Source organism: Rattus norvegicus, chromosome 7 (genome assembly GCF_036323735.1).
Source record: "Rattus norvegicus strain BN/NHsdMcwi chromosome 7, GRCr8, whole genome shotgun sequence".
Classification (NCBI taxonomy): Eukaryota; Metazoa; Chordata; class Mammalia; order Rodentia; family Muridae; genus Rattus; species Rattus norvegicus.
The window spans coordinates 25,002,160-25,146,338 of NC_086025.1; the positions used below are offsets into that span (position 1 = coordinate 25,002,160).

General features: G+C 44.1%; 3 protein-coding genes across 4 annotated transcripts; 1 reads left to right on the forward strand and 2 right to left on the reverse strand.

Annotated features, from left to right (window-relative positions):
• Nucleotides 1–4,082: 4,082 nt before the first annotated feature.
• On the reverse strand, nt 4,083–4,870 carry Rps12l4 (ribosomal protein S12-like 4). The gene has a single exon (NM_001106777.1). The coding sequence runs from the start codon at nt 4,479–4,481 to the stop codon at nt 4,083–4,085; it is 399 nt and encodes a 132-aa protein (NP_001100247.1). The 5' UTR covers nt 4,482–4,870.
• A 371-nt stretch (nt 4,871–5,241) lies between these two features.
• Nucleotides 5,242–16,413, forward strand: Arl1 (ADP-ribosylation factor like GTPase 1). Its single transcript, NM_022385.3, has 6 exons — nt 5,242–5,338; nt 7,221–7,358; nt 9,735–9,816; nt 11,215–11,326; nt 15,576–15,754; nt 16,129–16,413. Exons 1-6 carry the CDS (start codon nt 5,335–5,337, stop codon nt 16,157–16,159), a joined length of 546 nt encoding a protein of 181 aa, NP_071780.1. The 5' UTR covers nt 5,242–5,334; the 3' UTR covers nt 16,160–16,413.
• Nucleotides 16,414–19,869: 3,456 nt separating this feature from the next.
• Nucleotides 19,870–100,865, reverse strand: Utp20 (UTP20 small subunit processome component). Of its 2 annotated transcripts, none has more exons than NM_001191779.1 (62): nt 100,646–100,690; nt 99,361–99,441; nt 98,478–98,544; nt 98,218–98,350; nt 97,490–97,678; nt 95,418–95,499; nt 94,615–94,752; nt 93,952–94,107; nt 93,259–93,405; nt 92,968–93,102; nt 91,990–92,067; nt 89,939–90,117; nt 85,846–86,001; nt 85,647–85,735; nt 84,158–84,263; nt 82,363–82,513; nt 81,329–81,391; nt 79,786–79,944; nt 76,667–76,743; nt 74,904–74,983; nt 74,510–74,750; nt 70,742–70,927; nt 67,803–67,893; nt 66,881–66,966; nt 66,255–66,380; nt 63,205–63,371; nt 61,304–61,512; nt 58,283–58,426; nt 57,331–57,410; nt 54,830–55,059; nt 54,049–54,208; nt 52,687–52,774; nt 51,761–51,904; nt 51,457–51,507; nt 51,208–51,360; nt 49,874–50,029; nt 49,085–49,225; nt 48,584–48,721; nt 46,530–46,669; nt 44,246–44,328; nt 42,520–42,809; nt 41,287–41,426; nt 40,904–41,060; nt 39,411–39,509; nt 38,815–38,982; nt 36,744–36,910; nt 35,686–35,827; nt 34,639–34,755; nt 31,867–32,037; nt 31,483–31,614; nt 30,604–30,714; nt 28,981–29,060; nt 28,550–28,619; nt 28,269–28,451; nt 27,472–27,603; nt 26,695–26,827; nt 24,828–25,015; nt 24,150–24,221; nt 22,749–23,030; nt 21,914–22,040; nt 20,531–20,676; nt 19,870–20,373 (listed from the first exon to the last, which is right to left on the reverse strand). In NM_001191779.1, exons 1-62 carry the CDS (start codon nt 100,688–100,690, stop codon nt 20,218–20,220), a joined length of 8,388 nt encoding a protein of 2,795 aa, NP_001178708.1. In that variant the 3' UTR covers nt 19,870–20,217. The 2 variants fall into 2 exon arrangements, with proteins under 2 accessions (NP_001178708.1, XP_006241289.1); XM_006241227.5 differs by having other exon boundaries at nt 19,931–20,373; nt 54,049–54,193; nt 54,836–55,059; nt 100,646–100,865.
• Nucleotides 100,866–144,179: the final 43,314 nt, after the last annotated feature.

A 144,179-nucleotide genomic window follows, 5' to 3' on the forward strand; every position in this document is an offset into this window, starting at 1 on the left:
TCAGTGGTAGAGCGCTTGCCTAGCAAGCACAAGGCCCTTGGTTCGGTCCCCAGCTCCGAAAAAAAAAAAAGAAAGAAAAAAAAGAATGCAAAGCTAATATAAGCAGGGTTAGCATGATTTTAGAGTTCTACTTCCTCAAAGATTATGCTTTAAAATATATTTAATTTTATGTATAGGTGTTTGCCTGAATGCATGTATGTATGTACGCTTGGTCCGTGTTGGTGACCATGGAGGTCAGAACAACTGAATCCCCTACGTGGTAACTATTCTTGGTGGTCACCTTGACTGCATCTGGAAAGAACTACAGTCCAGAAATGGAGGGCGGACTTGTGAGAGATTATTTGTGCTTGGGTGAATTCACTTTTAGTCTGAATCTTTGAGACAGGAAGACACACTGTTTTGATTTGGATCCTGAAGTGGGAAGACACACCTTTAATCTCATTAATCTAATCTAATCGCCTTAAATCTAATTTAATCTGGGCCACACCTTCTGCTGGGAGACTGTACAGGAACATGGAGGATGGAAGCTTTTGCTCTTTGCCTGCTTACCCTTGCCTTGCTAGCACATCCACTCTTTCACTGACTTGGAGCCTACTTCTTTGGGATTCCAGCAGTACTGAAGACCAGTTGAGACATCCAGCCCGTGGACTGAGTCTCTAGAAAACCCTTATATACCCTATATACCCTGGACCTGGAGTTACAGTTGGGAGCCACCTGTTGGTGCTGGGAGGAACTGCAGAGATGACTCAGGGTGGAGATGTTGAGAGTTACAAAATCTGCCTACCCGGACTTGTTATTTTCACAGTAGTTTTATTGTGGTGTATTTTCTCTTTCTTTTCCCTTCCTTCCACCTCCCCACCCTCTTTCTGAGACAGGATCTCTCTATGTAGACCTGGCTTATCTTGGAACTCACCATGTAGACCAGGCTGGCTTCGAAATCAGAGATGCACTGCTTCTGCCTCCCAAATGCTGGGACTAAAGGTGTGTGCTGCCCGGCCTTTACAAATGTGGCATATTATTCCTTTCCACCCTCTTTTTAAAAGAGAATCCATTCTCTCAGGTATTTTATGTAATTGTACTCCAAGATAAATCTACAAGAGCCTAAATTTGAAGTAGCAATGACCAAAACCTGTCAATGTAGCAACTCATGTTAGAGAGGAGCTGGGAGAAGGGGTGAGATGGTCAGTGGAATCATAAGCATGCTTTATGTGTAAAGCATTAGAAAGACGAGGCAGTCTTTACAACTAATCTTAAAAAGGCTCAGGTGTTATCATTAACAGGCAATTCATCATGTGCTATTTAAGGTGAGAAGCTGAAGGCAGGGCTGACTGTCCTATTTCAGCCTCAAGTGTCCTACAACTTCCCTGTGCTGAGTCAGGCTGGTCCCTGGATCTGTAACCTGGAGAGAAAAAACAGAAAGGAACACGAAGAAAAAAGACTCCTTGGACTAGAGAGATGGCTCAGCAGTTAAGAGCACTGACTGCTCTTCCAGAGGTCCAGAGTTCAAATCCCAGCAACCACATGGTGGCTTACAACCATCTGTAATGAGATCTGATGCCCTCGTCTGGTGTGTCTGAAGAGTGACAGTGTACTCACATACATAAAATAAATAAAATCTTAAAAAAGAAAAAGAATCCTGTGTCCTTGAAAACAGCTTGAAGGTGAAGCATTCCCAACATGTGTTAGTAATATTTACCCCATGATATAAAAATGCCCAGAGTGGAAACAGCCAGAATTTAGCCATGGAAAGCAGCTCATCAGTGGAATAAATGCTGTGCTCTTGAATTCATGAATCTTGCTTTCTGGGTTCCTTCCTTGTAGGGCGCCCTCCAGTGGTGAACAACGGTACTGCGCATGGCAGGTTTTTGCACCTGGTGTCAGTTAGCCGTTAATATGCTAATGAGGGGCGGTACCATGCTAGTGAGGTGATTCATTCTCCACCAATCCCTGGAGGACAAGTAGTGGGGTGATAGTGGGGTGATCCGTGCCCCACCAATCCCTGAGAGATTATTAGCATACTGTTGTGTATATAAGGCGAGCGACTTTGCCGCTCGTGGTCCCCTGTCCCTGTTCAAGAGAGCTGTACAGTAAAGGCTTGTTTGCAGAAGAATCCTGTTGCCGCGCGTCGTTCTTACTGGCGAGACGTTGGGCGCGCGCCACTTCCCCAGTTGGTTTTTCCCTGATGACTAAGTCTGACTCAATGATTGTCTGTTTTTTTGTCCTTTTACCCAGAGGCTTTAGGGGAGACACTGATCAGGAGCTCTAGTTTGTTGTCTTGATGAGGGTTCTCGATGATTTCTGCTAGATGTTTAAGAGCTGATTTGATGCTGCCTTTTGTCTGCTCTCTCTACCGGGCTACCCCAGTTGTCTGCTGGATGTTGTGCACACCTCGATTGCTGTTTTTTATTATCTGTTGCTTCTGTCTCCTACTGGCTACTCAAGGTCTTACTTTTGCTGATTGTTTACTTAATAAACTCAATAGTGCCTCATTCTAGAGAGATCACTCTGCAGACCTTACAGGTGTTTAGGTAGAAATTCACTTTCCCAATGACTTTTCCTTGCAAGGAATGTTTCTGCGAATTCAGGGCTTTGGGTGAAGAGGAGGGTGTTGGGAGATTTAATTCAACATCTGTGCAGTAAATTTAAGTAAAAAACAAAACAGAGACCCTTGGCAGGAATGTAAACTACTGTAGCCATCATGGAAAACCGTATGGAGTTTCCTCGAGAAGTAAAATAAGTACGGTAGCATCTACTTTGTGGTATTTACCTTAAGAAAACGAAGTTAGTGTGTCAGAGTGCAATGCGCTCCTATGTTTCCTGCAGCATGAATCGCGATCGTCGATATAGAAAATCAGTGGGGGCTGAAGAGGTGGCTCGTCAGTTAATAATTACTATTCTTGCAGAGAACCCTAATTTGGATCGCAGCACCCACATCAGGTAGTTCTCAATTGCCTATAACTCCAGCTCTGGACAGCTCCAGATGTTGCTGCCCTCTGGGAGCACCTGTCCTCATGTGTTCATACTTAGATGCATGCCACGGGCACACACACGCTCAAAAAGTATAAAAAATACAGCTACCAAAAAAAAAAAAGGTACGAAATCAACCTGAATAATCGTATTAATGTAGAAAATATCATCTGAATGTATAGAGGCCCATGCTTAACAATAGAATAACTAGTTTATAACACAAACTTGGAAGCCATTCTGCCAAATGAAATAAGCTTAATACAAAATCATACATTTCTACCTCTGAGGGTGTTGGGAGATCTAATTCATAGGTGGAATCTATGGAGGAAACTCAGAAGCAGAGAGCACAACGGTGACTGTCAGTGGATGGAACACAGATGCAGATACATTGGTAAAGCAGTACAGATTCCTTTGCAACAGAATGAACAAACCCATTAGATGTATAGTCACAGCATGATGACTGTATTTAATAACAATACACTGCCTATTTGGAAATTGCCAGGAGCTGGAGAGATGGCTCAGTGGTTAAGAGCACTGATTGCTCTTCCAGAGGTCCTGAGTTCAAATCCCAGCAACCACATGGCGGCTCACAAATATCTGTAATGAGATCTGATGCCCTCTTCTGGTGTGTCTGAAGGCAGCTACAGAGTATATAATAAATAATTTTTTTTTTTTTTTAAAAAGCCAAATAGGGGGTTGGGGGATTTAGCTCAGTGATAGAGTGCTTGCCTAGCAAGCGCAAGGCCCTAGGTTCGATCCCCAGCTCTGAAAAAAAGAAAAGAAAAAAAAAAGCCAAATAGATTTCAGTGTGCACAACATACAGGAAACAAATTATGAGGATTTGCCTATGTTCACAGTAATCACTCCTCATACATATCACACTGCAACATGCATATAGTTTTATCAGTAAAACCCTAATAATGTTAGACTAAATCTTATGCAGTTTGTAAATTTCCAAAAAGATGAACATTTTCATTATAAAGAAGAACATAACAATACAAAGTTTACATTTGGAAGAAAATCTCCTAAAAAGTTCCGGCGAAAACTCAAGAATTTGAGATAATTGTACTTTTCTGTTTTTAAGAACTTAAAAGAAAGTAAGCCAATTTTCTTGTTCATTTCTTGCATTTGAAGTACTCTTCGATGACATCTTTAGCTTGAGATTCTTGGCCATAATCTTTAACCACCACACAGCTGCAACCTATCACTTTACGAGGTTTCCCCTTTCGATCAATTTTGCAGAGGCCTACCCATTCTCCTAGTTTCTTGTTGTCATCAACCTTAATTAGGTTGATTTGGTGCTCAGCACAAAGGGTTTCCACCAACTTGATGTACATAGGTTTATCACAGTTGGCTGCAAGCACACAGAGATGGGCTTGGCGCTTGCCTAAGGCTTTGGCAGCTTCGTGAATTCCTCTGGCTAGGCCATCGTGGACCAGGGCGGTCTTCAGCACCTCTTGCAAAGCAGTATTAACATCCATGATAACTCCAGCAGCAGTGTCTTCCTTGGCCATGGCGTGGGTTACAGGTGGATCCAACCTGGAGCGCACTCGAGCCTCTGAGCGGCTGCGCAGGAAGAGGAAGCGTTTCTAAGAATTTTAAACACCAAACCCTTTCACTACCTAAAACTACGTAACTTCCAACCCAAGTCGCAAGAGGTAGCAAGTTTCCAGTCCTGCGGAGGCGGAAAGGTGGGCAGGTGGCCACCCAGAGAACAAAAAATTAAGCACCTCGGGTACGAGGGTGCCCTGTGTTGGTGGCACGCAGTGAGTGCGGGTGAGCTTTCTCGTTATTATTACGTAACCCTGGCTCCTCCTGCGAAAATGCATTTAGAGGAAAGTGGACCGCCTCCGCAGACTGCACCGGGATCTGCAACCACCAGGACGCTGCACCCTGCGCCAGCATTCTGTGCCTTCGCTTCATCGAGCTTTTTATTTTTCGTTAGCCGATTCGCCACTATTTGATATCAGAATTTAATATGAAAGAGTCCAATTTTAATATTTGAGAAGGGCTTACTGTCCATAAAAGTGGAATCAGGAAACACTTTTGGTCTTCAAAATTTTTTTTTTGTTATAGACGTGGCGTTCATTTTGGCTACGCTCAGAGAACCAGGAATTTGCGTCGAAAGCGCCGACTCGGACGCCCAGATCGCCGTGCTCGGCGCGCAGTCGCAGTGGCCTCTCGCTCTGGCTCCCGCCCCCGCTGAGTGGACGACGTGGAAGTTGCTGGCTGACCAGGCTTGGAGGAGTCGTCTTCGGAATCGGAGTCTGGGAACAGTGGACGTGGCGGCGCCCCGGCTCAATTAGGAGTCGCTGCCGAGTCCCGGCCTGTCACTGAGGATCGGCGAGGGCGCGGCGGCGGTCCATCATGGGTGAGGAGCGTGGGAAGGGCGTCTGTCGGCCGAAGGGACCGTCCGGGCCGCGGGCAGATCTTCGCTACGTTGGCTCTTCACCTGCAGGGAGACCCCACCTCCCGGCTCGGTCCTTTGCACCCGCGGGGTCCAAACTGGTCCCAGCCCGGCCTTTCCCCCTTATCCCGCATCCCCATCTCGGTTGGGTGGGCGGAACGGAGCGTCGGGTGCCTGCCAGGTAGCTTGCAGGTCACGGAGGTGTCTGACCCTTCGTGGAAGTTTGATGGCTTCTGTGTGGGTGTTGGGACTGCGTCACTTTTAGAAACCCGAGGACAGGTTTGTTGCTCCTTGCTTTGCTCCTGTCTGCTCGCCCGCTGTAGCTAGCTGTCCGCGGAGATGGTGGAGTTAGGTGGATTGTGAAGTGGGAGAGAGAGTACGGCGGGACAGGGAGTGAGATTTTAATGTTGGTTCGCAGATTCGCACTTCTCCAGGTGAGGGAACTACGGTAGACGTCCGAGCGCACCCTATGGTGATGCTCCAGTTGGAATTCTTCGGTTCCTGTTAATACTTCAGTTTTCTCAAAAACATTGTAATTCTGTTCGGTTCTCTATTACCCTTCGGCGTTGTTTTTCCGCCTCTGGACTTGTAAATGGCCGAAAGGACTTTGTCAAGTCACACCCATTCCTTCTGCCTACTGCTTGTTCTGGGTTTGTTTTTCTAGGGTAGGCAGCTTTAATTGTGCCATTTCCGCCCCCAAATAGCAAAGTGACATCTTTTTCTTTCTTCCTCTCTCCTTTCTGTGTGCGTGTGTGTCTTCATGTGAGTGCTGTTGGAAGTCAGCCTTGAATATGCTAGGCAGTGCCCATTTGCTGAGCTGTATTAGTTCCAGCCCTTTTAAAACTTTGAGATAGGATCTCACACAACTCACTGTAGCCAAAGGTGACCTCAGACTCACAGTGCTCTTGCTTTAGCCTCCTGAGTAGCTGGTATTATTGGACCACTAGCCAAAAGGCTTTTGCCTTTTATTTTTAAAATTACGTGTGTGTGTGTGTGTGTGTGTGTGTGTGTGTGTGTGTGTGTAGTAACAGTGTATATTGCATGTTGAGCATATTCTCCTTCTTAACCCTCCCGACAAGTTTCCATTTTCTCACTTTATATCGTGACTTTTTTTTTAACCCTTTAGTGACTTTTGAAGGCAAGTATCTGTGGCACAAATACTTTTACATCTCAGGGTGCCTTCGGTACATAAAGGTTCCTGGGAAGATTTCATTAAAGTAGTGAATGTAGTCTTTCTGTCTAAAATGAGTTCCTCTGTTTCAGGAAACAGAGGCAGGCCAATCTCTATGAGTTTGAGGCCAGCCTGGTCTACATGCTGATTTCCAGGTCATCCAGGGCTATAAAGTAAAAGACCCTATCTCAAAAAATACACCCCCCCCAATAATAATAAACAAAGCAACAACAACCTAGTTTGTTGAGGTGGTTGTGTGGGTTAATGGAGAGTGCCCTGAAGGCTTATACTGGTACTGCCCCTGTACAGTCACTGCTCTGTCACTCAGAGCACTCAATTGTGCCACTGTCTCCTGCCGTAAGGGTAAGGACGAGACTGCATTAAGTTACCCTGTCCTTGTTCTATTGATAGATATGAACTGGACTCCTGAGGGCAGTGTCTACATGTCTGATATCTTCTGCCTGCCTGACGTTTCTCAGGACCTCAGAACTTCACGTGTTAGTGTTTGCTGTTGAGTTACATCTTTCACTGGAAGCAAGAGTAGCTACCTGCGCATCCAGGACAGTGTTTTGCTATTTAATTAGGCACATAGCTCTCAAAAGGCAAGGTTAAATGTTTCGTGGACCTAATTGATAAGATGACGTCAAATACATTTTTGTTTTTATTATCTTGTAGGTGGCTTTTTCTCAAGTATATTTTCCAGTCTCTTTGGAACCAGGGAAATGAGGATTTTAATTTTGGGATTAGATGGTGCTGGAAAAACGACAATTTTGTACAGATTGCAGGTTGGAGAAGTTGTTACTACCATTCCCAGTAAGTATTGGTTTGATACAACTTTCCATGTTTCCAATAGAGCTTTCTGAATAAATGAGTCATATGGTAGAGGTTTTTAAACTTCTAGTATGGAAATGATATTGACAGTATTTAAAAGAAAATAAACTCAGCATTTTGGTGCAATTTAAGGTTCTGAACCTGTCTAGAACACAAACAGGCTTCTCTGTTTAGAGTTACAGTTGGCTTAAGTCACTAAATCTTTACTGCTTAATGAAGATACTGTTTGAGGAGTAAAGCAGGCATACGATGTACTTTGCCAACTTGTATAATGATGTACGTAGATGTTAAATTGGTATTGTTGCACACAAAGCACCTTTTTCTGAATATTTATTACTCGAATCACAGTGCAATTTCTCTTAAGTAATTCTGTAGATCACTTCTTAAAAATGGGAATTTTAGAAGCCAAGTTTGAAATGACCTGGTACCTGAAAACCAAGGAGAAGAAACACCTGAACTTTAATTTAATTTAATTTTATTTATTTATTTTTTTTGGAGCTGAGGACCGAACCCAGGGCCTTCTGGTTGCTAGGCAAGCGCTCTACCACTGAGCTAAATCCCCAACCCCTGAACTTTTTTTTTTTTTTTTTTTTTTTATTATTATTAACTTGAGTATTTCTTATATACATTTCGAGTGTTATTCCCTTTCCCGGTTTCCGGGCAAACATCCCCCTGAACTTTAATTTTAACTCTGCTCATGGCCTTGTTATCTCGCTGTCTTAGACAGTTATTATCTGCAGATAGTCCTCCCTATTTTACTACTTGGGGGTGGATACTCTTGGTGCTTTTTGTTTTTTTGTTGAGCTAAATTTATAGAGATACGATTAATACATTTTTTTTTCTTTTCTTTTTTTCGGAGCCGGGGACCGAACCCAGGGCCTTGCACTTGCTAGGCAAGCGCTCTACCACTGAGCTAAATCCCCAACCCCGATTAATACATTTTAATTAAATTGAAGAGTCTATAGAATTTACTGAAGATTTTAAATTGTGTGCTTTGAATTACTCTGTTGGATATTCCCATTTTGTCACTGTTAAGCCATCCAGGGTTTTTCTCTTTTGCTTTTAGGGAGGAATGTTTGGATTTTGTAGCTTCTGTTATTTCCTTTTGCAGTTTTCTGCCCATTTCATTTCCTTTGATTCTCACTTCTGAGACATCTCTCCTCTCCACGTGGGTAGCTTTTTGTGGCTTCTGCAGTGCACAGTGCTACGCAACATATGGATGGCAGTGTGCGCTGTTTCCATGCCCGTCCTTTGCACGTAAACAGTGTTCTTGACAGTGATGACCATAGACCTGCACTTGTCTAGTTCTGAGGAAGAGCGGAACGTGCTTTTCAGTTGGCTACATTTGCCATGGTTTTATTTTTCAGTTGTAATACGTATGTCTACTTACCTGCCAAGTACATCATTCATCAGCACATTGTTAAGATAGGAAACAAAAATCAGAGGTGATTGTAAGTCAGTTTTCACTCTGATGTTTTTTTTTGGTTTGTTTGTCTATTTTCTGAGACTGGGTTTCTCTTTGTAGCCCTGGATGTGCTGAAACTCACTCTGTACTGTAGACCAGGCTGGCCTGCCTCTGCCTCCCAAGCCCTGGGATTAAAAGCCTCACCTGACTTTTTTTTTTAAGCTTAGGAAATGAGAGCAAACTTTATAGGTGTTCTACCCTAAGTGTTTTCAGCATTACTTTCTCCTCATTTAGATTTTCTTTGAAAATAAATTTCTGGTTTCAGCTGCGTGGTGTCATTACACTTAAGGATGACAGACAAAAGGGATGAGATATTGACTGTCCAGCTGTGACCTTTTTATACGTGAGCTCTCGAGATGACTGTAGAGGGGCTGTAAGGCTGCAGCCTACAGAGAACATGGCTTTATTGCATTTAGAGCCTAGTCTTTTATATTAATTTTAATTATTTACTGTCTGTCAGAGCTTCAGCTTTTGAATCTATAACCACTTTTCAAATGAGACTTCCTGAATGAACTCTTATATACCAATACCTGGGTAGTTACCATAATGGACTTCCGGCCTGGGGAGATTGCTCAGTAGGTAGCAACTGCCTACTCTGTGGTCGTGGTGGTGCGCAATTATGATCCCAGCAGTGGAGAGGCACACTGGCAGATATCTGGGGCCTGATAGCCAACGAGACAGAGAGAGAGAGAGAGAGAGAGAGAGAGAGAGAGAGAATGAATATGAATATGTATATGAGAATATGAATGAGAATGAAAATATTGTTATATTAATCCAACCCATAATGTGATGGAAAATTACAAGCAGTTGCTAACACTCAGTGGGTTGGACACTTTGTGAGAGTGGAGAAAGTGGAGAATATCAGTTTACATATGTGTTGATTTCTCTTTCAGCTATTGGATTTAATGTAGAGACGGTGACATACAAAAATCTCAAGTTCCAAGTTTGGGACTTAGGCGGACAGACAAGTATCAGGTATGGTGTGAACATCAGATCATTTGGTGGTATTTAACATTTCCTGGCTCTTTTTAGCACTGACAACACTAAACCGAAATATATCCCCCGTTGGAAATTAGATAGGAGTCATATTGTTTAAGATGTGGTAGAATTTGAATCTATGTATTGTCCTTAGAGCATCCAGTGATTAAAATCTAAGGAACTCGATTTTTCAGATAGTCACTTAAATGAAAATTCTCTCACAAGAACCTAGAAGGTTCAAAAACTGGCCCTGGTTTGGGTTTTGTCATTTTCCCCTCTGAGACACTGTTTGGCATACATGCAAGTCCACGCAGGCTGATAGAAATGCAGGAGCCAACTGAAATCTAGTAGTTGGCAAATGTCAGTGGCTAGGGGACCCATTTAGAGTAGTAGTAATAAGGTTGCTGTTAAAAATAATGGTGCACATCTTTGGTTCCAGCACTGGGAGGCAGAGTCAGGAGGGACTCGGAGTTAGAGGCCTGTCTGCTCTACATATCTAGTTCCAGGATAGCCAGGGTGAGACTTTTATAGAAGATAAAATAAAAGAGAGAGGGAGACGGAGTGGGGAGGGAGGGGAGGAGGAACATTGATTATAATACAGTCACTAAATACTCAGCCGTTCAGCCATTCATTTTATTTGGTAAGTTACTTTGAGGTGATGATTATTATGATTTCGTTCTTGGTTTTTTTGAGACAGGGTTTCTCTATGTAGCCCTGCTTACCCTGGAACTTGCTCTGTAGAGCAGGCCTTGGAGTTTACAGACGCAAGCCTGCCCCGACCTTCCAAGTGCTGGATTATAGGTGCTCCGCCACCCCCTGCTCTGAGATTGTTTCTAATTGTATACAGTTCTACTCCTGGTTGTCAACAGTGGTTAAGGACATAAAAAGTCACATTTAAAATTCCAGGCAATTGTGGTGCATACTTTAAATTTCATCACTTGAGAGGCAGAGGCAGGAGGATCTGTGAGTTTGAGGCTGGCCTGGTTGACAGAGTGAATCCAGGACAAGCAGAGCGAACAGAGAAACACTGTCTCAGGAAACAGAACAAAACCAAAAAAAAAGGATCCCTGGTTAAAGACTGATAAATTACAGTAATCAGGTCTGTGGGTAATTTTTCTATCAGTGTATTTACTGTTTTTTTTTTAAATTATATTTGTGTCTTCTTATCCTGAAGTTCAAAGCTTGAAACTGTAGTTTTAGGCCTGTAATTTAATGTTTATCACTCTCCTATCAACCCAGTCATACTGAGTGTGATGCCGGATGTGGCTCTGTTAGAAACCATAACTCATGCAGGGGTGGCATGTAACCCCCGTCTCCAGCATTGACCAAGTCCAGCATGTAAGTTGACATGTCAGGTATTTTGCAAGGGATGATATGTTTTTGGATTTTCTTTAGGCCATACTGGAGATGTTATTATTCAAACACAGATGCAGTCATCTATGTCGTTGACAGTTGTGACCGAGACCGAATTGGCATTTCCAAGTCAGAGTTAGTTGCCATGTTGGAGGTAAGCAGACAGTTAAGAGTGAAGGAGCTAGAGGGATCACTCACATTCCGTGTATGTTACCATGTGCAGTAATAATTAAAAACATTCAAGGATACTTTCCTCCCTTCTTTTCCTTTTCTTTTAGATACATTTTTGGGGGCTGGAGAGATGGGTTAGTGGTTAAGAACACTGGTTGCTCTCAGAGTACCTGGTTCAATTGCCAGCACCTGTAAGGCAGTGTGCAGGTGACAGCTGAGTGGTCTGTTACTCCAGTTCCGCAGACACACATGGCGCATATAACATGCTCATAAAAATGTAAACACATTAAAATGCACACAGATACACAGAGACTTACTTATTTATATGATTGTTTTGTCTGTATTATGTGGGTGGACCATGTACATGCATGGTGTCTGTGGAGGTTCAGAAGAGGGTACATCAGATCTCAGGGCAGGGAGGTGTAAATGACTGTGAGCCATTGTGTAGGTACTGGGGAATTGAACCTGGGTCCTCTGCGGGAACAACAAGTACTCTTAATCACCGGACTAACTCTCAAAGATTTATTTTTATTTATTTATTTGTGTGTTTGGCTACATGTATGGTTCTGTACTTACTATCACCTGAAGAGGCTGGAAGGGGTGTTAATTACAGATGCTGTAATCTACTCTGTGAGTTTGGGGATCAAATGGGGGCCGACCCCTGCATAAGCAGCAAGTGAACTTAACCAGAGCCATACCTGTTGCCATTCCGTGGTGTGTGTGTGTGTGTGTGTGTGTGTGTGTGTGTGTGTGTGTGTGTGTATCCATCCTCTATCCCTCTTGTTCTTTTTAAAATGTGCATGTTACTTCCTATTGGAGATACAGTTGGAAAGATAGATTGAATAATAATCCAGCTTTCTAGCTTCTTGTAATCATTACGTGAGCCTTAGAAAGTTCAGAGCTTGTAAGTTAAACTAAGTCAAGTTAAAAAGTTACCAGGGTGTTGGTTTTGTTTTTTGTTTTTGTTTTTTTTTTGGTGTGTGTGTGCAGGCATGTGTACGCGAGTGCGCATGTATGTTTGTGTGTACACATTTGCACATGGAGGTGAGAGCACAGCTATGTAGAGTTGGCTGTCTTCTAACTTACGTAGGTTCTAAAGATGTATCTTGGGTTGCCAGGCTGATGAGACAACTTCTACCTGCTGAGCTATCCTGCTCCCCCACAGTGACTTTTACAAGACTTGTTTTTGTGTCTGTGTGTTTGTGTCTACATGCGTATGTATGCTGGTGCTTCAGAGGCCAGAAGAGGGTGTCAGATGCCCCTGGGCTGGGGTTGGGAGCCACTGTTATGGGGACTGAGAACTGAACTTAGTTTCTGGGAGAGGAGGAGCAGGTGCTCTGGGGTCAGTCCTGGGCCGTCTCTTCCGCTCTGCCTTCTAAGGTTCTTGTTTTTGGATGTTTTGGATGGTTTGGATGGTTTGGAAGCACTGTGCTCAGCCGTGCGTTTTTGGATTGCTGGCTCCGCTGTGCTGTGACCAAGGTCTCACTTTTCTCGGAACTCTCTCTCTGAAGTCGCCGCGCTTGCTTCCGTCACAGCTCTTCTTCCCTCCGTCTCATAGGTCTTTGCTTTGTTGCCTCTCCTCTGCGACACGATCTTGTTTTGCCATCAGCTTTTGTTTGTTTGGCTTGTCATTTTTTATTTTATTTTATTTTTTTTTTTGAGACGGTTTCTCTGTGTATCCTTGGCTGTCCTGGAACTCCACCTGCCTCTGCCTCCATTGCTGGGATTAAAGGCTGTGCCACCACCTCTACCAGTTGTGTTTGTTTTTGAGATTAGGTCTTACTATGTAGCCCTGGCTTTCTTTAAATTCACAGGAATCCACCTGGCTCTGCCTTTTAATTGCTGGGATTAAAGGTCACTATGCCTAGCAATTAATTTTTTAATGGTTTTGGGGATTGAATTTGTACATGAGTTCTACTATTGAACTATATACAGGTACTCGATACATTTTATTGACTGAGATCATTTATAATTTAATGTTTGGACAATCAAATTTGGAGCATTCATTAAATAAAACAATAAAATTAATTTTGCTTTGATTCATTTAATAACTGCCAAGTAGAATTTGCTCTGAAAAATTAAATGGATAGTACCTTTGTCTAAAATTCCCACTTTCCCAGTTATTTGACGCTTAGTAACTAGTTCTAGGCTACTTGGTACTCAGGCGTATTAGTCACTTTCTTTTCTCGCTGTGGTAGAACACCATGACCAGGGCGATTTACAGAAAAGTTTCTTGGGGCCTGGTTCCAGAGGGTCAGAGTCGGATGGTGGAGTGAAGGCATGACAGCAGGAGTGGGAAGCCGAGGGCGCACGCCTCACACTGCAAGCAGGAGCCAGGGAGAAACTTGAAATGGCACCATTTCTCCCAAAGGCAGCTCCCAGTGACGTTGCTTCTCCAGTTGGACCACACCTCCCAGCCCTCCTCAAACAGCACTGAGACTAGGTGAGGGGACCCTCTCTTTATAGACCGCAACACAGCAGAGGGCTGTGGACTTGTAATTTCTTGGACCACCAGCTTTGTAATGGCTTAGGAGTTGTGAGTTACAAACTTAATAGTTTTTACCTGTGCTTAACTTTTTTACAATGTAGCATAGTTGATGAGCGCCCCGCGCCCACGCCCCCCCCGCCCCCCCACGGAGCTGGGGACCAAACCCAGGGCCTTTCGCTTGCCAGGCAAGCGCTCTACCACTGAGCTAAATCCCCAACCTTGTTGATGAGCTTCTTAGATCAAATTAAAGTATAAAGATTTCCCTCTCTCTCTCTCTCTCTCTCTCTCTCTCTCTCTCTCTCTCTCTCTCTCTCTGTCTCTCGACAAGGTTTTACTATGTAGTAGCCCATGGTGGTTTTTAATTCCTAGACATATTCCTGCTTCAGCCTCTCAGGTAATAGTGTGCTACCATGCTTGCCTGGGGATAAGGAATTAGTTTTTAGGAACTGTGGAATTGCTTTTGCTATAAAGGACTTTTTTTAAAATAAATATTTTCCTTTTTGAGGTTATAATACAATTCCATCATTTTCTCCTCCCCTCCCCTCCCTGAGAACCCTTCCTTACACTTCTTGCTCTCTTTGAAGTTCTTGATCTCGTTTTCTTCAATTATTGTCACAGATAATGGATTTCACAGCAGCGGCTTATTTCGGTCTGGTTCACATTACATAAAGTGTCATTTCAAAGAAACCAGCCGTTAACTTCAGTTTATAGTTTTTGGGTTGCACAAGATTGTTATGAGGTCAGCTGCAACAGGAGGATTTGATTTATGAGCTCCCAGAGGTAGGCCTGCAGTCTCAGATGCATGCTTCTGTTTGGGAGGCCGTCCTGGGCTACATAGTTCAAAGACTTGTTCAAAACCAGGGTGGGGTGCCGCTCAGCAGAAGTCAGGGTTAGGACGTAGCTTCTGCTTCTATCAGTAGGCGTGATTATGTCAAATCTAGGTCTAGCGCCAGTTTGTATTGTTAACCTTAAAACAAAACATACAGGCAGTTTAGGGTTTGCCTTCTTTGTAAAACTAGCCACAGGAATGAGAGGGTGAGTGCACTTAGGGTTTCTGGATTGGGAAAACCTTTCTGAAACACTGGGAAGGGCTTACAAAGGAATAGATTTCATTATAATCAAACCACTTACATTCAGATATGGTAAATATCAACAAATAAAACAGGAAGCCAGGACTAGCTAGAACCCATTGAGGGAGGATTGGCTGTTCTTCTTTGTGAGAGGGTCTTGCCTTTAGCTTCTGCTGGCTTGACCTTGCTTGTCACATGCCAGGCTGGTGCAGACTTGGTTCTTACTCTGGTGTTTGACTGCTTCTGTCTTATTTAGCATGCATGAAGTGTCCATGGTGGGCTTGACATTCTGCTTGTGTGTCCATAAAGTCTCGAGTGTGTGTGTGTGTGTGTGTGTGTGTACACGTACATCCCTTTTCCCCTCCTTGTTCTACTTCTACTCCATCTGTCCCTCCCCAGCCTCCCTCCCCAGCCTCCCTCCCTCCCCACTTTGCCTTCCCTCCCTACCCTGCCTCCCTCCCTTCCCAGCCTTCTTCCCTCTCCACCCTGCCTCCCTCTCCACTCTGCCTCCCTCCCCACCCTCCCTCCCTTACACTTCATGTCTTTCTTTTTTCTTTTTAACGACCCAGTGAATTAGAGTTGTCCAGGAATACGGACACACACACATCCCCCCACCCCCCAAACTCGAATGCAAATTAATTAGAGGAAATGAAATCGTTTTCTATCTTACTTAGGAAGAGGAGCTGAGGAAAGCCATTTTAGTGGTGTTTGCAAATAAACAGGACATGGAGCAGGCCATGACGCCCTCAGAAATGGCCAATGCGCTTGGGTTACCCGCCCTGAAGGACCGGAAGTGGCAGATCTTTAAAACGTCAGCAACCAAAGGCACCGGCCTCGACGAGGCAATGGAATGGCAAGTATCGTGTGTGCGTATGTCCAACCCAGTAGTAATAGCAGAGTATATAACAGTAAATGTATATACCTGCACTCAGACCGTGCCTGCTTACGATCCCAACACTTCAGAGGCAAGGCAAGAGGGTCAGGAACTCAAGGCCACCTTTCGTTACTGGGTGAGCTCAAAGCTAGCCTGGGCTACTTCAGATTTTGTCTCAAAAAAAGAAAAAGCAGAATAAAAATCAGTAGATACTTGGTGTTTCTCTTCTGATCTGTATTAATCTTTGTTATCTAAAGAGCTTTTAGTGCACCTCCATTGTGAAGTTTATATTATTACCATTCATGCTGTGTACTTTGAAGTGAGTTGGTAACTATTGCACTTCCTTTCTCCAGGTTAGTTGAAACACTGAAAAGCAGACAGTGAGTCCATTCACATCAGCGCCTGTGAACCAAACGCTCCGTCACAGACTCACTGAACCAGTCAGATGTACTTCTCGTGACTGGTGGAAGGGACTGTGTGATTCTAGCATATACAGACCTGACTTCACTATTTGTAATAAATATAAAAAGCAAGTATCTGGTGAGAGGGTTAGCTTGATCGAATCACCCAAATGGTTTATGTAATGTAAAATATTTCTTCCTTGTTTTCTTGTGTTAAGGTATATATTCTATTTGTATGGAATTCTTACTCAGATACAGTTCTATTAAAGAATGTACACTCTTGGGGGAACCGTCCTACTTTTAAATTAGTGGTTTCATCTTGTTTGTATAAACACTAATATTTAGCTCAGACTCTTTCCCCTAAAATGAATTAAGGCGTTCCAAAGATGAGTCTTAGCAAAGTAGATTAGAAACAGAGCGTATGGTCGTCATTTGCTTAGCAGACTCACTTTACTGACTCACATTATCTTACAATAATAACGCTTCATCAGAAGCGTTTTCTGTATTGACCTGAACTTTGTGCAGGAACTCTGTAAGGAAGGTGGGGTTCTGCTAGATTGCTTTGCCAGCCCTACAGTGAGGTGTTATAGGGTTCAGAGTCAGGCTTGTGGGTCAGGAACTGTCCTAAATCAGACTGTATCGGAAATGCCAACACTGGGAGCATAGACAGACACCACAGTGTGGTGGCACACGCCTGTAATCCTAGGACTCAGGAGACAGAGGCAAGAAGACCAAGAATTCAGCTTTGTGGTGAGTCTGAGGCCGGCCTGGGCAGCTTGAGGCTATGTCTCAAAACAAAACAGAAAACCAACCAACCAACCAACCAAAACATTCATGCTCAAGTTGTTACGGATATTCAAAGTAATGTTTGTATGAACTCTTGTCTATGCTAGTAAAATGATACAGAAGGATCCCAAATGGCTGTTTGAGGAGTTCACCACACAATACAAAAACTGCACATGAAAAGAAATAAAAATCAGTTTTAATAAGCTTTGTCTTTAGTGTCTTCCAGTCATTTTCCTTCATTAATAAGATGTCCTTACTGTCTTCCATTCATTTATCTTGGTATGAAATTGGCTAAAAATAAAAGTTTTACTGGTTCTATAGCAAAAATTAAATAGTCCTACTTTTAAAGATTAGGCATACTGTGTAGGCCTTAAGATTGTCTTCTGAGGAATTTTCTGAACCTGGTAATGCACCACATGCTTAACTGAAGTGTGCAGAATGGTCCAAAGTGTTAATAACGCCGTGGAGTTCTTTCAATTAGTTGGACAACTGGCATTTAAAAGTTAGGCATTGCTAGGAACTTGGGCTCTAGTCTTCCCCGCCATGTATGTGGTCATTTTGGGCAAGTGGGTGAATGGACTTGGCTCCTGTGGGATCTTTAAGCTCCGAGCTAGCCTCAAACTCCCAGTGACCCTCGTGTCTGGCCCCTGTAGTGCTGAGGAAACATGTGGCTCTGTAACCGCCATAGCCAGCTTGGGACTCATCACCTTTTTGTTCTTCCCTCTACTGTGTAGTTTGCCTTCTTTGAAATCTTTTTAGGAACGCTCTTCCTCCAGGTACTATAGGATGATGTCACTGCAGGTGAAGGCAGGTACAAGATAGAACGAGGCCTGTCATTGGACGAGAAGGAAGGATGGGCAGGAAAAGGGTTTTAGAGGAGGAGACAGGAGAGGAGGGAACAGCCTGGAGAACATGGAGGCGGATGTTAAGATTCCTCTCTGCACATTCACAGGTTGTTATGAATATGCTTAAGGGATGGATGTGTACAGGGCTTTGTATGTCTAGGTGGGCAAATTATATTTTATCAATTGGGTCAGAGGTTATTGTATGTTCTTTCATGTGGCAATTTAGTTGAGTTCAAGAGAGTGGTAGCTAGACACACTGGGCCACCATGGAATTGGGATGTGTATGTGTGGCATGGTGGTAACCTGCCCTGGGAACTGGATGGGTAGAGAGATTGTTGCCAGGCTGGGTGAGATGAAAATACCCCACAGATGTCATGTGGGGTACTAGGGCGCCACACTTAGTGCAGGCTGAAAGAAAGCCGTATTTTAAGTTTACTGCAACAAGGCAGTTATTCTTAGTACAACTCATCAAAACAAAATACCTTTTTGATGGGCAACAGCTTTTGTTTTTATATGAATACTAGTATCTATATATCTGAACATTCCGTTTCATGGGAACATTCATACTTGAGGCCAGTAGTGGCTCAGTGGATCGTTTGCTATGGAAGGATGAGGATCAATGTCTTCTAACCAGACCTGTGTAAAAGGCCAGACGATCTTCCAGCCCAGTACCGGGGCTGGAGACAGCCTAGCCAGTCTAGGTTGGCCAGTCTAGCTGAAATGGCAAGGTCCAGTGTCTCAAAGAGTAAGGCAGAATGTGCTTGAAGATAGAACTCAACACCTATGACCTTCACATCTACACGCACAGATAAGTGCATCCCTCATACCCTAATATATATCATACAAAAAATAGAAAGTTGGTATATGTCTGTCAGGTAGGCAAGTGGCCCTGCAATTTATACCTTAGCTTTCATCTGGTCAGAGGCATAGCTGGGAAATGGCAGAAGAGTCATTTACAGAGCTAAAGGTCCTGAGTGCTGGAACACTGAGAAACAGGGGGGCTGGCAGGCACGCACTGCCTGGCACACAGCCCCTGCCACCTCAATCTCATCATGATTCTGTTGATTCATCCCACAGGCTGCAATAAACCCTGAGTTTCGTTGTTGATGTTTACAAAGTAAATCTGGATACGTGTGTGTGTGTGTGTGTGTGTGTGTGTGTGTGCGCGTGTATGTGTGTGCGTGAGTGTGCGTGTGTGTGCGCGTGTGAGATCTTGGTCTACTGCCCACTGCCTCACACACCTCCGTGGTGTACTGGCTGTCTGCTGCATCTGTAAAACAGGAACACGTCTGAGTCATCAGGTCTAGGTGTCCGCCAAGTGCCTAACAACAACACAGGATGAACTTGCTGTCTTCCCACTTGGCACTGAAGAACACTGCTTCACCCATCCTGAGTGCAGTGAGCAGTTTCCTCTAAATGTGTGAGCCACTACACACTCAGGCGGATTCAACCTTAGAACCAACTGGTAAAGTTCCAGTGAAACCATTTACTAATTTTTGTTTCCTGTTGTTGTTTGCTCCACTTTAATTATGAGGTTTTTGCACATAAGCAAAATGTGAGAATCTGGAGGAGAGCTCTAAATCTTGCAGGTACTGCTCGTGCTGTTTCAGGCCTCTGCCGGCACACTGGACCTGCATCTTCTTCCTCCTCAGGGCTCTCTTCCAACACTGAGCGCATTCTCTGTCCACTCACGTTTTACAGGACCACATATATGGTCCTTTAACAAACACATGCATTAAATATAAGCTCACTGTCTTGTCTTCCACTAATTAGCTTACCACCAACTTTTCTGGGGTTTTGCTTCTGTATGCACTCAACCAATGGATGAACCTGGGAACAGGGCGTTTTCAGTCACTGACCGCCTCAGCCCGGCTGTGTCCACTGTGCAGACTTCAGACGCCTTCAGATAAGTTTACATGTTCTCATACTTTGTTTTCCTCACTTGTTCCTAATATCTTCCTCTTTATATTTGTTTTCTGAGGCAGGATCTGTTTTCAAGCTCACAGAGATCACTTGCCTGTGACACTAGAGTGCCGGGATTAAAGGTACACAACACACCAGGTTTTTGTGAAAATTAGGCTAAAATCCTATCATGTAATATCATATTCTTTTTTAGGCAGGAATAGCATATAAACATTTTAATTAAAAAAAAATACAAGTATGGTTACACTAAAATATACATTACAAATCTATGCCAAAGTTTTAACTTAATTTCTTTTGGTTGAGGTCCGGTCTCAGTCCAGCTGCTCTGAAACTCGTGGCAGCCCCGTTGCCTGAGCTTCACCCACCTCCCAAAGTTTACATAAGAAACAAAATCTGCCAGACGTTCAGCCCAGTGGACTAAAGCCGGACGTTCAGGTTTGCACCCTGGTGAAGACGGCTGAGTTAATGTAATGCACATAGGGAGACCTTACTCCACCATTGCTAAGTCTCGGAGGCTGTGGGACTTTTGTCTCTTGGCCTTGTAGCCGGGCCGCAGGAACTCTATCTTTCTCTTCTTTGCTTCACTTTTATTTTTATGTTTCTTCAACTTCTTCTTGGCGGCAATGTCAGGATTGGTTACAAACTTGAAGAGAAACCGGAAATCATTCATTACTTTTAAAGCACATATGAAAAGAATCCAAATCACACGTAGAACACGTGTCATTAATGAACACGTGTCATTCCTCTCCCACAGAACAGTGGCACACGTGTGCACAGCCACATTTACAACGGAACCTCACCTCCAGGGCCTTCCTCTTCTTCCGGAGCGCCCGCTTTTCACTAGCCTGTTTCTGGACAGAGGCAAAGGCTAATGAGAAGCTCTCCAGTCCAACCAGCTTTTTGAGTAATTCTATGATTTCCTGGGATAAATTCTTCAGCACAGGATCTAATCACACAGAAATAAAAGATTAGAGGCAATCACACATCCAAGTAACATCTAAAGTCCTGTGCTGTCATGACTGTTACTGTTAAACACAGATCTGACACAGGCTTCTGAGGGCCCGACAAGGAGGGTGTGGCCTTGTGGCCTCCACCTTAGCCAGCATGCAACAAGACACCAGGAACCTGGCTGTGAGGACGGTACACAACCCAGCACCCTGGCAGTGTTTTGGGTTCTGTGATTGCCCAGTTGTGCAGCGGTGGAAGAGGTCAGACTCTCTGGCCTCTCTCACAGGTCAGAGTCCAGCTGTGCCCACAGTATGGATTTTTGAGATGACAGACTAAGAAGCTGGATTATCTCCTACTCTCCATGTCTCCTCTCTATAAAATGCAAATCAGCCACAAGAGTTTGCCTATTTCTCAAACGCCATGGGGATTAAGATGTGTACCAAGTCCCTAACACACAGAACGGACTGTTCCAAATACTCTGGGCACTAAAGAATATCCCTGAGCAAAGGCTGGGCTGGGCCGAGCAGCTGAAATCAGTCTCTAAATGTGCACCTCACTACAGCACTGGGTATGAGGACCTCAGGACCAACTGCTAAGATCTCCGTGAAATCAGACACTCATTTCCACTTTCTCTCTATTACTTAGTTATTTAGGCCACACGTTTAAAAAAATACATTATGAGGTATTTGTGAATAAGCAAAATTTGAAAACTTTGGATCTAATGTCAAATCTGTTTCCTTTGTCTTATTTTTAAACTATTTAAAAGTTTTTTGTTTTTTTGTTTTTTTTTCCCTTTTTGAGATACTCTTCCCATGTAGCCTAAGCAAACCGCAAACTCGCAGCTCCTGCCTGAGGCCCTAGAGGGCTGGGGTTGCAGGAGCACAGCACCCGCCCAGATCACTGTAAGGTTTAGGCCTTCTGCAAACTGCCGAACAGGACAGTCATCGCTATGCACAAGTGACAGTCGTTGAGACGGTGCTTCACTGTTGTTTTGGCCTTGAATTTGTCAAGGTCCAGCTGCCTCGTGAGTCAGTCTCAACACCATTCTGACATGACTGAGTCATACAGAGAGTTTGCTAGATACAATGGAAAATATATGTTTGTCAATTAACCATTTTCTCCCCTGAACTCTAGCAGGAGAGGCAGACAGAAAGGAAGGGGTCATCCAGCATCCAGACAAGAAGTAAGGGGTCCCAGTGTGCAGACCCTCAGGAGGACAGAGATGGCAGGGTTACCTTGCTCTGAATAGGTGCTGTTGAGTTCTCGAAACAGGGGAGCGATGATCACTGGGAGATAGGGCTTCACCCGGTCTACCCCAAGATCCACGGCCACCGCACCGAGGAACTTAAAGATGCAGGTTCTCTGAAAGAAGACAGCGTTTTCACTTGAAATGTTTCTGCTCAACATTCTGTCATGCAAAAAGTGTTCATTTGAAAGCAGAGTTCACTCTATTGTGCGATAGATAGTGTTACACTTTTAGGTTCAAGATAGAAAACCCCAAGGATCTGAAAGTCTCATGGATAATGTTAAAATATTTAACAAAAAATCCAAGCCCCAAAACAAACACCCCAAACCCAAACTACCACACATCAGGCATGTAACTGATGCCTCTAAATGGAGCACGGGAGGCTGAGGCTGGATTCCTTCCAGCACACGTTTCAGACTGGCCTAGGATATAAAGCAAGTTCAGGCAAATTCGTCAGAGCCCGTGTCAAGCTGGGCGTGTGGTGCAGGCTCAGGAGGCAGAGGCAAGCAAATCTAAGCTGGAGGTTAGGCTGGCCTAGATAGTGAGCTGCCAGAGCTACAGAGAAATTCTCTCTCCGAAAACCAAAACCCAACTGAAACCCAGCCAACCAACCAACTAACCAACCACCCCAACCCCTGTGTGAAAACACAGGAGCCAGGCATGGTGGCACACACCTCTGACGCCAGCATCTGGGGGCAGAGCCAGAGTCCTGTGAATTCCAGGAGGGCAGAGCAGAGCTCCGGCCAGAACTATGTAGTGTGCTGAGAACCTTCTTAGACAACAACAAGCAAACAACAGAGACTTTCAGTTGTCCTGCTCTGTACCTTTAAGGGGTTTCTGGGTGAATAGGCAGCTTCCAGCTTAGCCATTCGGGACAGCTTCTGGATCAGCCACATCAATGTGGCTGGCTTGCTGGGCTCTTCTTTCTCTTCTCTGCTGGACTCCGTCTTCCCATCTGCAGCAGCCTTCTCTTCTGCCGCCTCTCTGGCCAGAGCATCTCCTAACGTGTCCTGTTCTTCCGAGTCTTTTAACCTTTCTTGCTTGTTCTCAGAATCAAGTTCCAGTAAATATAAGACTTTTGCTATGAACAGTAAGTTCTTAACAACCTTAAAAGATGAGGAGGGGGAGTTAGAAACAAGTATGGCTCGTTGGAGCCTAACCAAGTGCAGTGGACAGACACAGAAAGCACAGCACCGCTGCACTGATGGCTGTGTGCTTCAAATTCTTAAGTCCTTCCATAGACAGCATCCAAATTCACCCTCACGGAACTTATCCACCTGTCTCAGTTCCGTCCTTAAAAATCACAGAAAATATTTCCCTATGGAATAACCTTTCTTATTTTACCTTGCACCAAATTCTTTGAATGGAGTCAGGTAGCAGTAGTGTTAACTGACTGGTTGGTGTCTATCCATACTATGGGTCAGCTGTAAAAGGTCTCTCTGAAGTGGTATTACCAGGAGGAAATGAGAAATGAGCTCAGAGTTATTATAAGGTCCACATGTAAACTGTCACGAATGCTCAGTCACGAGTGCTCAGCCACGACCCAGCAGTCTGAGAATCAAGGCCGAGCGTTTAACTCTGCCACCCATCCCTTCCCTGCCCCTGCCCCATGATAAACCATGCTACCATTCACGTTTTAAACATAAGAGTGGAGACCTGTAGCCCAGGCTGCCCTCAAACTGCTGGTAAGCTGCCCACCTCAGCCTCCCAAGGGCTGGGATTACTGGCATGAGCTCTTATACCGGCTACAGTTACATTTCCTCTTATGGAAGTCCATAAACGATTTTCAATGATGGGATAATGTATCTGTTTCTAAGGACAGCCAGTGCTTAGGGCAGAATGTGGACAGCATCTTTTCTCTCTAACTTCCGGGGTGGAGAGGAAATATGTTATCAGGTTGTGCTACAACACCTACACCATCAGTTAACCCCTGTAGAGCTTAGTCACTGAGTGGGATAGGGAATGGTGGGGAAGCCAAGAGTTATTCCAGTACTGACCCCAGAATCAACGAGACAGCACGTGTAACTGCACACACGCTGGCATAGACGTTTACACACACACACACACACACACACACACACACACACACACACACACGCTGGCGTGGACGTTTACACTTGGTCAGATATGCCAGACACGAAAGCTGGCTACAAACAGAAGAGCCAGTAGCAGATGCAAGCCTGTGTCAGTCTGCGGCTCTGACCCTGAGCCGACCACACCCTTACCTGCTCTCCTAGGGACGCATCTAAGAACCTGGAATGCAGTTGATGGCACGAAGCCAGAGAGAAACTCTTCATCTGTGAAAAGAGACGGACATGAGCAGACAGACAGCACATCTGTTGGTTTATTAAAAAACAGAAACAAAAATAAAAAATCCACCAACCAAACAGAAAGACCCAGTCATGTGTAACAGCCAGGTGTGGTCGCACACCTCTGACATCATCCGAGCACACCAGGAACCCGAGCCAGAGGAGCCCTGTGACTTCAAGGCCAGCCTGGGCTCCACAGTGAGCTCCACAACTCCTTTACGCTTAGTGAAATTGTGTCTCACAACCAAACCAACCCCCGGCCCCAACAAAAGCCCCCAAACAAAGCTACTATTAGTTCCGTGTGCAGCAAGTCATCAGCGGGATCTCTCCCAGTCATGGGTTAGAACCACGGTCCACACACCAGAGCAAACACCTCACTCAGCTTAGAAGGGGAGAAAACGGCTTCAGAGAAAGTGTACCTTAGCAAACATACAAGCAGCAAGAACAAAACCCAAGCTAGGCATGGAGTGGTACAGCTCCCAGGACTTAGAAGGCCAAGGCAGGAGGTACAGTAACTCAGGCCAGCTTGATTTTAGGCTAGCCAGGGCTACATGGAGACTCTGTCTTTAAAAACTAAAAGAAAACGAATGGTACCTTCTGGTCAAGGTCACTTGTTAGGAACTTGACTGCTACAGGGTCTGAGGTCTTCTTTTTGGCCTTTTTGCCTTTCCATTTTTGAATGAGCTCTTCTGGTTGGCAAGAGGCAAAGAGCAATCCAAAAATCTGGGCTGCCGTGAGCCACACCCAGCTGTGTGGATGTCTGAGGTGAGAATGCACATGACCTGAAAGAGAAGATGCGTTCTCAGGCACCCTGATTCTCTGGAGGGACAGATGGAGGCACCCATGGAGCTGCTCACAGGCTTGGACCGAGGAGCCGAGGAGCTGCAGAGGAAAATGGCTGTCCCTGCTTCCCAGGCCACAGGAGCCGGGGAGGAGAGGCAGAAAGCCTGGCACCGTCTGGTAAAGGATGCACAGAACATGTGTACATACACAGGAAAGCCCACCGTTCCTAGAGCTGGTGCCACACGAGCTCGTTTCAGAACCCAGGGCGGGAAGATGCTGTTCTCAGACCATCTGTATGTCAGTGATGGAAACGTGTGCAGACACAAGCTTGGTTCTAAAAGAAATTGGTGACGGAAAACAACCATTTCTTTCTGAGGGCCTTCTACTGGGTGTGTGCTCTGGTAACATCCTTTAGACACAATTGTGAAGGAGAGTGCAGCTTTACCTTAGAGGAAAGAAGTGCTCCTGGAAGCTGGGGTCACACAGAGCCCCACCTCACCCAGAACGCAGTGCTTCAGCAATAGGATGGACACCAGGCCTCTCTCTCTCCATCGCTGCTCTTGGCAGGAAGAGTGCAAGTCTAATGTGCAGTCGTTTGACCACTGCACTCTGTGAATGTCCACATACTGACTAATCTAAACGTATATGCTAAAGTTCTGGGTTACACTCTGCATTGGGAGAGTTCTCTAGAGTACACATGGTAATTTAATGTCCTCAAGTGAAAAGGGCGTCTACTGAGCTGTACTGTCATGACATGCTGGCTGAGTACACTAGGACACTAACATCTCTAGGGAACTAAGCCATGTGGGAAACACCTACTTCATAAGCCGACTGGAAGGAAATACACTGTGTGTGTAGATCTCAGACTGTGCTGCCAACAGTCTTACCCCTCTCCCTTCCTCCCGCTGCTCCTTTTTATTAACAAGGACCCCCAAGCTGGGGGAACACAGGAAGGAAAGGGGATGAGGAAGAGCTGGTGTGTGTGTGAGAGTGTGTGTGTGTGAGAGTGTGCATGTGTGTGTGTGAGAGTGTGTGTATGTGTGTGAGTGTGTGTGTGAGTGTATGAGTCTGTGTGTGAGAGTGTATGAGTCTGTGAGAGTGTGCGTGTGTGTGTGTGAGAGTGTGTGAGCGAGTGTGCATGTGTGTGAGAGTGTGTGCGTATGTGTGTGAGAGTGTGTGTGTGAGAGTGTATGAGTGTGTGTGTGAGAGTGTGTGTATGTGAGAGTGTGTGTGTGAGTGTATGAGTCTGTGTGTGAGAGTGTGCGTGTGTGTGTGAGTGTGAGAGTGTGTGTGAGTCTGTGTGTGTGTGTGAGAGTGTATGTGTGTGAGTGTGTGTGAGTGTGAGAGTGTGTGAGAGTGTGTGTGAGAGAGAGTGTGTGTGTGTGTGTGTGTGCGCGCACGCTAGCGTGTGCTTGTGGAGTGAAGGAAACCACGCAGCACTTCGACAACTTTACCTTTTCAAAAATTAATATCCTTTGTTTCATAAATGAAATGAATTAGTGACGAAGAAATACCCTTCCCCCACAAAGAAACATTTCAGTGTAATAATCTGATGGGATCCTTTACGTTTTCCTTATGAACTTAAAAAAATTTACTTTTTGTAGTGTTCTTATTTAATTTTCAAGTTCTTTCAATATTTTTGTAATAACTACAATGTTAGACTAAATACAATACTTACTCCAGATTTTACTCAAAGTCTCAGAGGGCTTGGTAAAGTGAAGAATATTACATTCCTTGATGAGTTTACTTATCAGGGTGAGAAAACCGAACAGCAGGCGATCGGCAGCCTTTTCTTCCGTCTCCTCTATGATCTAAACACATGGAGAACGCATGCCAGTTGACACAATGACCCGGAAGCACCCAATCCACGTCTCTCTAGCACGTTTGTTTCTACTAGGCTTCCCAATCACAGCAACAGCCCTCATTCCCAGCCACCTTACCACTTTGCCAGTATCACGCCCACCTCCCAGCCTTGAGACCAACAATGTTTCTGGATACTGTCAGATACACCCGTGGAGTAAGAAGCTCTGGCTGAGAGTCTCTAACTTCATAGGTCATGGAAGATAATTTGTCTTCACCCCCACTTGGCTTTTAGATAGTATCTCACTGTCTATACCATGCAGGTGTCCAAAGTGCTTGAGATTATGGGTGTGCCATCATGACAGCAGGCTCCCCCTGGGACTATAGGTATGCACTGTGACAGCAGGCTGTCCCTGGGACTATAGGTGTGCATCATGACAGCAGGCTGTCTGTCCCCGGGATTATGGGTGTACATCTCGAGAGCAGGCTGTTACTTGCTTGTTTCTGTGGTGCTAGGGCACGCTGGTAAGCACTCCATTGAGGAAATATTTCCTTTACCAGCTGCAGTGAATTCTTGCTTTGACTAACAACAACTGCATGTTTAAATACTGACTCAATTTGAGTCCCAAGTTTTAGTACCTAGCAAATTACTTACATCTTTAAAACTTTCAGGATCAATTTCCTTTTCAATCACAGGAAGAAGAGTTCCAAGCCTTCTCTCAAAGTCAACTCCTTCACTTTCCACAAATAAACCACAGGCCAGGGCAGCAAGTTGCCTATTTAATCGCTATAAAAAAGCCACAACGGGATGGATTACAGAAAGGCAGATGTCATCAACACCAGAGACAACATGGATAAACGCCATGCGCTGGCCCTCCTATGCGGACCCTAGCTTTATACATGTGTGTTTACCTGGAGTGACAGGAAACTAGAAAAGGGCCAAGGAGAGGAAAACAGAGGTTAAAGGAGAGGGACAGGGAGGATTAAACCTGTCATGTGAGAGCAAAAGGGGGTCGGTGGTAGAAAGGTTCAAGTCAGATGGGGGCCAGAGCACGTGCAGGATCAACCAAATCAAAACTGGATGAAACTAGAATTTTCAAAAAGAGAGAAGAAAATAAACGAGATCCTGGGCAAACGCAGTAAAGGACGGGCCAGCGGTGACGGGGAGAGTGTTAAGGGGGAGAATGAGGAAGACTTCCGTCCAGCAATGGAAAAGCAGACGTGTCAGGCACTCACTCGCTGGAGGGTTCTGCTCCGCTGAACACCCGCAGACGGTTATCCTCTATGGCACCTGGACTTTGTGCCAGTTTAAGAGCTCACGGCTCACACAATCACAGTTACCAACACGGCTGCCGGGACAGGGCGTTCGCTCCAACAGTGTATCTAGCATGCATTCTGATGTAAACTGTGCTAAAAGCGTGTCACTGAGCCATGACCAAAAGCAACACTGACCTTCTTTGCTTCAAACCAGGAGGTAACCAGAGCAAACAGCCAGTCTTTCTTCTCACGGCTGACCTTGCTGAGTAAGGACTTGACTGCCATGGACGCCATCCTTTTGCACATGGCAGAGTCATCGTTGATCATCATTAGGCAGAGAGGAATGAAGAACATCCCGCAGTAGTCATGGAGGAGTCCCTGTGGGACAGCAGGCACCAGTGAGAATGGAACTGCTGTGGCTGCGTGACAACATGGACAACACGGAGCCAGGCTCCCAGGGCCCAGGGGCAACGTACCTGAGGGAAGGTCTCAAACAGATAGGCGATCATTTCTAAAGTGGATTCTCTTCCCGTCTCATGTTCATAACTAGGGCAAGAACGTTAGGTAGACTCAGTACACCATGGTTATTTTAAATTAAAATGTATCAGTTTGTCACCTAGTTTCTTTAAAAGCTGGGAACTACTCCATTCCCTTCATGGTCGTGAATGCATGCACCCAGCAAGCGGCCAGGCAGGTTTAGAGGGAAGCTGTTGGGTTTCCAACATTCTATGTAGACTGATCGGACTGAGTAAAAAGCAACCCACAGAAACAACAGGGAAGTCAAGAGTAACAGAGCAGCATCCACAGAGAAACGGCCACCAGGCCCACGCTGTCCCTTCAAGACTGTCGCCACACTAACAGTACAGAAACTGCCTTCTGCTCCCATGCGGCTCACGGTTGGGCTTACCTCAGCTGAGCCAGCATAAATTCCAGGTTTGGTCTCAGTTTCTCACCGAGGGGATAGTCAAGGATGTACTTCAGGAAAACCTAAGAACAAAGCACGCGGCTGACCATGTGCAGCCTGCCTGTCTAGGCAGGAACCGCACCTTCCCTCCCCTTGTTTCCTTATGAGGCAGGGGACTGACACAGGCACTGGGCTTGCTAGGCCAACGGGACTCCCACCTGCTAAGGTGCTGTCTGGGACTCACAGGAGGGACAAAGCGATGAAGTCAGCCTTTCCAACCAACTCCAGGTTAAGCTGTGTACTAAGCCTAGAACTGTGCCCCTTTCCGATCTCCACGTCATTCACTGAGGTCTGGCTCCACAGCGGCTCCTGCCTATGACCACGTGGTTAAAGCTCCAAACCTAAGCCTGCACATCAAAGCCTCTGTCAGGGGTCGCGGACAGTGTGACCACTGCACTTCCCACCCCTGTGCCGAGCCTAGCACTGTTAACTCTGGCTTAGCTCTTTTCAAGTCCTCACACACTAGGCGACAGAACACAGTGGTGGACAGAGACTCTGAAGTCACTTTCTGGTCCAAACTGTAATTTTTTTTCAAATTACTTATTTATTTAGTGTGTGTGTGTGTGTGTGTGTGTTTGTGTGTGTGTGTGTGTGTGTGCGCGTGCGTATATGCATGGAGGCAGGAGGACAACTTGTAGTTCTTTCCTTCCATCATGTGGGTCCCCGGGATCAAGCTCAGATCACTTGCTGGGGTCGGCAGCGAGCGCTTTTACTTGCTGAGCTGCCTGGCCGGCTAGGCTTCCGTCCTACCCCACTAGTATTCTGGCTTAGTTAAACACACGGTGAAAATGACGGTGCATCCTTCAACTTCCAGAGCCTGGTAAAACAGACACCAGATGCCCACATGAGTGGACTGCGTAAGGGGCTGAGTTGAATCAATAATGCGCTGTGTACAGCCCACTTTGGAATGCCTGTGTGTAACGCACACATCCCATCTCTTGGTGGAGAGGAGGTGACCCCTCCCTGTCGCAGTAGGTGAGAGGGATGTGTGAGAGAGGATCACAAGCCAGAATGAAGATCAGAGAGCATGTGTGATCCAGGGCACATGCTAGTGCTTTACGGCAGCTGACCCTCTGTGCTCATGCCGATTCAGTTCTGGGGATTTACTTCCTCTTCTGCCTGGCCTCCACAGCAGTGTGTGTGCGTGGTCTTCTCTGTCTACCTTCTCCACACGGAGGATCGCACACTTAAGTGTCAGGCCTGGCAGTCAGCACCTTGACCCACAGAGCTCTCACCAGCCAGCGTCTCCATCTGTAACCAGACCACAAGGCCTGCCCAGGCATCTGTGCTCTGCTCTGAAGGACGCTCAGCTCGTCTCACCCCAAAGGCTACTTTCTGAAGGCGGCTACTGCTCCTTCACCTGGAAGACTGGACCCCACTCTCCCGTCACTCCTCACTGCCCTCCTGACCTCCTCCTCTACAGCTTGAGTCTCAGCACACAGCATCAGCGTCACACAAGTCAGTCGTCAGCCCAGTTGGACAGAGGGTCACCTCTCAAACTACAGAAGCCAGCGCTGGCAGGGAGTGGCCCAACGTTTCCTACAGAAACAGGCTCTGTCTCCACACCTGTCTGCACTGGACCCTGGCAGGCTCGCTCTGGGCAGAAATCGCCAGCTTGGATACTTTCCGCATGACATCATCAATTTCTGGGACCAACAATTTTCTTGATAAAATAGCCTAAAATATAAAGGGAAAAGACATAAAAAATTTACACAAAGATGGAAATAAGTAGGCATGATGTTAAAGTGGTCACCGGCAGTTTTCAAACACACAAAAAATAACCAATAGCAAAAGCAATCTTAAGAGATTAAAATGGAAAACATTATATTATGTAGTAGTTCATCAAATTCAGAACAAATGACTCTCTGATATGATATCTAGAGGATGATATTTGTACATAGCTCCCTGGGCTTAGATAAATATATGTATGTATGTGTTTGTGTGTGTGTGTGTGTGTATACACATATGTGTGTGTGTGTGTGTATGTTTATATATGCATGCATGCACACAATGGTGGAGACTGAACTCAGGGCCTTTCACGTTCTGTGTTTTACTACTGAGACCAATCCCAGCTCCTCTGGTCTGGGAAGGTAACTGCAGATCTTATGTTTAAATACTATATCAGGGGCTGGAAAAATGGCTCTGCAGTTAAGAGCATGGGCTGTTTTTCCAGAGGTCCTGAGTTCACTTCCCAGAACCCACATGGTGGCTCATGACTGTCTGTAACTGTGGTCCCATGGGATGCAATGCCCTTTCTATTGTGCAGGCATACATGCAGACAAAATACCCATACAATAAATAAAGAATTCTTTAAAAAGTACTATATAAGCTTATACCTATCAAAATCATCATATCCATCATCAATTAAGTAGCATGCTCCATATTATTCTAAGGATCTGATATGAGTGCATAAATGGCCAGAGCCAACATTTGGGGACATCATACCTTCAGAAGACCAAACGCAGTGGCTTGTCTTGAAGTATCATAAATGTCTTCTTCAGCATAAGCCAGGAGAACCTGAAGCTGTTTCTCAGTTATCTGGTGAGACTTGACTTTCTTTACAACGATGGTAACACACTGTAAGTCACAACAGGGAGTTAACAGCAGCCACCCAGCACGGGGGTCTAATGAAACGAAAAGATGCTGGTCCTGGCTCTCCCTAACTGACGATGGCTGGTCCTGGCTCTCCCTAACTGACGATGGCTGGTCCTGGCTCTCCCTAACTGACGATGGCTGGTCCTGGCTCTCCCACTGATGATGGCAGGTCCTGGCTCTCCCACTGATGATGGCTGGTCCTGGCTCTCCCCAACTGTAACTGTTTCTTCTCACCTTGAAACAATTCACGACCAGGTGGAAGTTCTGGCCCCGGGCAGCCCCCAGTCTTGCATAGTTCTTCAGCAAGAGGAAAAGGTGTTTCGTCAGCTGGTCTGCTTTGGTTGCTATGGAAGGCAGAGGGAACCGCAAGACCCAGATCAGGCACTGCAGAGCACCCGTGATCACCTGAGAAAACAATGCAACTATGACTTAGGACACAGGCAAGGAGCTGAGATATGTCCGCCTACTGTGGGAGATCTAGCTACAAACTGTGAATTTCTTGTTTCTCTAAAAAGTGTTTTTAGATTATTTTACATAAAGAGGGCATCGGACCCCCCAGAGCTGGAGTCATAACTGGTTGTGAGCCATGTGGGTGCTGGGAACAGAGCCCAGGCCCTCTCAAGAGCACCTCTCTTGACTGCTGAGCCACCCCTCCAGGCCCAAGTCAGTCACTCCTTGCTGTGGAAGAACGGACTCCCTATCACAGCAAGTGAACGCAGGTCACAGTCAAAACAAACGCCGCTCATTCACAATGTTCTTAAGGGTTTGGACAGTTTAAGGACTTTTTCCTTAAAATTCAATTTAAAATAGCTTGTCTAATTTCTAGATAGTCCATCTTTATTGTTTGTGTTCTTACAGTGGGCTAGCCTGATGCTCCTTATATTCTAATGCTAATATTGTGTCCCCAAGACTGTTGCCCAGAGATGAGAGTCTGCAGATAGGTCCTAAGTGACCCTGCCCCAAGTAATTTCTGACTGTGAAATAAAGAGGCCAACAGCTGATTTTTGGGCAGAAGGGACATGGGCGGGTTCAGATTTTACGGGCTTGGTGACCCCAAGGAGGACTACAAGAAGAAATAGATACAGGAGGAAGAAGGAGAAGTCTCCATGGGTTAGGTGAGCCATAAGTACATGGCCCTGAGGGCTAGCCAATTGGAGCTAAGAGCAGCCCAGATGAAACATAGTAAATACTGAGTAATAACTCTGAGTTATCATATCAATAGGAAAATAGATTATAACAACATGGAGGGAAGGTATCCACCCAATATTGGGCTGCCTAAGGTTTATTGTAAATATAAAGACTATGTGTGTCTTTTATCTGGGAACAAAATGGTCAAATGCAGGGTAGAAACCCAGAAACCCTGGGTTGCGATTAAATAATTTCTACAACATGTTCTATATACAAGTGTGTGCGTGTGTGTGCGTGTGCGTGTGTGTGTGTGTGTGTGTCTGTCTGTCTGTCCACACACTCTACTGGGTATCACTGGCACTGCTGCTGCCGCCGATGCCACCACTACGTCTTGTGAAGCCCTAGGCTCAATCCAGGGCCCTTCCCATGCGAGGCAGATGTTCTACCACTGACCTACATTCCTCATGAGCCACTGGGCATTATAAATACAAATAACTAGGTGTGGTGGCTCACGCCTGGATTCCCAGCACTTGAGAGGCTGAGGGAGAGGGACCTTGAGTTTGAGGCCAACTTGGGCTACATAGTTAAGAGTCTGTTTCAAAACCCCAAACATAAATATACTTATAATTTCTGTGTTAAGAAGAGACAACAGGGGCTGGAGAGATGGCTCAGTGGTTAAGAGCACCGACTGCTTTTCCAGAGGTCATGAGTTCAATTCCCAGCAACCACATGGTGGCTCACAACCATCTGTAAAGAGATCTGATGCCCTCTTCTGGTGTGTCTGAAGACAGCTACAGTGTACTTACATATAATGAATAAATAGATCTTAAAAAAAAAAAAAAAAAGAAGAAGAAGAAGAGAGACAACAGGCTCAAAACCAGGCCTAAGAACATGTAACATTTTCCACAGTTACATACTATGTACAAGGATAGGGAGCGTGTGCTGGTACTCGGGTGGTAGAGTCCCCGCATCCCCAGGCCCAGACAGGCCTGCAGTCCTGATCCACTCCCTCTAGCACAGGCACCCGCACAGGGCGCATATGAAGAGCTATAAGGGGCCTGGCCATCTGAAAGACCCAGGCTGATGCCTGAGCCTTCTGAGGGACAGAAGCCTGTGTGACTCCGGAGATAAGCATTTCCTCTGTGGAACAGGTGCTCTGCCAAGGAGACGGCAGCTCTGGGGCCCTGAGAGCTCATCACAGACCACGGCTCTCTGCCAGCCCTAGCTTCCCCATTGACATCTGCCTTGGGCCGGGACTACAAGCACTAGTACACTAGTAGCACTAGTATGGGTACAGCACTAGTCTTGTGTGATAAAGTTCTAGGTTCATTCAGAAACAGAACAGGGCTGGGCTCGAGAGCTAGTCTGCTGCTGTCTCAGAGGCTCTAGGTTTGGTTACTAGCATCCAGATTAGACAGCTCACAACTGCCCAGAACTCAGCACTTCAGGGACCCACTACTCTCTTCTGGATCCCGTGGGCATCCAGGTACATATGTAAGAACGCATACACATAAATACAAATAAAGTAAATCTTCAAAATGAAACAATCTGCGTCAGGAGTTAGCAGAGTCAGGGATGAAGCCACGATGATGATGATGACGACCACCATGCAGATGAAGATCAGTATCTGGGGACACTGGAGGTGTTTTGAGATAGCGTAGTAAAAGGACTTTCAAAGATGGTCAGGGCTATCCAAACAAATTTATGTCATCCAACCTCAGGTCCTCATGATCACACAGATGAACTCTGCTTGCTAAGCCTTCTTCCTACATGCCCCCTCTAGTTATTGTCAAGGAGGCAGACAGGGAAGTAAGAGTTCCTGAGGTAAGTTTCAGCCCATGTGAAGGAGCAGACGCTCCAACTCGGACCAATACTCACCTTCACATCCTGGGCACCCAGGCAGTTGATGAGGACAGACACAAAAGGATCCAACATTTCCAGCACACGCTCACTAGAGGACTTGATCTTGGATGTCTTCAAACTCAGGTGCAGCAGCTACAAGGTATGAAGAGGATATTTTACATTATTTCTCCAAAATACTAGGTGGACGAGGTAAAGGAGCTGACTTGCAGAGATGAATATGACATTTCAAGATGCTTCTATTCAAAATAAAACAAGAAATGAAGAAATCCAAGAAGCGACTCTCAGAAAGCCATGCTTGTGGGAACGCAGTCTGTGGCTGAGATGCTGTTCATAAAACGACCACTGAGCATTTACTGGGATTCCAGCACTGGCTCCATGCACAGGGCACAATAATGGCCAGAACAGACCTGGTGCCCACACTGGGGGCTCTTAGCTAGGAACACTCAAAGAGTGAGTTGAGAGCTGAGGGAAGCCAGGCTCACTGCAGTGTGTGTTGGGGTGCTACAGTAGGAGCCTGGAGCCAGGAAAAGAAAAAGGCCCAGGAACTAAAAATGAAATTTTAAAATTCAAAAATTAAAAAGTCTGTCTCATTACCTTAAAAAACACAGTGAAATTCTAATAAATTTAGGTTAGAATAGTAACTCTGAGACAACTGTATATCAAAAATATGGGGGGTTGGGGATTTAGCTCAGTGGTAGAGCGCTTGCCTAGCAACCGCAAGGCCCTGGGTTCGGTCCCCAGCTCTGAAAAAAAAAAAAAAAAAAAAAAAAAGAAAAAAGGAAAAAATATGGCCCAGAATGGTGGTGTATTCTTGTAATCCCAGCACTCGGGGTACAGGGGCAGGTGAACATTGCTAAGTGTGAGGCCAGCCTGGTCTACACAGAGATCCAGGGCAGCCAGAAGGGTGTGCTATTAGAAGTATTGGTGGAGGCAAACGGTAAGTTAACGAACGCACCCTTAACCAGTTCTGGAAGTAATTTGTGGTGCAGCATTGGCACAGGAGGTGGCTGGCACCCAAGATTCTGCAGGTTAAACCGGAAACAAGTTGTAAGGAAGTCTTACCCGAAGTCCAGACTCAATGAATACGTGCATGTTGGTTTTCTTGCTCACGACAGCTTTTGCTCCACCTCGAACCGGAGTTGCAGGGAGCAGAAGGCAGCTCTGGGGTGGCAGTCGAGCGTCAGGCACAGGGGCTGCTGGCTTTCTGCCAATCAATCACATGGGAAAAAAGGAAAGAGCACTGTCATCGATTGGCTCTGAGAGGATGCTGTGGCCTGGAGAACCGAGCAGTGCCGGTGGGGCCCAGCCACTGGAGCTCTGCTCTTCCCTCCCTGCAGACGACCGCCACTGACTGAGCTGCAGCAATCCCTAGACTACGGAACGGGTCTGAGTGAAGACAGGCAGCTAGAGGACACTGCCTGGGGCTGCAATCTGCAATGGAACACCTAGGGGTCCTTTTCAGAACACAGCAAAACCCAAAGCATGGGCACGAGGTGTTTTCAGATCGCTCAAGTTCTACATCTGTTTTTATCAGAACCACAGGGATGTATTTCAAATCCATCCTTCCATTCGGTAAATATTTACAATTGATACTAGAGAATGGTAGGGAGTTAACAGGATGCTGTCATTCATAGCCACCTCATTAAGAGAAAATCTACATTTTTCATTTTCTGAGGTGGGTCTCACTGTGTAACTTGGCTGTCCTGGAATTCACTCTGTAGACCAGGCTGGATTTGAATTCAGATCCCTGCCTCTGCTTCCTGAGTGCTGGGACTAAAGGTCCCACTACACAGGACAAACAAACAAACAAACAGCCCCAAACCCCCATCTCATGTTAAAGTGGAGCTGGGAAGAGCTTGGAAAGCTCTCAGCCTAAACAGCACAAGTGAAGAAGAACTTTGCTATGTAAGCTTGGCTGCTGCATAGTCACAATCCTCCTGCCTCTGCTCCTGAGCGAGCACTGGGATCACAGACATCCATTGACGTAATCAGCTTAATTTTTATTCTGCACTGTGTCAGATTATTAAGTTAACACACTTAAGAGGTGGTGAGTGAAGGGCTGGTCAGAAAGAGAGGCTCACGAGCTGGGTGGTTTAGCTTAAAGTTTTCCCCAAACTTACTTTTCCTTTTCTGTTAGCAGTGGCAGATTTTCACTGACCAAACCGTAACTGAGCAGTAGAAGAGCATCAGCCGTCATGTCTGGATTCACAATTAACCCTGCTATAATTCGGCGTAAGGTTTCATGAACTTTCCGGGCAAGTTTTAAGCTTGTGGTATTTTGTAGGATCTAAATGGGCAAACAGAGAACGGCAATCTGATGAAAAGCCATGTTTCTATCTGCAGTATGGCTCTTCCGCATATTTGCTTTCTAGTGCATTCTTTTTCTAATTAAAAAAAATATATAGTAGTATATCTTCAAGTAGCTATGACATATAAAGTCAAAGTTACTGTGAACCTGTGAACCGAGGTTTCCAAAGGAAAACAGTGTACAGGGCTGACTGGTTAAACCGCAGGGCTGTGGAGAGCTGCAATGTTGCAGGCCCAGAAACAATCTCAGGCTATCGTGAGCCCCATTAAGGGTCATTTACTGTGCACCCCTGTGTTGACCTAACATCCTTGTGACTATCTAGTAAGCCCTTTTGGGAATACACAAACAGACCTCCAGCTTTCACCAGGCCAAAGGCTAAGAATGTCTTCAGATAACTTCATGGGACTCCTGCAGAAACTCTCCACTCTACTGTAACTGACCTACTCAATGTTTCCATAATGTATTCTTTTTTTCTTTTTTCTTTTTTTTGGAGCTGGGGACCGAACCCAGGGCCTTGCGCCTGCTAGGCAAGCGCTCTACCACTGAGCTAAATCCCCAACCTCCATGATGTATTTTTAAATGCCTTGATTTATGACTCTGTTTCTTCTGCTACTATAGAAACTTCATTACTTTGTTACCATGTTTGAATTTATGTTGCCCTCATTCATATTTACCATTTATAAAGAGTATAAAATCTTGCATTTTCTTTAAGGCAAGAGCAGCCTCAACTTTAGGGACAATCACTGTGAATGGTTTCTATGCTTCCATTCCTGTGACTTCCTTTCCTGTTGGTGAGGCTTGGGACAAGTGCTGCAGGTGTCAGCTGCCAAGAGCACTGATTGCAAGTGTGCATGTGTGCACCCTGTGTTCCCCCAAGCAATTAAAAGGCACAAATGCTATTTAAAAGACAGCATGTTAATTAAGGGCTACAATGGCCAGGCCTCAGGACAAACTCAAAGGAACTTAATAGGAACTTGGGACCATCATTGACCTCAGCAAGATACTCAGCACTTCACTGCATGAGAGCCTTTCCACCTTAAAATACATCCAACGTTCTTATGTCAGCCTCAGATAAACTACGGACTCTCTGGAATATGGACTACGGAATAGGTTTACCGACCACCAAGACACCTGAAGTAAGAGCAACTTGTGACCCTGGCCAGCATTTTGGGCTCTAGTTTTAGTATATGAAGCTGTATAACACGAACCATTGACATTATTGAATGCTTATCACTTAAATGGGCAAGGCAAACAGTAAGACAGTAAGTAAACCTGTTCTCTGTAAGGCAAAAGGCACCGGAAAGCCTGTGAGTTTTGGGCCAAAATGGTCTAGAACGAGATCCCTAGTTGCTGTAATGATGCTTCTTTCTAGCCCCCTTCAGCCCAAGCCTCGATTTTCTACCTGTAACAGTGTTTAGAACATTTTCACTTTTTCTTTAACTGTCTGTGTATGAGTGTGTTACCTCAAGAGGCCAGAAAAAGGTGTCAGATACCTTGAAACTGCAGTGATAGATGGCTGTGAGCCACCATGTGGATGCTGGGAATTGAACCTAGCTCCTTGGGAAGAGCAGACAGTGCTCTTAGCACCCACATCTAGCACATTTAATGGCAGCACTCTTCACTTGGCACCATGGCAGCTGTTTAAAGACACAGATGTGCTGTTCACTCACACTCCAGCTCTCAGTGCCTTCCTCTCACGACTATGGGTCCCTGGTCACAGCACACCCCAGGCAAGGCTGCAACCCGGCACGCACACAGCACTTGTTCGCTCCTTTAGCACAAAGGCAATCACAGTCTCGTGCACGGAGAGTGCCCACCTCGCAGGGCTCTCAGGAACTAAAGAAGCGTAACCCTGCTGCTCCCAGTCTCGCACAGACCCTTACCTCTTTTAAGGGAAGAATAAGTTTCGTAACTTGCTGTTTTCCAACGAATTTGCCCAGGATCTCATAAGAGTCGTAACTCTTGCTCCTTCGAGCCTCCATAACTTTGGACAGAATCTGCTTCACTTCCTTTTCTTCGGCAAGCGCACCGAACAATTCATGGTTAAAAATCTTTGAAAGAAAGGGCGAATGGCAGAGATGAGCACTGGGCAAGGCGCCCAGGCACGAAGTCTGTGACAGCAGCTAAAGTAAGCTGCCCTGAGGCCATCAGAGGAGCTTCTGCTAAGTTTTACACATTTCCAGTGCACTTTAGAAACCACTGCAGAAACACCACACAGAGCCACAGTCTACAGTCCACATGTTCTCATATCTGCAGCTTAATTACTGAAATGAACAGAAGACGGTAAATAAAGCATACGACAGGCGCACATAAAGTTGGGAATTAAAACCAGGGAGTGTCTTCTACACTCTAAGCATCCACCATCACTGAGTGAAACCTTATATTCTATTTTCATTTCTATAGTCTTTTTAATATTTGTGAACTTCTAAAATGACCATTGCCACCTAGGGAAAGCAGAATTGCATTCTGTAAATCTTACCTCAGTCATTATTTGAAGACAAGAATCTAACTCCCCAACGTGCAGCTTGCTGGAGAGGCCTTGCAGCAATGTATAAACAGTGAAAGTGAGAACGTGGACCTAGGAGGAGACGCACAATCAGGATGCAAATGGCTGAGTCCCACAGTTGAGGGCACCACACAGGCCTAGGAATGCTGACCTTAATGCTGTCCACATGTTAATTACTGCTCAGAGCAGCTTTGAGACATGTTCTCACATGTCACCATTTAAGGACCTTTGACAGAATGACAGCTTCATATAGAATACAGTGTTCAGAAACCCAAGGCATGCAAGGAGTACAGAGATTTATGAAGGAAAGACGGGCAGACACACACATACGAACTGCTGAGAAACTGGTCACATCATTAAAGCAGTCAGGAAAACCCATGTGACACAGAAGGGGATCAAACTGTGGTACAGTATTTTAAAATAAATCCTGGTCAAGGGCGAGTTCTCTCTTGAGCGGTTACAGCCTTTTCAGGAATGAAGGTAGGATAAAGACCTCCCAGAAGGGCAGTGAGACTCCATGCCACCAGCCCCACACTACACCACTGCTCAGGGAGGCTCTTCAGATTCCAGGGAGGTCCCAGGAGATCAGAGGGGAGGCAAGAGCAGCAATGGAACTATCCAAGTGGGACACTTTCCTTACTTGACTTCCTCCATATGTATCTGACCACTAAAAGCATATATGCTGATCTCTAGACATGCTGGCAAGAAGAGCCACATAAGGAAAGGATCTGGAGTTACTTAGAACAGCTTCCTTACACCCGCGTAAGTTAAGACGTGTAAGGAATGTTAACTACACAGCCCTTGGAGAGTACCTGAACAAGTCATAAAGGTTCCCAAACTTGACCTGTGGATCCTAGTAAATGCAGGCTCTATAGACAAGTGTGGTGGGCTCTAGTTCGCACCTCTCTAACACATGCATGCTGTTGCCCAGGCTTACACTCGGGAGCTGTACCAAGGCCCCATGTAACTGCTCAATGTTTCACACTGCCTGCTGGCCTTAGTAATCTTATACTGTATGCCAAGTTTAAAACCTTCAACACATAAATACATATTCATTCGTATTTTCATATTTGCTCTGTTGGCAATACCTTCAAGTAAACATGACAATAAATTTTCATTAAGATCTAGAGACCGAGAAACAATGCTACACAAGGTCAAAAAAGTCTATGTAACCCCAAGCCAAGGAGAAGCCATAGCTAAGATCTTTGAACTGATGGATACGGACTAGGAACCTTTGGTTATGGCTATCTCATGCAGGGTCTCATGCAGCCCTGAATGCCTTTGATTTCCTCAGACTCTTTAACCTTCCAATGCTGGGATTAGAGACAGTGTCCCCAGACTTGGCTCTGACTGGACCTTGAATGCTGATGTCTGCCTGCTCCACGAGCTTTCCTGAAGACAGACCCAAAGTATTATGACTTGTAATGCTCAAGCTGAACCTATCTGTGATCAGACGCTGCACTTACCTGATACCCACGGACAAGGGTTGTCTGTAACTCTTTGAGGATGTACTGCAGGAAGTGCACACCCAGATCTTCCATTATTTTGCAGAGAGTGCTGCGTGCAATGTCTCTGATTTCCTGTGCTCTGTTCTTGAGGAGGACACACACTTTCAGCAAAATACTAGAAAATACAAAGTTGAAAAGTAACTAACCATGTCACAGAAACGAACAAAAATATGCCTATCTTTTTGTCTCTTAATTATTCATAATCCTAATTCCTAGTTAGGATTTGGAATTATAGCGAACCATGGAAGTATTTCTCTTCCTGACAAAATAAATTTACAGGCCAGGAGGAAAGGAGCAAATGTTGGGTTTCTCCGAACTTCTTTCATTTGTCATGTAACTACCTGGGCAGGTTTGCCTCCATAACTTCCCGTGGAAGGGACCGCATCAGCTTCACCATGGCAAAGGCCAGGGGCACTCGGACCACTTCCTCGTCATTCACGACCTTCGACTTGACCAGCTTGTGCTCTTCTTCTCTCTTAGTCTGCAAGAAAAGTTTAGGGGAAGTTCAAAGAATACAGACCACAAAGATGCGCCAACATTGTGCCCTACATTTGACTGTCTCCTTTGACTGCTGTCCAGATCTTGGGGCTTGCTACACCCAACTTTCTGGACCCCTAACTTCATATATGAAAGACAAACTTTCTATTTTAAGCCTATTGCTAGTTTACTTGTGTGTGTGTGTGTGTGTGTGTGTGTGTGTAAGGGGACAGACATGCAAGTCAGATGTCCTGTTCCATTACTCTGCCTTACTCCTTTGGAACAGTCTCACTGTCTGAGCACCTGGAGCTGGGCCAACAGCCAGCGAACCTCAGCCATCTTCCTGTACCTGCCCATGCCCACCGTCCTCATAGCACTGGCGTTACAGACACACGGCACAGCCATTCCCAGGTTCTTATGTGAATGCAAGGGGGAATTAAGTTCAGGCCTCCATGCTTGCACAGCAGGTGCTCTTACTTGGTTATCTCTGTTAAAGCTAGTTAACTCTGCTGCTGTACTGCACAACAATAGCGGTGTACTCTAATATGTATTAGGTAGTATACTGTCGCTATGCAGAATATCTAACATGCGTATTAGATGTTGATGTATATATCAGAACACACTCTCTCTCTAAAGAAGTAACATAGGTACAACTCATGGCTCACTTTGTAGACCTATGTTTTATACCAAGAAGGAAAGACTATGAAAAACAGACTCAAGGGAGAGAAAGGTATATGAGCATATACTGTATATGTCATCCCTGTCAAGCAGGAGAAAGCTGCATCTCTGTCTGAGCACCATGTCTGCCTAAGCTGATATTTAAACAGTGCAGAAGTAGCCAAAAGGCAGAAAGGGAACTAGATTCTGATGTTTCATTAGCTTGTGCTTGGAAAACTCATCCTCCCATTTGGAGATAGAAAAAGCAGTGTAATGGCTGCCGCAGGAGACGACGCCTCAGGTTACTGCGAGAAGAAACTATGAAATGTTGAGATGAAGGGAAACACACAAGCTTACATCACACCGAAACCCTGAGAGGAGCCCACCCCACTGTGATGGGCTCACTAGGCTCACACAAACCCGCCAGCCCCAGTCCTTACCGCAGCTGCGAGGCACTTATGCAGCCTGGGGAGGATGTCTCCAGTTATGGCTCCCTGGATGGTTTTAATTGTTCTTTCCAACTCCTCCTTATTCCGAGGAAGAAAAGAGACAGACTTGGAGATGCATTCTGGTTCCTTAGCCGCTGTCCCCTCAGAAGCAGCTGCTTCCGGGGCTCCCGATGGCTCCTTGCTGTCTGACAGCCTCTCAGAGGCTTGTTCCTTCTCCTGCTCATCCATGTCCTCCACTTCCATAGCTTCATGCTCCAGTAACTCAGTCATTTCAACTGTGTCTGTAACAAAAGTCACCTTGAATTAAGGAGAGAAACGTCACGGCTGCGTGTGGGGTTCATACCTGTAATCTCATCTTAACCTGAACGGCACACTCAAGAAACTAAGAGAGAAAGATGAAAAAGTTGGGGGCTAGCCTGTGCTACACAGCCAGCTAATCCCAAAATGAGGAAGAGATGGACGAATAGGCATGATGATAAAGTCATGCAGTTGTGACGAGCTGCCTCCTTATATATAAGTACAATAGCGGAGGGAGCAGCGGGGGTAAAAGGGTAATTTCCTCATGGTTGAGAATCTAATGACGGAGCGAGACCAGGAAACGGGCAGTTATGAAAGTGTGTGACCTGGCCAGGACAGGGTCACCCAAGAACACAGTGAGGTACTGTGAGGTAAGGCAGCCTGACCCTGCCCATAAGCTCTCTTATCTTAGTGAATTACCTGACTCCCAGGGGACTTTGGGTTCTTCACCAGTGAAGGGAAAGAGGCACCCGCCTTGCAAAACTATTCTGAGAATTAAACCAAATTCTGTAACTGCTTAAAACTTGTCTGTCATTCCACCAACTATAAAGAGAAATGGTGGCTGTGAAGCCTGTTCTTCTTATCATTTACGGCTGTGAAACTGTCATCTTATACCCTGAAGGCAGTCTCTTCTACTCAGGGAACTAACAGGGTTCCTGAAAGGTTCTTATCAGGATGATGAGACACTGCCCCTCTGCTCAAAACACGGAGTCTATTTCCCACTTCACTGTTGTTGAGCATTTTAACCAACAGATGGGATCAAGAACGGGAAACAAAGACCCATGGCTTGGCATCATAAATCAGAGTCCCTCACAGGTATTCTTCACCCTCAGCCTGACTGTGAAGCTCCCTGAACCCTGGGTTGGTCCAGCGCTGATGCAGGCTACTGGGGGGACAGAATGACTAGCAGGTCAGGGTCTTGGCTGTGTATCCACGTGATGGGCATTCTGCAGTGCCACTCTGACATGACAGGACAGCACAGGTTGCTGAGAAGGACACACATGGGAGAAGAGCTGTTCTATGTGGGTCTGATTATGGTGAGTGAATGATTGATCCTGAGGTGGGTAAGTAGTGGTCGGTCGGTCGGTCTGTCTGTCTGTCTGTCTGTCTGTCTGTCTGTCTGTCTGTAACTGGGATCTCACTGCTGGTACTCATAGACAGACGGCCACACATTCGGGAGATAGACCTCTAGGGAAATAGGTAGCAGCTCTGATGTTTATATTATACACTTTATAGACACGTCTTCTGTACAGGTAAATAAGATTCTAAAGGAATAAGCTACTCATTCCAGTTTCTTTCTGACTCAATAACTGTTGCTTACTACAAAATGCATTTTGCAAAGTGCATTTTTCATCTTTAATTATCATAAATTATCCAGGAATAAAATGAAAATCTGGTTTAAGGAAGTTTCGAAACGTACTTTCTTCATTCTTAACATTTCCCATTTGTTCTTCAAGAGTTTTGTAGTCAAAATGGAATGCTTCCAACACGATCACCAGCAAACTGTCAAGAAAGATACAGAAATAGCATCTGATTAGCAATATCATCTATGGTGGGGTGTGAAGGTGGGCTTAGGGACATCAACAGTACAAGTGATTACCACGTGAGCACCATCGATTATAATGACATTAACACAGTGAGTGTAAGTGCAGACCCCAGAAAGACCCATTCAGGAAGCACGGTTCAGGTTACCTTTTAAAGACAAAGAATGCACCACATTATCTGCATCCACTCCTCTGTTGAAGGGCATCTGGGTTCTTTCCAGCTTCTGGCTATTATAAATAAGACTGCTATGAACATAGTGGAGCATGTGTCTTTGTTATATGTTGGGGCAACTTTTGGGTATATGCCCAAGAGAGGTATAGCTGGGTCCTCAGGTAGAACTATGTCCAATTTTCTGAGGAATCTCCAGACTGATTTCCAGAATGGTTGTACCAGTCTGCGATCCCACCAACAATGGAGGAGTGTTCCTCTTTCTCCACATCCTCGCCAGCATCTGCTGTCACCTGAGTTTTTGATCTTAGCCATTTTCACTGGTGTGAGGTAGAATCTCAATGTCATTTTGATGTTCAACATTTCTTTAAGTGCTACTCAGAGATTCAAGATTGAGAATTCTTTGTTTAGCTCTGTACCCCATTTTTAATAGGGTTATTTGGTTCTCTGGAGTTTAACCTCTTGAGTTCTTTATATATTTTGGATATTAGCTCTCTTTCAGATGTAGGGTTAGTAAAGATCTTTTCCCAATCTGTGGGTTGCCATTTTGTCCTATTGACAGTGTCCTTTGCCTTACAGAAGCTTTGCAGTTTTATGAGGTCCCATTTGTCAATTGTTGTTCTTAGAGTATGAGCCATTGGATACAGAAAATGTGGTACATTTACACAATGGAGTACTACTTAGCTATCAAAAACAATGACTTCATGAAATTCTTAGGCAAATGGACAGAAATTGAAAATATCATCCTGAGTGAGGGAACCCAATCACAAAAAAACACACATGGTTTGCACTCACTGATATTAGCCCAAAAGCTCGGAATACCCAAGATACAACTCACAGACCATATGAAACCCAAGAAGAAGAAAGACCAAGTGTGGTTGCTTCACTTCTACTCAGAAGGGGAAAGAAAATAATCTCCAGAGGTAAAAGGAGGGGTCTGGGAGGGAGAAAGGAAAAAAAGGGGGGCAGGATAAGATGTGGTAGGAGCTGGGGGTTGGGAAGAGTACAGAGGGTCAGGGATTTGAACAGAGGTGTGTAAGAGTGGAGGTTGGGGAACTGGTGGTAGCCACTAGAAAGTTCCAGATGCCAGGGACCCACGAGGTTCCCAGAACCCAACAGGGATGACATTAGCTAAAATACCCAACAAAGGGGAGACAGAATCTGTAGAGATCATATCCAGTGAATAGTCACAGCCCCAGGTTGAGGGATGGGGCCATTCACCCATCTCAAAAATATTAACACAGAGGGTTGGGGATTTAGCTCAGTGGTAGAGTGCTTGCCTAGCAAGCGCAAGGCCCTGGGTTTGGTCCCCAGCTCTGGAAAAAAAAAAAAAATTAACACAGAATTGCTCCTGTCAAAAGGAAATGCAGGGACAAAGAGTGAAGCAGGGACTGAAGGAAAGGCCATCCAGAGACTGCCCCACCTAGGGATCCATCCCATATGCAGACACCAAACCCAGACACTATTGCTGATGCCAAGAAGTGCTTACTGACAGGAGCCTGGTATAGCTGTCCTCTGAGAGACTTTGCCAGAGCCTGACAGATGCTTGCAGCCAACCATTGGACTGAGTGCATGGGGACCCCAATGGAGGAGTTAGGGGAAGGACTAAAGGAGCTGAAGGGGTTTGCAACCCCATAGGTAGAATAGTAATATCAACCAACCAGACCTTCCAGAGCTCCCAGGGACTAAACCTCCAAAGATTACACATGGACAGACCCATGGCTCCAGCTGCATATGTAGCAGAGGATGGCCTTATCTGGCATCAATAGAAGGGCAGTCCCTTGGTCCTATGGAGGCTCAATAATCCAGCGTAGGGGAATGCTAGGGCACTGAGGTGGGTGGGTGAGCAGGTAGGAGTAGGGAGGAGAAAAGGGGGTTGTGGAGGGAAAAGAAAAAAAATTTAAAAAATTAAAAAAATAAAGGCACAGATTCAAATTAAAATCAATAAATCAATAAATAAATAAATATAGAGACGAAGAAGTTGACTATACCTGACAGCCAATTTCTGGTTGATTTGGCCTGATTGTAAGACATGGATGAAGTGTTTCAAGTAATAGACATATGCTGGCCAGGTCAGGTGTCTGCAGATGGCTCCGATGACTTCTGTGGCAGCAATGGTTATGTTCTCATGCTGTGAAGTAAGCCAAGAGCTTCAATGTACAAGTGCTAAGAAAACACGGCTTCATCTGGTACACTCCACAGGACAATAGGCCATCAGCAATCACAGAAGGAATTATGATACCTCCTGTCTTTCACAAAGAAGTTTACCAACCACTGTCACAAAATACTGACTCGGACACTGTGTGTTTGTCAAATAAGCTGTCCTTCCTTCTTTTCCTACCCTAACCCCAGAAAAGGATGGTATCAATTTAAAGAATATTAATGTACTCTGAACCCTTTCTGCCCAGATCTTCCACATTGGTTCAAGACTACTGGCAGTGAAGGGGGGTGAGGGGGGCCAAGGTTGTGACAAATATAAAAAAAAAAAAAACCAAACAAAAAAACAAACCAAACCAAACAAAAAACCACTGCTATATGGCTACACTGCTCAGCTCCTTCAAACCTTAAACTAGGAGAGGAGACAAAACCGTGAATCCAGCTGTCAGACCCTGGATGTCAATTACAGCAAGATAAGACAGTGTTCCTCAAGAGGAAGGCTAGGGAATATTGCCATGACCTGAATTTACTGTACATGGAGAACTGTGGGGTTCCCACGAACCCTAAAGAGCCTCATGGTGTGTGAGTTACAGAGAGAGGCTGAGCACAGCAGCGGCAGTGCACAGGGAGGAATGCCAGGGAGAAGAGCTTGAGGAAAGGCTCTGGGTTTAAGCAGGGCGCCCACCAGCATACCCGAGTAAGGGAAAGAGGCACCAAAGCCCAGCCAAGGACAGGGATACTTACAGCCCACCGTAGGGATGAAAGACACAGCAGTCATAGGCACGTGAGCAAACGCACGAGACCATCTCCTGAGCTGACCTTTTGTTTTTAAAGACAACTATTTATAAAGCAGTAAAAGTATTTACTGTGCATTTAAAACTAATATAGAGGGGAAAAGCAAGTGATAAAAATACTTCTGTTACCAATATATAAGGCAGCAGAGGGGAAAAAAAATGTCAGGACAAGTCAACAGAAAGAATAAAAGGGAAAATGAAAATAAGGAGTGAGATTGTAGTGTTCAACCCAACTTTATTAATAAAAATGTCAGGTGCAAATTGTCTAGAACCAGTTCCCAGGAGGACTGTCAGCCTGGACATAAAGCAGGGTCCTGGGAAATACATCCTACAAGTCACAGTGGGTTTGAAGACACTACAGCAACACTGAGGAAACCTGGGCAGCCTGTCCAGCCACACCTCATCCATACTTCAGCGCCTTAGACCCTCGACTGGTTCTGCTTACCGGCTTTTAAAACTGGAATTTAAAGAAACAACCTTTTAAGGCTGGGTTTGGTGGTACAGGACAATAGTCCTGCACTAGGGAGGGAAGAGTGCTTTAAGTTCGAGGCCAGACTCTAACATAATGAACCACCCACGCCCTCCTCAAGGATAAGGAAAGAAGGAAGAATCTCAACCGGCATGGTGGCTCACACCTACAGTCCCTGCGCTCGGAGTCTGAGGCAGCAGGACCACTGCACTACTACACGGTGAGTTCTAGGGCATCCTGGGATAGAGGGAGATCCATTGCTAAACAAACCAAAAAGCAAGAAACCCAGGAACCAAACAAACAGAAACATGCCTGCTGTAAGGTCAGCAGCAGGGGAAGTAGCTGACAGGAGAGTTTGGAATTCAATCAATGTCAACTTGGGCCACACAGTGAGACCCTTCTCAAAAAGCCAAAAATTATTTTAGAGATCTAGAAATTTCTAGGAAGAGAATTCTTTATTTTGGTGGTTGTCCCATGTGTGCAAACAGTAACAAAAACATATTCACAATTTACACAGTATTTACCATGTATCAGACTTGGAGCGAAGGGATCTGACCTACTCGTGTTTAATCGTGATGATAGAATTAACTTGGTTACTAAAGCTCATGCATTACTAGTAGCTTACCTTGAGCATTTTCTCATCAAGAATTGGAGCCATGGCATAGGGCATGATGTAATTCTGCAGAGATTTAGAGGACAGCATAACCTGTCCTTCCAGGAGCTGGTTAGCCAGTTTCTTCAAGGCTCTTGCTCGCCTGTGGATCTAGAAAGTTAGATAAAATATGCACTGGTTACTGCACGCGCTCCCCTGAAGCCACCCCTGCCTGCCTCAGCCCCAAGTGCCTTTTCCATGAAAAGTGTAAAGGCAGGGAACTAGGAGACCATGGCCTTTCTAGGAGAGCAGGTACTTGGGTTTTGATTTGCTTTCACATATACAATCCATAGCTCTTAACAATGCCACCAAGAAATGAGAACCCCAGGAGATGATCATCTGATATGCAAATCTGCATATCAGACCAGGGGAATGGACCCTGAAACCTTCTTGGAACAAGAAGGTCCCTCTTTCCAACGAGGCACAGCTGTGTGGGCCATTATTCTGAAGGCAGGAGGAAGCAACTGCATCTACCTGAATGTGCTTCATGTTCTCAAAGAAGTCCATTTCCGGGTCATGGTAATGAGTGAGCTGCACCAAGTCCTTAAACTCCAGTTGGTTTGGAAATGTTTGAATCAAACAGGAAAGGATCAGGGTATAGTCGTGTTGAACACTCTGCAAATATCAAATTGAGAAAAAAAGTATTTTAAAGATTTATTTATTTATTATATATAAGTACACTGTAGCTGTCTTCAGACACACCAGAAGAGGGCATCAGATCCCATTACAGATGATTGTGAGCCACCATGTGGTTGCTGGGAATTGAACTCAGGACCTCTGGAAGAGCAGTCAGTGCTCTTAACCACTGAGCCAACTCTCCGGCCCGAAAAAAAGTATTTTAAAGTCATTACCCATTTCCTAGACAATAGATGGTAGATGAAAAAACCATTCATATTTTAAATAAATCATTTCTTCCACTGTAAGAAATAAAAGAACTGGGGCTGGAGAGATGGCTCAGCGGTTAAGAGCACTGACTGCTCTTCCGGAGATCCTGAGTTCAATTCCCAGCAACCACATGGTGGCTCACAACCATCTGTGATGGGACCTGATGCCCTCCTCTGGTGTGTCTGAAGACAGCGACAGTGTGTTCATATACATAAAATAAATAAATCTTAAAAAAAAAAAAAAGAAAGAAAAGAACTGTAAAATAAAAATCCAAGTCACATTACTCCCTACCTACGCCTCAGAAAGAAAGCCTGGTGACAATTCTCTCTAGAGGGAGAACACCCCTAGACAGGATAAGGAGAAGACAAGTTATAATACCTCTGTCTGGCTCTTCAGCCCTTTCCTCAGTTTCTCCAGGAGAGTCCGGTGAATGATCTCCTTATATTCTTTCTCTGTGACATTCAAGGCAGCTAGTCTTTTGATGATACTTGTTAAGCATATGCTGGCATTGTCACTTAAAGACATGTCTCCTATCTGACAAAGAGAAAAAACCCAAGTCATTCTCCTACTAACTTTTACCTAGTAATACAACATAGAGTGTTACTCCCCCAGAAAGTGAAACCCTGATGGAGCTATCGAGCCAAACGCCCATAAGTGCCTTGTGCTTTAGCAAGAAAGGTAGACGAAAGATGCGACGACCAAAACATGGGATTCAGGAAAACACACACTGCAAAGTGTTCTTCATTGCAGGAAGTGCTGTCAAGCATACGTTAGACCAGCTTACTTCCCAGAGCAAGCGGAATAAAGGTTTACTATAGCCAGTTTTTGATTATCAGATCATCATGGAAAATGGCAGAAAGAGTGACCTTCGCCTGGTGTAACTGGGTTAGAAATCCCAGAGTTCTTGGTTTAAGAACGTAGTGAGTTGGTAAGGCGGCGTTTCTGCTGCTCTGAGTACTTCAGGTTAGCTAGCTTTCAAGCTTTGAGGATTCTTCAGTCCCCTTCCATTTTGAGGTGTCACAGATGTATGCTATCATATCTGGCTTTTTACACGTTTCCTGGGGACTGAACGCAGGTCAGTCTTGACCAGCAAGTGCCTTTACCCATGAGCCACCGTGCTGGCCCTCAGTGGGTTTCAGAACAGTCAGAAGGCTGTGCAAGGATCCTGTGTCTCCACTCCCCTCCCTAGGCTCAGGGAAAGCGTTCAGCCTGCTGTGATGTCCCATGATGGTAGAGCTGGAGCCAGGAAGACCTGTGAATCTGAGGTCTTCGTGGTCTACACAGAGTTCCAGGTCAGACAGGATGCCACACTGAGACCCTGTCTATACACGCCCTCACCACACCAAAGAACAAACCAGTAAGAAAGAGAAAAGGACAGGGTCCTGTTCTGTAGACCAGGCTGGCACCAAACCCACGATCCTTCTGTCCTGCCTCCCACTCATGAGTTACAGAAGCCGCCACCACGCCCAGGCCAGGTATCACTGGGTGTTTTTCTTTTTTTTTAAGCACTTCCATGTATTTATCGACATTTTCAGTCTTTCAAATCATGAGAGAAACACTAGTAGCTCACAAAACAAAAAAGAAATTTAAAAGAAATCTTACCCTAAAGCTGCTTGTCCTTTCTCCATAAACCACCTTAGGAACTAAGTCACAGTACTTGGTGGTGTACTATCAAACAGCCTGAGGGCCTGCCATGAACCCCACTCACCTACCTCCATATTATAGAAACAGTTGTGCATCACAGCGACGAGGTAGTCCACATCCACCGTCTGCATTGCCTTTATGTGGGAGGTGATGGTCTGGAAGGCTGAGAATCGGACGTCAAAGTTGATGTCATCGAGATGTCTTTTATCAAAGGCATTAAGCTACAAGAAATGACAAGGCAACCACATAGAGGGGTTATATCGATATTAATGAACCAACACTTTTGAAGCCAATGAGATGTAAGACTTCTTTCTTACCTTTACAATATCTGTAATATATTTTAGTCCACTTTCACAATCAGACAGACTCTGAAAGGAAAGAGCAACAGGTTTACTGTCTGAGTTTTAGGAGGGAGCTTTTCTGGCTTGCAGGTCTGTGGCAGCATTTCTGGCTGTGAGCAGCTCGGTTATTAAGGGATAAAGCCGTAACTCTCCTGCCCTCCTCAGCCCTACGAGCACTCAACTTCCTATGACCTCACACTGCAACAAAGGTGGCCGGCTCCAGGATTTATGGGGTGGAAGGAAACAGCAATTTGGGATTTAAAAAAAAAAAAGAACATACCTGGAAAACAGTACAGAGCAGCTGTCTTGACAACTTGTTCTTAATAACTGAAAAGAGTTTGGCCAGAGGTCTGAGGAAGTGTGAGGGATCCAGACAGTGCTGTAACAAGTTCTGCACGGTCACCAGGATGTCAAGCTCTGTGTCCTGAGAATCAAGAGAAAGTGCATTTCAGAATCTCGTAAAACCTCCTCCCACCCCCCACGGCATATTACAAATTTTGAGACCAGGTTTTGTTACTTGTAACGATCCTTCACCTTCTGTCTCCTAAGTGCTAGGATTACAGGTGCACCACCACACTGAGCTCAGTTTGTATTTTATGATAGCATAGGAAATAGTTATGATTAAGAATTAAAACAAATTTCATGGTATTTAAAAAATTAGCGTTTTAACTTAACAGAGAGTCTATAATGTTACAATTTCTTCCTTTAATTCAAATAAAGAATGCATGTGATTTTGAAAGTCTCTTCCGTTATCTCATCACAGCGGTGCTAAGGGCAAGAGCGTGCTGAGGACAGGAAGCCCTTCTGGCCGCCTACAGATCTGTGGGCCGATGGCCACGGACTACCTGGTCAAGGGTGTGTGGTTCAACTGATGCCTGACACATGGGTCCAGTCAATCAGGGATCAGAGCTTGTGTTTGAATATTAAAGAAGAGACTTTTCACTCAATTTTGCCAATGAGATCTACATTGGTAACTGTTGTTCAAAAGAGAGAGGAAATCCTGGAATGGGTGAAGGAGAAGCTAAATGAAGGGGAAGTCTTCCTGAGGTGGCAGATGATGACGTCCCTCTCTTCCAGCCCAGTTCCCCCTCTATTTCAAATGTTTTACTTCTATACGGCCTGAAGTTTTCTGTAATAAAATTCCCTACACAAATAAGCCTGAGACAGCACGCTCTGAACACAAAGTTAGCATCCTCTGAACAGTACCTGAGGAACATTGCCCCGGAGGAGGAACGGAAGGAGAAGTGTAATGAGGAGAGAACACTGCTCTCTGTCTTTCATAAACTTGCTTATCCTAAAGGGGACAAACGGACACGTTAGATAGATGTGCAGGAAGAAGACTCTCGATCAAGCTAAACTGTGGAAAAGCAGCAGATGCGCGCAGTGGGTGTCTCACCCCCTGGCTACCGCTCTAACACCCACACAGTATCTGCGTGTGGAGGTGGTCCTGATGTCAGCGCTGTCATTTGGCAACGCAGGCCTTCTTATTTTGCAAGGAAATATTCTCAGGCACCATCATAGAAGGTTTCACACACAATATTTCAATGTAATTCCCTGAATGGCACAGTGACAGAGGAATTCCTCTGCCCCATTTTCCTCAGAGAGGACCAGAGACTGGCGGAGCAGCTGAGGTGTGGCTGGGAAGCAGCCGGTGGTCGGTGAGACTCTGGCCTTTCTGAGCCTAATGGCCTGTCATGTTTCCACCACCACATCACCCAGGATGAACTTGAGCAAACACTTAGAAAGACTCAGAAACATGAGTAAAACATTCTAGCTACTGGACGATCCTAACTTATCATTTTTACATTGTTGAGAGTAATAACAAGTTATCAGTAAGTTTAGTGACTCTCACATTAAAATTTAGGACAAAATAGTTTCTTATTAACTTTGCCCTTTCAGGAACTGATTATATATTATTAATTTTACTGCCAAAGTCTTTAAAAAAAAAACCCGGCTTGACTCTTCATGCAATTTGTTCTTCCAAGTATTTTTAATGATCTAACAAAGCTTGAGGCTTTGATTAAGCAGATATGCAAAGGAAGAACAATCAAATTTTTTGTTTGATCGAGGCCTGGAAGATGCAGCATGTGCTCCACTCAGAGCTACACTCCCACCCTCTCCTCCCTCTCCACTCAGAGCTACACTCCTGTCCTCTCCTCCCTCTCCACTCAGAGCTACACTCCCACCCTCTCCTCCTTCTCCACTCAGAGCTACACTCCTGTCCTCTCCTCCCTCTCCACTCAGAGCTACACTCCCACCCTCTCCTCCTTCTCCACTCAGAGCTACACTTCTGTCCTCTCCTCCCTCTCCACTCAGAGCTACACTCCCACCCACTCCTCCCTCTCCACTCAGAGCTACACTCTCATCCACTCCTCCCTCTCCACTCAGAGCTACACTCCCACCCACTCCTCCCTCTCCTCCTGCCCTTCCCACTCCACCCCATTTTCTTTCTTCTGTCTGAATGTTTAGTGCTGGAGATTAGATCCAGGACCTTACACACACTGTTAAAGACCTTTCTTTCCATTTTGTCTCAAAGTTAACACCTTCTAGCACACACACACTACTTACTTGGAAAGAATACCAAGCTCCTTACTGACTTGGGCTCTGTTCTTTTTCTTTTTCACCTTTTCTGCACTAATTGTGTTTTTGCTGAGATATTGAAGAATTGCAGGCACGTGTGGCAGAATCAGTCTCCCTCCTACAGTGACAGGCTCTGAAACAGTGAGGTCTCAATTAACTCTTCTTCATTATATGTGATTTTCTTGATGATAAATAAGGAAAACATTCAATTATTAATGAACATTTACATGTCAACTCTAGGGGCTGCTGAGATGGCTCAGTGGTTAAGAGCACTGGCTGCTCTTCCAGAGTCCTGAGTTCAAATCGCAGTAACCACATGGTGGCTCACAAGCATCTGTAATGGGGTCTGGTGCCCTCTTCTGGCCTGCAGGTGTACATGCAGAGCACTCACACATTAAACATAAAAGCCCCTAGTCCCCCCCAACCACATTCAACTGTAACCACTAAATAATTTTTCTCCTTTAAAAGAGGTACATCAGCAGCTAAATTACAATGTACGTGAGACCTGCAGGGTCTGTAGACCATTCCGTCACAGCACGGGACCTGCTGGGCTAGGTGACAGGAAGGGCTCAGGGGTGACAGTGCAGACCACTTCCCCGTGTCCTGTAGCACAGCTGAGACTTCCTGGCTGGAGAGTAATCTACACTCCTACCTGTGCAAAGAATTTCACATCACACGCACGTCTGCAAAAAGACACGAAGCTCTGCTGAGTCTTTGCTGAGAGCAACGGCTGCCTACGACGTTGACGAGTCACCGCTTGGTGTACTACACGCACCTGTGTTTTCTGCTACGTTGGCGTACACACAGCCAGTCACCGGCAAGCTCGGCACTGCTTCTGTGGGCTCGAAATCCGGAAGGTTGAGAAGGTCATCGACTATATCCATTATAATGCTAGCTGTGGCACCAGACAGGTTCTTCGCTGAGAGAACTGCAAAGACATTGGTCAGGATATCGCATTCTGGGTGCCCAGGTTTCTGTTTAGCCAGAAGAGGGAAATATCTGCAAGGAGAAAGATACTGTGATGATCACCTTATTTCTCAGTATGTTAAGTTTAAAGCATTCCATAAGAGTTTCTCCACTGACGTTAGCAAGTGCATGTGCATATAAAGAGAAATTACTTCACCTAGATATTATAGTTGTTACAGTCCTTAGATTTGCACCTATTTAATCTTGCGACATCTCTACGAGGCACCACTATTTCACATTGTAGATAAAGAAGGGCAGGCCTGCTACAGCTACCAAGCTGTCCTAAGAAGCAGCAGGGCTGAGAAAGAGCCTCACAGATGCTAGGAGTGCTGTCTCTTACTGAGCTATCTCCTCACCTCTAATATAATGGGAGGGGGCAGTTTCTCTGTGTAGTCCTAGCTGTCCTGGAACTCGCTCTGTAGATCAAGCAGGCTTCAAATTCAGAGATCCCCCTGCCTCTGCCTCTGCCTCCTAAGTGCTGGATCATTGATGTGAGCCACCACAGCCCGGCAAGAGTAGCATCTTTATGACATACATATCCACTAATTCTTTCACATACATCTGTGCATGTATGTCTGTGGCTACTGGAATTCTGACGTCAGTCAGCCTCCCCTGGGATATTTTTCAGGTGGGTGTTACATATGAAAGGGAAACAGATGGAGTGATAGCACAGGAAGAGGGTTCTGGTAAGCAAACTTGGGTCCCCTGGAAGATCAGTCGTGCTTGGATCACTGAGCCATCTCTCCAGCCCATCATCTACTTTCTCAGGGGGATAGAGGATAGGGAGGGAGAAAATTTCAGGAGTCACTGAAATGATGTCCAGCGTGGATGTGAATAAGGGACCAAATAAAGAAAGGCCAAGCTCTCCTGGACTATCTTCCTGGAATAAAGCCCTGGGTGGCTTGTTTGTATGCATCACTGTAAAACCTCTCAAATAAAACGCTGCTTCTGGGTACAAAATCCCTTATCAAATGGGAAGATAAGGAAAGCGAGGCTTTTCCTAGTAACAAACAGGTTCTCCTACTAGTAAAAAAGAAACAGACGACAAAAACAATGTTTGGGAGTTTTAGGGAAAGTCTATTTAATAACAAGAAATATTCACGCTGTAATGGTAAACGATAGAAAACAAAACAAAAAAATTTGAAAAACTGGTTATACCATATGGTCCCACTTGTAAAAGGCAACGGCAAGATTTTAGCTGGCACCATCAGATCAACATCAAGGCTTGACCTGACAGGAGTTTTACAAGGAGACAGTGACCTAGAAAGTCTCCCGGGCTCTTTCTAGAGCCTCCATTTCAAGTAAGAAGTGGGAAAAAGGCATAATCAGCATCAGTGAACAAGTGAGTGTTTTTCAGGAAAGCACACCAAAGCATGGTGAATTTATGTGAGTGCCCTGCTTGCATGATCTATTTCTACTTCTGCCTTGGCCAGCTCAGATCAAAGGGCCGAATCAATGACCACACACTGGAGGAACGTGCCTATCGAGGCCATGCCTAGGCATCAGCTTTGGACTTCTGACTGTAGGCTACGTGTAACATGGGTTTCTAAAAGGCTGCAAGAAAGCACACTGGATGGTTTTACTAGAAGGAAGCACACTGGATGGTTTTACTAGAAGGAAGCACACTGGATGGTTTTACTAGAAGGAAGCACACTGGATGGTTTTACTAGAAGGAAGCACACTGGATGGTTTTACTAGAAGGAAGCACACTGGATGGTTTTACTAGAAGGAAGCAGTATTTGAGTACACATGTTCATTCTCATCTGTACACTACACAGCGGATTCATGTACTGCGACATGCCTCAGTATGTAAAACTGATGGACTCATTCTTTAACGTTTCTCACGCGTCCAGATATTTGTTTTATCTTATATTCATAGACAAATATGTTTATAAGCATTTTTCTTGGGATATATCATACATATTTTTTAAGTCCATTAGTTTTCTTAAAATTATGTATTTTGGGGGCTGAAGAAATGGCTCAGAGGTTAAGAGCACTGACTGCTCTTCCAGAGGTCCTGAGTTCAATTCCCAGCAACCACATGGTGGCTCACAACCATCTGTAATGGGATCTGATGCCCTCTTCTGGTGTGTCTGAAGACAGCTATGGTGTACTCATATACATAAAATGAATACTTTTTTTTAAAAAAAAAATATGTACTTTGAGATCTTTCCATGGTGTTATTCAATTCTTTACCTGTTGTGCCTGCACTGAGAGTGATTCCCTTTCAGCAGATGGTCCTTAGACCAACTTTGAGTAGACTAGGCTAAAACACCGTTCCTTTCGAAAGGAAAGAAGTCTTACCTCGCATTCCTGCTCCAGATACTAATCAGTTTCAACAGAGGAGTAGGCGAATACTGACTCTCAGATCCAAGCCTGCAGATCTAGGAATAAAGCAAATAAAGGCAATGTAAGCCACAGACTGATAGAGAAACAAGAGCGACTGAGAAGCAGGGTAAGCAGCGCAGTGGTGTGGAGACAGCAGGCGGAGAGCACACATAGAGGACAGATGTGGAGACAGCAGGCGGAGAGCACACATAGAGGACAGATGTGAGACAGAGCAGGGCAGAGGGCACACATAGAGGACAGATGTGGAGACAGCAGGCGGAGAGCACACATAGAGGACAGATGTGAGACAGAGCAGGGCAGAGGGCACACATAGAGGACAGATGTGGAGACAGCAGGCGGAGAGCACACATAACAGACAGATGTGGAGACAGAGCAGTGGGGAGAGTAACAGCAAACATAAATAGATATATAGAAACAGCAAACTGACAGCAACAGAAAAATGCAGGCATGGTGCATGGAGTGTTTCCATTATACTGAAACCAGCTATTTGGAGTTTCAAATGGTCAGAAAGGACTGAATTTTCAGCTAGAAATTATTCTTAAAATCAAGTTCCTCCCATCACCTTCTTAGCTAGGGCTAGCTAACTACACTAGTTCCTATGACAACTCGTCACAAGTGGAGACATCAGTAAAGAAATGCAGGAGGAACAACACACATCTTCCCCTGTGCTTGTTAGCATGAGAGGCTATGGCAGTTCAGTCACATTTTTTGGTCACTTTTTTAAAAGGCACAGTCATATTCGACTTAACCTTCAGTATATATGCCACTGACTCTTGACCTTTCGGTCTAACTCAGTGCTCTAACAACCTGCAGAAAACAGTGTTGATGTAAGAGAGAGCAGACAACACTCATGTCCGGGTGGTGGGAGAAGTACAAGAGCCAGGCAGGATGTAAAATCCTGGCTTACCTGGGGCCAAACTGTACCATGAAACACGGCATCAATTTCTTCTGCACTGAACTGGTAAGACTCCCAGTCCAAAAAGATATCAGTGACCATCTTGATTCCCAAACGTCTTAAATTTTTCAGTGGGTTAATAAACCTCAGCTGTATCTGCAAACAAAGATATTTTTCAAACATAAACATCGCACACATATACACCTCACAAACATACATACATACATACATACATACATACCCCCCCCACACCCTGGTTTCTGTAGAGAGGCACTCTTGCCCATTTCTAGGGGATTCAATATACAGCCAAAAACACTCATATGCATAAAACATGAATAAAAACAAACAGATGTGCTTGCGTAGAGGCACAGAGCTGGAGAGGCACTGCAAACATTAACGAGACATTCCCTGTGTGCTGTGAAACCACAACAGTGCAGCCTCCAGGTAGAATTACTCATTGAGTCTCCGTTAATGGCACTATAGCCATAGTCCATACTTATATGAGGGACTGAAAATTATGTATAGTTCAATATGTGAGGAGATTTACGAACCTGGGAAGGGCAGACATTATGCAAAATTTCCACTAGACTATTAAAGAATGAATAGGTTTACAGAGCGGAAAGGCAAGGACCTTAGAATGATGCCTTCCAAACCAATGTCAAAAGTCCAACAAATCAGGTAAGACTCAAACTCTGACTACCTTTCTACCTGATTGCTATATTGTGCGCGTTAGATACTTAAAGGCAGCACTTTTATATATGACCTTATTTACCTAAGAATCGTCCTGCAACTTAGGGCAACAAAGAAAATCCTCTTACGTAGTTAATGCCTGTTTTTATCCTTTCAGTTTTTTGAGACAGGGTTTCTCTGTGTGGCCCTGGCTATCTTGGAACTCCCTCTGTAGACCAGGTTGTTCTCAAACTCAGAGATCCAGCTGCCTCTGCCTCCCAAGTGCTGGGATTCAAGGCCTGTGCCAGAGAATGTCAAGTTTGTTTCTAAGACACCATGAGTAAAACTAAGGGAAGTTACTTGCCAGGAAAGAGGACACTAATCAAGAGAGATATGTAAATACACAATATCTCATTTTAAATTCAAGTGACTATGAACAGGGATACTCTTAATTCTGCATAAGCACAAAGATCACGAAACTCACACACGGCCTACCTCAATCTAAGCACCTCGTTATTCAAGCTACAGAGGAAGTAACAGGCAAACACAAGAAGTTACAGAGCTACAAGGCTCTGATCTGCTTCACTCTACTGGGAACACTCGCTGTCCCTTGGCTCAGGTCTGGCAGAAGATAAAATGATCACTGAGAATTTTAAAAACATGGTATTGTGATCATCTGGAGCAAACAAGCCAGTGTTAGGAAACCAGGCCTCAAGTAGACGCCCCACTCTGCCCCATCCCTGCTTCCCCAGGGGCAGGACAGGCACATTCTACCAATTTCTAGAACTAGAGTTCCTGCTGTCCAACTTCCTCCATAACCGTTGACTAAAGTAGAGGAAAAGCCGGAAAACAGGCAGTTGTAGATTTATATATGAGCCACTGCCTTGATGTACAAACACCACAAAACCATTTACAATCTTAACAACACACACCTCATGTCAGCCACACCCCAGAGGCTATCGGTGTCATAGAGAGTAAGTGTATAACTGAGCTCAAACGCACTCAGACAAAACCACCATGGACGGACGACTCACTGTGTCTCTGAGAGGAACTCTTTGGACTCATTTAAAAGAGCGAGAAGCTATGTCCGTGAACAAGCTCAACACCTCACTAACTAATGAACCATGAAAGTGCACAAATGACGCTCTAAGTTACGAAACGTCGGCATGGGAGCATGGCCCATTACTGAGTAACTCCTATGTTACTCCAAAGTCCAAAGGATGCATCTTTACGAAACTTGACACCTTCATAGAACACGTGCACAGACACTTCTGTTTGCTCTAAAGCACAAATGGAAAGTCTCCTCTTCCCCTTTAAATCTTCGTGTGAGAGAATTTTCCATGACCTCTTTTTGGTGTCACCTCTGGCTTCCCCACGCCAAGCCTCCAACTAAGCAACCAAGGCACCTTGTTTTCAGGGTTTTACTACATAGCCCTTGCTGCCCTGAAATTTACTATATATATAGCCCAGGCTGTCCTCCAACTAAGAGATGTACCTGCCTCTGCTTCCAGAGAGCTGGCCAGCACACCTGGATAAACGGCATTTTAAAAAAATGTGTAGCCCAGGCTAGCCTGGAACCCATGATCCTCTATCTGCCTCCTTAAGTGATTCCCACTGGCATGCCCAAACACAGCCTGTGTAAAGCAGTATCTTTACCAATCCCCTCACTTAAGGCTTGTCAGGAATCCCCAGCAGGCAGGACGCTTCACGCTTTCGTGTAAGTCCATGCTGTATCACTCGTCTTCCTTACTGGATGCTTTCCCCTCACTGTGCCCCAGACGCCTCTGCGCCTCTCTTCTTAGCACAGGCAACTGTGCTACCTCAGGGGTCAGCTCTGGTGAACCACTTTATCATCAAGGCCGATTTATGTCTATCCAAAACGCAGCTTAAAATTTTGGCAACCGGCTTCAACTTCTAAATAAGACTACATTTGAAAGGCAGGTCACTGGGTATATTATGAATCAATAGAGATGATTTTTTTTTTTTTTTGACAAACTGAAATTTACACCAGACTTAAAAGGCAAAATCTGAGGCTGGATCTTTACTTCAAATCCCAACTGTTCCAAGAAGCCTTCAGTGCATTATAATGTACAAATACCTCCCACATTCTCCAAAGTAAGCTCACGGCCACACTCCTACTTTATCAGAACACGTTCGGAGTATGTGGGAAACCTACAGCATTCACCTCTCAGTAGTCAGCCAGCTAACTAACCACTCCTGCTCACCACGACGCTTGCTTACTCAAAGCACTACACTGGCTTCAGCAATAACTTCCTAAAGAGTCTGTGTGGCTCTGTCCCGACAACAACTCCCAAGGAAAAGACTCTTTCAGTTAGACGCGAGCATCTGCTGTGAGCCCCTCACCTTCTCCCGCTGGTCGAGGATGTGGGAGATGGCTGCTGTCATACACAGCAGGATCTGCAGGATCTTGGGAAGGTACGTGCTGATCAGATGACTGATGTTCTTCAACACGATCTCCAGGCTGTTCAGGACGCCATGCTGCCGTCCCACAGGCAGAACCTTAGACACATCCAAATCCTCTACCGCCCGGATGACGGCAGAGCAGCAGTCCCCTAGTGACACGGAGAGATGTGCCATGCGGTGGAACGCTAGTCTGCCGCTGACCACGGCGTCCTCCTCAGCTCCCTGCACAGTGCGTTACTTATGGTGCCGGAGTTCTGCTCTCAGGCAACTATCCCCCGCCTCTTACCAATGCTCAGCGAGCTGTTTGACTGTTGGGTTCTCCTGTTCACATTTCAGACAGGGAAACTGAGGGGTAAGAAAGATAAGGGAGTCGCCTGAGAGCTGACTCCGAGTGTTTGATTTTATTATTCATTTTCGCCTTTGAGACAGGGTTTTTCTATGCAGCTCTGGCTGTCTTGGTACTCACTGTGTAAACCAGGCTACCTGTGCCCTCCCTCTCAGAGGCGTCGGAGTTAATGGTATGTACAGCCACACCTGGCTCGCCCAATTTTAAAAAATATTATTCCCGAACACTGGAGTCATTGAGCTATGCTAAGTTTGGTGAGTTACAAAACTCAGAGAAGACTAAGAATAAAATGCCTTTTTTTCTTATATAATTCCAGGCTAATAAATAAAAACAACAGTACTTTGTAAACAGCTGCTACCATATTGATGCAGAATCTTTTGTGGTGTGTGATTTTTTTTTTTCTTTTTTTTTTCCGGAGCTGGGGACCGAACCCAGGGCCTTGCGCTCGCTAGGCAAGAGCTCTACCGCTGAGCTAAATCCCCAACAATGCAGAATCTTTTGAAGTCTGAATTGATACTACTTAAGCTTTGCACAGCCCTCTGCAATAAGACGATGAATCAGTGATGCACAACTTAACTAGAACTGTATCATCTGTACCACCCTCCATCTTGGGAGTCACCCATCCAACAGAATGCTGGTACTCACAGTCACTCTCCTGTACACTGAACTGAAACAAAACACATTACACTACCAAAGGGGGGAAAAAAAAAACAACCGATTTGGGAACTAGAACAAAGGATTTTATAGTCAGAAAGGTCTGAGTTCAAATCCTGCCTCTACCAGTGTTCTCATTTGTAAACTGGGACAATTACATAGTAAGAGCTCCTGTGCTTGTTTTAAATGTCAACTGATGTTTCTGACGTTATGTGTAAAGGGCTCAACACATCTAGTCGTGGCAAGTCCTCACTCTGACACACGTCACACGCTATGACAGAAGAGAGCCAGAGCTTAGCCTGCACTATTACATATACTTCTCCACTGCTTTCCGACGGAGCTGAGGATCTGGGACACAGGAGAGAAGGACAAGCCACTGCTCCGCAGGCAAGTGATTCTGTGAAGAACACATGACCAAAGGCTAAAACATTAGTTAGCGTTTGGAACTTGTGCTTACTCTCTCCGGGGCGGTCTGTCCCTGTTTCTGTCTGTCTCTCTGTATGTATGTGTATACTTTAGGGCAGGGTTTCAGGATGACCTGGACTCACGACATAGTCTAGTCTGGCACACTCTTTTTATATTGATAAGTGTTTTGTCATTTTTCCTCCGTAGAAATGCACAGCAGTAAGACACATTTTCTAATCAAAGTCTTCTTAACACAGGACCCTGACAACCCTGGGGACACCTAGGGTCAGTAGAGTTCTTGGTGAACTCAGTTTCAGGAGAAGGACATCCCTAGGGTGGGAAGTAGCAGCCTCACAACAAAGACTTTCTTCTGTCCAGGATCGTCACAAGTTCACCACAAAGGTGTGCTTTTGGTAAGGAGGCAGCGGGGACCTACCATCCTTGAAGTGCTTCACAGGCTCAGACAGCAGGTCTAAGAAAAACTGGATCTCTTCAGGTTGGGTCCCTGCGAGGAACCGTAGAACGATGGACATGCGGGTTCCGGAAGCAGATTTGCCCTGGGTTTTACTCCCTGTCTTATGCTTCATCCGCCCATACAGAATTCTGAAAAGTCAAAAGAGCATCACCCTTCTGTGAGTTAGACACATCCCTAGCTGCTTATGTGCTGCAGGTCTGTAATGAGCGCCTCCAAAGACTTCAACAGATACAGAGTCAAGAGAAAAGGAAAACAGGTATTGAGAAAAACAAATAGAAAAAGGCAGAGAGAGAAAAAGCCTAAAACAGGCAAGTCAAGGGTAAATTAAATCAAGAGAAAAGGAAACACAGTGAGACGGACATTAAAAGGAATTGCAAAAGAGTCTGTAAGAAAAAAGGAAACTAGAAAGATTTCAGTTAAAATCTGGGGGGAAAAAAGCAAAAACAAAACCAATTAAACCAGCAAAAGGTATTTAAAAAGAAACAACAAAGGAGAGGCGGAGGCAGTCAGATCTCTCCGGGGTATCCCAGCCAGCGCTGGGAAATAAGACCGTCTTAAGTCAAGCTCACACAAACACCACAAGCCCACACCGAGCTCATCTGGTTTACATGCACGTCTTCAAACGTTTAAGGAAAGATGTGATTTCTGGGCTATGGTTTCACAGTACAGAGAGAGAAGGAAGTATGGTTTTTGTCCTTAGGGAAGGCCATAAAAGTAATGGATGAGTTAATGAGCGAAAATAAAAACCCACACTAATTTTGCTTATATATAAAACATTCTCATTCCCCTCCCTCCCACTAAAACCATATACTAGACTAACTAATAAACACAACACAGAGCATTTTTTCCTTCCCGCTCTTATACTGCCGACTCTGGCCTTGAACCTGCCCGCAAGGATGTACAGGCATGCAGGATCACACGAGCCTCGAAATACACTTCTCGTATTTTTCAAAGATTATTATCATCTTATTTCATGTGTATGCTTTGCGCGCGCGCGCGCGCGCGCGTGTGTGTGTGTGTGTGTGTGTGTGCGTGCGGATGCGTGCGTGTGGCCGCAGAGGTCAAAAGTTAAGAGAGCTGTGAACGTCTAACAGTTCTAACAGCTGGTGCTCAGACAATCCCCCCTCAGCCTGCCAATTACATCTCTAAACACAGTTCCGCCTGATCCATCGCCTATGCATATTCAGGGAATGCACCAAGACCCATCAGGGCAACTACAGGAATAAAACAGAGGAAAGGCTCACAAAGAAAAAAAAAATCAACATAACCATTTTAATACATGCTCACTAACAATATTTAACATCCATTTCTCATAAGCCTTTAGATATTTAATAGAAGCGACTTTGTTTGTTTGAGACAGGGTCTCCCTGTGTAGCTCTATCTGATCAAGAACTTGCCATGCAGACCAGGCCGGCAATCCCAGGCGCCAGTGTGACGCTGCTTCCCTGGTGCTGGGACAAAGGGTGTGCGACCCAACCAACTGCCACACTTAGCGCGAGAAAATGTACTGACCGTACTCAAAACGCGGATAGACAGTTTAAAAATGAATATTAAACACCTTTAAACTGTTAGAGCCCAAAAGAACCTTTGTCTGAGTTTGCCTAATTTTAGCAGTTAAAGCTGAGCAATTTTAAAATACTGTTTTATGAATTCATTGAAACAAAACATGTTTATCACATGTTCATATAAATCACGTTTTAATGGAAAAACATAATTATATCCCCCAATATTTTACCACCAGTAAGACTAGAGGCACTGCTCTCGCTTCTGACTGACCTAATAGAAGATGACCAGATGCCCGTGTGGCCTCAGCATCTAATCCACTGGGAGGGAAGAGAACTCCTCTGGGTTAGAGACCTGTGAATAACTGTGGCTACTTCATTTGGATACTGCACAAAAATCTCAACAAATAGCAACTGGCTATAATATGGAATACAAAACTCTATCAACAAAGTCTATAAACTTTGTTTCACTAAAATCCGTTTCTCTTGAGCTTTGCACGCTGACCCTGTAACTCACATCAGTTACTTGGAAACCAGTGGCTAGACAAGTCATAGAAATGTCAAAGGCTGACACATCTCACTGTAAACCAAGAGGTGTATTAATCCACCTTTAAAAAGTACCGTTATCGGTCGACACCTCTGTCTCCTGCGCGGGATACGTGTCGGCCCGGAGATCTCTGTAATAGGTCCCCGTAATAAACCTCGCCTTTGCTTATTCCATCCAAAAAAAAAAAAAAAAAAAGTACCGTTATCTACCTCACATGTTTTCAAGTAACTAGGGAGCCATGAGCTCCCAGACAGAAGTTTTCCAAAATCTTACCTTTCATTTGACTATTAAAATTTAGTAACTTGAAACAAATTCTGTCATTTGCTTTCTCTGAATCGTCAAACTCACTGCCATGTTTAAGGAAAGTCCTGTGAAATATCCAAGTTTAAACAGGACCACTTCATTATCCAGGCTTTAAATAAAAATGGTGTTGCATGAAAACAAAGGGCAGCTTGCGACTCACACACATAAGTGTCGCTCTCGGTGATAACCAGTGTGCGGTGGGAGTACCTCACACAGTCTCCTCCTTCAGCACAGACCAGTAAAATGGTCCGCACTCAGAGCCAACACTCCAGGGAACTGACAGAAGCGAAGGCGATTTCGTCTTCACGTTTTTCTCAATTACGTGTCCGTGAAGACTCTGAGAGCAGTTTGGAGCCAATGTCCAAAAGATCCAGGTAAAGAAGAGAAAAAGAGGGCTAGAGACACAGCTCACAGGCCTGCCCAGCACACGCAAAGCCCTGGGTTTGATCCCCAGGACTGGACAGAACTGATCGTGGTGATGATGCCTGCCTGTAATTCCAACCAGAGTTTAAGGTCATCCTCAGCTACACAGAGTTTGAGGCCAGCCTGGGCTACAGCAGACAAAAACACATGAAATACTCCCACGATAACTGCTGAAGAGAATCACATGACTGTAGTAGAACTGGGTCTTCATTCACATTTTAAAGCCGTATAAATACCTCATCAGAATCGGAAACAAATCTGCCCGGTGGGCCGCTTTCACTACAGAGTTATCTTCTGAGATGTTGAAATGCACGATCTCTTCCTTAAAGCTTCTGTCGTCCAGCAGCCTTTGTAAGTTTTCCCTTCAAGAGACACAGCACAGAGCGACACTCAGACCAGGGCCCTTTCCAGAGACGGAAAGAGCAATATTTACAGCTAAAATATCCAGTAAGTGGTTCACACTGAAGCTCACACGTGGTCGGAGGAACAATCCTCACAAACTGTCTTTGAATTGCAAGAGGTAAATGGGTCAGAGAGATCAGAGTCGGTCCATGAGCCTGATGTTTAGAGCACGTGACACAAAGGCTTTACTTCTTAGGCAGCGCCATTCCCTAGGTATTTGCAAAGGTTTATACAATTATGTTAACAAGGACAGAGAAATGTTACCACTTTCTAAGACATAGTTTCAAATTAATCTCTTTTCCATTTTCTTATCTACAGAGAATAAATACACTCCTGGCTTCCACTTCTTGCCTGGAAATACCTAGGGTAACTTGAGAAGAGGGGGACCCCTGAAAGACATTACGTCAGAAGTGGCGGTAGGGAGAAGGTAGTAAGCATTTCTCTAGCTTACGGTGCTCACCTGTATGGGAGGATATGAGGATGTCTGTAGGTCATTATGCAATCCAAGGTTATTTTTTGCACAGCTTGATCTTGGTGTAGCAATAACTAGAAATGACATTTTACAGAGTAAGTTAATCAAGTAATACATACACAAACCACGAAATAGAGATTTAACTAATCAATAGTAAGACTCTGTCTTAAAAAAAAAAAAAAGGAAATGAAACTCTGACCTGAATTCTGTGTGAGCCTGGATTGTAACCGACTGCTCTGGTCCTGTGACAAGGACATCCTACACTATACAGGTAATATACCATGCATTAGCAGTCAGCAATGTCCAGAGGACTCGGCTGCAGTTCTAAGCTCTAGTACTAAGTTTAAAACACTATTCCTGTGGCCAGAGACTTCTAAGCTCAGGCGTTTTATTACATGTGGAGCGTGGACAGAGTCTGCCCAGCAGGTAAGTTCCTCCAGAAGACCGTCCACACAGGAATCTCACTCCCCAGGGCACTGCATTTTCCTGTCATCTTTTCTGGAGTTGGGGATAAATACTACAAGTACAGCTAACAATCACTTTACATACCCACTCTCATTCCACTGAACAGACTTAGAAATGTGAGTCCCCACCATGGCTGAATGAACATGAGGAAAAGGCAGCCAGCCATCCTTTGCTGTGCTACAACCCATGACTCTACTGTTCTTACTTCTAATACAGTTGCTTAGCGCCAGTCACACCATACTGGAGCTGACTTCAGAGTCAACGAAATTTAGTGCAAGCTAAAGAAATATACATTGAAATGGTTTTTAATGTGTGAGCCTATTAACCAAAAATACCACTTAACATCTAGAGATGGCCCTGTCCCTGACTGCTGAAAACCCGAGGTGCTCTGACAAAGGAAGTGTGACAAAAGTGAGGGTCAAAGCACACAGAATTTATGACTTACCTGAAGATACAATTCATACAGTTTGGATTCTAGATATAAGGCCCGTGGGTTTGAGAACTTAGAGAAGACTTGCAAATGAGCAATTAGCTGCCTAAACAAAGAGAGAGGTTAGCGTAGTAGGGAAGACTAGAGACCGTCTTGAAATAACATTGCCCACCACTTCATTTTCTGACAAGTATTCCAAACAGTCCACCCATACGTCTGTCCTTAATCAACCAATCACAATTTTTATGATTAGGAGACCATTTTCTGAAAACTTCAAATCTCAGGCACCTCTCCCCACAATCAGGCGTTACACCAGAGCAAAGCCTCAGGACGTACGCAGAAAGGTTTAGCTAACCCGACACTGGAGAGAAGGTGGAGAAAACAACTCGCTCTCAGGTGAGCACAGACAATTTGGGGGCTTAGTCCTTTGTAAGGTTCCACGAGTCAGGCGAGGAAGTGACAGAATCCACCTTCCTCTCGCTCACAGACATAAATACTGATGGCAGACAGCTGAGTTTAGGTGACAATGGCCCTTGTTCGCACAGCTGACAGAACATACAGCAAAGCTCTGTAACTGAGAGGTAAGAGGAGGACTGTCCGAGCAATGCATCACCTACGGAAGCAGACGGAGACGTGTGTGTCTGCCTCATTTGTCCTCCTGATTCCATAATACATGGACTCTAGGAAGCAAAGCTCTAAGTTGGTCTATGCATACACTGAGACAGCACGGAGGGTCTCATCCTCAGTTCATTCACTCATCTCTCCTCTTCCCCTCTCCTAGGTCTCATGGTCTCACTACGTGGCCTGGTTTGCCTGGAACTTGCTATGCAGATTGGGCTGTTCTGAACTCAAAGATTTGCTTGCATTTGCCTTCCAAGTGCTGAGATTAAAGGTACGCATGCGTGCGTGTCGTGCTCGAGTGCTCAGCACGATTTATTCATATTTTCTTTTTTTTTTTTTTTGGTTCTTTTTTTCGGAGCTGGGGACCGAACCCAGGGCCTTGCGCTTCCTAGGCAAGCGCTCTACCACTGAGCTAAATCCCCAACCCCAAAAATTAAATTTTTGTTTTTACTTTTTTTTTTTTTTTTTTTTTTGGTTCTTTTTTTCGGAGCTGGGGACCGAACCCAGGGCCTTGCGCTTCCTAGGCAAGCGGATTTATTCATATTTTCAATGATGGTATCTGGTAACAACATTCTAGGTTTGGGTATAGGAAGTAGCTGAATCCTTACAGAATTTCTTTTTCTTCTTTCTTTCTGACCCCGACTGTGTAGATGAGGGTCTCCGTCAACAACTACTTCACCTCCAAACTGAAATTATATGTGTGCTCATACTGTATGCCTAGCTCACACAATGCTGCCTGAGCAGAGCCACATGTGTGTCTCTGCCACCCGAGAGCTGCTTCACTTTTAGTGTTTTAGACAAGTTTCTTTAGAACACTTCAGCGGACCAGGAGGAAGGCAGTTAATAACAAGAATACCACTTGCAGCCCTAGGGATTATGAAAGCCCCGTATGCTTTTCATAAAAAGGAGCTAAAATCCAAGGAAAGCAGGGATTCCAGGATACAAGTTATGGTCAGTTTTGAGAGTCTGAAATCACCTAAGGTAACTTCAGTGAAGAACTAGAAGTACACCTTCGAGTATGACCAGATTCTCTCAGTGGGTGGAAATGAGGCCAGGGCATTCGGAAAGAGCGTGTGTGCAGGTCCAGGGGTGAGAAAGGCCACGGTGTGACTGGATAAATGGCTTATTCATTTATTCAGCAAACACAGAGCTTGAAGTAATCTTTTGCTAGGGATTATGCTGATGGCAACCGGGGAGAGAACAAGGAACTAAAGTTACATGCAGCTTGGCCGTGACCCTTCCCTCTTTCTTCCCTCACACTTTCTACTGGCTGAGAGGTCCTTCCCTCTCCAACACTGGCATCTGCCAGTCTTTCGTCTGTCAGCAGCAAAGGTATCCTTTCCTCTGTGAAAGGTTTTCTCCCAGTCTTTGCCCGTCTTTGTGGTAGAAGGAAGTAGTTCTTTACCACGCTTCCAGAAACCCCATAAACATAATCTGACCAGCCATTTGACACACTCTTACCCTGCAGATGTTTGCAGTTCTTTCTTGCAGCCCTACACTTAGCAAAGAGCATTGGCGAGCTACCAAATGGACAAATCTATTAATGCCTAGTGTCAAAACACACAAGTGAGACCTAAAACTTTAAGAGCAGCGCCAGCCTGGCGGATCAGACCCTCAATGTAAACAATCTTTAGGTAAGCTCAAAGAGTCTCTGAGAGCAGGGGTTTTTCTTCTTCTTCTTCTTTACAGTTTAGAACAATTTAGGTAAATGAGTAACCAAGGGAGCTGGAAGACACTGTAGCACAAGTAATGAGCAGGGGCTAAGTCAGAGGCAAAGGGAGGTGCTGACACAAGGCTCTGCCGCCTGCCCGCTGCCACACAAAATACAGCGCCCTCAGGGTACCTCAGTGCTCCAGTCTGCAATGCTCCCATCTTTAGAAGGAACCATGACAAAAAGGAACCACACCAACAGTTCCTCACATCCTAAGAATCTGGGGTGAAACAAGAGAGCTAGTGAGTAACTGTTCCAAAACAAAGCAGCAATCCTCACGGTGCCCAAGAGACTAAAGGGTCAGAGAGCCAGGATAGCACTGTGCGACTTACTGGGCCATACCGACAGAAGTGTGGTCCTGGGTAGCACCAGTGTCAGCACACCCCTGTAAATGTCACTTATCTTTGATGTCACAGAACACCACAGCCTGTTCTCAGTGCCTGGCACCAGAGTAAGAATCGAGAAAGACTGACGAAACTGTCAGGAGAATCTCAGGACAGTATGCCAATAATTATCTGAGGAGTCCATCTTTCATGAGGCTGTTTCCCAGGCAGACAAGAGGAGGCTACACTGCTCTCCCTGCAAGCACAGCTCCGTGCTAAGCCAGTGACGGGGAACTCACTTTGCTGCCGCCCTTCTTGTCTTTTTCTTCTGGGGCGCTTCATCTGTGGGTGCGGCTTCTTCTTCCACGTCCTCTCCCTCTCCAGCAGCAGGCTCTTCTTCCACCTCCTCAGACACTGCTCCTCGTCCTTTCCTTCGGAGATCCTGAGTGGGAGCGACTTGCAGATCCGCTGGGTAATACTCATTGCTGTAAGAGGACGGACACCAGAACAGCCCAAGTGAGGAGTGTGCCTATCAGAAAGGCACCCATGGTACACGGGAACACGCATGCACATGCACACACACGCACAGAGCTTTTTAGTCAAGCTATACTAGTATTCTTAAGTTATTATTTTATGTGGTGGGTGCTTTGCCTGCATGTATGGTTGTGCACCAGCTATGTTTGGTACCAGCAGAGGTCAGAAGAGGGTGTTGGGTCCCCTGGGCTGACGGTACAGATGGCTGTCAAGCACCATGTAGGTAGGTGTGCTGGGAACTGTACTCTGGTCCTTTACAAGAGCAGCTAGGGCTCTTAACCCCTGAGCCATCTGCCCAGCCCCTTTCCTTTCCCTTCAGTCTGTCCCACTGACAAGTCAATCACTGTCTGTAGAAGACAGTCTGTTCTTTTACTTCACTGCTGAAAGATCTGGACTGTCTACTCCATGCTGAACCGAAACCCACCCTCTTGCCGCTGGAAGCACAGCTGGTCAGAAGCGGACTGTACCGGAAGACTAATGTAAAACATTAAGATTGTATTTCTTTCCTACTTTGCCAATGTCCTTTCAAAAATGTAAAACTACAACCTTAAATAGTAAGCAAAACGTAACAAAGCCAGAGACATTTTCTTACATCCTAACAAACTGAAAAGCGGCTGGATCAGAACAGCCTTGCCTTAGCACGAAAACAGACACACAGGCGGCTGCTGGCCGCTCAGTAACCAATGAGCACAGAGCTCTGGAGAAGCATGTGGTACAGCAGGCTAACCCCAAGCAGAAGGATGCAACTAGACTTCGGTTTCTCATCACTTATAGGACTCAATGGAGAAGTGGAGTAAAGATAAAAGGCCTAAACTGTGAGAGTATCAGGGAAGAGAGAGAAGGGCCATGTCACTCAGTCATAGGGGCAATAACAATTATCCCAAGCACGTACAACAGAAAGCGCCACCTCTTCTTACACATCAGTACTAGGTTCTGTTACAGCACGTCAGTATTCCTCTAATACAGGTGACCCACTCTTACTGCAGGCCTTGCTCTGTCCCTACACGACATAGCACCTTTACAGAAAGGTCATTATCCGTAAAGGAAACGGTGGTAATAATAGTTACTGAGCGTTAAGAGTGGGACACTTACAGTCTATGAACACCAAAATCAACTTTCCTGGGCATAGCCCTAGCTACCTTGCAGAACAGCGGCCATATCCATTAAGATCTCTTACACAATGCAAGAGCAAAGCCTCTTTTCTCATAAGGGGGTAATTTTGTGTCAGTAAGACAGAGGCTGGTAGCAGGAGCATGGGGTACTGCTGTGACAGACCTGACCTGTTTTGGGAGGATTGTGAAGGACTTTGGAATTTGGGCTAGAAAAGGCATTGAGTGTTTAGAGCTCAGTAGGAAGTTCTTGAGGAGTTTGAAAGGTCATGTTCAGAGCAGTGCAGAAGACAGAGCCCCGATTTGTGACGTTTCAGAGGAGAATTTAGCGACTCTGTCAGAGCTGTTGCTACTTTGAATTGAGATTCTGTGGTTCTGGTCAGCTGGAACCATAATTAACAAAAGAGCAACCACCACTGCAGTGGGACCTTTGTGTTACTAGGACAATGGATGCTGGTTAGCTGGAGATGAGAAATTAGGGGTGATTAAGGCGACCAGCGTCACTGAGGTGAAATCTTCTGCGAAGTGCTTCCTAAGAGCACAGAGAGGCTGTGCTCCAGAAGTGGCCAATGCTGTACTGGCAGCTGGACTTGGTAATGTGTACGAGTCACCCGGGACCTTATACTTTTCCACCATTGACTTGTTGCATGTCCTGCTCCTCTCTCTCTCTGTTTGTAAGATGGCTCTCATCGTGCAATCTTGCTTGACCTGGAACCTATGCAGACCAGGCTGGCCTCCGACTCACAGAAATCCACTTATTTCTGTCTCCGAGTGCTGTAATTAAAGATGTGTGTGAAGACACCTACCTTCTCTGCCCTTCCTGAGCTTTTGTAAGCAGCAGTGTCAGCGTGTGACTGAGGAAAGCGTCAACAGAAGCGCCCTCTCCGGCCCACGGTCCTGCTCAGTCACCAATCTCCATCTTACGACCAGAACTCACAGGTTCCAGTTTTCTTCTCCACGTTCTCTAGAGCTCATTTGATCAGACTTCCATCCAGATTAAGTAAAGCAATGCACTAATGTCTACGTGTATCCCTCTGGGTACAGCCTCCCGAGGCCAAAGGTCAGCTTTTCTTCCACGTACGACTGTTCAGAAACACCCAATCTTCTGATCCAACTGACCATCTCTCCCTTCAACATTTATCCTTAAACTAAGAGGTGATGCTATTTCTTGAGGGAAAATGAGGAGTTAACATGCTAGGAAGTTCATGTCCATGTCTTGTTCCTGTTCCTACTTCCCCGTCCTGCCCTCCTTTGCTGGTTCCGAATCTCCTCTTATATCCATCTACTGAAAATTCTCAATGTATTACCTCCATGCCAACCCTTTTTTTTGAATGTAAACATTCTAAACCTCATGCCTACTTGCCCTTCTTCTTGGGTATCTATCTACCTGGTATCCTGAACTTAACGCAAATTCAAGTGAACCAGCAGCTTCTGCATTCCTTTCCTAGTTGCTCAGGTTACAACCCTGAGAGGGATTCAGTTTCCCCACTCCTTTCTAATCCCCAAAACCAACACAACCTTCAAATCACAGAAAGCGGACCTGGTTAGAATCTTCTCAAAGTTTTTTTTCCCTTCTCCTCTCAACTGGAATTCTTTTTAAAGATCCATCCTTAACCCTATGACCTTGGTCAGACCACCGCCAGCCTTTCTTAGACCTGTAATCTCCACTGACCTCTCTTCCCTCACTGCTGCCTTTCTACAACCTATTCTTAAAGCAGCATCTACAAGTCCTTCACGCTTCTGCTTAAACGTCTCTCTTCTCTGACAATGAAGGCTAATCGCCTCTCTCTCACAAGGCCAGTTAATTTCCTGCTACCTCTACTAACTCTCCTTAGATCATGCCACACAGGTCACCCAAATCTCCTTTCTGTTCCCTGGACAACCTCAACATGCTGTGGTTTATGTCTTGTTCAATCTAACCCCATACCTTCTTCCCATGTGACAAAGCACACCAGAACAGAACATACACTTACTATTTACTTCTATACAACATATCCTTTCAAAGCAATCGAGACTCTCAGACTCACACACTCAAAACAAAACAAGGTTTCAGAAAGCTCTTATCATTCTTCAAGAGCACATTCCTCAGCACTGAGACGCAGAACAGCAGACATGGTTATGTCACTCCCAGGCAAGTACAGAAACAATGAACAGGGAAAGAAACAGCAAGGCCTTTGTACACTGACCAAACTCAACATAACCCTTCCTTTGTGGTAGCCTGACCTATTTTTATTAGCACCGTTTGTATATTGATTCATATATAATTAAATAGTGAACAAGACTAGCTTAGTGTTTACCTGAGGGAGGAAGTGCTTTGCAGACATGATAATGGTTTGAAACATGACAAACATGCAAAATGCCCAGCCAGAGGGGAGGCTGATACCTCACCCTCACTGTGCCAGGGCCAGAGTCCGAGCTACTTACTTGATAAATCTCAGGAAAAGTGGGGAGAGTTCCCTGGACCTTGGCTCTACCCTCTCTGGGAATTTGGCCAAAGCTTTCCAGAGCAAGAACCGGAAGTTGGTGTGGTCCAGTCGCTCCCGACAGTCGGTCTTCAACGCTAGCTGTTGCTGGTAAAGAGTGCCAACGTCTCCTTCCTGGGTTTGCTCCCAGCTTCCACCTCCCTCAGACTCTTCATCTCTCGTATCCTTCTGCAGTTCTTTCTCTGCAAGAGACTGGCATCACCCTCATGCCTGTAGACCACTGCTTACCCTCAAGACAGGACCTGCGCTTCCTTGCAGCGCAGAGAGAACAGTGCCCGTCTCAGAATGCTATCCTATCAGCACTGGTACCCAGCCTTCCCAGCTCCTGCTCATACCAGCATGTGAAGCTGCCTTTTCTAGATGTTCATAGCAGACATTCCAGAATTGCTTGTTTTCCATTCCATGGGCATGAGAACTAAAAGAAAAAGATCATAAAATACATGACACAGCATGGTCTTCAGTGTGAAATATCCCACTAGAAAAATGTAAAAGAATCAACTAAATGTTAATTGGATTAACCTTCACCATGAGGTTAAATCTGTTGTTTTTACACTGCACAGACTACATACTTTATTTTATCAATATTTGATTGTGCACATAATGCACATGAATGAGTGGGGGCACACATATACCGGTGTCTGTACAAAGGACGGATGTCAGATTATTTGGGGAGTTGGGTTCTCTCCTTCTACTGCAGGATCCAAGGATTGAACTCAGGTCATCGGACTGTGCATAACGACTTTTACCTGCTGAACCACCTTGCCAGCTCACAGAAACTATTTTCATAGTCATAAAAGACCACACAATAGTTTTTAAAATGTAAGTAGATACATGCAAGGCTAGTTTTGTTGTTGATGATACTTTGAATCAGTCTTTCTCTGAAGTCGCAAACTGTCAGAAAATCTGCTGGCCCCACCACCAAGTGCTAGTCATGAACTATCATATTAACCGAAAGCAACTTGGGGAGGGAAATGTTTTTGTCTTGTAGTTCCAGCTCACCACTCATTGATGGAAGAAGTCAGGGCGGGGTCTCAGAGCAGGAGCTAGAGGCAGAAAGCATGGCGGAGCGCTGCTTGCTGCCTTCCACCCAGGCTTAGTGCACCTGCCTAGGGACTGTGCTTCCCACAGTGGGCTGGGCGCTCCCACACTAATGAGCAATCAAGACAAGTCCTCAGACAAACCTAATATAAAGAAGCTTACTCACTGACTCTCTTCAGGTGACTCTGGACTATGTCAGGTTGACAAAGCTAAGAGGGATAGCATGTGAGAGAGGACCCACTAAGGAAAAGAAATTGCTGGAGAGAAAATAACAGCTGCACTCAGAGTTAGTTAAAACTATCTATTTCTCTGCACCAAACTCAAGTAAACGTTCTCTATTTGAAATACGCTTCTAATGTCACCACCCCGGTGACAGAGGTAGAGATAGAGGGGGCAGACCTGTGTTAGTTCAACCTGTGCTAGTCCTCAGCGCTGGCCCCAGGCCAGTCAGGAATACACTTAGAATCTGCCTCAAACACTTTTCAGAACTTAATGCTGAGACATGGCAAGGATCTAGTAAGATTGGGAAAGGCTGGGCACATGACGCATCTCTAGTCCGACAGAAAGCCTGAGGAAAGCGTACAGGACATCTGTGAAAGGACAGATTTCTCTATCTCAGCACAGCATATGTTTGAGTTAAAGGTGTGTGTGTGTGTGTGTGTGTGTGTGTGTGTGTGTGTGTGTGTGTGTGTGTGTGTGTGGGGTGTGCTATGCTAAACAGCTAGGATTTTGAAAAGTCCTTATTTTTAAAGTATGGTTTAGTGATTTAGTATGTGAAATAAAAATCTGTAATTACCACAATCTGTCTTTTGATCATATACACAGCATTATACAGTAAGAGGAAAACTCTCCAGTCATTTGAGTGCACAGGAACATTTGTACAGTGGCCTACTGAAAGACAGGCCCTAGAGAGGAAGAATCTCTGTCTTTCTTCCTCGTGTTGTCTCGCAAAGGAGACACTTAACACTTACCCATACGTACACGGAACACAGGCCCGGCCCCGGCTCCGCCATTCTGCATCAGTGAAAGTGAACGGCCCCACCGCTTAGCCCAGGCTTACCTTATGAGCTCAATGACAGGGTCCCAGAGGGCACTGAAGTTTATGTACAGCATGCCTAACAGGTAACGGAGTGGCACCTGCAAGTCCAAGAAACTGGGTGAGTAAGCATGTGACAGGCTGTGAGAGGAGGTCAGAAGATAAGTGCTCAAACGCACACGCCCTTGGACAAAGCGGGGTTTGGGAAGAAGCTTGCGTTTACAAGAGAAGGTTCCTGGTATTAACCCAGAATTCAGTGTGAAATAATTTTTTTCCAGCTCCTAAAATCTTACTCATACTCATTAGAACACAGTATGCAAGCTCATCCCAGATGTTCACTCCCATATAGTCAACATCTAAATCCAACTGGGAATAAGATTCCATCATAATCACTATCATGATCCAAAGCCTCATACATTAATAAAGTGTAGACATTAAATCCAAACCAACCCCAAAACCCCAAGTTGTAGGAATGGTGACTGACGCCTCCTACATCTGCTGATGCCCGAGTTTATTCTTTCTTGCTTTTGGGGGTGGTGGTGTCTCTTTTTATAGCCCTGGCTGTCCTGGAACTCACAATGCAGACCAGGCTGGTTCAAGCTCACAGAGATCCGCCTGTCTCTGCCTCTCAAGCTGTAGGATTAAAGACCTGTGCCACCATGCCTGGCTAGATGCCTGAGTTCTCTAACCTGTGCAGCCTTCTCAGTCAGCTTCCACATGGCCTTCGTTATTATCAACACTCCACCTTCCAGGTTACACACCATGGAGAATGGTAGATTTTTTTTAAATTTGGGGGTGGGATGTAGATATATGTTCTGGCTGTAATCCCCGTCTCAAATAAAATGTAGAGAACACTAATATTCAGGCCAGCAAAGAAGGAGCCTAGATGAAGAGGAGTTCCTTTCTCAGCCTTGCTCCTAATGAGTCCATGAAGGATTTCCCAAAGCCAAAGCCAATATCCTGCAGCTCTGAATAAATGTGGTGAAGAATATTGGCTTTAAACCTCACGTAATGTCCTCCCTTGTAAGGAGTCATTTCTAAAACGGGACTAACACTGCCCACGCTTGGCTGTGAGAATGGACGGAGATTCTATGGGAAGGAGTTTGAATGGAAAGGCATGTTGTGAATTACAGAGTACAAACCTTGTTCTTTCTAGGCTGGTTTGGTTTCGTGCATACACTATTGATTAGCAGGAGCTTGCTCTTACAGTTCTGAATGGAAGCACTCGAGCTTTCTGGACCGAGGCAGGGGTGCACAGCAATGGAAAGCATGAACCATGCACGATCCTTGACACCTCGGCTGAATCCCAGTTCCTCCAACGAGGCACTACATGACCTTGAGCAAACCTGAAGCTCACTGTGCCTCAGTTTCCTTTTCTGCAAAGTATTATAAGCTGCCTCCCATTCCCTGTGCTTCTGGGCATACCTAAATCCAGCAAGAAACAATACTTGGCTTTTAAGATATTCTTTCTCAAAGAAGAGACTTTAAGACACAACACTGAGTTGTTCTTTCTTGACATGGCAAGGACAGAACTGAGGCTCAACACTGACAACTCTTCTTTACTCTTAGTCTTTGTACATTTTACAGGCCATGCACACAGTGTGGCTGTTCTCACGGGTGCTCATTTCATGGCCATTCTCTGTAAAACCTAGCCAGCAATTCTTCAAAAGCAGTGGCCAGAGAGCATTACAACATGAAATGATCTTGATATAGAAGGACTATGTTTTCCTAGTCTACTGTCAATGGGTTTTGCCTAGAATAAAACCAAAAAACAAACAAACAAAAATGTCCTGTTTTCATTCATTCTGTTTCAACATATACTGAACTGCTTATGTTTAAAAAACAACCTAATAAAGAAAAGTGTACAATTGTGTCCTGGGTAGGGATCAAAGAGCGCACGCTCTATAAATTAACCCATCTTCACCCAACACCTACTCAGTGGAGCAGAGCACTGTGCTCAGATGAGTTAAAGACCTAAAGTCCTCAAGGAATATATGATCTGGGGAACTCCTTCCAGAATCTACAGGTAATCAGCAGCAGACCGATCAACCATCGACAGCAGGATGGCTGTGGACGGAGAGCGCATCTGTGACATCAGAGATGGATTGTGGTATCAGTATTTCCCAGAGCCTGGAGACCACATTCATGTGCAGAACCTGTGTGTGTCAGACCTCACTTCCTTTGCACATCTTCCTCTGCAATGGGACAATACCACCTCCTTAAAGATGCAGCCAAACATCACCCTTCCAGACATTTCCAGACTCTTGAGAGGATGGAAGGTCCCCTAGTCCTTGCCCTCGACGCTGTCTCGCTGAAAGCAGAGGCAAAGCTTTTGTTCCTCACCAACACCTGGTCACTGCTGGCAACAAAATGCTCGGTTAACACCCCTAAGAACTAGTATAACGTGCTTAAACGCCAGCTTGTTTTGTATTGGGATTTTAGATTTATTTCGTGTAGTTCCTATAGCAACAGTGGGCTACAGACTATTGTTTCCCTGGTTCACAAACAAGGAAATGGCGTTACCCACCCTTCACCTTGGCAGTCATGAGTTCTTTACTTAAACTCTTGTGGGGCTACTAGGGACCAGGAGTCAGCTCTGTTTCTCACGTGATACATTTCTGCAACCTACTCCCACACGCACCAATTGTACTCTACCCTGTATAGCTTCTTTTAAAGGACAGAACCCACATTTTAGAACTCTTCTGTCAACAAAATTGGTTTCTGTTTCTTTCTGTCTGTCTGTCTGTCTGTCTGTCTGTCTGTCTTTCCCTCTTTTTCCATCTCTCAGTAAGGCTGATGAAGCCAGACACCAGCTGAAGTGAAGTCTTACACTTTCAAATGCTCACGTGCCATAACTAGGTAAGAAACACAAGGAGAAACCCCAACTGCTCTCTCGGCAAAGCAACACAAGAGTGACAGTCACTGTGTCACACCTTCACATACTCAGAAGGACACAGGCTGAAAGAACGACTTAATTGGAAGCATGGAAGAGAAGCAAGGTTTGCTTTACCTTGTAACAAGAGTATTATCATTGTTGACAACTATGTGGTATGACCTCCCAAATAAAATTTAAAACACACTTTGAGAAACAATTTTAAAGGTAGGAAGAAAGAGAAAGAAAGACAGACAGACCCCACCGTTACCTCCTGCAGTGGTCCCTGAGGGACGGCACTCTGTACCACGTCATGCCTCAGCTTTCTCAAGTGCAGAAGCTTCTCTCTGTAATCGCTCACAGTTGCTGGCACAAGTTCCGCCTGGCGTAGTATAGCGAAGGCTGACTGCTGCTCAGAGAGCCCATCATCCTGAGAAGCCAGACAAGACCCAAGGCAGGTCAGAACTTTGATTCCAAGCGGAACGTGAGGCATGACTAAAAGGTTGTTCTGTGAGACAGGGTCTTACTATGCAGCTCTGGTTGGCCTGGAACTTGTTATGTGGTTCAAGCTGACCTCAAACTTATAGAAAATACCTGTTGCTTGCCTCTCAAGTGCTTGGATTAAATGTGTGAGCCACTACACTCAGCTGAAAGGTTTAAAAACAAACAACCCAACCAAGAACATGCTGGAGAAGGATGATCCCGAAACCTTGTCTCAAAATATAATGATCAGGGTTGGAGAGGTGGCCCAGAAATTAAGAGCAATGGTTGCTCTTCCACAGGACCCTGGTTCAATTCCCAGCACCCGCATGGTAACTCATAAACCACCTGTAACTTCAGTCCCAGGAGAGGATACCTCTTCTGGCCTCCTTGGGCACTAGACATGTACACATTGCACAGATATACATGCAAGTAAAATATCCATATACATAAAAATGATTAGCTCTAAAGACATACAAGCAACAGCAAGTGGACTTAGCAGGTCCTACTTATAAATCTATTCACATTTAAATAAATGTAACAGTAAAGAGTATGAAGTGGCGGGCTGGGGGTGGTGTAGGAGAGGTTGGAAGGGGAAGTGACATAACTATATTTTACATAAAACAATTAGGTAGCAAACCATACAAAATACCAAAATCAACCTCTAGCCTCTATATTCATGTGCACTAAATGCATGTGCACGCGCACGCGCGCACACACACACACACACACAGTCCACACACACACAGTCCACATACACAGAGTAAATAGGAAATTGTCAAAAGGATTCAAAGGATTCAAACTGTGAGCATCTACTAAAATAAAAAACTATATGAGAGTGTGTGTATATGTATATACACTCTCACATATATATATAATATATATATACTCTCACTGTGCTATTCTACTTCTAGTATTTGCATAATAAAAATAATTCTGTACATGCAAATATCTAATCTAAGGGAGTTTGCTGTAGTGCTGTACAAAATAGTGAAAAATGGTAATTAAAGCCTAACTTAAGTTTCCATCAACAGAGGAATCAGTGAGACTTTAAACTGTGGGAACTATTTAAACTTCAAAAGGAAAGAGGCAAAACCAGAGGCACCAATATAGAAACTCATATGGCAACACGAGCCTTCACCACATCTGCTACCCATGAGATTTGAAAGGACATTTAGTAGACTTAGTGGGAGACAAGAGTATGAATTCAAAAATACCAATTTTTATTATACATGTTTACATAGTTTTCTGCTAAAATATCACTTTGAAAATTAAATAACACATATTAATTATGTTTTGTCTATTTATACTATCCACTCTAATAATTACAATACCTCCATTGAAACAGGAAGCTGGATGTCAAAATGATTTAGGATCCTTATTGTCAAAAGCCGAATCTAGAGAGAGATACAAGGGAGATTTCAAACTGCAAAGTTTAATTGAAGGAAGAAACTGCCCGCAGCTCAGAAAACCCAAGAGGCACCGTCTCAGGCAGAAAGCCCACCTTTTCTGGTTCTTGTTTCATACCCAACAATGACCAACACTTAATTCCAACAGTGAACGAATTGAAAATAGGCTGAGACTGAGAGGTGAGGCTGCCCAGTACACAGTAACACTGTTGTAGCTATGGCAGTAATGAAGCACCAGGGCCTGACTACGCTTATATACAATTCAACTTCAACCAGCGGCTCCAGACTCCTTAGCAACACGGGTGTTCCACAGACTCAAATAAGCAGGTGAACCACTGAAAATTCTTTCTTTTCGTTTCCCTCTCCCTCCCTCCCTTCCTTCCTTCATTTCTTTTGGCCTTTTTCAAGACAGGGTTCTTACTAAGAAGTCCTGGCTGTCCTGTGCCTCACTATGTAGACCAGGCTAGCTTTAGACTCACACAGATCGGCCTCCAAGCACTGGGATTAAAGGTGTACGCCACTACTCCTGGCTGAAGTTCTTGGTTTTTTTCTAAATTTGGAAACGTTTTGAGAACAGCAGCATATCACAAGAACGCATTCTAGTGTTAAGCTGTAAGACATATAGGCTGTCCACCTATTAATGTAAGCACAATTTTCTAGTCCATAAGATGTCCACTATACAAGCCTGTACATCTAGTCCATAAGATGTCCACTATACAAGCCTGCACAATGGAGATTCAAACACTTCATGTGAGTATATAAACTGAACAACTATTTTATTTATCTAGCTTTTCTCTGCCCTAGTCCTACTGAATTGGAATGGTTGGAACAGAAGCCTAAGACTTGTAATTTGCTGGTCATCCTAACCAGGCTGCTGTGACCAGACTGTGGCGATCGCCCACAGCAGTGCTCTGATGAGGAGTGAGTGATCACGAGCTGAACTTACAACACAGCATTACCTTGGAGACACCGGTTGAAATGTTTGCTTGTAACTTGGGAAATAACTCCATTAAAGCCTCCTCAGAGAGTGGCCCTTTGCATCCACATAACGCCAGCCTCTGATAATAGACATCGGCCAGCAGCAAAACAGACGGCTCCGCTGGAAATGTTCTGCAACGAGATATTTACGAGAGTCACACTGCACCATATTGCTAAGTTTCTAAGAACTGTCCGCTGATGAGGGAAATATAAAATGCAGCAGGTGTAGGTTTTATAGAGAGAGTCATCATTTTATAGCTGAAGATGAGGTTGCCAAGTGAGTGATGTGCTTAGACACACAATATGCTAGCTAGAGGCAGAGGAGGGACTGGAATCGGATGCTGGAACCCCAATCCACTGCTGTGAGTGGCAGTGGCTTCCCAAGAGCACATCTGAAATTTGTCAAGTGTTTACTGCGTGCCAGGCACTGAGCTGGGGAGGGAAAGTTCAGCCCACATCACAACCCTCCACTGTGACAGCTACAGACCTTCCATATGCCAATTTTATTCACAGACAGGGTTTGAGAACCCAGCATATATATGCTAGTGGTTTTTCTAGACACTGGATAGAAAATAAACCAAAGACAGAGTTCTTATTCTCCTGAAACTCACGTTCTAGGACAAGGTAGTCGAGGTACACTAAAGAGTACTCAGTAGTGCAGTGATAAACGCTGGGGAGAAAAGCATTCAGGGGAGGGGGCATAGAGGCAGCAAGAGAGTAGATGGCAGGGACCAGTGGGTAAAGTGACACAGGACGGGCAGAGAATGCAGAAAAGAGGACATGAGGGTCTCTGAAGGAAAAGCATTACAGGCAGAGGAGTGAAGCCAAGGCTTTCTCTGATGCTTGTTCGCCTAACACTCTAATACATGCACACCTACAGGGACATTAGAGACCAGTGCAACTGGGGCCAAGTGAACAAGGAAATGTGGGTGATGTCAGGACTCAGCAGCAGGGGACTTGTAAGGACTTCAGACTTTATTCCAGTAAGAGGGTTACCAGAGGAGAGGACTTCCCAGCAATGCTAGCATTCAGGGCAGGAACTGTGCTGGGGGTGCCTCATGCACTGAATATTGTTTAGCGAGCCTTGGCCTCCATCTACTAGAAACCACAACCGGCTTCTCCATGATGAACCAGTGTTACTTCCAGGGTCAGCAGCTGGCCAAAATAACTGTACAGACCAGAAACACCGCGCTGGGCCATTTCACCAGCAAACAATAGACAGAACAGGGACGGTTCTTGGAAATGCTGGCCACCCACTGTGAGGCAAAACAGCAAGGCATAGAAGCATGGAAAGCTACCTCATTAAGGAGGTGGATGCCTAGTGTATGTGAAGCCTTTGGTTCCAGCCTCAGCAGCACAAAATAACTTTTTTTTAAGACCCTTTGGGCTGGACATGGGGATGCATACCCTTTAATCTTGTACTTAAGAGGCAGAGGAAGGTGGATCTCTCTGAGTTCAAGGCCAGCACAGTCTACAAAGTGAGTTTCAGGGCTGTACAACAACCCTATTTAAAAAAAAAAAAAAATCCGCTCACATTTTAACTTTGTAACTCCAAACCTAAAAAATTATGAAATATTTCTTTGCAAAGATGACTGTGTACTTAAAATACTTAGTCTGTCAAAAATTACTTATTTTAGTTGAAGACTCTAATAACCACTTAATTTTCCCATGTGACTGTATTCAGGTGTAAAGATTTCTGTTGTATCCAAGACTTCATACAAACAGGAGCTTTTTATATTTCCTCACTGTGAAGACAAATGGAAGCCGTTTACTTACAACACTAAGTGCTTCACCCGTTCCACAGGAACCAGATGAAGAAGTTCAGAAGACTCTTCCAAACTTAGTAGAGTATTTACAGCTTGACAAAGAACAAATAAATTTCCTAAGGACAGAAACCAGAAGAGCACGTTATTTCATTCTCAATAGTGAAACACTCATTTACCAACAGTCCCCTGACTTATAGAAGACTCATTTAAAGCCAATCTGTGCTTTCTAACACTGTATATGTCAAAGGAATAGACAAACGCAATAGAAACCAACAGGGGAAAGATTCTAGGTCAGATATTGTATCTTTCTTACAGTGAACACATATTCAGAAACAGAATAAAATCCACACCACTGTCTGAGGCAAGAAGCAAGCTGAGATTGAGCGCCTCTACTCCAAACCTAAAGTGTGTGAGCCCTGCTATGTGTACAGTTAACTTTCCAGTCACAATGTTAGAGCTGGGGTTTTCAGACTAGGGTTCCTAACCAGCAAAACAGATGTACACATATTTGAAAATCTGAAGCACCTTTTGATCCCAAGAATTTCGAGGAAGGGATAGTCTACCCTCTAGCATGATCCAGACTAGAATTTTCTGTTAACACACACACACACCCAAAGCCTAAAACATTTTCCTCTGTAGAGTGGCACTACTGAACACAATGCTCTGCAATGGCAGAAGTCTGTACTGAAACAGCCACCCCTAATCCAGTAGCCACTAGATACACATGGGCAAGTGTCTGAGCTATGAAAAACTTGCTGTGTAATATTCTACGGCACATTAGTACTTCTGTGGGTGAATAGTCACAGTGTACATGTGTTAGGCTAAAATAAGGCACCGAGAAAGACCGAATATCTACTTTTAAACTGTTAGACTCTGGGGAAGACATGCATATGTTGTGCCTACAGAAGGCAGGAAGGCTCCTAGTGAGGCAACTGTGGTGGTCTGAATGGGCCTCGGGTACCTGAACACTTGGTCCCAGCTGGAGGTGCTGTTTGGAGAAAGTTCTGGAGCTTTTAGGATACTGTGCTGTTGGAAATGATCTCCCAGCTTCCCTCTCAGGCTGCCTGCTGCCAACCCCCCGCCCCCCATTATGTATCGTTCTGGACTGTACACTAAGACAAACTCTTCATCATGGTGTCTCAGCACAGAAACAACAAGCAATTGGCCTAAGTGGTCACACTGAATAATAAACAGAAAGGTTCTCAGGCAGAGGGAACACAGGCGTCAGGGGGTGATTTTGTTCCGGGTGAGTAAATGAAGCAGCCTGAAGCAGAAGCTGTCCCTAAGGGTTAGGGAAGGCACAGGACATAGGACATAGTGGGGACTCAAAGGTCCCATGTTTTAAATCCTCCTAATACTTGACTTTGTGATCAGGTGACTTATGGGATACAAGTAGCACATGCCCCTGCCACACACACATTGTCATAAGGAGGTGCAGACGAGTACAGCGTTGGCACTGTTCTCTGGCACACCGAGAGAACAAGTGCTGCCTGACTGACCTTTCCCAAAGCTCCCTCTGTCAACAGCCAGGAAGAGTGACTCTATGAAGCAGGACACGAGCGATATCGTCTTCTCTTTGTCAAGTGGCCTGTTACGAAGTGCGAAGAAGAGGGACGTTTTCAAATTTCTATTTAATGGCTTAGTCACAGGATGGAAAAGAATGGGCAACACTTTCATTAAAACGCTAAACGTTCTTACCTGAGATGAGGTAATACCACAAGGGCTGCCCAAGACTGTGAAAGGGATGCGGCATCGTTATTTGGGGGTGACTGAACTATGGATGAGAGATGGTCTAAGACGGGAAACTGTCCTTTTCTTCTCTTCGACTCGGCCTTCCTCTGCTTTAAGTAGGATCTGAAGGTAAAAACGACAGGTATTTAACAAAGCGCAAGTCTGAAGGTGCATCTTGAAGGGAGGAGGAGCTGGGATGACAGATGGATGTAAATAAACAAACGCGAGTCATTACTGACTGCACAGTCCCTCTCTATTGAACTGACCTGTAGCCTAAGCCAAGGCCTCCCTAGCTCTAGGCCCTGCTGTGCACTGTACTGCTAGGCGTTTCTGAAGGACTGGAGCAAACCCACTTCCTCCACCCCTCATATCTCATTCATTTTAGACGGAGCTGAGCCCTGGGAAGCTGGAACTATTACACACACCAGGCTGGTCTTGAACTTGTGGCCATCCTCCTGGTTCTTGCCTTCTGACGGCTGTTGGTATTACCACTATAATCAACCACCTGTTTCCTTTTTACATGAACTTTACTATTTTCCAAATGAAGAATGATGTCACAGTTTTTTGTGGAAAAATGGACAAATGCCACTTTTGTTATGATTGACAGTTCGTCCACTTTATATGCAAACAGGTTTCTCAATGATGTTTTGCGTCTTACCGTTTGTCATTTGCTTGCGGGTATGTCTATATAGTTATAACTAGCCCTTTTCTATTCTTGTAAGCAAAGTCACAGAATGATAGGTAATATGCTTTATAACTCGTTCTCCACATCCAGTATGGATAATTTGTATAAGACATGTAGACTGTGAGAACTTTTGTTACTAAAATCAACAAAAAGTCACACTTCTTTTTTGTTTCGTACTTGTCAGGACACAGAATATTTAGAAATAATAAACAAGTAAGTTAACTATCAACACACTACTCACTAGTCAGCCTATCTTTTTTTTCTAGACAGGGTTTCTTTGAGTAGCCCTGGCTGTTCTAGAACTCACTCTGTACACCAGGCTGGCCTCGAACTCAGAGATCCCCTGCCTCTGCCTTCTGAGTGTTGGAATCAAAGGCACGTGCCACCATTGCCCAGCTAGTCATAGTGTCTTGAGTCTTTTTTTTACAATAAGCATGTTATGGCAATCTATAAAAATAAAATACTGAGATGATGTAGAAGAAAATGTCATATTTGTTCCATCGCTGTACTACCTGGCCTGGAGTCTTGAACTCAGATCTTGCAAGGCTCAATCCTTCCCACCACTACAGTTAAGTCCAAAGCCCCACTCCAGAAGGGACTGATCCTCTGTCCTGCCCTGCTCATGTGCTGAACTGCCTCACCAGGTCCCATCTTCTTCAGGATGGACAGGCACCTCTCACTCCCACCCCATTGCCTACAGAGGTGGATGGCGATGAGCATTTCACACCAATTCGCTCTTCCTGGTTCCTATGAGCAGAGAGCCGGGATGGTTCTGTAGTTTTAGAGACAGGGAGGGTCTCAGTGTGGATCCCAGGCTCACCTCAAACCATGGAAGAGTTAAGACAAAGGTGACCATTCACACAAATGGTCTCTGTGAAGGGTGGTAGAGGAACGTTTCTCAGGGAAAAGAGATGTGGAAGTTGTAGCACCAGCTTTTGAGTTAAAAGATCTAATTTGCTTATTTTACTAGGTACTTTTCTCAGAAGGATTACAGAACTGAGAGGTGTGACAGGGGCCTCATCAACCCCTTGGCTTTTCTGGGGGAAGCTGAGAATCAAGCAACTTCATTCCATGGCACAGGAGACATAGTTCTGGGGACACCTGCAAGAATATGCCTGCTGGAGCCTGGCTCTGGGTTGTAAATCAAGACAGAAGGCCAAGGAAATGACTCTCCACGAGTTACTCTTCCTCATCCGTTTCTCAAGAGCCGGGGAGCTCAGTTAAGGAAAACAGGACTCTGCTCAGGCATTTGACAGAAGCTACTTTCAGAGTAGGAGGTGTACACAGGGACTAAGGCAGCAAGGCCCCAGAATCTCCAGCTCATCCAATTCCCAACTAAATGGTGTGAGCTGTGGGGACAATAGCCCTCACCCCAAAGACCGCAGCCAAGGTCAAAGCTGAGACCTTAGCAGACTCTTGGAACCACGTACTTACCCTAGTGTCTCAAAGCAAAGCAAACCACAAGAACAGCTAGGTGTAGCCACTCCAGCAAGTACAAAATTAAGCATGAAAATAAATGGCAGGGGCCACTGGGACTGCTCAGAGAGTAAAGGCATGTGCTAAGCCCAGTGACCTGAGTTTGAGTCTCAGAACCCACTTAGTAGAAAGAAAGAAAGTACTCACACGAGCTGGCTCTGACCTCTGACGTGCCATGCGCCCACCCTTGCCCATGCTCACAAAAAGGAAAAGCAATTCGTGGCCCCGTTAAACATGTTTAATATAACATTATAAACAGAACGGACTCAGGGACACAGAAGTAGAGCATCTATCACGCCCAGGTGATTTCTGACGGAAGCACAAGGACAGCTTCATGGAGAACAGCTTTTCAACAAATGTGGCCAGAGCAGGCTAATAGGCTGTTGGCCTAAACCTCAAAGTTGATATAACAATGAATGCATAATGGGCTCCAGACTTCATATGATACGGAAGGAAGGAAAGAAGGAAGGAAGGAAGGGAGGAAGGGAGGAAGGGAGGAAGGGAGGGAGGGAGGGAGGAAGGGAGGAAGGGAGGGAGGAAGGGAGGAAGGGAGGAAGGGAGGAAGGGAGGAAGGGAGGGAGGAAGGGAGGAAGGGAGGAAGGGAGGGAGGGAGGAAGGGAGGGAGGGAGGGAGGAAGGGAGGAAGGGAGGAAGGGAGGAAGGGAGGGAGGGAGGGAGAGCAGGCAAACCAGCTACACAGTGTGATCCTACCTCAAACAAAACAAAACAAAACAAAAATCAATGAACACTTTTCAATGTTTGATCGAACTGTTGCTTCTGTCATGAGTTAACAAATTGCATTTGGTTCTCCACAGTCATAAATCATGCCTTCTCAAGTCACTACAATGTCTATTTACAGGAAGCGGGTGGAATTCTTCCTATTTATCATACACCCCAAACTCCACACTGGGATATTTACAGAGTTGAAAACACGAATGGTCACAATAGCTTACTTAATGTGCAATAGCCAAGAGGCAGGAATAACCTAAATGCTCTCGCATGTGTTAACCATTAAACAATGACATTCTTACCAGGGAATCCTCAGAAACAAAGAGGAATGAATGGGCTTACTTGGTCTAGCAACTTGAGTGAGTCTCTCTCAGAGAGACTGTTGTAGGCGTAAGGCCGACCAGCTGCGCAGGTAGAAGGCACACTGCACGGTCCTCAGGGACGTGCTCACAGACAATGGGAGGCTAGCTGGTGGGTGCGGGGCTAGGAACCGATGGAGTATGGCTACTAAAACCCGTGCAAGAGAACTGTGAACGTGAAGAGTAAGGGACAGGGGATGGGGGAGAAGAGAAACGATGCAAGTGTTTTTGAATTTTTAAAAACTGGAGGACAAAAATGTACAAGGATGAAGACCTCTGCGGAGGTGGTGGTGACAGCTCTGTGGAGAGATCACTTGCAGACCCTCAGACTCTGCGTACGAACAACAGTGGGGTAAACACACAGGTCTCAGGGAGCCTGTAAGTTGACACTACTCCTAATAGAGCAGCAAGATAATGCAAGACTTTACCAGGAGGGGAACGCATATACATAACCTCTCTATACATTTCTTGAAATTACATATCAATCTAAAATAATATTAAAAGGTTAAAGATTAATAATCAGTTCTAATCTTTATCACCATCTGGGATAAACAAAATTAATAGGTTTACGGCTCCACCCATCCCATACTTTTCCCTGTTTAATCCACAGGTTTGCAAACTGCAATCATACTAACACTCTGTGCAAAGCCACAACTTGAACCTTTCCCTCAACACTTTACCATGGACATCTTTCTAGTGAGATAGATAGATATAGATCGATCGATCAATCATCATTTGGGGTAGCACACCTGAACATTCAATTAGGAATCAATAGTTTTACTGTCACCACAGACAGCAGGTTTAGAACTTACCCCACGGTCTGCTGTGAGAAGACCAGAGGGTATCTTTCAATGGCCATGGAGCCGGCAGTGGGAGGAGCAGCTTTGTTCAGAATGAGCTTGGCTAAAATGGCCAGTGCTTCATCGCTGGCCACAGAGTCGTCCATCAAGAAGCAATTCTCAATGTATAAGAGAAAGCTCGGTAGAAACAGCTAAAGACAAAAAAAGGAAATTTACACGCATTAACAGAAGCATATTCCAGAACATCCAGGAACGAGACACTAAGAGTGCTGCGAAGGACCAGCATTAAAGTTCCTCGTGCAGACAATACGGCAACACTGGGACACTGGGACAGAAAATGGCTACAACCAAGATGGTAATGTCGGGTCTACTACCAATGCAGTGCAAGGAGGGAATGCACATCCCAGATACACTAAACCTTATGTCCTGCCATTTACCCTCCCGAACCTGTCAGAACTCCAACTCCGAGAGGGAGCATAAAGCAGGAGTGAGAGGGAGTACAGGGCCCAGGAACCAGGAGAGAACAAAGGGCCACCCCAGCAGAATGTCCATCTAATGGCTGAGAAAGAGAGCCCTAGACAGGAGGGACTTAAGGCAGCGAAGCAGAGCAGCTGATTTGCCTACAGTTTGCCGTCCGGGGTGTTCAGAATGCCACTGGGAGACAGAGTCACAGACAAGGGACCCAGCCTGTGTGAAAAGTGAGGCAACTGCTAATTCAAGGAAAGGTAGGCAGACATAAAAAAGGACATGCAACTCTAAAATTCTTCTCGCTTATAAAACATAAGTGGTAGATATGGATTCAATCAAACCGTAAGATAGAACTCTCCTGAAAAGGTGTGCAGGATGATGGAACTAACATTAATCTGCCTGAGAAGGGAGTTCACTGATAAGGCCCAAACTAGCTTACCACAGAAAGGATGCATTAGGTGAGTTCAGAGTAATACTGAGGAAAATAAGATAAAGACTACTGGTGGCTACTGCTGGTAACAAGGGGAAACAAAGCATTTGTCTTTTAGCCTTGCCTGACTGCTTTAAACCAACATGCACACACACATACACATACACCACACGCAGATACACACACCGCACACAGACACACACACATACACACACACACAGACACACACACACTTACTCGTTCACATCAAACGTGCACACACATACATACACCACACACAGACACACAGACACAGACACAGACACACACACACACACATCAAACGTACACATGCAGAGGTCTTTTAGTTTTTCTGATATAAGCAAGGTCTTGGATGTCTTCACTAAGCTTGAACACCTGATCCTTCTGTCTTCATTTCCCAAGTATTGGAATTATAAGCATATACCACCACATCTGGGTAAGATTTATGTTTTATTTATTTATGTGTGTGTATGTGTGCACACATGCGTGTGTGGTGGTGGTAAGATGGGATCTCATGCAGCACAGGCTGGTCTAAGTTCTTTGGACTGACTTTTCAATGTTACCAAATGGTTTTCTAAATAATTTAATTACTGCTAAAACACAGTGGCTCGTGGCTATCATTAGGGTGTGTGTACATAAGTCTGTGTGCATATGTGCTCTGAGAGAGTCTCACTGTAACACCGTCTAGCTTGGCCCATTATATAGTCCAGGCTGGCCTTCAGCTCACAATAATCCACTTGCCCCAGCCTCTGAAGTGCTGTGAGTCCAAGCTTGCATCACTCCTGGCTCCAGGATCTTTTGGTGTGGTGGTTTTGGAACAGGGTCTGAGCAGCCTGGCCCAGCCTTCACCATCCTGTCAAGTCCTGCCTTGAACTCATCTTCCTGCCTCTACCTTCCAAGTGCTAGCATTAGAGTCTGCACTGCACAGACAAGTCATCTGAAATGACTTAGTATATAGAGTATTTCTTTATTGACTGCATAGAATTTCTTTAAAATTATATTTTGTTCAGAGCAAGCACTGAACAAAATGAATCTGTTCCTCTCAAAAGGCAGCCAGCCACAAAAACAAAAACACCACAGGATTTCAAATTTGATTATTTCACAACATATTTAAAAAGTACCTTAAAATTCGTATTTTGCTTACCTGCTCAAACTGCTTCATAGCAAACATGACTTCAGAAAAATCCAAAATCAAACGTCTCTCAAATTTGCTTTCAAAGACCTGAGAAGCAGCATAGATCAAAAGTATCTGTAAGTACACACAGCGGTTCTCTCCTCACCCCAGGGTAACTACGGCAAGGGCAGCAGGCACAGCACATGCCGATCAGTATTCTATCCAAAGGCTCAGCAGGCTCTGAGGGAATTCAGATGCAGAGCAGTATCTCAGTGACCAAGACACGCCCTCAAGGCTCCTCAAGGCTCCTTCCCAGTTACAGGCAGTCACAACAGGAAAAGCAGAAGGTTTCATATGAACTCATCTTTCTATTTTTCAGTCCCATCCAACCTGCTTTCCAAACCCACTAGACTGCAAACAGCTTAGCATGACTCTGCTCAGAATTCTTCCAGGCCTTCCCTATTTACAGGATATAGCTGAACTTTTCAAAGCCAAGAGAGCTCTTCTTTATGGTCTCAACCCTTTCCCAATGTCCCTGTACTCAGACTACATGCATTTGTGAAAACAAGCCAGTCATTAATGTTCCTTCTCTGGGTGTTTTCTTTTTCCTCCATTGGCAAACTGTTAAAAATTTTTAAAAGACTACTCCAAGTATGTGACCTTTTGAAAAGCTTTGTCTAGTAAGTAGAATTAACAATTAAAATTCAATAGACACCATATTGTAAGCACTCATTCTCAGGCTCCCTAACCCCTAGTCAGAATGGAAGGATCTTGCCTACCCTGGAATGCGCAGCCCACACACCCACTGCACAGTGGCCTATGGGTGCTTCCTAATGTTTGCTTTGGGGCTTCCCTGCTATTGTGCCATTGTGTTTGTTTACATGAAGCCACAGCTCCCAGCTCCTCTTGGGGGCAGAGCCATTGTCATGCTCCTTCTGTATACAGGGCAGGCATACAATGCTGAATACATTATTAGCTATGCAAGTAAGAGCTGCTAGAGTGAATTACCTTTTCTATGGTTTCTTCGATGAGGGCCTCTGGCAAGGAAACATTTTCAACCAGGAGCAAGGCAGAAACTACATCCAAGAGAGTCTTCCGGCAAGATGTGGAAAGATGGGCTGTCTGTAATGCTTCCAACAATACCTGTAACAACAGAAGAAAACACAGGCGCACATAGCAATCTACACCCGACCCTCAGAGCTGGGGGTCCCCAGTCCTTTGCACATGTGTACAACACAGAGCTACGCCCCAGCCCCAGCTTTTAACAAGCTGTCAGGCACATCAGACTTGGGAACTCACCCCACAAATGTCAGCAGGCTGTGCTACTTTAGACCCACTTCCGTGTTTCACGACAATCAGGAATGTTTCCAGCAAGCGCCTCATCTGGTCAGAGTTTTCAGAGCAGTTTGCTTTTGTCACTTTGTTGTGCAGCTCCAAGAGTGACTCCTTCAAATCAAGAATGTAATGGAGAAAATAACTATGAGACCCCAAATCCATTTGCTCATGCACTAAGGGAATCTTCTGTGACAGCTCCTCTCCTCACACTGTTGTGCTTTACAAAAAGGACGATGTTTCGAACACCACTAGACGGTGGCGGCTAGTATTTACAGAGCACCCCATCCTGTGCTCTTTGCAAGTATTTACACATTCTCACAGCCTCCTTGACATAGGTAACATCCGCCCCATTTTACATGTGAAAATAGCACGCAACCTGCGCTCTAAATAACTTTTCTGAGTCACACCAGCAGTGGGAACAAGATGCCAACAGGAACTCTGGCAATTCTCACAGCTACTAAGCTCCACTGACGTCAAAAGACGAGAGGGGGAGGAAGAAGAATGATGTAATCGATGTATAGGGAGAAGCATAGGAAATGCATAGGGAACAATGAGGAAACACAACGCCCAACAAGAGTGCAGCTCTGCTCAGAGCAGCAACAGAGTCAGGGATGAGGACTGCCCTGCTACACACCCATCTTAACAGTTAGAACTTACCTGCAAACAGTCAAAAAACACACCCAAGTGTTCCTTATGGATATACACTACAGTGGATTTGGCCATGTTTTTTAGGGTTTCTCCAACTAAGATCCATGGAAGTTGGGTTTCTGTTTCCGTAACTGGTCCTAGCTTCTGCAAAATGAGCTTCAGTGCCTATGGGAATGCAAGAGACTGCAATTAACAGTTTTTTGAATATATTTTTTTTTAAAAGAAAGTATTAAGCTGTGTTTTATCACTCTGATTTTATTAAAAAATTTGGCATGGAATAATCAAGGGTTTGGCAGCTTTTTCTGTTAACTCTGTAACCCAGGCTGGGCTTAAACTTACAGTCCATCTGCCTCAACACGTGGGGTGCTGGGATTACAGGATTACAGGTGAGTACTAACCATACTGCCCAGCCTTAGAATGGGGAGTTTATCACAGAACAGCCTCTCACTCCCCATCTACCCATGACCATTAGTCAAGTGCTGTGAAAGCCTCCAAGCACTCAGGATCAAGACGACAGAAGTGATTCTGTAAGTGGAAATACCCAAAAGCTGCATCAAGAAGCACATTATTAACCCAACCCTCCCCGGCGTGTGCTCCCTGTGCGTCCCAGGCTGCCCTCCTCGCTTGATTCCCTTCCCCCCCAGCCTCCACGTCCTGCTCCCTACTCCTTACCTGGCCTGTGCAGGAATGAAACATATTTCTGACTCCTTTGCACATTTCAAAGAGCAGCTGTCCAACTCCTTCCACTTTTTCTGGATGTTCGTTAAGATCAAGGAACATTAAATTGAAAAGTGCATTTTTATCAGAGACCTACAGTGAGAAATGGAAGACTGCATTTACAATACAAGTATATCTAACTAAGAAGCTACCTTGTTTTATATATTCATATTTATTTACTTATTTTATATTCATATTTAAATGGACTTGGGAAGTTTCTGAAAGGCGCAGATGTAATAACTTCAAACTGCTAGCGTCTGATACTTGCCTTGCAACTGTCACACGAGGGTGATAAATTAACTGGTGTGGTAGGAAGGCATGTGCTAAGAAAAACAGCACAAGGCAACACTCTATTTTTAAAATAAACCAAATATTCACATTTTATGAACATTTTATGAATACTGGTTTAATTTATCACCCAAACCTAAATTCACTGGGAAAAATCCAGACAAACATGAGTGGTACAATGCTATTGTTCCCTTGCAAGAAATCATTCCAGAATCCCCTTCACTTGGCAAAGGGCACTTTATATTATGTTCACTGAAAGTTATAAACCTATGTAACAGAATGATCCAAATGATAGCTCACTAACACCGAACAAAGACTAAACCTTACGGCAACATGAGCTGAGAGTAATAACCAGCTTCTGCTTGTCTGTTTAATAAAATCACTTTGTAATCACATTTAAAAACCATCTACTCTAGCCATCCAACTCCTGACAGTTTACTACCAATAAGCACAGAAAGCAGCACACTAACCTTTCTCATCAAGAAAGTAAAACTTTCAGCAGCAAAATTTCTTATATGCAGTTTTTTATGAGCCAAGAGGGTGCTATACAGGCTGTAAGAGGAGAAAAACAGGGCGGGTCAGTCAACAGCATCAGCTCAGTACATACATGCTCCGGGTCAGCAATCTGGTCACCAGCGCTAGGTACGCACGTGATTACAGAGACACTCAAACGTCAGACAGAAGGTGGGGGCCAGGGGCAATGAGCTAAGTGGCATTGGTCCTCACAGAAGACTCCATGAAATGGTCAAAACCACAGTGAATTCTGAAAGGCAGCATGAATTCAGCTGTGAGCTGAACAGCTTATCATTAGGAAAAGTGAAGGCAGGGTGAGTGGAAATAATCAATCACAGTCAGGGGCTAGTAAGGAGGCGAGAGGCACACCTCAGAGGAGGGGTGAGATGGCCAGGGAGGGTGAGAAATGACGGCTAACGCGCAGTTCTGAACCCCACCCAGGCACAGGCGTGTGGGCAGCCGTTTGCATTTCTCCAAGTACTTCCTCGACACTGCTTCATTTAGCCGGCACAGCTCTATGAGCTGGATGCGACTGCTACCTTCAGTATTTAGATAATGAGCCCGGGGCAGGGCTAACCGACCTGTTCATTGTCATATACCACACAACTATAACTAATTATATAACCGCAAGGTCAGTCTGCTTAACGATAGAAAACATGGAATATGCTGTCCTCTTTCTGTCATATTCCAGCAGCTAACAGCACCTTAATAACAGCAGGTGTGAATAAACAGTGGCTGAATGTCATATTTTCTGTAAGATTAATTTGGCAGCAACATACAAGATAAAGAAAGAGAGGCTAATGATCTGGTTATAAAGCTAGTCAAGTAACGGAAGCGTGGGCAAGCATCAAGGCATGGAAGAGGCAGGTATTAGAGAGAAATGGAAAGACTCAACCCAGAAGGTATTTCAGGAGTGCCTGCCTTGGAGCTGGAGGCCTTCAGTGATCCAAGACCCCTATGCTCTGTCCTGTTCTCCACCCTAACAAACACAGAACAAGGACTTCTGTGCTCTATTTGTGACTGTACCAAGTGAGTTAAAGCAGACAGAGTCACTACGCATTCCCTGAGCTTTGTAAAAGACAGGAGAATCTGTAATACTGGGTAACTAGACCAAAGATGCCTCCAAGGAGCCAAGAGGAGATCGCTGGCATTGCTGTCCGCTCAACACCCACACCTTCTATTGAGATGCACAGGAGAAATAACTGGAAAACCCGATAAAGAGTCCGATTTAGTCTGCCTGATTTAAACAGGTAGGAATCTTTTCTTTTATTTAAGCAAAAAGCCACTGGAAATCCGCTCTCCTTCCACATCCCTGTGCATTTAAAAAATGGTATCTCTTTTTGCTGAGCACACAGATACATGGTGAATACACACACACACACACACACACACACACACACACACACACACACACACACACACACACACACACAGAGAGAGCTGGACAAGCACCAGCATTTTCAACAGTTTTCGGTTTGCTTTAACAGTTCAGGGGTATGCAGAAGACAGGATTATATTACAAATAAGACAAAATAAAACACAGCAGCCAGAGGTCCAGAATCCAAAAATATCATGGCTAATAAGTGAGAGGGGAGTAATATGATGAACTCTGAGTCAAGTTTGAATGGGTGGGTATAATTTTAAGAGTTAAGAAAGAGGGCTGGAGAGATGGCTCAGTGGTTAAGAGCACTGACTGCTCTTCTAGAGGTCCTGAGTTCAATTCCCAGCAACCACATGGTGACTCACAACCATCAGTAATAGGGTCCAATGCCCTCTTCTGGTGTGTCTGAAGACAGCAACAGTGTACTCACATATATAAAACAAACACATCTTTTAAAAAAAAGAGTTGAGGAAGAGAGAAAGTAGGTACGAATTTAAGATATACACAGATTAAAATGTAGATCACTGTGACTGGCACATGAACTTGTATAAGGAACTAACTAGGCAGTGTACTGGAAAGGTATTCTTTCAGGGAGGGGCCAGGGCAAAGGAAGAAGGCAAACCAAAGCAGTGCGGAAGAAAGGGGCACCTGTATATCTTGGAAATGTCCTTCACCATCAGTCTCCACAGGTACTTGTAAAGATACGAGAGCGAGGTGAAAGCCCATTCTAACAGTTCTGTGTCCTGAGTCTCCAGGATGGACGTGATTGTCAGGAAGAAGTCTTCAAAGTGGGGATAGAAATCAGTCTGCAGATCTCGTGCCAACTGAACTACTAAACTGGATTGAAAAAGAAGCAACCAATTAAAAAGAAAAGCTGTTAATAATACAGATAACCTATGACTGTTTCATGAATTAAAACAAAGGACTTCTAAGTCAAGCCTCTGTTGTTGCTGTCTTAGTTTGTGAAACAGGATATCTTGCTGTCCAACCCAGGCTGGACCAGGTCCCCCTGCTTCCACCACCCGAGAGCAGGGATTATAGAGTGTGCCATCATCCACAGCTCAAATCTGAAGAGATAGAGAATTCTTCAGATCCTAACAGCTGAGCACAGAAAGTGAATCACAGTTACGGCAGAACTTGGGGCCACCCATCGCTGGTTTCCAAGAAGCATACAGCTCTTGTAGGAGTACAGAGAAGGTGAAATGTACCCCCAGACACTGCTTTACAGCAACACGTTTTCTGATACAGTAAACTAACGGGGAAGGCAGATTTATCCTGCTTCTAAATCATAAACAGTAATTTAAGGCCAGTGATGAAACATGATTTTCCTTGAAACTAAGAAAACACATCGAGCCTGCATTTGAGATGGCACTTACTCCAAAAGAGGTTGGTAGGCAAAACTGTTCCTAATCTGCAGGTGAGTCTTCAAGCTCTGAACAATTTCATTTTGATGATAGACCAACTGGTTGAAAGACTGACATTTGTCAATGACTTCTTTATAAAATTTTCCTGGATTAACAAAAGGAAAGAGGAAGGCAAAAAGGATTATGTTCTGTTTCTCCATCGGATCACTAATTGTTGAGAACATAAAACTTGCAAATTATGGGAGGATGAAGTACAAAGAGGCAGACGATACCGAAATGCTCTGTGAGGTTCAGCTCTCTCCACTTCAGCAGAGCCTCGAAGAAGTAAGTTTCCACGTCCTGCCAAGAACAAGGCGGCCATTAGTGAGGCAACTCCAGGACAACTGACCAAGCTGCAGAGCACAGACCACAGCCAGTATCTTAGGACAAGAACCAAGGGTTTAAAAACTCCTTTTTGTGTTTTTGAGAACCAACCCCATCAAGCCACGGGAAGTCTGCCAGCGGCAGGTGAATTACAAAAACAAGCCTCACTGCTTTGGTTGCAGCAAATAACTGTGTAAAGCCCATGTAATAAGCACAGGCAAAACTGCCCACACACAAAACTATGTAAGACCCTTTAGTCTTCCACTCTGCCTTCAGACATGTAGACTGCGACAACCCTACAGGGAGGAAATCTGGTACTTCAGTTAGACAAAGAATTAATATATCCTTCCACCAGCAATTTTACTTTTTAAGCTATTACTTATAAAACTTACACATATAAAGGTTTATTATACTGAGAGGAAATCAAAACAGACTGAAAATCCAACAGTATGGCAAGCGTTGTACAACTTATGTGGCCTATACATATGGAAGTGTACTATGTGGCAATTAAAAATTACACAAGGAGCCGGATGGTATTGGCTCATGCCTTTCATCCCCAGCACTCAAGAGGCAGGGCAGGCACATATCTGAGTTTGAGGCCAGTCTGTTCTGAGAGTAAGTTCCAGGACAGCCAGGGCTACACAAAGAAACCCTGTCTCAACCTTCCCTCCCCCACAAATTATATCAGTGTTGAGGATATAGCACAGTGGTAGACAGCACCCCTAGCATGCATGAGGCCCTAAAAATCCAATCAATAATTTCCAGCAACAGAAATTTAAAACACCCTCTTACCTCATCATAGCTTGCGGTTCTGTCAATACGGTGAATAATATCAATGTTCACATTGCCCAGCCTTTCAGCAAATGTAAGAAACTGCAGAGAAAAGCACAGTTAGGACACGTTAGCATTCAATGTTTGTCATGCTCGATCTCGGCTGGAGTACACTACACCATATTCACACCAGATTCTGAGCACAGAATGTTTAGAGTTTTAGTGATCCACCTCTGGACCATCACCACAAATAACAGTACGCTTAGCCCATCATTTCAGACGTGTGGTTTCCATTGATCATAAGATGTGTAATTTTTTTTTTAAAATAAGAACAAATGTTACTTATGAAACACAAAAGGTAAATGTAAGAACAATAAAGAAATGCACTGTTACTACCTAAAGTTAATAAATACGTCTACATTTCTGCATAATTTACTTCATCTTGGTGTGTATTTTTTGTTTTTTTTAACTTAAGTATCCAGGTTGGCTATGTAGCCAAGGTTGACCTTAAAAATTTAAGTTCAGGTCCTCTTGCCTCTACTTTCCCAGGTCTGGGGTTAACAGGCACTAGCCATCACACCTGATTTTGTTATTATTGCTGTTGTTATTTTTAATGAGGTGTAAGTGGCTGGGGATCCAACGTAGGGCTTCCCGAATGTTGATGAAACACTCTACCAACCGTTCTACCTCCTACATTATGTTTTATCAAATACAATATCCACACAGGCTGTGGAACCTGGACGAACGCTGACAAGCGGATGCTGCATCTTTCACGTTTCATACCACACCAAAATCGCAGGGATCTCGCTAAGTTGTGGACACAAGTGTGTGTGTGTGTGTGTGTGTGTGTGTGTGTGTGTATACACATATACATACATACATACACCTATATATGTGTATATATGTATAAAACTCAGACAGACTCGGTTACAAAAGGACTTGGAAACACATTATTAAGTACTACAGTGGCCAGCAGAAGTCATTCGCCAGTTGCCGGCTCGTCCCAGTCACCTCAGTTCAGTCTTAGAAAGTAAGAAGTGGAGACTTGGTTGCCTGGGCCAATCAATTTGAGTGATTGCCCAGACAGGCCAGGTCTCATTGTTAAAAGGTGGAATCTGTATTTCAAGCTTCCTAACTTCCCTGCGAACTAATGTTTATTATACTGGCATCGTCTCCCATTTAGGCCGGAGCCCCGGGCAAGTGACTCCGGCTTTGCCCCGACTCTGCAGGCCCAGGAGTTACTCTATCAGCTAGTCAAGCAGAGGTAGGACGAACCGCGGCTCCCGGCCCAAACTCCCGCGCTCACCCGGTATGTGTTCTCGGTCTTGTGGGAAACTGGCTTTGGCTTCATGACTGCGGCGGGACAGCGGCCCGCGAGGGTCTCAGGGAAGCAGGAAGGGATCCGCGGGCAGTACGGAGGAAAAAGCGGCTCACACGCGGTACTCTCCGATGCTCGGTTGTCTGCTTTTTCTCACGTGTAGCTAGTGCTGCTGGGCGCCGCCATGTTGAAAAGCCAGGATGTGTGGGTCACATGGGCGGAAAAGGCAGACCGAGCATGCGCGCTCTTCCTGGTTGCCAGTCGGTCCTGCAGTTTGTGCAGGCGTGGTTTTCGCTTTGTGAGAAGTTGGCCAACACACAAAGAAGTCAAGATATTTTTTTATGGACGTTTTGCTTTATTTTGGGCATTTTTTTTGGTCATATTGGTCGTTTGCTTGTTGGTTTAGATTTTCGTTTTTGTAGATTTTTTTTTAAGGGAGAAGAACGTACAGTTGAGTGGGTTGGAAGAATCTGAGAGGAGTTGGGAGAGGGAAAACACGTTCAAAATATATTGTATGAAAATTTTTAATAAAAAAGGGTAAACGGGTTTTATTATAGAAAGAAAGCATAACAGTCGTCAGCTAATATTAACTGCTGCTCGACACATAACCTGCCCTGTCAGAAACTGTTTCCCACCCATAATTTACAGTAATGGTTATAAACTCAAAATGTTAATATATATAATAATATATATAGTGTGTGATGTACAGTTTTTAAGACATTTAATAACGTCTCCATTTAATATTTGATCAATTATTTCCTGAGAGTCTACTATGGGATACGAAAAGAAATATTTAAAGTGCTCATATCTTAGAATGTCAAGATAAGCTGTAAGTAAAAAGGAGGGTGCATTGTCACATAGACTTGGGGTATGTACAAGGTGATCTGGGCTTGTGTTTGCAGGAAGTTGGAGAGATGAAAACATTGTGATTGTTGGCATATACTGTTGGATATTTCTATCCACCAAATACTATATTTGTAATAAATTCTGAGAGGCCTTATATTGCAGAGATCCAATGGCTATGTATATATGGCTCAGTGATATATGAGGTTACATAGGATCAGAAGGATGTCTGCCGCAAGGTGCATAGTCACAGAGCTATAACATCTGCACAAACATTGCACATAACAACATTCGAGCAGAAACCCAACAGAAAAGAGAGAGTACGAGCCATGGAGTTATTTGCATAAATATTCAAGGGCAAAGTCCTTGAGATAAGCTTTAGTCAGAGCCCCTTGTGGGTAGAATACAGTGAATCAAGCCGTTCTTACTCCCATTTATTACCCTTCCTGTCGTAATCCATTTTAATCCATGGGAGTACCAGGTATTTCTTTAAAGCATCGAACAATTCCCCTCACTTTTGACCTGGGTTTGATTGGCCGATCCATCAACATTTTATGTAAGAAATAGATTTTCTTTCTACACGAGTTTGTTTGTTTTTTGAGACAAGATTTTCTATATAGCCTTGGTCATCCTGGATTTGTAGACCGGGCAGTTTTCAAACTCATAGAAATCCCCCTGCCTCTGCTATTCAGTGCTAGGATCAAACGTGTGCACCACCAACCACCAGTCACCTTCTTTCCTCGTGATTGTGTTAGGGAGTAGGGTGTAAAACTGCCCTGATTATATACAAATCCAATAATTCAAAGGGAAATAATATTAGTAAGATTCCTTGTTCATAAAAAACTTTTAGCTTCTCAAATAGTTAAGTATCCATTGCCTCCGCCGGTCTTTATGTCAGCCCTTTGAGGTAAGCAGAAAGATATAATTTCCATAATATCATACAGAAAGAAATGAAATAGTCCCAGTGAAAGTAAGCAATTTTGCCAAAGTCATATGCTTTTGCTTGCTGATGCCAGAGTTTCTTACTCAGACTTCAAAGGCCCTGGCACAATGCTCATCTTCCCAAGTGATAAACAGTTGGCACGATGTAGCTCTTACAATGCCCCAGGCACTGTTCTAAGTGTTTTTATATAATGACTCATTTTTACTTTTCCTACCAAGTGGTTCTATTATTATCTCCATTTACCAATGGGAAAGCTAAGAGACGGACAGACTGGGTAACTTGGCAAAGACTGGCTAATCCCATGGGGAAGCCAGAGTTCCTGACCGTTGTAGGAATGTTCAGAATCTGTCCACACACTACATACACTACTAGAGGGTTTGGAAAAAAGTTTTGTGATTCGGGCGATTTAAGAGCATAGCTCAAGAGTCTTTGAGATCAAGTCCAGAGATCCGCTTACTCCTGAGATTGTTGAAAGCCCTTCCTTTGATGTCTAAAGCCACTTGGCCTTATTATCCACTTAATGGGACAGGGAGATGTAATTAAATTTTGGTCCTTAAACTATTTATCTGGGTGGGGTGGAAGAAACAAGGCCGTACAGTCATCATTCTCACTGTTTAGCTTGAATTCATTAAGAATATGGAGTAATAAAATATGCGTGTGTGGTTTTCACCTGGTTTGCCTGTATTGGGTTACACAATCTCTATTATTCATTTTCTTTTTGAATCCCCACCCCTATTTGTTTATTCTCAATTCATGAAGTTACAACTACAACAGTGCTGTCCTGTCTCTCCAGGGTTCCATACACGGCTTAGATCATTGTGTGTGTGTGTGTGTGTGTGTGTGTGTGTGTGTGTGTGTGTGTCTGTCGGTCTGTCTGTCTGTGTCTATGTCTCTGTGTGTATACTTGTACATGTACTATGTGTGTGTGTCTGTCTGTCTGTGTGTCTCTGTGTATGCCTTCTTGCGTTTGTGTTTGTGTGTCTCTGTGTGTATGTGTCCAATTCGTTCAGTGAAAGTTGTTCCTAGAACTTGTTAGTTGAATTATCAGGAAACAAGGCTGTTTCTACTTGGAGGCTAATATAGTTGGTTATAAAATTGAGATTGCTGGTAGCCATCTTTTATTTTACAGGGACAACCAGCAAGAGAATGAGTGGATGATTACAGATGAATGTAGTACCCAAAGAGGAACAAATCAAGTTCCAGATCTTCAGCACCTAGCTTTTTCTGATCTGCCTATGGACTCTTCAGTAATGGACGCCAATATGTTCAGACAAGTCTGAGCTGGGCTTCTATCACATGCAGCCTAGATGAATTATTTCCAATTAATTAATTGTTCTAATCAATATAGGCATCATTTATATACTATTTACTTATTTACTTATTTACTTATTTACTTATTTACTTATTTACTTATTTACTTATTTACTTATTTACTTATTTACTTATTTACTTATTTACTTATTTACTTATTTACTTATTTACTTATTTACTTATTTATTTATTTATTTATTTATTTATTTATTTATTTATTTATTTATTTATCATATACATCTGCAGGCCAGAAGAGAGCATCAGATCCCCTTATAGATGGTTGTGAGGCACCATGTGGTTGCTGGAATTGAACACAAGACTTATGGGAGAGCAACCAGTGTTCTTAACTGCTGAGCCATCTCACCAGTATATATATCATATATTCCTAAAGAGATAGAATCATTGCTATGACTTAAAAAGACAGAAAGGTTTCCATCAGTTCACACATGATAAAAGTTTTTGGACAAGTGAATAACCAGGTAGGCTGTCCTTTAACTCAAAGTCCAAATTAATGAAGAGGCAACCATTTTTCAACATGTGCTTCTGGAGACACCGGAAAGGCAGTCACGTGTAGACAGGCATAAGGATCGAGTGAATCAGGCACAGGTATGGTTCTGCCTGCTCACGTTCCACCAGCTAGAATTCAGTCTCACTTGGTTCCGCTTTTACAAGTGAGTCTGAAAAGGGCAGTACAACTGTGTGCTCAGAAAGACAGGACAGGCTCTGGTGACCAAGGAGACAGCCATCTGGGTCATCTGTGTTAAGCCCAAGCAAACTCTTAATTTTTTTGCTGGTTGAATTTTGTCATTTCTAAATAAACAATAGCCATGATAGTTCTTTTGTGGAGTCATTGTAAGGACCAGGTACATAGCAACTCTTAGTAACAGGATGCATCCTTCAAAATACGTCATTAAGTTTCTTTGTTACTATGCAAGTGTCGGGTTGGGGATTTAGCTCAGTGGTAGAGAGCTTGCCTAGCAAGCGCAAGGCCCTGAGTTCGGTCCCCAGCTCCGAAAAAAAGAAAAAAAAAAAAAAGAATGGGATACTATGCAAGTGTCATAGAGTAAACTTACATAAGCCTGGGTCACCTATACATGACAACTATTGGTCAGCCACTTGACTTGGCTTTTTTAATGGATTTTAAGCTTCTTATTGCATTCTGATTTATTTTATGTGCTTATGAATGCTCGTGTGCCACCTTGCACAACACTTACTGGAGTTGGTTTTTGCCTTCCGCCATCTGCGTCCCAGAGATGGAACTCAGGTTACCTTGCCAGCAGGTATCTTCCTCTGCTAAGCCATCTTGCTGGCCCTCGACACAGCTTCTTGATGCAGCAACCATGAGATATACAAAGCTGTGGTATGAAAGAGGTCGCCCCCCCCCCCGACTAACAAAGCAGGTGGTGTCCTGGTACGTTACTTATGTCTTAATTAGCTTATTTTAGTAAGTAGAACCTCATTTTACAAGGATACATGTACAGTCTAAAATAATGATTCAAAATATTATAGTAAATACATGAGTTAGGTGTAACTTCGTGGTGGGACTTTTGCCTTGAATATATGAGACCTTGGACTCAACACCCAGGCAGAAAAACAAACCAAAGCAAAAAATATACTGTAAATCCGTGAAGCAGTAATGTAGACCTTTATTACCACCATTGATTGCTATATGCCATACACATGCATGTGTGCTATGCTTTTATACATCTGGAAGTGTGGTAGGCTCGTTTACACCAACATCCCCATAAACACACAAGGGATATCTACAACATTACGACTATTACAATGTCTGTTACGATACAGGACGTTTTTCAACTCCGTTGTAATCTTATGAGATCACCATCATACATACGGTCAGTGTGTATGGAAACACTGCTATGTGGCATGTGCATGCATCGTGAAGACCTAGAATGTTGCCTGATATACAGTAAACATCTCATCAAAATTTTCCTATTATTAGTGTCATACTCTAGAGCATCAGGTTAAAGGTCAATACCTAATGTGAAATCTTCCCTTTTTCTTCTATATCCTCCACCAGAGTTTACTGTATTGAAGTTATGGATTTTACTGACTGGTCCCCCCCCCCTCAGCACGCTTCTTCTAACTTTGTCTGGAACCTTCTAAAAGAGGCAAATCCTAACAAGTGGCTTCTGAAGATGACCCAGCAGCTTGCATGGTCTGCATGGGATGGGTAGACTCTGATTTGCAAGTTCTTCAGAGATTCCATGTCAGAATTGATTCTTGTTATCGTGTCTTTCCTGTTCTTATTAAACAGCATCATGATCCCTGGGCATCAGCCCACCCTATTGGACAGATTTTCTGCAGATCAATAAAGATGTACTCTCTTGTAGTGATGCCATGTAGATAAATAGAAGATTTATTAGTCCCTAATAATGAGCCTATAGAATTCTTACATGTATTCTAGTAATTTTGAGCCTGCTATAGAAAGGGCTGTAATTGCTTCTTGAGGAAAATGTTTGTGTCCCCCCCCCCACCCTCCTTTTTAATTCTTTGCCAGTCTCATATAAAGAATTTAAATTATTGGGCTGGTAAGATGGCTCAACGGTTAAGATCACTGACTGCTCTTCCAGAGGTCCTGAGTTCACTTCCCAGCAACCACATGGTGGCTCACAACCATCTATTATAGGATCTGATGCCCTCTTCTGGTGTGTCTGACAGCTACAGTGTACTCATATAAGTAAAATAAAATAAATCTTAAAAAAAAGAATTTAAATTATTTTCACACACACCCATTATCCTCTCCCTTCTTCTACTGAAGTCTCTCTTATGTTTAGTTTCTTAAACTATTTTAAGTACCTAGTGGCACACTGTAGGTTAGCATTGGTATTGGTGGAGGAAAGAGAGTGGTGGGGGAGGGGGAAGACAGAAAGGAGAGAGGGAAAGGAAAGGGGTGGGAGGAAGAGAAGATGCCTTCTCATGGAACGTTCTGAAAGAGCAGCCTGGTACACGGCATAGCAGCTGGAGTAACTGTTCTGTTCCGTGTCCCGGAAGGTCACCTCACGCGCATTAGCAGTATAGAGTTGACTTGGTGTCTTGTGTTGGACACCTCTGCTGTCTACTGATTCCAGCTGCTGCCGCCAACCCTAGCAGCAGGAGGAATGACTCTGTAGTCCCTCGCCTCTACTGCGCTGTAGCTCACATAACTTGAGGTTGCCGTGAGGCCAACTCTTTGGGCACCTGCAGAACTGTGTTTTGTCTCTTACACAAACAAACACGCAAGTTAGGGAGTTGATGTCTTGCCAACCGAAAGAACAGAGAGAAGAGGAGAAGTTGAGAGGGAGGGGAATAGAGAAAGGGTCGAAGGCTCTGAGGAATAGTAACAACTTATTTGGGAATAAGCAGGACTCACTGCACTGAAACCTACATGTTTTCGAAGATGACACCATGTGCGTTCAGAGAGGTGGAGGCCAAGGGGCAGTTTGAGGGCTAATGGAGGAAGATTTACAAAAACTGTTTTGAATCAGTCATGCTTGGCTACAGAATAAATAAGAAGTGTGGTTTCTTTTCAAAGGTAGTCAGGCAGCTGACAGGCAGACATCCTGGATAAAGTTGCCGTGGTCTTAGTACAGGCTGTATTTCTGGTCTGTTGCAGTGGCTCGAGTTATCAAGCATGTATACACGAGATTCCCCTCCTTTACTTCCTCATGGCTTGATTTATTAGTTTGTTGTTAGGGTTGACAGAAGTGACTCCATGTTGCTTCTGACAACTTTCAGAGTCTTTTTTGTTTTCTACCTCAAGAATTCATTTTTATTCCTTTTTCTTTTCTTAGTTTTCTCAAAGTGTTCTCTCTATATGATATATATATATATATATGTATATATATATATGTGTGTGTGTGTGTATGGTCCTGTGTTACATAAGATCATGTTTACATACATATTACACATTGAGTATATTTCCCATACCATCATCCTCATTCTCATTTGATGAAAAACATTCCATTGTGTATATACAACACACACACACACACACACACACACACACACACACACACACACACACACACACACACTTTCTGTAGAAGGTCCAGACCCCCTGGCTGGTCTGGAACTCCCTGTGTAGATCACATTGGTCTTGAACTCAGTGAGATCTCTTGCCTCTGCCTCCTGAGTGAGGGTATTATAGTTATGTGCCACCACATCCAGCTGAACGGGTTTCTCTATCTGCTCTCCTGTTGTTGGACACCCATGTTGGTTCCATGACTTAGCTATTGTGAGTGGTGCTGCATTCACCGTTGAGGCATAAGTGCTTCTGTGGTATGTCAGAGTTCTTCAGATAAATATCCTGAAGTGGTATAGTTGGGTAACATGGTAGATTAATTTTAACTTTGCGAGAAACCTCCACAGTGATTTCCGTAGTGGTCTCACTGGCTTGCATTCATACCTACAGTGTTTATTCCTTTTTAACCATATCTTCATCAACATTTGTTGTTTATTGTTGTTGTTGTTATTATTATTATTAGTTGTTGTTGTTTGAGGCAGAGTATTACTATGCAGCCCTGGCTGTCCTGGAACTAGCTGTGTAGACCAGGCTGGCCTTGAACTTACAGAGATCTGCCTGCTTTCCCCCCATTGTTTGTTTTCTGTTTTTTAAAATTAAAGATAAATTTAATTTTTATGTATATGAGTGCTCTACCTGTATGTACACCTGCAGGCCAGAAGAGAGCATCAGATCCCATCCTAGATGGTGGGAGCCAACACGTGGCTGCTGGGAATTGAACTCAGGACCTCTCGAAGAGCAGCTGGGTGCCCTTAACTCCTGAGCCATCTCTCCAGTGCCTTGTTTGTTTCCTTAATGATTGCATTTCTGAATAGAGTGCGACGGAATGTCAGTGTAGTTCTACTTTACATTTCTCTGATGGCTACTGAAGATAAGCATGCTTTCATTTGTCTTCTGAGAACACTCTGCTTGCCTTATTAGCCCATTTATTGATTTGGGTGTTTGAGTCCTTCCTCCCTCCCTCCCTCCCTCCCTCCCTCCCTTCCTCCCTTCCTTCCTTCCTTCCTTCCTTCCTTCCTTCCTTCCTTCCTTTCTTCCTTTCTTCCTTCCTTCCTTCCTTCCTTGTTTTGAGTTTTTGGAATACATCAGACAGTAATCCTCTGTCAGTATACAGCTAGCAAAGACTTTTCTCTCAGTGTCTTTAAAGGACCATTAAAGTACTGTCTTATCCTCACTTCAACAGAAGCTTTTTTTAACCAATTCTTAGAATCTGAAAAATGCAGACTCCCATCCTAGTTTTGACAGGATTCCTTACCCTGAAGCTCTGAAGGCAGGGTCTGGCCTATGCCAATGTATTCACTGGTTTTGTGTGTCAACTTGACATGAGCTGAAGTTATCACAGAGAAAGGAGCCTCCCTTGAGGAAATGCCTCCAGGAGATCCAGCTGTAAGGCATTTTTTTTTCAATTAGTGATCGATAAGGGAGGACCCAGTCCATTGTTGGTGGTGCCATCCCTGGGCTGGTAGTCCTGGCTTCTATAAGAAAGCAAGCTGAGCAACTAAGGGAAGCAAGCCAGTAAGCAGCACCCCTCCATGGCCTCTGCATCAGCTCCTGCTTCCTGACCTGCTTGAGTTCCAGTCCTGACTTCCTTTGGTGATGAACAGCAATGTGGAAGTGGAAGTGAAATAAACCCTTTCCTTCCCAACTTGCTTCTTGGTCACGATGTTTTGTGCAGGAATAGAAACCCTGACTAAGACAGCCAGGAAGCTTATAGAACCACACAAAGGTGTACATGCTGCTCTTTTCAAGGGGCTCTGTCCTTGTGATACTCAGGGGTTTGTTTATTTGGGAGCTTCAAGAAGCTTCTTAAAGAATTTCAGAAGCATGATCAGAATCCTTTCTCTGTAAATGGACAAGTTCCCCAGCCTTGCTGAGAATCATTACACACAAAATTGATAACCACACTTTGAAGTATTCATAGTTCGACCTTGAAGTCCAAGGAGAGCTCCCCATGAGGTCACTTTACCAGTGCCTGTCCTTCCTAGGAGAACTTTGCATGTGCTCTATTTGTAACCTACCACCACTAGGAAAGCATATCATCTTTAGAGCCTTACAACCTTGGAAAGTGTGTGGCTGGGCTGTGTTTCCGCCAAGATATCCAGCAGATATCTGGGGCACTGAGGTGTGGAACCCAAGCAGGGTAAAACACCCAGAGAAAAACATTTACCGTTTCATTTTTATTTTTTTATTTTTATAATTTTTTACAACAACAGATTAGCTCCTGTTTGTGGGAACGAATCACTTAACATGTGTAAAAGCCTGTAGTCCAGGGGCTGGCTGGTTGTGTGTACTTCATAAATAGCTCCTGTTGTTCGCATAGACACGTCTCTTCCATTACCACATCTCCCACAAATCTGTGCTCCACTCCCAAGGTCATTGCATATCCATATTTGCTCAAGTTTCTTCTCTTGCAATGTTGGCTCCTTGCCAATCACTTACCACTTGTCACCCAGCCAAACGTAACTCTGTAAGGTGCGGCACGTAAGTCTTCACTGTCCCTTCGTGATGGGAAGACAATGTCTGGCGATTGTGTCCTTCCCAGAAGTAATGCAACCGCAAGGAGACATTGCAAATAAAACAGCCGAAGCTCCCTGGTGGAATGTGAATCAAAGTCCTATCAATACTTTACTAAATATCCAACAGGACAGGAAAACAAAGGGCAATTGAGGCAAAGCCATGAGGTTTTTCAGGTTATTATCACAAGAGGCCAATTGTCAGCCAGATACGAGGTGGAGACTCCTCACCCGAGTGCTGTATTTCAGAAAGGATTTCCCAGTTGCGTTCACATAGAGCCTTTACCACAGCCAGCAAGAACGCCCATGCTTATTCTTAAAAACGACACCAACAAACCAGCCTTTTGCACTTATAGTTTCTGAGAGCTGAATCTTTCATCTGGGTCAATCGGGATGAGTAAAAGCGGCTTGTGACGTGTCACTGTGCCTGACAAGGCATTCCTTCCCTGAGCCATCGGTAAAGAACTTGACTTAGCTGCACTGAAGTGCAGCCCCTGTTAGGGTGTCACGGGTGGTGATGAGGAATAAAGTCAGGGCTCCTAGGCTAGCTAGCAGCCATGAGCTGGAGGCTGATTTGTCAGTGGGAGAAGCTGGACACTGGTCTCAGGTGAATTGTTTCTACCCGGAGTCTGCTTTGTACTGGACACATGGTTTAGACTATTTATGTAATCTCCTTGAGTCCATTTGAGTCCCCATCTTCTGTGACATGAAAATAATACTGTCTACTTTGTAGAGCCACCATAAGGAGTAAATGAAAAGACAAAATATCTGGAATACAACAGGCATGTAAGCATTCTTAGTGTCTTCTTGAGGCACGGAATATAAAAGCAGTTATGTTGTTCCCAGAATCATAGTCTCTCTCTGTGTCTCTCTGTCTCTCTGTCTCTCTGTCTCTCTGTCTCTCTCTGTCTCTGTCTCTCTCTCTCTCTCTCTCTCTCTCTCTCACCTTCCCTCCCCCTCTCCCTTCCTCCTCTTCCGCTTCCCCTCCTCCCCCTCTATCTTTATCTCTATCTATCTCTCTCTGTCTCTGTCTCTCTCTCCCTCCCTCCCTTCCCCTCTCCCTTCCCCCTCTTCTGCTTCCCCTCCTTCCCCCCTCTATCTCTATCTCTATCTATCTCTCTCTCCCTCTTCCCCTCCCTCCTTCTCCCCCCCCCCGTGTGTGTGTGTGTGTGTGTGTGTGTGTGTGTGTGTGTGCAGGTGTGAAGAGAGAGACCAGAGATGTCTTTACCATTCTGTACCTTAAAAAAAAATTTTTTTTTTTGAGACAGGATCTCTCACTGAACTGGAAAGTCACTGATTTGGTGAAGCTGACTGGCCAGTAGTTTAAGCAGCTGCCTGTCTCTACCTGTATCCACTCCCCCAAGCACTGTGGCACAGATGTCCATTTCCACACCTGGCTTTTTCCCTTGTTCCTGGAGATCTGAACTCAGGTCCTCACTTTGAATAGCAAGCACTTTACCAACTGAGCATTCTCACCACCATAGCTTGTCTGACTCTTGCAGTCTTTTAGTGGTTGAAACATTTTCATCTTATTAAAATTCAAAATATCTTTGTGGCATAAAAATTAGAACATTTATATAAGCACAAAGAAAACTAAAAGTTACACAAAATTCTAATATAGTCCCCTTGGGTATATTGTTCCAGAACTTTTCCGTGATTGTATATACTGATATATTATTTTTAAAATATCATCGTATAATATTTATTAATTATTATACAAAATGCTCTTTAAATTTTTCAATACATCATCGTTGTCGTCGTCGTCGTCGTCATCATCATCATCATCATCATCATCATCAATAATTATTGGAAAGTGTACTGGTTTGAATGAGACTTGTCCCTATAGGCTCATAGACCTGAATGCTTGGTCACAAAGAAGTGGCACTATATGAAAGGAGGTACGGCCTTGTTAGAGGAGGTGTATCACTTGTGATGGGCTTTGAGGTTTCAGAAGCCCAAGCCAGGCCGGGAGTCACTCTCTCTTCCTGCAGCCTGTGGATGCAGATGCAGAACTGTCAGATATGTCTACACTACTATTTCTGCCTGCATCCTACCATTCTCCTGCCATGATGATAATGGACTAAACCTCTGAACTTCAAACAAGTGTTAGTTAAATGCTTTCTTTTGTAAGAGTTGCCAAGCTCATGGTATCTCTTCACAGCTATAGAACACTGACAAAGACAGAGACTCTGAAAAAAAAAATCTCTTTGTGTCTGGGAGGAGCCTCCATCAGATTGGCCTGCAGGTAAATCTGTGGGGCGTTTTTCTTCTCTCTCACTGTCTCTGTCTCTCTGTTCCCATACCCCCCCAACACTTTGTTTTGTTTTGTTTTGAGACAAAATCTTATGTAGTCCTTGTTAGCCTGGAACTTAATCTGTAGACCAGACTGGTCTCGAACTTGCAGAGATCCATCTGCCTCTGCCTCCCAGAAGGCCGAGTTTAAAAGGTGGCCTCTAGGACATTTTCTTGATGAATTAATGTGGGAAGGCTCACAGTGAAAAGTGTCACCCCTAGGAAGGTGATCCTAGGTTGCCTAAGAAGGCAGGCTAAGCAGGCCAAGGCGAGTGAGCCTGGTAGCAGCCAAGTAACCCCTTCTTCCCCTGACTGATTTCGGTCATGGTATTTATCATAGCAACAGAAAAGCAAATGAAGACACTCGTTTAAAAGTTAAATATGGTCTCTATTCAGAGACAAAGCCTAATGTCTTCGTTTTGTTTTGTTTTTGAGGAAGGGTCTCACTGTGTAGCTCTGGCTATCCTGGAACTCAGTCTGCAGACCTCAGACATACAGCTCTGGCAGTGTATGCCTCCTGAGTGTCAAGACTCAAAACCTATTACTATCCATTTGTCTGTCTGTCTGTCTGTCTATATATCTATCATAAAATATTATTTTATGCATATGAGTATTTTGCCTACGTGTGTGTATATCCAACTATATGCCTAGTGTCTGTGGAAAGGTCATAAAAGAGTGTCACATTTCCTAGGATTTGAGTTTCAGATGGTCGTGAGCCATCATGTAGGTGCTAGGAATCAAACCTGGGTCCTCTGCAAGAACATCAAGTACTCTTAACTGCTGAGCCACCTTTCCAAGCCCCTCAAAGCCTACAGTTTTAGCCAAATTTAAACGTGAAATACAAAGACACCCAAACCGTTCTTGTTTGTACATTACCTCTCCCATGGAAACATGCCCAGTCACAGGGCTGAAGGCTGGCTCGCTTTTGCTGTTAAAGATATCCTTTATAGAGTTGTTGGGAGAATTAGGCGAGGTAATCCTTATAAAGAGCCTAACCCTTATAAAGAGGCTGGAATTTAGAAAGGCTTCTGCCCTGCCCTTTTCCCCTCGTGAACGCGGTGAGAAAAAGCCATGGGCCATAGAGTCCCACAGTTAAGACTTTGAAAACTCGCTAATCTCACATGTGACATTTCTAAATCTCATTTTGAATGCATATATGGACATATATGTTTGTGCACATGTGTGTACAGGTCTGTGTGGAGGACTAAGGACAATCTCAGATGCCTTACCTTGGATGCTGTCCATTTCCTTTGAGACAAATTAGCCTAGCTGTCTTGAGTTAGGCCAGACTGACAGTCTAGCATGTGTAACAACAGTACCTTTTATTCTCTGTGGTAATTATTGTCTTGGAGGCTTACTGTTTCAGTCTGTTAACCTAGGCCTAGCCCTGGAAGCTTCTAGCTTCTGTACAACTTCTCTAGGCCTAGACTGTTTTCAGCCTCTGAGATTTGCTGCTGAAAAGCTCACCCTTTTCTTTTCTTTTTTTTTTTTTTTTCTGAACTTTGGCTGGCTGGTTCAACTCAGCTGAACTCCTTCAAACTGACTGATTCAACCTGGCTTTTCCTGAATTGCTCTGCTTGACCTCAAACTACCGCTGTCAATCTGTTCTAAATTTCTGGCTCCTTCTCATTCTCTGGCTTGTTCTGTCTTCACCTGTGTCTAGCTTGTTCTCTCTGCAACCTGTCTCTGTAAAACTGTCCCAGTGAAACTGCCTGCTCTCTCCCCTCCTCCCTGCCTCTCGAGTAGCTTCTCTTTCTTCTCTCTTACTGTGAGAGTTAGGCACATACTATCCTGTCAGATCTTTCTCTGATTCGTCACTTTTTCTGCCACTCAATTGGACATCATTTTTAAACATGGGTGCTTCCTTCTACAAACTAATTTCACCTTCATCCTTTGGGATTAAAGGTGTGTGCTAAGGGCGTGTCTGTGTTCCAGTCAGAGGGATTAAAGGTGTGTACTAAGGGCTGAGCCCTACAACTAGACAGGTTTTATCAGTAAACAACACAGCCTCTGCGTTTAGCATATTCAACTAGCCTGCAATAAGCATGTTTCAGTGGTCCTCTTGTGTCTGCTTCTGCTATGCTGGGGTACAAGTGTATTCATGCTTGGCACTTTTATGCAGTTCTGGGGATTGAACTCAAATTCTCACAAGGAAAACCTTATTGACTGAGTTCTCTCTCCAGCCCATCTAGTTTGCACTTTAAACTTTTCATTGACTTTCTAAAATTTTGTTTTGTTTGTGTATGTACAGTGTGTATGCAGTGTGTGTGTGTGTGTGTGTGTGTGTGTGTGTGTGTGTATGTGTTCATGTGGTGCACGTGTGATGGAATACCATATATTTGTCTTTTATATGGGTCTTGAGGGTCAAAATTCAAGTTCCCACTCTTGTGTGGTGACTGATTTACTCACTTAGCCATCTCCCTAACCCCTCAGCTATCTTTTTAAAAAATATGACATTTCTTTGTTGTTGTTTTGAGACAGGGTTTCTCTGTGTAGCCCTGTGTGCTGAACTCACTGTGTAGACCAGGTTGGCCTCGAACTCAGAAAGATCTGCCTGCCTCTGCCTTCTGAGTGCTGAGATCCAAGGCACGAATCACTATGCCCATCCCAAATATGACATGTTTTTTGAGTTAAGGAATGTCAGCAGTTGCAGAGTAAATTTAAAATAAATGTCCAAAAAAAACCCAAAAAACAACTGAAAGACCCCAGCTTAGCAGCAGTAACGCCATTTTGCAAGGCTGTACTTAAGATGACTGGTTCAGGGAAAGGTTAGAACACTGAGTACACAGCGGCTGCCAAGCAAGATATGTTTGGTTGAAGGCCTGGCAACAGGACGACTGCGGTTGAGCACCTGACAATGAGAAAAGCCCCGGGAGAGGTCCCACACCCTTGGGGGGGCCGAGTCAGCCGTTATGTTTCAGGAAGGTAGCTAGGAAACTTGCCCCCGGGCTGAACCCTTGCCACATTAGAATCCACCAATTATATCCCTGTAACCATGCATCTGCTTCTGTATGCTTGCTTCTGCTCCCCAAAATCCTATAAAAAGCCCATCCTTGGTTCCATGGGGCGCGCCAGTCCCCCGAGTGACTGAAGCGCCCGCAGGTGCCTGTGCCTGTGTATCCGGACAATAAACCAAATCCTCTTGCTGATTGCATCCTGTGGTGTCTCGGTCTGGTCTTTAGAGTTGGAGGGTCTCCATCCCGAGGGAAAGTTCTCCCTGAGAGCTTTTCACAACCAAACACCACAAAAAGAAAGAAAGAAAGAAAGAAAGAAAAAGAGAAAAGAAAACAAAAAACCCAAAAAAACAAAAACAAAACAAAACAAAAAAACCCTCCAAAAACCCACTGAATAATGTACCACTTATGTATTTTCTGTGAATTAATGCTTCAGCTAATAACCTGCTTCTTTCTTAATCCTGAGTCTAAAGAGCATAGTTATTGAGCAGGAAGCTGGCCTCTCTTTTATTTACATCCCTCTTTTTTTTTCTTTTCTTTTTTTAGGAGCTGGGGACGAACCGAACCCAGGGATTTGCGCTTGCTAGGCAAGGCTCTACCACTGAGCTAAATCCCCAACCCCTATTTACATCCCTCTTAAAATGCAAACATCTGGGCTGGAGAGATGGCTCAGTGGTTAGGAGCACTGTCTGCTCTTCCAGAGGTCCTGAGTTCAATTCCCAGCAACCACATGGTGGCTCACAACCATCTGTAATCAGACCTGGTGCCCTCTTCTGGCCTTCAGGCGTACATGCAGGCAGAAAGCTGTATGATGTATGCATAATAAATAAATGTTTAAAAAAAAATGCAAACATCTTTGCTTACCTTGCCTGTTTAATGCCCTAGGTTCAATCCCCATCACTGCCAAAATAAAAAAAAAAAGTTTTAAATTTAAAGATGGTGTTAGTTACCTAGGATGACATCATAAGTTTTCCCAGACGAGGCATATTAAGCAACAGAAATGTATTTCTTTTTTTTTTTTATTTTATTTTTTTTTTTTATTATTAACTTGAGTATTTCTTATATACATTTCGAGTGTTATTCCCTTTCCCAGTTTCCGGGCAAACATCCCCCTCCCCCCTCCCCTTTCTTATCGGTGTTCCCCTCCCCACCCTCCCCCCATTGTCCCCCTCCCCCCAACAGTCTAGTTCACTGGGGGTTCAGTCTTAGCAGGACCCAGGGCTTCCCCTTCCACTGGTGCTCTTACTAGGATATTCATTGCTACCTATGAGGTCAGAGTCCAGGGTCAGTCCATGTATAGTCTTTAGGTAGTGGCTTAGTCCCTGGAAGCTCTGGTTGCTTGGCATTGTTGTACATATGGGGTCTCGAGCCCCTTCAAGCTCTTCCAGTTCTTTCTCTGATTCCTTCAACAGGGGTCCTATTCTCAGTTCAGTGGTTTGCTGCTAGTATTCGCCTCTGTATTTGCTGCATTCTGGCTGTGTCTCTCAGGAGCGATCTACATCCGGCTCCTGTCGGTCTGCACTTCTTTGCTTCATCCATCTTGTCTAATTGGGTGGCTGTATATGTATGGGCCACATGTGGGGCAAACTCTGAATGGGTGTTCCTTCAGTCTCTGTTTTAATCTTTGCCTCTCTATTCCCTGCCAAGGGTATTCTTGTTCCCCTTTTAAAGAAGGAGTGAAACATTCACATTTTGATCATCTGTCTTGAGTTTCATTTGTTCTAGGCATTTAGGGTAATTCAAGCATTTGGGCTAATAGCCACTTATCAGTGAGTGCATACCATGTATGTCTTTCTGTGATTGGGTTAACTCACTCAGGATGATATTTTCCAGTTCCAACCATTTGCCTACGAATTTCATAAAGCCGTTGTTTTTGATAGCTGAGTAATATTCCATTGTGTAGATGTACCACATTTTCTGTATCCATTCCTCTGTTGAAGGGCATCTGGGTTCTTTCCAGCTTCTGGCTATTATAAATAAGGCTGCAATGAACATAGTGGAGCACGTGTCTTTTTTATATGTTGGGGCATCTTTTGGGTATATGCCCAAGAGAGGTAGGTATAGCTGGATCCTCAGGCAGTTCAATGTCCAATTTTCTGAGGATCCTCCAGACTGATTTCCAGAATGGTTGTACCAGTTTGCAATCCCACCAACAATGGAGGAGTGTTCCTCTTTCTCCACATCCTCGCCAGCATCTGTTGTCCCCTGAGTTTTTGATCTTAGCCATTCTCACTGGTGTGAGGTGAAATCTCAGGGTTGTTTTGATTTGCATTTCCCTTATGACTAAAGATGTTGAACATTTCTTTAGGTGTTTCTCCGCCATTCGGCATTCCTCAGCTGTGAATTCTTTGTTTAGCTCTGAGCCCCATTTTTTAATAGGGTTATTTGTTTCCCTGTGGTCTAACTTCTTGAGTTCTTTGTATATTTTGGATATAAGGCCTCTATCTGTTGTAGGATTGGTAAAGATCTTTTCCCAATCTGTTGGTTGCCGTTTTGTCCTAACCACAGTGTCCTTTGCCTTACAGAAGCTTTGCAGTTTTATGAGATCCCATTTGTCAATTCTTTTTTTTTTTTTTTTTTTTTGGTTCTTTTTTTCGGAGCTGGGGACCGAACCCAGGGCCTTGTGCTTCCTAGGTAAGCGCTCTACCACTGAGCTAAATCCCCAGCCCCCCATTTGTCAATTCTTGATCTTAGAGCGTAAGCCATTGGTGTTTTGTTCAGGAAATTTTTTCTAGTGCCCATGTGTTCCAGATGCTTCCCTAGTTTTTCTTCTATTAGTTTGAGTGTGTCTGCTTTGATGTGGAGGTCCTTGATCCACTTGGACGTAAGCTTTGTACAGGGTGATAAGCATGGATCGATCTGCATTCTTCTACATGTTGACCTCCAGTTGAACCAGCACCATTTGCTGAAAATGCTATCTTTTTTCCATTGGAAGGTTTTGGCTCCTTTGTCAAAAATCAAGTGACCATATGTGTGTGGGTTCATTTCTGGGTCTTCAATTCTATTCCATTGGTCTATCTGTCTGTCTCTGTACCAATACCATGCAGTTTTTATCACTATTGCTCTGTAATACTGCTTGAGTTCAGGGATAGTGATTCCCCCTGAAGTCCTTTCATTGTTGAGGATAGCTTTAGCTATCCTGGGTTTTTTGTTATTCCAGATGAATTTGTAAATTGTTCTGTCTAACTCTTTGAAGAATTGGATTGGTATTTTGATGGGGATTGCATTGAATCTGTAGATTGCTTTTGGTAAAATGGCCATTTTTACTATATTAATCCTGCCAATCCATGAGCATGGGAGATCTTTCCATCTTCTGAGGTCTTCTTCAATTTCCTTCTTCAGTGTCTTGAAGTTCTTATTGTACAGATCTTTTACTTGCTTTGTTAAAGTCACTCCGAGGTACTTTATATTATTTGGGTCTATTATGAAGGGTGTCGTTTCCCTAATTTCTTTCTCGGCTTGTTTCTCTTTTGTATAGAGGAAGGCAACTGATTTATTTGAGTTAATTTTATACCCAGCCACTTTGCTGAAGTTGTTTATCAGCTTTAGTAGTTCTCTGGTGGAACTTTTGGGATCACTTAAATATACTATCATATCATCTGCAAATAGTGATATTTTGACTTCTTCTTTTCCGATCTGTATCCCCTTGACATCCTTTTGTTGTCTGATTGCTCTGGCTAGAACTTCAAGAACTATATTGAATAAGTAGGGAGAGAGTGGGCAGCCTTGTCTAGTCCCTGATTTTAGTGGGATTGCTTCAAGTTTCTCTCCATTTAGTTTAATGTTAGCAACTGGTTTGCTGTATATGGCTTTTACCATGTTCAGGTATGGGCCTTGAATTCCTATTCTTTCCAGGACTTTTATCATGAAGGGGTGTTGAATTTTGTCAAATGCTTTCTCAGCATCTAATGAAATGATCATGTGGTTTTGTTCTTTCAGTTTGTTTATATAATGGATCACGTTGATGGTTTTCCGTATATTAAACCATCCCTGCATGCCTGGGATGAAGCCTACTTGATCATGGTGGATGATTGTTTTGATGTGCTCTTGGATTCGGTTTGCCAGAATTTTGTTGAGTATTTTTGCGTCAATATTCATAAGGGAAATTGGTCTGAAGTTCTCTTTCTTTGTTGTGTCTTTGTGTGGTTTAGGTATAAGAGTAATTGTGGCTTCGTAGAAGGTATTCGGTAGTGATCCATCTGTTTCAATTTTGTGGAATAGTTTGGATAATATTGGTATGAGGTCTTCTATGAAGGTTTGATAGAATTCTGCACTAAACCCGTCTGGACCTGGGCTCTTTTTGGTTGGGAGACCTTTAATGACTGCTTCTATTTCCTTAGGAGTTATGGGGTTGTTTAACTGGTTTACCTGTTCCTGATTTAACTTCGGTACCTGGTATCTGTCTAGGAAATTGTCCATTTCCTGCAGATTTTCAAGTTTTGTTGAATATAGGTTTTTGTAGTAAGATCTGATGATTTTTTGAATTTCCTCTGAATCTGTTGTTATGTCTTCCTTTTCATTTCTGATTTTGTTAATTTGGACGCACTCTCTGTGTCCTCTCGTTAGTCTGGCTAAGGGTTTATCTATCTTGTTGATTTTCTCAAAGAACCAACTTTTGGTTCTGTTGATTCTTTCTATGGTCCTTTTTGTTTCTACTTGGTTGATTTCAGCTCTGAGTTTGATTATTTCCTGCCTTCTACTCCTCCTGGGTGTATTTGCTTCTTTTTGTTCTAGAGCTTTTAGGTGTGCTGTCAAGCTGCTGACATATGCTCTTTCCTGTTTCTTTCTGCAGGCACTCAGCGCTATGAGTTTTCCTCTTAGCACAGCTTTCATTGTGTCCCATAAGTTTGGGTATGTTGTACCTTCATTTTCATTAAATTCTAAAAAGTTTTTAATTTCTTTCTTTATTTCTTCCTTGACCAGGTTATCATTGAGTAGAGCATTGTTCGATTTCCAAGTATATGTGGACATTCTTCCTTGATTGTTATTGAAGACCAGTTTTAGGCCGTGGTGGTCCGATAGCACGCATGGGATTATTTCTATCTTTCTGTACCTGTTGAGGCCCGTTTTTTGACCAATTATATGGTCAATTTTGGAGAAAGTACCATGAGGAGCTGAGAAGAAGGTATATCCTTTTGCTTTAGGATAGAATGTTCTATAAATATCCATTAGGTCCATTTGGCTCATGACTTCTCTTAGTCTGTCTACATCTCTGTTTAATTTCTGTTTCCATGATCTGTCCATTGATGAGAGTGGGGTGTTGAAATCTCCCACTATTATTGTGTGAGGTCCAATGTGTGTTTTGAGCTTTAGTAAGGTTTCTTTTACATATGTAGGTGCCCTTGTATTTGGGGCATAGATATTTAGGATTGAGAGTTCATCTTGGTGGATTTTTCCTTTGATGAATATGTAGTGTCCTTCCTTATCTTTTTTGATGACTTTTAGTTGAAAATTGATTTTATTTGATATTAGAATGGCTACTCCAGCTTGCTTCTTCTGACCATTTGCTTGGAAAGTTGTTTTCCAGCCTTTCACTCTGAGGTAGTGTCTGTCTTTGTCTCTGAGGTGTGTTTCCTGTAGGCAGCAGAATGCAGGGTCCTCGTTGCGTATCCAGTTTGTTAATCTATTTCTTTTTATTGGGGAGTTGAGGCCATTGATGTTGAGAGATATTAAGGAATAGTGGTTATTGCTTCCCGTTATATTCATATTTGGATGTGAGGTTATGTTTGTGTGCTTTCATTCTCTTTGTTTTGTTGCCAAGACGATTAGTTTCTTGCTTCTTCTAGGGTATAGCTTGCCTCCTTATGTTGGGCTTTACCATTTATTATCCTTTGTAGTGCTGGATTTGTAGAAAGATATTGTGTAAATTTGGTTTTGTCATGGAATATCTTGGTTTCTCCATCTATGTTAATTGAGAGTTTTGCAGGATACAGTAACCTGGGCTGGCATTTGTGTTCTCTTAGGGTCTGTATGACATCAGTCCAGGATCTTCTGGCCTTCATAGTTTCTGGCGAGAAGTCTGGTGTGATTCTGATAGGTCTGCCTTTATATGTTACTTGACCTTTTTCCCTTACTGCTTTTAATATTCTTTCTTTATTTTGTGCATTTGGTGTTTTGACTATTATGTGACGGGAGGTGTTTCTTTTCTGGTCCAATCTATTTGGAGTTCTGTAGGCATCTTGTATGCCTATGGGTATCTCTTTTTTTAGGTTAGGGAAGTTTTCTTCTATGATTTTGTTGAAGATATTTACTGGTCCTTTGAGCTGGGAGTCTTCACTCTCTTCTATACCTATTATCCTTAGGTTTGATCTTCTCATTGAGTCCTGGATTTCCTGTATGTTTTGGACCAGTAGCTTTTTCTGCTTTACATTATCTTTGACAGTTGAGTCAATGATTTCTATGGAATCTTCTGCTCCTGAGATTCTCTCTTCCATCTCTTGACTTCTGTTGGTGAGGCTTGTATCTACAGCTCCTTGTCTCTTCTTTTGGTTTTCTATATCCAGGGTTGTTTCCATGTGTTCTTTCTTGATTGCTTCTATTTCCATTTTTAATTCCTTCAACTGTTTGATTGTGTTTTCCTGGAATTCTTTCAGGGATTTTTGCGATTCCTCTCTGTAGGCTTCTACTTGTTTATTAATGTTTTCCTGTGTTTCCCTAAGTGTGTTCATGTCTTTCTTGAAGTCCTCCAGCATCATGATCAAATATGATTTTGAAACTAGATCTTGCTTTTCTGGTGTGTTTGGATATTCCATGTTTGTTTTGATGGGAGAATTGGGCTCCGATGATGCCATGTAGTCTTGGTTTCTGTTGCTTGGGTTCCTGCGCTTGCCTCTCGCCATCAGATTATCTCTAGTGTTACTTTGTTCTGCTATTTCTGACAGTGGCTAGACTGTCCTATAAGCCTGTGTGTCAGGAGTGCTGTAGACCTGTTTTCCTCTCTTTCAGTCAGTTCTGGGGACAGAGTGTTCTGCTTTCGGGCGTGTAGTTTTTCCTCTCTACAGGTCTTCAGCTGTTTCTGTGGGCCTGTGTCTTGAGTTCACCAGGCAGCTTTCTTGCAGCAGACAAGTTGGTCTTACCTGTGGTCCCGAGGCTCAAGTTTGCTCGCAGGGTGCTGCCCAAGGGCTCTCTGCGGCGGCAGCAACCAGGAAGACCTGTGCCGCCCCTTCCGGGAGCTTCAGTGCACTAGGGTTCCAGATGGCCTTTGGTGTTTTCCTCTGGCGTCCGAGATGTATGTACAGAGAGCAGTCTCTTCTGGTTTCCCAGGCTTGTCTGCCTCTCTGAAGGTTCAGCTCTCCCTCCCACAGGATTTGGGTGCAGAGAACTGTTTATCCGGTCTGTTTCCCTCAGGTTCCGGCGGTGTCTCAGGCAGGGGTCCTGCCGCTCCTGGGCCCTCCCCCACGGGAGCCCAGAGGCCTTATACAGTTTCCTCTTGGGCCAGGGATGTGGGCAGGGGTGGGCAGTGTTGGTGGTCTCTTCCGCTCTGCAGCCTCAGGAGTGCCCACCTGATCAGGCGGTGAGGTGTCTTTCCCACAGGGTCTGGGAGCAGAGAGCTGCTGCGGACCCGGGATCCGCGGGCGTGGGACCTCCGGCAAACACAGGACGTGCCCGGTCCTAGATGAACTCTGCCTCTGTGTGTCCCGTTCTCACCAGGCAGCTCTCTTGCAGCAGACAAGTTGGTCTTACCTGTGGGCCCGGGGCTCAAGTTTGCTCGCGGGGTGCTGCCCAAGGGCTCTCTGCGGCGGCAGCAACCAGGAGAAATGTATTTCTTTATGGTCCTGGAGGCTGGACATTTGAGACCAGAGCATTGGTAGGTTTGGTTTCTTCTGAGGTCTTCCTCCTTGACTTGTGACAGCTGCACCTTCTCCTAGCGTCCTTGCTCAATCGTTTTCCCGAAGGCATGCATTTCTGGAGCCTGAGGAAACTGGTGGTTTCCTCATTTTCTGAGCACACGAGTCAGACTGGGTCAGGACCCACCTCTATGGTCTCAGTTAACTCAACAACAGCTTTGAATGTCCAGCCTTATAAGCCATCGGATTTGGAGGTCCAGATGGTTGGGGCTGCAACATATGAACTTGAGGAAGAAAGAACTCAGCCCTTGTTGTGGTCTGCCCTGAAGTTAACTGTATTTTGATGCTAATTCCACTGCTCTAAGGACAGCTGCCTAGTCCATACTCAGGAATCAGGTGACTTCACCAGAAACTTCTCCCCATTGAATTTGTAAGGGGCAGGTACAGGATAGAAGGAGGCCTGTCATTGGAGGAGAAGGAAGGATGGGCAGGAAGAGGAGGAGATAGAGGAGAGAGGAAGAAACAGGAGGTAGGAGAGAGAAGCCATGGCAGGACAATATGGCAGGTGACGTTAAGATTCTGCTCTGTGGGGTTCGGTCCCCAGCTCCAAAAAAAAGAACCAAAAAAAAAAAAAAAGATTCTGCTCTGTGTATTTACAGGTTGTTATCAATGTTCTTAAGGGATGGATGGTACTGGGCTTTGTATGTTTAAGTGGGCAATTATATCTTATCAATTGGATCTGAGATTATTGTGTTGTGTGTTCTTTTATGTGAGGGTTTGAGTGTAGGAAAGTGTGCGGCTGGGATGTGTTTCCACCCAGATATCTAGCAGATATCTTGGGGCACTGCGGTGGGGACCCAGCGGGATAAAAGACAACCATACTTTTTTATTTTTATATTTTTACAACAACAACACCTGATGATGGACAAAATAAACTCCGTGTCACTTAGAAATGCAGCTTCTGGAGGCTGGAGAGATGGCCCAGTGGTTTAGAGCACTGACTGCTCTTCCAGAGGTCCTGAATTCAATTCCCAGCAACCACATGGTGGCTCACAACCATCTGTAATGGGATTTGATGCCCTCTTCTGGTGTGTCTGAAGACAGTGACATTGTACTCACATATGTAAAATAAATAAATCTTTAAAAAAGGGGAAATGCAGCTTCTGTTTTAAGGGCAGTGGTATATCAACGTGTGGCAGCAGACCAAACGATTAAACCCCATTTCTGTGCCTTAAATATCTGAAAGAATCAGAGTGGCATCATTTTCTTTGACCTGAATCTCAGCCATATTCTCACAAACATGCTAGGAACTGTTGTCAAAAATAACACGCTCCTCGTTTGGGGCACTCATTATTAAGTATTAAGTTTTTGCAAGTGTCTCAGGGATCCTACGCTCAACTGGGACCTCTAACATTCATGGGTTAAATTTCATTCTTTCCCAAATTCATATGCTGAAGCTGTAACCCCTGGATCGTCCTCTTGATGGATGGGCTCTCATGTACTCTGATGGGCGAGCCTTTAGTGTCCTGTGGCTGCCAGCCATCAATGGCGCTGCCTCATAGCTGTGCCATTTCAGCTCACGGTTACGTTTTTACCTGGGATTTCCCCTTGCGTATTGTCTCTTATGTTCCTGTGTCCCAATTTCCTTTTCCTTACAAGGACACTAGGCTTCTTCTGATCAGTGTCCTCCCCTTGGCAGTATGGCCTCATTTCGGGGTGGCTACTTTTCCAGGGACACTAAGTATCAACTTCCTGCTGATATAAGAAATCACAAACTAGGTAATTTATTAATAGCTGAAGTTTATTTCTCATGTTCTAGAGGCTGGAGGTCAAAGAGTACAGCACCAGAAGAATTGATGCCTGGTTACTTATAAGCCATTTTGTTATGACGTCCTCATGCCACAGAAAGAGGCAGAGGATACCAGGGACTATCAAGTCTCTCCTAGTCTGTTTGTAATATTCTACTATCATCCCCAACAGCAGAACGTTCAAAGCTTAATGTCCCCCTAAAAGCCTCACCTCTTCACAGGACTGCACTGGAGCTTACGTCATCTCCAACCCTGAATGGAGTCACATGCACAGTTAACTAGGGCTTAGGGCCTGAGCATTTATGGGATACAAGTCAACCCATAACACATAGACAGACAATCCACCCTCCACCCAGCACCCACTACACAAACTTACAATGCTTAACTAGGCCGGCTTCAACTTGTACACTTCCTGAATCAACAGCCTAACTTTTCAACACTACATCTTGTTCAAAGACCTGCAAGCGTTTTAGATAAAGCAAGCGTTTGTAGTTTGCCCCATGCTATAACATCCCCCCTGGGCCTATATTGTCTAGTTATAATGCCTGATAGCCGTAGGAATTTTGTGTTACACTGCTGAGTCTGGAGTTAGAAGGTAGAAGTAAGGATAAAGATGGGCGGAAACTCAACTCAAGCAAAAATATGCATATGAAGAAGATAGGGAAGGACTTGAAATCAATTCCGATGCCAAATAAAACATATGGTATCTGTAAATTATAGTGGATATCACTTGAGGACTACCAAGGGAAGCCAGCCACCGAGATAGGAACATAGGAGGAGACTGTGGGTAAAGGTTGTAACTTAGTATTTAGTGTGCTGAGTTTCATATGCCCTTTAGATGGCTGAATGGCTGGTGCTCAGGAAAGAGGTACTGGTGTAAATTTAGAACTATGTACATTTAAGATGTAAGTGTGTGGTTCCACATTTCCACGTGTATAAACACGGAGGTCAGAGCTCAATGCTGAGTATTGTCCTCAATCATTTGCATTTTTTTGGGAGGGGATGGGGTCTTTCTTTTTTTTTTTTTTTAATTGACTTGAGTATTTCTTATTTACATTTCGAGTGTTATTCCCTTTCCCGGTTTCCAGGCAATCATCCCCCTAATCCCTCCCCCTCCCCTTCTTTATGGGTATTCCCCTCCCCATCCTCCCCCCACTGCCGCCCTCCCCCCAACAATCACGTTCACTGGGGGTTCAGTCTTAGCAGGACCAAGGGCTTCCCCTTCCACTGGTGATCTTACTAGAATATTCATTGCTACCTATGAGGTCAGAGTCCAGGGTCAGTCCATGTATAGTCTTTAGGTAGTGGCTTAGTCCCTGGAAGCTCTGGTTGCTTGGCATTTTTGTTCATAAGGGGTCTCGAGCTCCTTCAAGCTCTTCCAGTTCTTTCTCTGATTCCTTCAACGGGGGTCCCGTTCTCAGTTCAGTGGTTTGCTGCTGGCATTCGCCTCTGTATTTGCTGTAGTCTGGCTGTGTCTCTCAGGAGCGATCTACATCCGTCTCCTGTCGGCCTGCACTTCTTTGCTTCATCCATCTTGTCTAATTGGATGGCTGTATATGTATGGGCCACATGTGGGGCAGGCTCTGAATGGGTGCTCCTTCTATGTCTGTTTTTTTTTTTTTTTTTGGTTCTTTTTTTCGGAGCTGGGGACCGAACCCAGGGCCTTGCGCTTCCTAGGCAAGCGCTCTACCACTGAGCTAAATCCCCAACCCTATGTCTGTTTTAATCTTTGCCTCTCTATTCCCTGCCAAGGGTATTCTTGTTCCCCTTTTAAAGAAGGAGTGAAGCATTCACATTTTGATCATCCATCTTGAGTTTCATTTGTTCTAGGCATCTAGGGTAATTCAAGCATTTGGGCTAATAGCCACTTATCAATGAGTGCATACCATGTGTGTTTTTCTGTGATTGGGTTACCTCACTCAGGATGATATTTTCCAGTTCCCTCCATTTGCCTACGAATTTCATAAAGTCATTGTTTTTGATAGCTGAGTAATATTCCATTGTGTAGATGTACCACATTGGGATGGGGTCTTTCTATGAACCTAGAGCTCACTGATTTAGCTAGACTGGCTATCCATCAAGCTCTAGCATCCTCCTGTTCCCATTTTGCCAGTGCTGGGATTACAGGCTCATACCATGGTGCCAGCTGTCCTATGTGTGTGTGTTGGGGATCGAACTCAAGTTCTCATGCTTGGGCAGCAAGCACCTTAGCAACTGATCTATCCACCCCCAGTCCCAGAAACCATTATTTTTCCTGAAGTAGCAGAGAACCGTGGAGAATGATACATGGCTGTCAGTGATTCATTTCTCCATGGAACCAGAGATAAGTGTTAACTAGCTTTGGGCAGAGTAGTAATAACAACAAATCCTGCCCTCAGAGTCAAAGTTGGATAAAAGTCAAGAGCAGAGATTAAAACCAACGCCGAGACGAGGGAAGCAAAACCAGGAAAAGGCTGAGGGAAAGTTGGTCATTTATTTTTCCAGTGATCATTTGTTAGATGTCCCTCATACATTAACTTGGAACTTGTGGACTGCCTGAATTATAAATCAGTTTATGTGGAAACCTTATGCAAATACCGTAACCTGAGACTAACAGGATAAGGCTCAGAGTTCAGGTATATATTTCACTTCCCTCAGAATCACAACAAAGAACAGTGCAAGGGAAAACCAGCTTCTGCTGGATTTAGAATAAAGCTCTTAAGGATTTGAACAAGGGAGGCCTCTAAATAGTTACGGGCTTTGTGGATGTAGTATCAAGGGAAATTTAGTGCGCATGCATGGATTAGAAGTGGACCAGCACATCACGTGTATATAAATGACTTTCCTCATTGCTGTGATAAAATATTTGACAGCACGAGGGAGGATGGTTTATTTTGGCTTATGGTTCCAGGGTACAGTCCATCAAGTTGGGGGTTAAAATTAGGCCTGCAGGAAGAAGCACAAGACTGCAACTATCGTTGTATTTTGCGGGCATCATTGCATATTCAGTCAGAATTCAGAGAGAGATGAATGCTAAAGGGACTTCTTTGCGTGTGGTTTGGGATCCTAAGACCATGCAATGGTCTTGCTCACATTGAGGTGGGTCTTCTCTCTGTCAGTCTAATTGAGGTGATTCCTCACACTCATGACCAGAGACTTGTCTCTTCTGGTGATTGCAAATCCTGTCAAGCTGGCCATCAGTTATTAGCCCTCACAGAAGGAGACACCTGCAGTACAGACTCTCTGCCCCCTTGAAATTCTGATCCATCACCTACGCAGTAGAATCCAGCAGTCCACATTTTCCCCTCAAATACACATCCAGGCGATTCTTATATGTTTATTCTATAGAGCCCATTTTAAGAATGGGCGAGCAAAATGAAACAGCATCATCCTTTAAGGAGTATCAAGCTTCGTATAAAGGATCAAAGAGAATTCTTTGTTGCGATGGAGGTCTTTGCTTATGAGTCATTCCTGTACTATCCATGGATGTTTATGCAACAGTTGCTATGGAGTGGTGTGGGTCATTACCATCATTACCCACTTTCTGCTGTGAAGCTTTCCACCCAAATCCAATGGAAATAAATGGTCTGGGTATTGGTTCAAGTTCTGTGGTCCTAACTAGATAGAGAAGAGTTCAGTATTCCCATCTGTACTAAGCTTGCAGGATGAAGGTATCTCTTTACCATAAGACAAGCGCGGCTATGCACATGTTCATGCGTTTGTTTGAGAAGGGGACAGTTTAAGTGAGGATTCTCCCCATCATTCTTGGGAAGCAGTGTTACTCAAGGCTTAACAACACTGACCCTGTAGTAAGACTGGCTGAGCTTGATTAAGTTGCACCAGTGATGGTTTCATAATGTCATACATATTAATTGAGTTATCCAAGTCTCTATTTCCCCACCTGTCCAATGGGAGTATTTTTCTATGAATAATTATATCCACATTATATGGTGCAAGATTAAAAATTTTTTTGCAACTAAAAAAAATTAAATATAGGACTGGAGAGATGGCTCAGCCGTTAAGAGCTCTGGCTGCTCTTCCAAAGGATGCAGGTTCAATTCCCAGCATCCACAACTGTCTTTAACTCCTGTTCCATGGGATCCAATACCTTCATACAGACATCTATTCAGACAAAACAACTGTTGTACATAACATAAAAATAAAAAATTAATAAATTAAATATGATTATATCATTTCCCCCTCCCTCTGTTCCCATGCAGTCCCTGTTTCGTTTTTAAGTTCCAAAGTAAGTCCATTTAGTGTTCCCTGTGTATATGATTTTAGGATTGACTACTTGGTAGTGGCTGTGATAGGTCCTCCTCTGAGGCCATTGACCATGTTTTTGTTTTTTTTTTTTTTTTTTTCTTTTTCCGGGGCTGAGGACCGAACCCAGGACCTTGCGCTTCCTAGGTAAGCGCTCTACCACTGAGCCAAATCCCCAACCCCGCCATTGACCATGTTATCCCCGGAGAGTTAGCTCTGTTTCCAGTGCCAGGTACACTTTCCATACTGTTAAACAAGTCACATTAGACTTGGTCACCACCAAGAGGTGACGGCCGCTGCTGCATCTTTAGGGATGTTTTGCTGGAATAGTCAGGTGCTGAGGGTAAATGTGTGCATCACTACACCTGGCTATATTTTAAAGTGACAATTTTTTAAGTTCTCAGAACAGCATCTCCTATATCATAGGAACTATGCATGTACTCACTGTCACAGTTCTGTGTGAATCCAAGCTGGGTCAAACACAGTGATTTCACCAGTGTATCCTTCAGTTCCTTTGTTACTCAACAACAGAGAAACCCTAGTATCTAAGTGTGTTGGCCGATGTGTACGCACCAAAGGACTAGTAATTGCCAGTATATCCTTTCCTTAACAAAAAAAAAGAAAACACTCATGTCTTCTGCAGGAACTGTCATGACTAAGGATTTGGGTCATCTGAACCAGCACACTTATCAAGAATAAATTAAGAACATGTAAGGATCACTCCAAACCAGCTTTTCCTGAGCTTGACTCTGTGTCAAACCTGCAGTAGTCAGAGAAGCCCATGCTACCAATGAATGGGGACATCAGGACAGGACCTTGTGTAGGAGCACGCAGTTCCTGGAACTTACCTTGCTGGCTAACATGGGGTTACTTGATCCCAGGCTGCATATCTCCCAGCCAGTCTAAAGCTGAGATAACGATGTGACAAATTATTTGCTTTGTAAATAACGGCTTTCATCCAGGATCAAATCTTCTCTTACGCACTAAGTGATGTTCATTTTTGAAGGGCCGAAGGCTGTGTTCAACTGCCGCTACAGGAATCCCTCGGGCTATTTCACATTACACGGGGGATAAGAACCTGGAAGGGGAACATGGGATAAGAGGCTGAGAGCTAACTCTAGGCCAAAACGTTTATGTGTGTTGTCTTTGGGGTAACCTAAAGTAGGCCAACTCCAAAGCTATGCTTTTATTTATCTCTGTGTTCATCATAGGGACTAGCACCTTGCCTCAAACATAGAAAGCTCTTCATTTGGTAAGTATTTTATATATATATATATATATATATATATATATATATATATATATATGTATATATATATGCATACATACACACACACACACACACACACACACACACACACACACATGTTATGTCCACATGGTCTATCACTCCCGGGTTTAATCTAATAGTAGACAAAGCTAATAACACTGAAAATGATAATTTATGTGGAAGAGGACGAAGAAGTTTCGACTGAGGAAGATCCCCCAGAATTCATCTCTTCACAGATGCAGACAGATCTGAATATTCATAAACTGAAATATCTTTGTAAGTCTATCAGATCTGGCCTTAGCCTAAGACCAAGACACTGAAGAAGTCAATAAAGAATCTGGGCGTGATGGCACAAATTTGTAATTTCACCACTCTGGAGACTCAAACAGGTGAATTGGTTCAAGGCTGGTTTGGGTTATAGTTCGAGACCTCATCTCTAAAACACCAAACTAACCAACTAGCCAATGAGTCAACCCAGCTGTCGACAGCACAACCTGATACAAGTCAAACAATACCACACAACAGCAGCAGAAAAGAAAGCAACGAAAGAATAACATAACCGAAAACCAAACAATAACAACAATATAACCACAAAGGATGGCAGGAAGGATTTGCCCACGTCCTTTCTTCCCTAACTCGAGGTAGCGTGAAGAGAAACACTGCCGACTTTGAGGAGGTAGAATGAGTTAAGTCCAAGAATTAGACTTGAAATCCATTGCCTGTCTTCAATCTTTGGTCAGGGATCAAACTAAATTCCATGATCCCTATCCCCCACCCCCACCCGACCCGGGCATGACCCACAGTGTGAGCTACTGAAATGCATTAGCCACGTGGCCAAAGGCCTGCTTCTGCCATTCTTTGAAGCAGCAGGGAAGGAGCTTGGCCCACTTTCTCAAGAACAAGGTACAGAAAACGGAGGACTTTGCCTTGGAGCTCAGAGCTGGGCCTGCTGTGGTGAAACTCCAAAGTCAGGAAGAAAATAAATGTCTCTTTACTCAGCTAGAATTCTCAACAAAAGCTGCTAAACATTCTCACTGCAAATGGAGGCCAGTGTCCCAGTGGAATAGGCTCAAGTTTTCTTTTCCTTTAAAAGTATTCCTTTTTTATGGGGCTGGGGATTTAGCTCAGTGGTAGAGCGCTTACCTAGGAAGCGCAAGGCCCTGGGTTCGGTCCCCAGCTCCGGAAAAAAAAAAAAGATTAAAAGTATTCCTTTTTTATTTTACGTGTATGAATGCTTTGCTTGAATGCATGTCTGTGTACCATGTGCGTGCAGTGCCCACAGAGGCCAGAGAAGGGCATCAGATCCCATGGAACTGGCTTTCTGGATGGTCTCGAGCCACCATGTGGGTGCTGGGAATTGACCTGGTTTCTTTGGAAACCTCTGAGTCATCTCTCCTTTCCCTCAGGGTCAAGATCTCACTTGCATAATTGTTGGTCTTAGAGATGAACTTCGGGTTTGACTCTTCCCCAGCCCCATCCATCGTCCAGACTATGCAGGTCCTTAGCAGTCACTGAGATGCTCAGACGCTATGCTGCTTAGCCTCAGAGTTGGTGTCCAGGGGTGGTTCCTCTACCTTAACCTTGAGCAGCACAGTTATCCTCGGGTCAGTGCTTGCACACAGAGTTCTAGACCTGCCTCAGTGCGAGGCAGAATCTGGGCCACAGTGAGCTGCACTCATGCATCCTCCCTGGTGTAGATATCTGTTTACAACTCAGACTGTGAAGGCCCTTGTGGTTGTGAGACCTGGGTATGGCCTAGTGTAGCATCAGCCTTGGTGACTGAAAGATCCCACAGGCCTCCATGGACAGCATTTTCATCACTAGTCCTCTTCTTGCTGAGGTGGAAGACCTAACAAAGGAAGTGAAGAGCAGGAAGACTTGTCTGGTTTGCAGTTCGAGGAGGCATAGTCCATCATGACCGAGGCAGCAAGATGGTTGGGGCACAGGGCTGCTTGCTGGCTTCTGGGCTGATCAGGAAACAGAGACATAACCTGACACTTACCTAGCCCTTTTTGTTTTCACACTTTTATTCAGTTTGAGCAACAAGCCCAGGTATGGCTTCCTCCTTTAGTCATTCCTCTCCAGAAATACCCCCATAAACAGGTCCAAAGGTGTATTTCCTTGTGGATTCTAATCCCGTTGGGTTGGTAATAGAGATTTACCATCACGCTTCTTGAACCTTGCTCAACAGAGCATGGCACAAGACTCCTTTCACTGGTTGTAGAACTGGGTAGTCAGTAGTCACAAAACTCTGCCTTGAAATTCAGTGACAGGCTGGTGAAATCAAACAGCAGGAGGAGCCTAATGGCCTTCATAAGACTGTATGCTTTCAGGGGTCATTTCTATGACTTGTTACTAATGGCCTCCATATCCAGGCCAGTGTCGATGGACTCTCTGATATAGCAATTGTGCTAGATAAAGACACATACCACAGTCTCTCCACCTTACATTCTGGTCAGCAACATTTGTAGCTGGAGGAAGAACCTTGTCTGTCTGTCTGTTTGTCTATCTGTCGTCTGTCTGTCTGTCTGTCTGTCTGTCTGTTGTCTGTCTGTTCATCTCTCTCCATCACCACTTACTGCTGTCTATACTATATTCTATCTATCAATTAATAGGTTCAAGTATATGTAGCAACTTATTATAAAGAATTAGATCACATAAAAGGGAAGAAGTCCAATATTTTCAGTCTTTAAGGTAAAGACTCCTGATAGTCAGTAGTAGTAAATTTAATGACAGAAAATGGACATTCCAGCTTAAAGACACAGGGAAGAGAGGGTTCTTTCTTATTTCCTTTTATTTTAATCAGGCCATTCACATAAGGGAACTCAGTCTACTCTACTCAGTCCCCTTATTCAAATGTTAATTTGAAGGTCTCCCCCGCTGCTCCCTTCTCTCTCTCTCTCTCTCTCTCTCTCTCTCTCTCTCTCTCTCTCTCTCACACACACACACACACACACACACACACACACAGGAATAATGCTTAAATCTCTAGACACTCCTTAGCCTAGATAAGTTATACATGAAGTTAACCATCTCAATATCTATCATGAAGTTATATATCCTGATTATTGCTAGGCGGGCAGAGAGTCAACACATGTCTGGATGAAACGTCTATAGCCAAAACTGTAGAGTTATCTGTACTAGACAGCACAGTGGAAGGCACACAGCCTTTGTGGTCAGACTGATTTCACTAGAATTTGGTTTTCCATTTACTTGGTACCCATTGCATCGCTGAGATCCAGGTATCTAATGGAAACAGCTTAATGGAGGAGAGCTCTACTTTGGGTTGTGTTCTCAGAGGATTTCAGTGTACTCCAGGGAAGACACAAGGAGGGGCCGGTGCATGGTAGCATGAGCATGTGGTAGAGGCTGTTTATGGTCCTCCCGAACAGAAAGCAGAGAGCAAGGTATGGAGATGACCTTCAAAGTTCACTTCAAAGCTCTACTGGGTGGACTCCACTTCATAACAGTCTCCCAGCATCCCATGTAATGGCACCATTTAGAGATCGCGCATTCAAATCGTGATCCTGTGAGTGACATTTCAAATTCATGATAGGATCTTCAGCCCCAAGACTCCAAAGGCTTATGGCCATTACACAAGAAATGCACCAGTTCAACTTCAAGAGTTCCCCAAAGTCTTAACAGTTTAAACACCCTTTAAAAGCCCAAAGTTCAAAGCCTCTCCTGAGATTTGAGGCAAATTCTTAATTGGGACACTTGTAAAACATGAAAGAAAGTTACACACTTTCAACATCCAACAGCATGCAGTAACTACTGCCATCCCAGAAAAGATAAAGAGGGGTCTAGAGAGGAGGAATGGACCAAAGAAAGCCTGAAAACCATCAGGAGAAACATTCACTACTATAGCTCTCTATGGGTTCAGCATCAGTGATGTGCAGTAACATGATGTGGGTACCAATAAGCTTGGGCCGCTCAGTCTCGAGTCATTTGTAGCCCATATGTTCCATCATTTGGGCTGTTTCCAGTCAGTTTTTTTTTTCAGCTTTCCTCAGCACACATCTCATGCCCTTGGTGTCTCCGCATTCTAAGGAAGAAACAAATATTTTGGCTACAATGAGGGGTTTCAGTATATCGTGGCTCAGAAGCCCAGTTTCTGGTGGGAGGAGCATGCAACAGAGACTGATCAATTATAACAGACCAAGGAACACAGTGGGGGAGGAACCAGGGGGCAAGGATGTATCCAAACACATGTCCCTAGTGACTTGCTTCTGCCAGCCAGGCCACACGTCCTAAAGGTTTCACAGATACATAAGTTACTGCCACCAGATGTGGAACAAACATTCAAAACATAATCTTGTGGTTCACATTCAGATTCAAGCCATCAGTGTTCCCAAATCTTGGTGCTATATCTTCAAATATGTGGAGCTTTGCAAAATATCTCATTTTATTTTGGAGCGTTATTTTAGAAAATTTTTTTCTTAAATAATGCCATTTCCATGTATCGAATCTCATTTGTATACGCAGTCTCTGAATAGTCTCCTATCTAAGTCTTTATGACTCATAAATATATGAATATATAACTACTCGTCTGGAGAAATTAAAGAGGACTTCTGGAATCAGAAGTCAGATTCGGGGACCTAAGAGGTGAGTGAGACCTCCAGCTTTTTCAGGAGACATTTGGGATAGCTGGAATTTTATTGACTGCTGGGCATAGGTTTTTTTGTAGGGAGGGGAGATCTGGCTTTGTTGTTCAAAGGCTGTTTCAACACAATCCCAGAGAACCTCGTTCTCAGGGTGGCTCTCTATCCAGTCATCTTAGCACCCACCAAAGAGATTTTCCCTTGCAGTCATCCTAGAAAAAGTCCCATACCTTAGGTTCTTGGGTCCAATTTGAGTGTCTCGTCCATTCGGGAGCCAATTGCCTGGCTCTTGACTGTTAAGAGTTGAGTGACCATCTGCCTTAAGAGTCTTACAGTCAAATCACATGGTTGCCTGGACTGACTGGGGGAGTAGATGGCTGAGAAAATGGATGTGCTCTTATTAAAATGGAGGAAGTTATGCCAGGCAATCAAAATAGAAGGCAATCATTATAGGCAGCCCCAAAGTAACCCCACTCTTTCAGTTTTCCTCTATAACTTTGTTGAGCTCAGGGTTGGATCCAAGAGTAGAGCTTACATAGACTAGGATGGGAATGGAGACCCTGAGTGTATGCAGTTCCCTAATCTTTCTTCCTGCCTCAACTTCCATTGTTTCCTCAGTTTTCTAGCTCTCAGGCTTTCACCAGTGCAGTGATTCTCAACCTTCCTAATGCCATGGCCCTTTAGTACAGTTCCTCACGTTGTGGTGATTCCCAACCATAAAATTACTTCTGTTGCTACTTAATAACTGTAATCCCTCTACTGTTATGAATCATAAGTAAATATCTGAGATGCAACCCTCTGGGGCTCGTGACCCACAGGTTGAGAACTGCTGGGCTAGTGAAAAGGATAGGATTTAAAGACTCTCATGGGCACTCAGAGAGCCTACACTATTAGTGAGTTCCAGCACATAGGACCTCATGCTAAGGTCAAGAAAATTATTGACTCAGACTTTCCCAAGCACATATGTGCATCCTGGGCCAGAAGACACTGCTGTTAACCATATATTCAGAATTATTTATAAATATATTATATATTTCCATAGATGACATGTGCCTGTGATTACAGTTACAGTATCATTTAGTAAATACTTACAGATGAGCTTTGGAACACTGTCTTTTTATAGCCTGAAGTAGTATGACTTGGGGAATATCTTCCAGAATCAAAGTTGTCTAGACATACTATAAACATGGTTTTATGTCCTTATTTCTGTATTTAACTGAGCGAAATTCTTTTTATCTAAACTACTTGTTTGTGGATATAGAAGTGCTTGTTTCTTTTTCTTTTTTCTTTTTTCTTTTTTCTTTTTTCCCTTTTTCGGAGCTGGGGACCGAACCCAGGGCCTTGCGCTTGCTAGGCAAGCGCTCTACCACTGAGCTAAATCCCCAACCCCAAAGTGCTTGTTTCTTATATTAGCCTCAAAAAGTTGACTTTGAAAGAATATTTTATAAACTAAAGGAAGACAGTGTATAATATATTGGATGTATATAACATATGCAGTATGTATAACTTCATGTTTTTATATTAATCTACAATATACTTCTATCACAATATATAAAAATCACAGTGTAAACAAAATTATATACATGATTTTCTGTCTCTTCAAGTTTTTAAATTTGCTGTTTAAGTACCTGTGATATCATGTCTTTTCTGATGTACGTCTAAGAGCAATGACTAACGTAAAGACAATTTATAGCCAGGAAACAACCTGACTGACAGTTTTCTCAAAGCCACACTCCCATAAAGTTTATGATGCTGCTTTGATTTCTCAAGGTTTCTAGAGGATAAGAAGATTTATTACAAAATGTTTTCCCACTTTATGTTGGCAGTTTTAATTTAGTTTACCATTATTTCCTTCTAGGTCACACCTCCACCCTTAGTCTCACTTAGGCTACTTGTGAAGACGTAGCAGGAGAAATAACCTTGGCATTCCTTTCAATTTGTTATTAAAGTTGAGTTAAATACTTGAAACACTTCGGTGTACAGATTCTGAAATAGTCTTCATTGATCCAGGTCTCCTGATCTAATCCCCTCTTCCAAGTAGACTGGCTTTGAAATGTGCTTCTAATGGCTTTAATAAAACAACAAGGTAGGAGGTCTTCTCTGTGGTTCTGTTGCATACGACTTTTACTTCTGTCTTAGTCGAAGGTCCTTTCACAACCTGCTCAATCTGTATAGTTTCATGAAGCAAGGCAGCCACGTTAGACCTAAATTGTCAAGAAATGACGATGCTGTCTGGTCACCTGGGGTCTGAGCATGTGAGCTTGGCAGCACCATCTTCACATCAGGTTGTCACCTAAGACCTCAGACCTGTTCCACCCCTGATTACGGCTTATGAGAGCCCCTGAGGCAAAGGTCCATTCTAAAATTCTTGCCTCCCAGAAACGGTTAAGGAATGTGTTGTTTTCAATGGTTACATCTCTGGTAATTTACAACATGTGATCAATAGATTAAATCCCATACATGACCCAGCCAAACTCCACTGCTGAGAAGTGACACAGTTTGGATGTGTCCCTCACATTCCTGTGTTGGAAGCTGGATCCCCACTGTGATGATGTGGGTTGTGTGACAGAATGAGACAGGACCGGATTGTGAGAGCAGAGCCTTGGGCATGGGTTAGTGCTGTTATCATGAGAGTGGGTTAGTTATTGAAAGGGTGGTTGTTATAGAACAACTCTGCCTCTTGTACTTTGTCTCTTCCAACATTCATTTGCATGCTTTTCTGCTTTTTCCATGGCATAATACAGCACAAAAGTCCTCATTACGTATTGTCACGATTCCTTGGAGTGCTGAGACTCCAGAATTGAGAGCCAAATAGACTTCTCTGTTCTTTTTTTTTTTTTTTTTTGGTTCTTTTTTTCGGAGCTGGGGACCGAACCCAGGGCCTTGGGCTTCCTAGGCAAGCGCTCTACCACTGAGCTAAATCCCCAACCCCTTTCTCTGTTCTTTATAAACTACCCAAGCCACGATATTCTGCTATAACAACAGAACACGAATGAAGACAACTCATGGACTTCCTTACAAGGCAATTTGGCAGTCAATTGGGTTAAATAAATGTCTATGTTATTGGGCTCACACGATATTCTAATGGATGAATTTCTCAGAGTGTTTGACTTGTAGTGGGGAAGAGGAAAAGGGTGTTATAAGCCTATGCAATTGATAGGTGCCCAAACGAGAATTGCGATTTTATTTCTAAAAGAACAAGGAAGTGTACAGGGCAGGTAAAACAACAGTAGTCTGTTATAATACCTTTTCTCCAGCATCTTGGAAAAATACTGCTTCTAACCATACAGAATTTCAATAACCATTGAGTAATAGATCTTTTTATATTCTAATACTTTGAAATGAATGTTATACTATAGTATACTATAGTATACATTATAATTTACACATAAAAGCACAAACAACTGTGCTGGATTTTCATCAACTGATTGCAACTTATGATGAACCCTTCAGATGAGTAAATATGGCAACTACCACAGTAGCCATTTGGGAGCATCTTCCAGTCTCCATCCACATTCCTCTACATTACCAACTTTCAAAAATGCCAAGTCTTGTGAATTTTTGTCTTTTACATAAAGGGAACGATATCACTTGCCATCTTGTGTGTTTTTTAGACTGGCTTACAGAATGTGGTGCAGGTCGTCCAACAATGGCTGTCCCCCAGTAGAAAGGTCAAGAATCCAGCAGTTGTTCAGTCTACAAGACTGAATGTCTCAGCAGTCCCAACCTGATGCTTGAGGTCTGGAGGATTCCTAAAGAGCTGATGGTCTTCATTCTACGTTGGAATTGGAAAAGTAGGTTCTAATACCTGTGAAGGAATGCCACAGCAACAGGGTAGATGAACTTACCAGAGAGACTGAGGGTAAGTAGGCATAAAAGCAAAAACTTCCTTCTTTTCATGTCTTTTTATGGGGGGTGCTACTGGAAGTTATGGCCCAGATTTGGGTTGGTTTTTCACCTAGTTTTAGTTGATTCTTGTAGTTAAGGTTGATAATGAAAATTGGTCATCACAGAAGGCCTGGCTGGTGGGAGCAGAAGTGGGCTAAACTGTATCTGCAGCCAAGAGGCAGAGAGACTTAAGTTCGAGTATTCAGGGAGCTTCCTCCTCATATCTTTTCATGGGGACCTCAGTCCATAGGATGATGCCTCCCATATTCATGGTGGGTCTTCTCTTTTAAACCTGTTAAATACACACCCAGATGTGATTTCAAATGTGTCAAGCTGACTGCAAGTGTTAACCTTTACAGGGGTAATTATTTCAAGTCCTACATCAAACATCCTGGTGCTTCTACTTCAAATATCTGGTGCTTGTTTTGCAGTGAACACATGTATGCATTTCTGCTTTGTACATATACAGGAGCAGATTTGCTGGCCTTTGGGGGTTGTATGTGTCAGGTCAGGCTTTAGTGGATACTGCTAAATTGTGTTTATTGTTAAGTCTTCTGGCTATCATTCCATTGAGGATATTTTTCTGGATCTGCAAAACTTCTTTATAAGTTGTGGATGTGGGTGACTTGTCTACCAATTGTCCTCGCATATATCCTCAAATAATTGTTAAAATTAGCTCTTTTATTTTTGAGATTATAAAATATTTGCATCACATGCTCCTCCCCTTTCTCTAAACCATCCTATCTATCCTCCTTGCTCTCTTTCAAGCTCATGGCCTTTTTTAAGTCATTGATGTTGTTGTATTCCTCTGTGTGTGTGTGTGTGTGTGTGTGTGTGTGTGTGTGTGTGTGTGTGTGTGTGTGTGTGTGTGTGTGTGTTGGGTGTAAATAAATATATATTCCTAAATATAACATGCTGAGCCTATATAATGTCAGTTGTATGCATGTTTCCAGGACTGACCATTTGGTATTGAATAACTAATAGGTGAGCTCTTTGCTAGATAAAGACCATTTCTCCAATCTCAACATTCATTACTTGCCTGTCATTCTTTGTTGAAGGGTTGGGGCCTGTCGTTCTTTATGTACGAGTGGGTTCTCCTAACCACTCTGGTAGGTCTGTTGTTGTCTTTGTTCAGCTCATGTTTAGGCAGTCACGGTGGTGAGACATTATGCGTGTAGCTTCACACATTACTAGGAGGCAATCTCACAGCGAGCTCTCCGATCCTCTAGCTCTGCCAATCTTCCTGCTCCTTCTCCCACAGTGTCCCCTGAGCCTTCGGTGTTGTTTTAAGAGCTGTTTTGTGGATATAGCCAGTAGAACTAGGCTCCATAACTCTGCATTTTGATTGCTTGGGGTTTTCTGTAATGACTTCTCTCTGTTGTAAAGAGAAGTTTTATTGATGAGGGGTTGGGAACTACACTTATCTGTAGGAATAAGAACAAATATTTACAAAGTAGTTACGGATTGTGCTCATTTAGTAAAGTAGCAGTTGTAGGGTTTTTCTCCATGATCCATGACTTCCCTAGCCCCGGGGAGTCAGCTAGGTTTCCAGTACCAGGTATGGTCTCCCTCTTGCTGAGTGGGTCTTCAGTGAGAGCTGTTGGATGCTGCCAAGGTATGTGGGCTACTACTGCACCCTATTGTGGTTCAGAGGCATCGCAGATTGCTTTCCTTCATCTCCAGTTTTTACAGTTGCGTGGTTAGCTTTCTGTGGTGCTGAGGTTTGAACCCAGGGCTTTGAGCATGCCAAGCCAGTGTTCCCTTCTTGAGCTAATCTTTGTCTTTCAGGGCAAGCTTCTCATCATAGATTTTTAACACAATCCACTTCACTTTTCCTTTTATGTGTAGTTACTTTTGTGTGTATGTGTGTGTGTTAGTGTTTGTACTCTGTTTATAAAAAACAGCTGTCAAATGTGCAACGTGAGTCTAGTGATGTCTTATTGTCTATCAGTGGTATTTTAAGGGTCACATACTCAACTGACTTAGCAAACTGATATTTTCATAACTTTTGAAAGAGCCTTGGTTTTTTTTATTTTTGTTTTTGTTTTGTTTTTAACTTTTAGGGTGGAACCACTTGTCATGAAATGTGCCATGGGATGCTGTGTCTCAGTAGATATTGTTTTCACTGTATTTAGTTATTGAGACAGACTCGTACTATATTATCTTCATTGGCTTGGTACTCAAGATATAGACCAGGCAGCCTGCCGTTAAACTCACAATCACCCACCTGCCTTTGCCTCCCAAGTGCTAAAATTAAAGGAATACCCCATCATACTTGAGTTGCCTTCCAAGTTTGGAGGAAGCACAGAGTACTCTTTACCCAAATCCCCTTCCCCAGGGACAGTTTAACAACAACAACAACAACAAGAAGGTATTTATTTTAGTGTAACAGGCCTTTGTCTGATGCTACTTAATGAGAGTCCCTTGCTTTTCCTGACCCACTGTAACTACATTTTCAGAAGTTAAATGAATCATAGTATGCTAGTAATGATGGTGACATTACGAAATGGTGGCAATGATACTAACAATGATTTGATCAGATACCCATAATGCACCAGCACTTTATGGCCTAGTGACCGCCTAACACTTTGGCAAATATAAGCGACTGGAAAGGAGGGTATGAGGTTGAAGGGCGTAAAGTGTGTCGGAGGGCGGATGGAGAAGAGGTGGGGGAGTCGACAAAAAGAAAATCTAATACTGTGCATGCTGATTAAAATTTTGAATAAAAATTTAAGTAAAAATCATCATCAAAACAAGTATAAAACAGAATGTCCTATCAGATGTAACAGGGAGTTAACATTAATAATAGAAAATTTTCATGGAGAGAATTATTTCACCTGTGGTTAAATTCGTTTGATTATCTTGGGAGAAGTATTTTCCTTGTGCAGTTCTTCCAAACCAAAGAGTTTATAAGGTCAATGAGTTACAAAACCTAGCCAGGACCCGCAGCCAACAATGTCAAAGGTTCAGCACTTGGTGCCAATCCTTAGGTGACACTAAGGGCTGATACTATTCCCAAACCTCTGGCCCTTTGCTTACTTCCTGGTCAGAATCTAACTACAGAGAAGCTACACACTGATAAATCCTGGCACTGATTAAAACTATTTGGAATATGTATGAAAGTTATGTGTATGCCAATTAAAAAAAAAAAAACACTTACAAAAACTCCTGGTAAATGTTCTAACTGTTTTTGTCAGAGACACTAAACAAGTCACAATTGAAAACCAGTCTGGAGGTGGCTTTATCTTTCTTGACAGTCTGTAAACAGTAAAATCACAGTCTCCTTTCAAAGAAGGCTAGCATGTGTTAAGGTGTTCATCCTGAAGTACCCAGAGATGCCAGAATTCACAATGACAGAGCAGGGCACGCTTAAATTGGAACTTCAGGCAAACAACGCAAGCTTTTCATCTAGATATACCCCATATTTACACAAAATTCACTTTTAATCGTTACCTGCAGTTAACCTGGCAACACCACCAGCTATTAAAACAACTCTAAAAGTTTGGTTTTCTCTGAAGCTGCTTTGTCTAATGGCCACACAAGGAGACTGAACGGGTCTCTTAGGGCAACGTCCTCGTTACACACTTAGATTATGGATCTCTGTTAAAAAAGTTATCAGCTCATCGTTAGACTTTGTAACATTATAGCAGAGAAAAGCACATGCGCGCACATAAAATAGGCATAAAAAAAATCACATGGGTCCCACTAGGCTTCATTAGTTACCATACTTCAACCTTTGCCTTTTTTATTTTGTTAAAAATTATTGTTATATTTTATTTTTTAACTTCTTTTGAGATTATAAGTACATCATTTCCTTCTTCCGTTTTCTATTTCACTTGTTATTTTTCAAATTCATGGCTTATTGTTTCATTACTTACTGCTTTATATACACACACACACACACACACACACACACGCACACCTAAATACATGAATACAACCTACTCAGTCTTTATGTTCCTTGTATGTGCGTGTTTAGGGCTGGCCACTTGGTATTGGATAACACAAGAGGTGTGCTCTCTCCCTGGGGAAGACTATTTCTCAGGCTCTTGGCATTCAACCCTGGCCTTTTAAACTAGCAAATGAACATTTCCTTGTAACCTTCATAAAAATTGACTTATTGTTATTTAACATGATCCAGATCAACTGGTCTCCTTTAGAAATCACAAGGAAGAACAATAAAATAAAGGAGAAAATTGGATTAGCATATCAACAAAGTAAAGGGAAATTCCCCTGTACGGCTCAGGAGTGCCTGCTCATAATTTGATTTCCTCCAATTTCAGTGCTGGCAATGTATGGGAGTCTCCGAGGGAGAGTCTTAGTTTCCCTGTGGCCTTGTCTTCATTGTAAAACCCAAGCAGTAAAACACCATTGCCTTATAGGTGGGTGCCTCTTAGGGTGTTTTAATAACAGGTGTTATGATAAGATTACATGCTCCACTATGTTCATAGCAGCTTTATTCTTAATAACCAGAATCTGGAAACAACCCAAATGCCCCTCAATGGAAGAATGGATACAGAAAATGTGGTTCATTTACACAGTGGAATACTGTTCAGCTCTTTTTTTTTTTTTTTTTTTTTTTGGTTCTTTTTTTCAGAGCTGGGGACCGAACCCAGGGCCTTGCGCTTCCTAGGCAAGCACTACTACCACTGAGCTAAATCCCCAACCCCCTGTTCAGCTCTTAAAACCAAGGGCATCATTGAATTTTGTAGGCAAATGGAGAGAACTCGAAAACATCATCCTGCATGAGGTAACCCAGACCCAAAGAACATGCCTGGCAGAAGCCTAGCATAACTGTCCTCCGAGAGGCCCCACCCAGGAGCTGAGTGAAACAGATGCAGAGACCCACAGCCAAACAGTGGATGGAGCTTGGGGACTCTTATGGGAGAATAGGAGGAAGGATTGTAGATGCCAATCAGATAGGAACTCCACAGGAAAACCAACAGTCAACTAACCTGCACCCTTGGTGGCTATCGGAGACTAAACCACCAACCAAAGAGAGTACACAGGCTAGACCTGCCTCCCCCACATATGTAGTAGATGTGCAGC

Coding starts and splice junctions, on each gene's coding strand:
- Rps12l4 (NM_001106777.1), bottom strand. CDS start 4,481: ATGGCCAAGGAAGACACTGCTGCTGGAGTTATCATGGATGTTAATACT.
- Arl1 (NM_022385.3), top strand. Junction 9,817..11,214: donor GGCGGACAGACAAGTATCAG/GTATGGTGTGAA, acceptor GATTTTCTTTAG/GCCATACTGGAGATGTTATT. Junction 15,755..16,128: donor CTCGACGAGGCAATGGAATG/GCAAGTATCGTG, acceptor TCCTTTCTCCAG/GTTAGTTGAAACACTGAAAA.
- Utp20 (NM_001191779.1), bottom strand. CDS start 100,690: ATGAAGCCAAAGCCAGTTTCCCACAAGACCGAGAACACATACCGG. Junction 57,411..58,282: donor ATGGTACAGTTTGGCCCCAG/GTAAGCCAGGAT, acceptor CTTTATTCCTAG/ATCTGCAGGCTTGGATCTGA. Junction 31,615..31,866: donor TGGTCGTGAATTGTTTCAAG/GTGAGAAGAAAC, acceptor TGTGACTTACAG/TGTGTTACCATCGTTGTAAA.